Source organism: Tamandua tetradactyla, chromosome 23 (genome assembly GCF_023851605.1).
Source record: "Tamandua tetradactyla isolate mTamTet1 chromosome 23, mTamTet1.pri, whole genome shotgun sequence".
Classification (NCBI taxonomy): Eukaryota; Metazoa; Chordata; class Mammalia; order Pilosa; family Myrmecophagidae; genus Tamandua; species Tamandua tetradactyla.
The window spans coordinates 46,878,666-47,022,844 of record NC_135349.1 but is presented as its reverse complement, the minus strand read 5'-3'; the positions used below and the strand labels follow the sequence as shown (position 1 = coordinate 47,022,844).

General features: G+C 37.2%; 1 protein-coding gene and 3 pseudogenes across 16 annotated transcripts; 3 read left to right on the top strand and 1 right to left on the bottom strand.

Moving 5' to 3' along the window:
- Positions 1 to 39,280: 39,280 nt before the first annotated feature.
- ATF7IP2 (activating transcription factor 7 interacting protein 2) lies at positions 39,281 to 138,817 on the top strand. 16 transcript variants are annotated; one of them, XM_077141834.1, is made up of 16 exons: positions 39,448 to 39,974; positions 40,565 to 40,711; positions 40,804 to 40,902; positions 67,910 to 67,984; positions 68,871 to 69,715; positions 71,333 to 71,457; positions 75,190 to 75,324; positions 75,966 to 76,064; positions 81,404 to 81,564; positions 100,474 to 100,559; positions 101,461 to 101,522; positions 102,179 to 102,248; positions 116,092 to 116,136; positions 137,150 to 137,235; positions 137,365 to 137,400; positions 137,943 to 138,817. In XM_077141834.1, exons 5-16 carry the CDS (start codon positions 68,881 to 68,883, stop codon positions 138,354 to 138,356), a joined length of 2,154 nt encoding a protein of 717 aa, XP_076997949.1. In that variant the 5' UTR covers positions 39,448 to 39,974; positions 40,565 to 40,711; positions 40,804 to 40,902; positions 67,910 to 67,984; positions 68,871 to 68,880; the 3' UTR covers positions 138,357 to 138,817. The 16 variants fall into 16 exon arrangements, with proteins under 16 accessions (XP_076997946.1, XP_076997947.1, XP_076997952.1 ...); XM_077141835.1 differs by having other exon boundaries at positions 40,792 to 40,902; XM_077141831.1 differs by lacking the exons at positions 39,448 to 39,974; positions 40,804 to 40,902 and adding an exon at positions 39,281 to 39,426.
- On the top strand, positions 76,074 to 81,397 carry LOC143667526 (ATP synthase F(0) complex subunit C3, mitochondrial pseudogene; annotated as a pseudogene).
- Positions 102,255 to 116,085, top strand: LOC143667525 (hsc70-interacting protein-like; annotated as a pseudogene).
- On the bottom strand, positions 107,030 to 109,897 carry LOC143667812 (BET1 homolog; annotated as a pseudogene).
- Positions 138,818 to 144,179: the final 5,362 nt, after the last annotated feature.

The window sequence follows — 144,179 nt, the reverse complement described above, 5'->3', positions numbered from 1 at the left end:
TATTATAAAGAGCACTGATCTTTTCATCTGAGTGCATCAAAACTATTGCTGAAATCCCCTGGTGATATTTTCCTTTCTGCTATTGTATTACTCAGCTGCAGAACTTCTGTTTGGTTCTTTTTAACAGTTTATGTCACTTTATTGATATTCTCTATTTGTTGAGGCATCATTCTCAAGGTTTCCTTTAGCTCTTTGTCCATAGTTTCCTTAAGTAATTTAAGCCCATTAAAGGTAGTTGATTTAAAGCCTTTATTAAATATATCCAATGTCAATACTTCCTCAGGCACAGTTTTTGTTAATTATTCCTTGAATGGATCATGCTTTCCTGTTTCTTTGCATACTGCATAATTATTTGTTAAAAACTGGAAATTTTGATTATGTAATGTAAGAGCTCTGGAAATCAGATTCTTCTCCCTGCCCACGGTTTCTTTTTGTTGCTTGTGTGGATTGTAGTTGTTTGTTTTTTAGTGCCATCCCTGAATTATTTTTTGTATAGACTGTATTCTTTGTTGCATGCTATTTCGAAGTCTCAGCTCCTTTAGCTTGTGGTCAGCGTTAGTGTCATCACAGCAATTTTCTTGAACAGATTAACTAAAAAAAATTAAACAAACAAACAAAAATCTCTCCCAGTTGTTGCAGGTTGGCATTGTGTTGGAACACAATGCTTAGCTGGCCCTTTACAACTCTGCCTTAGCCTTCAATTCCTTCTTTCTTGAGTCTAAAGATTGGACAAAGGTAAATCTTAGGGTCTTTGCATATATTTTCTTAGTATGTATCCTGCCTTGGATGTGTGTATAGCTTTCTAAATTCCCCAAAATATGCAGTAACTTTTCACTGCCTTTATTCTCCAAAGACTCTCTCCCACTAGCTTTTCCTCTCAGTCTTTCAACATATCAACAGTTTGCCTCAACTGTAATATTTTGACCCAGATGGCAGTGGGTTGTTCCTTTATCCTTCACTGTTTCAGAAATTCCCTCTGTATAGCTGCTTTTCCATTATGAGAGTTATGAGTTTGATGAAACAAAGGTAACTACCTTGCATTAGTCCTTCAGGTAATCCCAAGGTAGGTCAAATCAGACACAATTCTTTGGTAACAGTGTCTGTTCTACTCTCTCCACATTCAAAACCAGGGTTTCACACTGAGAACATGAAGTGCCCTCTTCAAGATGGCTCCCAAGACATTGAGGATGCTTGGGATAAGGCCAGGTAAAAGAACCAACCATTTTTAAGTTGCCTCTATCTTGATTTAGTGTTTGAGTCAACTGAGATGATCACATGATGTGGGACTTTTTAGTGAAAATTTTCTGTTGGGTGTATTGCCAAGAGATTCCATCTTCTTTCCCTTTGTTAGCAGAAGAAGCAACCTTTGTTAGCACAAGAAACTGTGACCTCAGTTTGACTCACAGGCCCCTGCATGTATGCATGAGTCCTCTGGGAAGTTTTATTAGTAGAACCAATCAGTAGAACAACTTCAACCCCATAGAAAATTGCTGGGGAAAGACAATCTGGCAACAAAAGGCCTTGGAAAGTAAGATAAAATAAGATATTAACCAGGAACAGTAAATTCATGGAGTCTCTGTGTAAGTTTTCGAGGGAGCAGGCCACTCCCTTGGGGGATCTGTGTGGCACCCTTGAAAAGTGCTGTTTGTTCACTCCTTAGGAGAACTGGCCCCTTCGTCAAGTACTGGCGGTATTTTAAAACCGTGTGTGGGGAGAGAAGCAGCAAGATGGCAGCATAGTGAGGTGTGGGAAACTGCTTATGGCACCGGCAGTGTGCCGGCCATCTTGTGGTCTAACATCTTAGGTACTAACTCAAGTTAAGTTTCTATCTCAAGTTAAGTTCCTTTTTTCCTCACTTCTGCTCTGCCCTTCCCCGAAATCAGCTGACCAGCCTTGGCTAATCTGCCTCTCCCAACTTAGCCTCTGTGGTTAAGTTGCTTAACCACAGAGTAATGCCCAAGTTGCTTAACTGCAGAGTAACGCCCAGCCTCTGCTTACGCCCGATACAAGTCACTTCCCCTTTCTTGCTGTATAATTACCCTGGATTAGCCCTCAATAAAGGAGACTTGATCAGAATTCTGTCTTGTCTCCATTCTCTGTGTCTCTTGTCCCATCCATTCTCGCTCCCTCCCTCAGGTCCAGGTTCATCTGTCCCGCGGGTTGGGTCAGTGAGGTGTGGTATTTAGTTCAACCTCCAGAGCAGCTAGTAAATAGCCAGGAATGGTAGAGAATAACTGCTGGGGGAACATCAGTTACTGGACATACAGCATACACCAGTCTGGAACAGGTGGACTGGTTGACCCCACATAGAACTTTAAGTCCCCCAAGATACAGAGTCAGTGCCCCTCCCCCATGGGCATGACAGGCTGGTTCCCCAAGGGGAACGGAAACAGACTTTATTATCAGCAAGTGCTTAACTCAACCAAACTCCAATTACAGAATTAATTAACAAATTCTGACTACTGAAAATAGGCCCCCAGCACAGATAAACTTGGAATAAGCACTAAACATATTAGGAGTTTTGCCCCAGCAGACAATAGCCAGGGCTGATGGGGAAAAAACAACAGAGGCTTTTTGAGATGGACAACACAAAATACTGAAAAGGGTTGGGACCCAAGAAAAGGGTTCTGTGCCTGGAGATACATAGAACCATGTACCAACTTAAGCTGTTGAATGACAAACCTGAGGAGCAGGGGGCTGACTCTGAAAGGGCTGTTTTTGTTTTTGTTTTTGCTTATTTTCTACCCCTTAACAGCTCATTAGATAAAACTGCAAGGCTTTTCAGGCTCCAGCTGTCCTAAGCAAGGGAAGAATTAAGCTTGTCTGACAGACAAAGAGACTGGTCAGGTGAAAGGAGATAATTCCCTGGAAGCTGTGCCTTCCCCTGGAGAGGGGTAGGGCCCAGCTCAGGTGGAATCCCTCCTCAAGGAATGCAGGCCACAGGGACTGGAAAACTGAAGCAATTAAAGCCAGTCTACAACTTCTCCTCTGTCTCAACCACACCCCCAGCAGGGAGAGTCTGCTGAAGTTAAAGGTGCCACATCACTTTATGCTGGTGGGACCTGCAGGTAGACAAGCATCACATACTGGGCAGGATAGGAAAAACACAGTGTCTAGAAGCTTCATAGGAAAGTCTGCCAACCTTCTGGGTCTCACCCTCAGGGAAGACTGAGGCTGGCTACTCATTCCTACTGAGACTTGGACCTGTTTGGTTTAGGAAAATCAGACTGGGGTCTATAATATCAGAGGAGACCTTCCTCAAAAAAAAAAAAAAAGTTTCCTTATAGGCAGGGCAAGAAACAGGAAAACAAGAATTGAAAAATTTTGATCAGTTAAACAGAACCTATGTTAGAGGTCTAGAATAAGTTGAACTGAATGTCAAAGAACAGAAGAAAAGATAGAGAACAAATCCATCCAGCAAGAAAATCCCAGGTAGAAGAGTGAAAACACCTCCAGAATATACTAATTAAGGAAATCAAATACCTAAATGCCAGAAGAAAATAATGGGTCATACTAGAAAAATTAAAGATATGGCCCAGTCAAAGGAATAAACCAACAACGCAAATGAGATACAGGAATTAAAGCAACTTATTCAGGATGTTTGAAAAGATGCAGAAAATCTCATCAAAAATCAAATCAGTGAGTTGAGGTAGGATATAAAGAAGACACTGGATGAAAAAAAGAAGAACTCAAATGTTTGAAAAAACAAATCACAGAACTTACGGGAATTAAAGGCACAATATAACAATGGAAACCTACAACAATGGCTTTGAATAGGCAGAAGAATGGATTAGTGAACAAGAGGACCAAAAATCTGAAATCTGACACACAAAAGAAAATATAGGGAAAAGAATGGAAAAATATGAACAGGGACTCAGAGAATTGAATGACAACATGAAGCACATAAATATACATGTTATGGGTGTCCCAGAAGGAGAAGAGAAGGGAAAAGGAGCAGGGAAACTAATGGAGGAAATAATCATTGAAAATTTCCCATCTCTTATGAAAGACATAAAATTACAGATCCAAGAAGAGCAGCACTCCCAAACAGAATACGTCCAAATAGACATATTTCAAGACAGTTCCTAATCAGATTGTCAAATATAAAAGAGAAATAGAGAATTTTGAAAGCAGCAAGAGAAAAGCAATGCATCACATACAAGGGAAGCCCAATAAGAGTATGTGTGGATTTCTCAGCAGAAACCATGGAAGTGAGGAGGATATATTTAACATTCTAAAAGAGAAAAGCTGCAAACCAAGAATTCTATGTCCAGCAAAATTGTCCTTCAAAAATGAGGGGGAGGGAGTTCTAATGCTAAGATGGTGGCTTAGCGAAGTGTGGGATTTAGTTCGTCCTCCAGAACAGCTACTAAATAGCCAGGAACAGTACAGAACAACACCTGGGGTCACGTCAGTGACCAGACACACAGCATACCCCAGTCTGGACCAGCTGGACTGGCTGTGAGCCCCCCCAGAACCATGAGTTCCCCGAGGCATGGTGGCCAGCGCCCCTCCCCCCAGGCCGCTTCTCAGAGGGAACAGGAAAGGGACTTTACCAGCAGTAGGGGCTGAGTGCAACTAAGCTTCAATTGTGGAATTAATTCACCAATTCTGACCAATAAAAATAGGCCCCCAGCTCAGGTGAACCTGGTCAAAACAGAGGTTGTTGATTTTTGCCCCAGTGCTGAGGGGGCAGGGTTGACGAAAAAAGAAAAAAGGAACAGAGGTTTTTGGGATTGGATAGCACATAATACTTGAAAGGGTCTGGGCTCTGAAGGAAGGAAGGAGGGACATAGGATCTGAAGGTACACAAAGAAACATACCAACTTATGCTTTTCATTGGCAAACATGAGGAACAGGTGTCCTGCTCTGAGAAGGATTTTTCTCTTCTTTTTTTTTTGTGGTTGTGTTCCTTCAAAGTCTGGACTGCCTTTGGATACAGCGACAGGGCTTCTCAGGCTGCAACTGCCCCAGGCATAGGCAGAAACAAGCTTGTTGGAGAGCTTGTCTGGAGTTTGTGCCTTGCCCAGGAAAGGGCTGGGGCCCAGCTCAGGTAGATTCCCTCCCTCAAGGAATTCAGACCCCAGGGTTTGGAAATTTGAAGCCATTAAAGCCAGCCTACAACCTCTCCTCTGTCTCTACCACGCCACCAGCAGGGAGAGTCTGCCCAAGTTAAAGGTACCGCATTATCTTATACTGGTGGGACCTGCAGACAGACAAGCATCACATACTGGGCAAGATAAGAAAAACAGAGTCCAGAGACTTCACAGGAAAGTCGTTCAACCTTCTGGGTCTCACACTCAGGGAAAACTGATGCAGGTGACTCTTTCCTCTTGACAGGAGGCCAGTTTGGTCTTGGAAAATCTAGCTGGGGTCTATAATACCTAAGGAGACCCTCCTAAAGGGGGGGGGGAGGCACCATATAGGCAGAATAAGAGACAAGAAAACAAGAACTGAAAAATTCTGCTCTGTTAAACAAGACAAATCTAGTGATCCAGAATAAGCTGAACTGAATGTCAAAGAACAGATAGACAACAAAGTCATCCAGCAAGAAAATCCTAGGTAAAGAAGTGAAAACAATCTCCAGAATAAACTATTTAAGTTAATTAAATGCCTAGAGCCAGCAAAAAATAACGAATCACAGTAGGAAAACTGAAGATATGGCCCAGTCAAAAGAACAAACCAACAATTCAAATGAGATGCAAGAGTTGAAACAATTAATTCAGAATGTTCGAACAGACATGGAAAACCTCCTCAAAAATCAAATGAATGAATTGAGGGAGGATATAAAGAAGGCAAGGAATGAACAAAAAGAAGAAATCAGAAGTCTGAAAAAACAAATCACAGAATTTATGGGAATGAAAGGCACAGTAGATGGGATGAAAAAAACAATGGAAACCTACAATGTCAGATTTCAAAAGGTAGAAGATAGGATTAGTGAACTGGAGGACAGGAAATCTGAAATCCAACAAGCAAAAGAAAATATGGGGAAAAGAGTGGAAAAATATGAACAGGGACTCAGGGAATTGAATGACAACATGAAGCATGTGAATATACATGTTGTGGGTGTCACAGAAGGAGGAGAAGGGAAAAGGAGAAAAACTATTGGAAGAAATTATCACTGAAAATTTCCCAACTCTTATGAAAGACTAAAAATTACAGATCCAAGAAATGCAGTGTACCCCAAAGAGAACAGATCCAAATATATGTACTCCAAAACACTTACTAATCAGAATGTCAGATGTCAAAGAGAAAGAGAGAATCTTGAAAGCAGCAAGAGAAAAGCAATCCGTCACATACAAGGGAAGCCCAATAAGTCTATGTGTAGATTTCTCAGCAGAAACCAAGGAGGCGAGAAGACACTGGGATGATACATTTAAATTACTAAAATAGAAAAACTGCCAATCAAGAATTCTATATCCAGCAAAATTGTCCTTCAAAAATGAGGAAGAAATTAGAACATTTTCAGACAAAAAATCACTGAGAGAATTTGTGACTAAGATATCAGCTCTCCAAGAAATACTAAAGGGAGCACTAGAGACAGATACGAAAAGACAGGAGAGAGCAGTGTGAAGCAGAGTGTAGAAAGGAAGACTTTCAGTGAAGGTAAAAAGAAGAAAGATTAGATATAACATATAAAATCCAAAAGGCAAAATGGTAGAAAAAATTACCATCCATACAGTAATAACACTAAATGTTAATGGATTAAACACCCCAATCAAAAGACATAGACTGGCAGAATGGATTAAAAAACAGGACCCATCTATATGTTGTCCACAGGAAACACATCTTAGACACAAGTATAAACATAGCTTGAAAGTGAAAGGTTGAGAAAAGATATTTCATGCAAACAACAATCATAAAAGAGCAGGAGTAGCTATACTAATATCCAACAAATTAGACTTCAAATGTAAAACAGTTAAAAGAGACAAAGAAGGACACTATGTATTAATAAAAGGAACAATTCAACAAGAAGACATAACAATCATAAATATTTATGCACCAAGCTAGAACGCTCCAAAATATATGGGGCAAACACTGAAAAGAGAAATAGACACACCTACCATAATAGTTGGAGACTTAAATTCCCCACCCTCATCAATGGACAGAACACCTAGACAGAGGATCAATAAAGAAACAGAGAATTTGAATATTATAATAAATGAGCTAGACTTAACAGACATTTATAGAACAAAACATCCCACAACAGCAGGATACACCTTTTTCTCAAGTTCTCATGGATCATTCTCAAGGATAGATTATATGCTGGGTCATAAAGCAAGTCTCAATAAATATAAAAAGATTGAAATCATACAAAACACTTTCTCCGATCATAAAAGAATGAAGCTGGAAATCAATAGTAGGCAGAGTGCCAGAAAATTCACAAATATGTGGAGGCTCAACAACACACTCTTAAGCAACCAAGTGGGTCAAGGAACAAATTACAAGAGAAATCAGTAAATATCTCAAGGCAAATGAAAATTAAAACACAACATATCAAAATTTATGGGATACAGCAAAGGCAGTGATAAGAGGGAAATTTATTGCCCTAATTGCCTATATCAAAAAAGAAGAAAGGGCAAAAATTGAGGAATTAACTATCCACTTGGAAGAACAGGAGAAAGAACAGCAAACTAACCCCAAAGCAAGCAAAAGGAAAGAAATAATGAAGATTAGAGCAGAAATAAATGAAATTGAAAACATGAAAACAACTGAGAAAATTAACAAAACCAGAAGTTGGTTCTATGAGAAAATCAATAAGATTGATGGACCCTTAGTGAAGTTGACAAAAAGAAGAAGAGAGAGTATGTGATAAATAAAATCAGAAATAGAAGAGGAGACATAACCACTGACCCCACAGAAATAAAGGAAGTAAAGAGAAAATACTATGAACAACTTTATGCTAATAAATTCGACAATGTAGATGAAATGGACAACTTTCTAGGAAGGTATGAACAGCCAACATTGACTCGAGAAGAAATAGATGACCTCAACAAACCAATCACAAGTAAAGAAATTGAATTGGTTATTAAGAAGCTCCCCCAAAAGAAAAGTCCAGGACCAGATGGCTTCACATGTGAATTCTACTAAACATTCAAGAAAGAATTATAACCAATCCTACTCAAATTCTTCAAAAAAATTGAAGGGGAGGGAAAGCTACCTAACTCATTCTATGAAACCAATATCACCCACACCAAAGCCAGACAAAGACTACAAAAGAAAGAAAACTACAGACCAATCTCTCTAATGAATATAGATGCAAAAATCCTCAACAAAATTCTAGCAAATCGAATCCAGCAGTGCAATTAAAAGAATTATATGTCATGACCAAGTAGGATTCATCCCATGTATGCAAGGATGGTTCAACATAAGAAAATCAATTAATGTGATTTACCATATCAACAAATCAAAGCAGAATAACCACATGATCATCTCGATTGATGCAGAAAAGGCATTTGACAAAATTCAACATCCTTTCCTATCGAAAATGCTTCAAAGGATAGGAATAGAAGGGAACTTCCTCAAAATGATAAACGGAATATATTAAACACCCACAGCCAGCATCATCCTCAATGGGGAAAAACTGAAAACTTTCCCCCTAAGATCAGGAACAAGACAAGGATGTCCACTACCACCACCAACATTGTGTTGGAAGTTCTAGCCAGAGAAATTAGACAAGAAAAAGAAATGCAAGGCATCAAAATTGGAAAGGAAGAAGTAAAACTCTCACTGTTTGCAGATGATATAATTCTATATGTTGAAAATCCCAAAAAATCCACAGCAAAACTACTACAGCTAATAAATGAGCACAGCAAAGTGGAAGATTACATGATCAGCACTCAAAAATCTGTAGTGTTTCTATACACTAGTAATGAACAATATGAGGGGGAAATCATGAAAAAAATTCCATTTATAATTGCAACCAAAAGAATAAAATATTTAGGAATAAATTTAACTAAAGAGACAAAAGACCTATATAAAGAAAACAACAAGAAATTGTTAAAAGAAATCATGGAAGACCTAAATAAATGGAAGGGCATACCGTGTTCATGGATTGGAAGGCTAAATATAGTTAAGATGTCAATTCTACCTAAATTGATTTACAGATTCAATGCAATACCAATTAAAATCCCAAAAACTTACTTTTCAGAACTAGAAAAACCAATAACCAAATTTATCTGGAAAAGCAGGGTGTCCTGAATAGCTAAAAGAATCCTGAGAAAAAAAAATGAAGTCAGAGGTCTCCCACTACCTGACTTTAAGGCGTATTATGAAGCTACAGTGGTCAAAACAGCATGGTACTGGCATAAAGATAGATACACTGACGAATGGAATTGAATAGAGTTTTCAGAGTTAGACCCTCTCATGTATGGACAATTGATCTTTGATAAGGCAGTCAAGCCAACTCATCTGGGACAGAACAGTCTCTTCAATAAATGGTGCCCAGAGAAGTGGATATCCACATGCAAAAAAATGAAATAGGATCCATATCTCACACCCTATACAAAAATTAACTCAAAATGGATCAAAGACCTAAATATTAGATCTAAGACCATAAAACTGCTAGAAGAAAATGTAGGGAAATATCTTATCAATCTTACAATAGGAGGCAGTTTCCTAGACCTTACACCCAAAGCACGAGCACTGAAGAAATAAATAAATAAATAAATGGGAACTCCTCAAAATTAAACACTATTGTGCATCAAAGAACTTCGTCAAGAAAGTAAAAAGACAGCCTACACAATGTCAGACAATATTTGGAAACAATATATCAGATAAAGGTCTAGTCTCCAGAATATATAAAGAGTTTGTTCAACTCAACAACAAAAAGACAGAAAACCCAATTACAAAATGGGCAAAAGACTTGAGCAGATACTTCTCAAAAGAGGAAATACAAATGACCAAGAGGCACATGAAAAGATGCTCAACTTCCCTGGCTATTGGTGAAATGCAAATCAAAAACACAATGAGATATCATCTCACACCCACCAGAATGGCCATTATCAACAAAACATAAAACGACAAGTGCTGGAGAGGATGTGGAGAAAGAGGCACACTTGTCCATTGTGTTGGTGGGAATGTAAAATGGTACAACTGCTGTGGAAGGCAGTTTGGCGGTTCTTCAGGAAGCTAAATATAGAATTGCCATACGACCCAGCAATACCATTGTTAGGTATGCCCTCAGAGGACATGAGGGCAAGGACACAAGCAGACATTTCCACACCAATGTTTATAGCAGCATTACTTACAATTGCAAAGAGATGGAAACAGCCAAAATGTCCATCAACAGAAGAGTGGCTAAACAAAGTGTGGTATATACATATGATGAAATATTCTGCAGCTGTAAGACAGAATAAAGTTATGAAGTATGTAACAACATGGATGGACCTTAAGGACATTACGCTGAATGAGATTTGCCAAAAATAAAAGGACAACTACTGTATGGTCTCACTGATATGAACAGACTTTAGTGAATAAACTTGGAGAGTTTCGTTGGCAACAGAGACCATCAGGAGATAGAAATAGGGTAAGATATTGGATAATTGGAGCTGAAGGTATACAGATTGTGCAACAGGACTGATTGTAAAAACTCAGAAATAGATAGCACAATACTACTTAACTGTAATACAATTATGCTAAAACACTGAATGAAGCTGAATGTGAGAATGATAGAGGGAGGAGGGCTGGGGGCACAAATGAAATCAGAAAGAAAGATAGACGGTAAAGACTGAGATGGTATAATCTAGGAATGCCTAGAGTGTATAATGATAGAAACTAAATGTACAAATTCAAAAAATGTTTTTGCATGAGGAAGAACATAGGAATGCCATTACTGCAGGGTGTTGAAAATTGATAGTAATTAATATTTAAAAATTTTAACTTATGCGTGAGACTAAAGCAAAAAAATGTTTATTTGGTACAAAATTTATATTTTGGCTAGTGCATTTCCTAATATAACTTATGTGGATAGCTTAATTGAACATTATAAGTACATGGAAACTTGAGTAGGGCATGAGATTTTGTTGGTTTGTCCAGAGTGATGCCTCAATAAATCCCAGAGTGATTTGAACAGTGAATAAAAAAAGTATTTGCAAAGTCCCCTTCGGGTAATGTTGAGAAGGGGGAAAATTCAACTTCCCAAGTTGAATTCTTGATATTCTCAAAAGCAGTGCAGACAACCAAAGCAATAGGCTGAGCCCCCAATCTTGGGTTTTGTTCATATGAAACTTAACCCCACAAAGGATAGGTCAAGCCTACTTAAAATTAGGCCTAAGAGTCACCCCCAAGAGAACCTCTTTTGTTGTTCAGATGTGATCTCTCTCCCCAGCCAACACAACAAGCAAACTCACTGCCCTCCCCCTGTCTATGTGGGACATGATTCCCAGGGGTGTGGACCGTCCTGGCAATGTGAGACAGAAATCCTAGAATGAGCTGGGACTCAGCATCAAGGGATTGAGAAAACCTTCTCGACCAAAAGCGGGAAGAGTGAAATGAGACAGTGTCAATGGCTGAGAGATTCCAAACAGAGCTGAGAGGTTATCCTGGAGGTTATTCTTATGCATTAAATAGATATCAAGACGTAATGAAGAGGTTGGAGGGAACTGCCTGAAAAAGTAGAGCTGTGTTCCAGTAGCCATGTTTCTTGAAGATGATTGTATAATGATATAGCTTTCACAATGTGACTGTGTGATTTTGAAAACCTCATGTCTGATGCTCCTTTTATCTACCTTATCAAGAGACAAGTAAAACATATGGAACAAAAACAGATAATAGGGGGAACAAATATTAAAATAAATTTAGATTGAAAAAATGCTAGTGATCAATGAAAGGGAGGGCTAAGGGGTATGGTATGAATTTTTTTCTGTTGTCTTTTTATTTCTTTTTCTGAATTGTTGCAAATGTTCTAAGAAATGGTCATAATGATGAATATGCAACTATGTGATGATATTGTGAATTACTGATTATATATGTAGAATAGAGTGATCGTAAGTTAAGAATGTTTGCGTGTTCATTGTTATATAATTTTTTAATTTTTAAAAACTAATTTTAAGAAGTGAGGGGGAGGTTAAAATATTTTCAGACAAACAATCACTGAAAGAATCTGTGACCAAGAGACTGGTTCTGCAAGAAACACTAAAGGGAGCACTACAGGCAGATAAGAAAGGGCAGGAGAGAGGCCTGGAGAAGAGTGTAGAAATGATTACCTTACTACCAATAGAGGTAAAAAAGAGGGAAAAAAACCCAGATATGACATATAAAATCCAAAAGACAAAATGGTAGAAGAAAGTCTGTCTTTACAGTAGTAATATTAAATGGTAATGGATTAGACTTCTGAATCAAAAGACACAGACTAACAGAATGGCTTAAAAACAGGACCCCTTTATATGCTGTCTATGGATAGACAGTCTTAGGAAGACTCACTTTAGACCCAAGGACAAAAGTAGGTTGAAAGTGAAAGGCTGTGAAGAAATATTTCATGCAAATAACAATCAGAAAACAGCAGGAGTAGCTATACTAAAATCCGATCAATTAGACATCAAATGTGAAACAGTTAAAAGAGACAAAGAAGGAGCCTATGTATTAATAAAACAATTCAACAAGACATAACAATTGTAAATATTTATGCAAAAAAAAAACAAGCAAAAATGCTCCAAAGTAGATGAGGCAAACACTGCCAACACCGAAGAAATAGACACCTCTACCATAATAGATGGAGACTTCAGTTCCCCACTCTCATCAATGGATAGAACATCTGGACAGAGGATCAATAAAGAAACAGAGAATTTGAGTAATACAATAAATGAACTAGACTTAACAGACATTTATAGATCATTGCACCCCACAACAGTAAGATACACATTTTTCTCAAGTGTTCCTGGATCATTCTCAATGATAGATTATATGCTGGGTCACAAACAAAAAGACAAATATTACCATGCCTCAATCATATGGACTATAACATAAAAACTTAGTGAACTGAAGTCAACAGCATGAGTTATCAGGTTGGGGCCTATTGTAAAGGGCCCTAGATTGTAAGGTATTATAGCAGTCACATATGTTCAGGAATTGTGACTGTTATTTCTGTTACAACTGTTAGTTTTTTGTATATAACTTGCTCAATCCCAGAGAATTTGAGTATTTATGTGACACCTGAGACTCAGAGTTAGAGCTCTGAAGCTAAGAAAGTCAGCATTACCCCATACAGGAACTGTTTAAAATGTTGAAAAAGTGATTCAGACTTCAAGTAGAGATATGAATGAAGCTGATCTAGATAGGACTAAGGTAAATCAGAATACAGGGTGTTCTAGTTTGCTAGCTGCCAGAATGCAACCTACAAGGAATGGAATGGCTTTTTAAAACGGGAATTTAATAAGCTGCAAGTTTACAGTTCTAAGGCCATGAAAATGTTCCAACTAAAGCAAATCTATAAAAATGTCCAAATTAAGGCACCAACAAGAGGTTACCATCACTCAAAAAGGGCCGATGAAGTTCCAGGTTTCTCTCTCAACTGGGAAGTCATGTAGAGAATATGGCAATGTCTAGCAGCTTCCTCTCCAGACCTCTTGCTTCATGGACTCCCCGGGGGGCATTCTCCTTCATCTCCAAAGGTCATTGGCTAATGGACTTTGTGGTTCTCTCGTCATCTCCTCACTCTGCTGTGTTGCTCTCCTATCATTCTCCTTGTTCTCAAAAGGAACTCTCTCCAAAATATCTCCTTTTTTATAGGATTCCAGTAAACTAATCAAAATCCACATAGAATGGGTGGAGACACATCTTCAATCAAGTTTAATACACACAGTTGATTGAGTCACATCTCTGTGGAAATAACCTAATCAAATTCCAGCCTATGGTAGTGAATAGGGATTAGAAGTAACTATTGCTCCCACAAGATTGATCAGGATTAAAACATGGCTTTTCTACGGTACATGAATCTTTTCAAACCAGCACATAGGGTAAAGTATGATATGGTCCATATTTTAAAACTTCAACTTCTGTGTGAGACCAAAGGGAGCAAAGCGGGTGCAAAATTTCTATTTCTGGGTAGTGCATTACCTAATTTAACTTGTATGGGCAATTTAGTTGAAGACCATAAGTACATGGAATCTTAACTAGGGCATGAAGTTTTGTTGGTTTTTCCAGGTTAGTGTGATGCTCTAATATATACCAGAGTAATCTGGGCAGTGAATAAAGAAGGATTTTCAAAGTCCCCTTGGGGGACTGGGGAGAAAGGAGGAAATATTCAACTTCTACATTTGGAGAATTCCTGACATTCTTGCAGTCAGGACAACCAAATCAATAGGCTGGGCCTTTGATCTTGGTGTTCACCCATTTGAAACTCATTCTTGCAAAGAATAGGCTAAGCCTACTTAAAATGAGGCCTAAGAGTCACCCCCAGAGAACCTCTTTTGTTGCTCAGATGTGGTCTCTCTCTATGGACCAACTCAGCAAGTGAACTCACTGCCCTCCCCTCTACATGGGACATGACTCCCAGGAATGTAAATCTCCCTGGCAACGTGGGACAGAACTCCTGGAATGAGCCAGGACCCAGTATCATGCGATTGAGAAAGACTTCTTGCTCAAGTAGGGGAAGAGAGAAATGAGACAAAATAAAGTTTCAGTGGCTGAGAGATCTCAAACTGAGTTGAAATGTTTTCCTGGAGGTTATTCTTAAACATTATATAGGTATCCCTTTTTAGCTTATCGTGTTTTGAAGTGGCTGAAGGGAAGTACCTGAAACAGTTGAGCTGTGTTCTAGTAGTCTTGATTCTTGAAGACAATTGTATAAAAATATACTTTTACAGTGTTACTGTATGGTTGTGGAAACCTTTTTTTTTTACATGGGCAGGCACTGGGAATCGAACCCGGGTCCTCAGGCATGGCAGGCAAGCACTCTTACCTGCTGAGCCACCGTGGCCCACCCATGTGAAAACCTTTTGTCTGATGCTCCTTTTATCCAGGATACAGACAGATAAGTAAAAAAAATTGGATAAGAAATAAATTATAGGGGGATAAGGGGCAAAATAAATTGGGTAGATTGAAATACTGGTGGTCAGTGAGAGGGATGGGTAAGGGATATGGTATGTATGAGTTTTTCCTTTTTATTTCCTTTTCTGGAGTAATACAAATGTCCTAAAAAAAGATCATGGTGAAGAATACACAACTATGTGATGGTATTGTGAGCAACTGATTGTTTACCATGCATGCAATGTATGTGTGTGAAAGTTTTCAATAAAAAATATTTTTTAAAAGAGTGGGAGAAAGATCAAAGGTGATGGTGGAATTACACAGAGAAGGTAGGATTTAACAAGTGAGAGTGATTGCTGAATCATTACATTGATATTTCTTTTAGTCTGCAATATCTCTCTAGAGCAGCTGGAAGTAAAAACCTATAATTGTGGAATTGTAACCCATACCACACTCTGACTTCTGTTATAAAATAAAATTGTTGTGCTTTGAAAAAAAAAATCACATGTGTGTGTGCACATAGCCTGTTTACTGTGCACTGTAAGAGGGGACCTTGGGTTGCCAACTGGTTTGAAGTCTCACCCAGGAGAGGATGCTCTGCCTGGGACTGTGCAACCAATCAGGACTTTGACCGGCTGTTACTAAGGGACTTTCCAGCCTGTGAGCTCAGGTGTTGTGGTTTCCTCCAATTTGGTGAGTTTTTCTTTCGCTCTATGTTCCTTTCTTTCTTGACTATATTTTCTCATTTATGCATACTTAAGTATATCTAGTAGTTTTAATCAAGTGAGTTATGATTTTATATTTGTAATTACTTTTCATTAATTATATTTGCTTATAATAAAGTAGATATTAAAATGTATTATATTGCAGTGAGTTAGTTAATTGAACTGCGACCTCAGGGATTCTGAGAGGCTAGAATAACATTTTCGGCATAGTCAGCAGGATCTGGAAAAGGATAATAATGCCTTTTTTCTCTCAGCCTAAATTGACAGAAAATCAGAAAAGTAAAGGTCTCAAAGAGCATTCCTGGATGTGAAGATTCTCCTTTCTCTAGTCTGTCCAGGGCATGGGCTTGGGAGGTCAGATTTTGTGAAAACTGGGATTTACAGCTTCAACGTGATGAACCATTAGGTGTGTTGCAGGCATTACAGACAGCACATGAGAGCAAACGGAAAGAAGAAGTGTTCCTCGCTAGAAGAGGCTGGTGCCAATTAACTGCCTATAAAAACATGTCTTTGGCCAGAGATAAGTTGGTAGCTGAAACACTAACTTGAGAAAAAGAAGTATCTGACTTGCAAAGCCGAAAGGCCATGCTACAATGTCCGACACATTTTTAGTGACCAAGTACAGACTTACCAGTCAGTAGCTGAAAAGGCGGCCATGTGAGTGGCAAAATGTAAGTATCGGAAATGGAAAGGAAAGGTGAACATGAGGAAAGGACATCGCGCCCTCCCTAGTGCCGGCCCCAATTGGTATCCTGATGAATAGGATGGTAATGTTTGGGATGATGATTCAGCTGAAAGTGGGGGGGGGGGGGGAAAGAGCATTTAAAGCAGCCAACTTCTCATACCCTGGCTTGTCCATTACAAAGACCGATCTATCAGGAAAGATGTTATGGAAGATTTTACTCAGCAGGAAATTAATGATTTCATGGCCTGCACTACTCAAAAACCTGGAGAACCATTTGTTATTTGGTTAGTTAGATTGTATGAGTTAGGAGCAGCTAAAATTCATTTAGATGCCAGCGATGCTTTTAAATTCATTACTATCTCCAAGGAACACATAGTACAACAATCATTCCAAGACTCTAATTCTATGGCTCATCCCCTGAATGCAAATAACCAATCAATGGATGGAACCATCCTATTAAATCTTGCCATAAGAGGAGCCCAGCAGAAATATCCCACTGAAGATTCATGACCTGGTTCTGATTGCCTATGGTTTACACTGCAAGATTGTGTGCAAAAAATAAAGGAAGAGGCAATGAAAGTAACTGTCATTTTGGGGACTGCTAGTGAATTAACAGCCATCATATTAAAGGTAAGAATTGGGAATAAAATAATAAAGACAGCCCCTCCAGCATACAAACATGTAATAATGATAATGTTGATGAATGAAACAGAAAATCCAATTAATAGAGTTATAGAACAGGTCCTCCATTTAGGAGATTTAGGTGACTGGAAATTGCACAGGCCAAAAGAATCCAGGGGGGAGAACGCAAAAGCTTGGATTTCTCAAAAAGTTTATGGCACTTCTGAAGGCAGGAGTGAAGTGGGATTTGATTGATGGAATAGATACCAGAGAGCTTTGGAAAATGGATAAAGAAAAAGGCTTGAATGTTGTTTTAGTCTGCCAAAGCTGCCAGAATGCAACACACCAGAGACAGACTGGCTTTAATAAAAGGGGATTTATTTAGTTAACATACAGTTCTTCAGAGGAAAGGCAGCTAACTTTCAACTGAGGTTCTTTCTTACACAGGAAGGCACAGGGTGATCTCTGCTGGCCTTCTCTCCAGGCCTCTGGGTTCCAACAACTTTCCCAGGGGTGATCCCTTTCTGGATCTCCAAAGGCCTGGGCTGAGCTGCGAGTGCTGAGATAAGGTATGCTGAGCTGCTTGGGCTGTGCTATGTTGAGCTCTCTCATTTAAGCACCAGCCAATTAAATCAAACATCATTCATTGCAGCAGACGCCTCTTAGCCAGCTGCAGATGTAATCAGCAACAGATGAGCTTTACATGCCATTGGCTCATGTCCACAGCAACAAAAGTAGGAACCTTCACCTGGCCAAGTTGACACCTGGCCCTAATTACCACATGTCCACCCCTTGCCAACCTGGCAACTATACACATCACCTTAAATGATATTAAAGTGGCAAAAATCCTCTTCTGGCTGTGGACCTATGAATCTCAAAACAAGTTATCTGGTGCCAATATGCAAAGGAGAGACAGTTACAGGATACATGTTTTCATTTACATAGGGAGAAATTGGAAGGAACACAGATGTTACAAGACCCAAACAGTTCTGAAAACCCGCAGGGCAAACTCTATTGGATTTCAAAGTCTGAAAGTCATTTATCCTTCGGCTTTAAAAAGTGGCAGTCCCACCCTTTCCAAGGGAATGTACAGTGGCCCACCTCTTTCCGAATCAACCTTGGGGGATACTGAGGAGATCACATTTTTCTCAGTTCCACCCTCTTCAAGCATCAGAACCACACCTGGGCTCTCTGCCATTTCCAGGGCACACACTCAACCCCTCCATGTGGTGGCAGCAAGGCTCTCCCCAGTCCCCAAGGAGTGTGCTGTACCTTCTCCAAGGCCTGAGGCAGCATGACTCTTCCACTACAATGAGGTGGAAGGCCCATCCTCTACCTTTGGGGCAAAATCACCTTCTTCACCAGCTTGGGTGGGTCTGCTGCTCTCCTGGCCCGAGGCTTCTTGACTTCAGACCTCAGCCTCCATGGGTTTGCCTCTGAAGTTATTTTTCCTCCAGTGTGTCCCTTCTCTGTGCCTCTCAGTCCTGACTGGCAGTAGTTCTTTTTATACAGATCCTGCAACACTCTCACTGACTTTTTAATGCAGTAGCCTCAGATCATGCCCAACAGACATTAGGAGTTTCCACAAATCCTTCCTGATAACCCCATGGCCAATCCTGGCTTTCTCTGAAATGACTGGCTGGTTCCACATTTGGTTAAATCCTCATGTGGGGCACTATTCTCTGGAGTCTCCCTTTCTGGAGGCCCAGAATTTTCCAGAACTTCAATTTCTGGTTTCTTTGTCCCCAAGAGTTCAGTTCTTAGCTTATCTCTTTCCTGTCACATTTCACTGTAAGTTGCAAGGAGAAACCAGCCTTCACTTTCCACATTTAATTTGGAGATCTCTTCTGATAAATATCCAAGTTCATGGCTTTTAAAGTCTGCCTTCCAGCCAAAGCCACTAGTCAATTTTGCCAGATTATCTGCCATTTTAAAATAAGGATTGCTTTCCTTCCAGTCTGCAATAATACAAGCCTCATTTCTGTGTAGAGGCTGGTCAGAGGCAACTTTGGAGTTCACTTTTCTACCAGCAGTCTCTTCAAAGCATTCTAGACCTACCCTATCAAGTTCCTCACAACTCCTCCAAAATCTTCCCCTTATCCATTTAAAAAGCCATTCCAACATGTTTGGTATTTGCAAACCACAGCACCACCCGACTCTTGGTACCAAAATCTGTTCTAGTTTGCTAGCTGACAGAATGCAATATACCAGATATGGAATGGCTTTTAAAAAGGGGAATTTAATAAGTTTCTAGTTTACAGTTCTAAGGCCAAGAAAATGTTCCAATTAAAGCAAGTCTATAGAAATGTCCAATTTAAGGCATCCAAGGGAAAGATACCTTGACTCAAGAAGGCTGATGAAGTTCAGGGTTTCTCTCAAGTGAAAAGGCACATGGGGAACCTAGTTAGGGTTACACTCTTGGCTGGAAGGGCACGTGGCAAACATGGGGTTATCTGCTAGCTTCCTCTCCAGTTCCCTGGGAGGTGTTTTCCTTCTTCATCTCCAAAATCACTCGCTGGTGGACTCTCTGCTTCATGGTGCTGTGGCATTCTCTGCTTTCTCTGAATCTCCCTCTTTCTCTAAACTGTTTCTTCTTTTATAGGATTCCAGTAAAGTAATCAAGACCCACCTGGAATGGGTGGAGACATGTCTCCACCTAACCCAGTTTAACAACCACTCTTGATGGTTGTTACATCTACAGGGAGACCATCTAATTGAAGTTTCAAACATACAATACTGAATAGGAATTAGAAGAAATGGCTGCCTTTACAAAATGGGATTAGGATTAAAACATGGCTTTTCTAGGGTACATATATCCTTTCAAACCAGCACAAATGTAAAGCAGGCTTAAGTTAAATCTGCTTCTGCAGAGGCTGAGAAACATAAAGGATGATCTTTGTCCCTCCTAATGCCAGCTGCTACCAGTGCACCCACTTACTCAGACTTATTACAGGATTCATTCAATTTATGAGCTCCAGGCCAAGCCCTGACAGTTTGGGCCATGAGTTGGAGAGACTTCAGGCCACAGTTCAAGTTATGGTTTATTGGAAAAATGGGTTCCAAACTTCAGCACAAGCATTAGTAGATACTGGGGCAAAGGCCACATTAACTTATGGAGATCCTAAAGCAGCAAAAGGAAAGTCTGTAACCATAACAGGGTTAGGGAGTAAAGAACCTCCTAATTGACACAGCCTCATTAGGAATGAAAATTGGACAGTTGCCAAAATGGTTATATTCTGTCTTAATTGTGCCTATTCCAGAATATATCATTGGTATTAATATCTTAAAAGGGATGACATTAAATTTGGAAGATGGAAAATACCAATTTGGAATCCAAATTGTAAAGTTGGTTACCCCTGTTACAGTAGGAAAATTTGAAATGCATCTAGCTAGTATCCCATCTGCCACCACAGTGGTAAAACAAAAACAATATTGAATACCAGGGATGTCAGGAGGAAATTTCTAATACTATTAAAGAATATGTAGAGGCAGGAGTCTTGATGACTATTATTTCAGGATGGAACAATCCTATATGTCTTGTTAAGAAATAAGATGACTGGAGAATGACTGTCAATTACCAGAAATTAAACAAAGCTACCCCTCCCCTCACTGCTGCAGTGCCAGATGCAGTGTCTTTATTAGAATGGATGCAATGACACTCAGGGGAATGGTATGCAATAATTAATTTGGCTAATACTTTCTTTACAATTCCTATTCCTGAAAAAGATTGGAAGTGATTTGCCTTTACTTGGCAAGGCTGACAATTTACTTTTACATGATTACTTCAGGGATATATATATATATACACACACACAGTCCCACTATATGCTGTAAAATAGTGACTGAACATCTGGAGGAATGCCCTTTAAATGGGGTGCAAGTTACTCACTCTATTTATGACATATCACTGCAAGGAGATCATAAGGAAGAAGTGAATTGTGCTTTGAATAGATGGATCGGTTTTTTAAAGGAAAAGGCATAGGAATTTAATCCTTCAAAAGTTCAAGAATGGGTTAAAACAGTGAAATTTTTAGGCATTATTTAGAGTAAGGGACAACAAGAAATTTTACCTAAAGCTAAGCAAAAAAATCATTGAATTTGAAGTACTTCAGACTGAAAAACAGGCTCAGAAATTTATTGGATTATTTAGATATTGGAGGAATCATATTCCTCATTTAGGCCAAATTCTCAGTCCCCTTTATAAAGTTACTCATAAGAAATATGCTTTTGAGTGGGAACCGGAAGAGGAAACTGCATTTAATCAAGGAAAAACTGCCATTCAGGCTGCAATGAATTTATGGCCAGTGAAGGACGGTCCAATTGAATTGCATATTATTGTGCATGAAAATTATGCCAATTGGAGTGTCTGACAAAAGCAGGATGGAAAGACGGTCCCCTTAGGCTTTTTTTTTCCCACATGGGCAGGCAATGAGAATTGAATCCATATCTCTGGCATGGCAGGCAAGAATTCTGCCACTGCACCACCTGCCTGCCCTCCCCTTAGGCCTTTGGGACAAAAATTGCCATATGCTGGCTCATCATATACTTGAAGAAACAGTTACTAGCCTGCTATGGGGCATTATAAGACACAGAACCTCTAGCTTTGGGACATGCTGTGCTAATGTGGCCACTAATTCCCATTATGAATTGGGTTAATAGCTCTCCAAAACAGAATTGGGCATACGCAAAAATCAAGCATAATTAAATGAAAATGGGTCATCCAGGGTCAGGCAAAATCCAGGCCAAAGGAGTGGCTATTTTACATGAAGAAGTAATGAGAATGCCAATGGAAGAAAATAACAGCATGCAGGGACCAAAAGAACATATGGAATCTCCTGTTAAATGGGGAATGCCTTATGGTAAGTTAACTCTTGAATAGCAGCAGCACATGTAATTTACCGATGGGGCTGCCAAATATAATGGAGCAATCAGGCATTGGAAAACAGTTGTACTTAATCCCTGGCACAATTTAACCTTAGTCACCCCTGGAAAGGGGGAAGAGCAGTCAATATGCTTAATTATATGCAGTTTTCAAAGGCTTCGGCATGAGAATACAAAACAATGTCACTTATACACAGATTCATTATCAGTAGCCAAAGGACTGGCTACCTAGATGCCTAACAGGACATCCGAGAACTGGTTAATAGCAGATAAAGAAATATGGGGAAATTCTCTGTGAAAAGATATTTGGGACCTATCTCAAAAAACAACTGTTACTGTTTATCATGTAGATGCTCACTGTTTTCCTATTTCTATAGAATGGAAATTTAATCAAATAGCTGAGCATCTTGTCCATGTAGGGAGTGTTAAGACCAGTGAGGACACTTTGTCATCTGAAGAACTACTGGGTATTGCAATATGGGCCCATCAAAAGACAAATCATTTGTGAGAGCATGCTATCTACAGGTGGGTACGAGACTGAGAAATTCCTATCACTCTGGATTTAATGAAAGAAATTATACTAAAATGTCCTGTTTGCCAGCATTGTCAATGAAGGCCCATACCACAGCAGTAGACTGGGCAATTAGCTAGAGGGAAATTACCAGAACAAATTTGGCAAGTAGAATATGCTGGACCTTTATCACATCCTAAGGATTGTACTTATTTATGTGCAGTGGTAGATACCTTTTCAAGGTATCTATTACCATGTCCTTATGGTAGTGCTACCCAACAGAATACTATTAAGACACAGAAATTTTAAGTTTGTATTATAGCATCCCTTTACAAACACAGAGTGATAATGGAACTCACTTTAAAGGCAAGTTAATAAAGGAATATGCAGCAGCCAATAATATAGAATGGATTTACCATATCCTCTATTATCCTCAAGCAACTGGGCTAATAGAATGAATGACCTTTTAAAACAACTAAGCTAGATATGTACCCTAGAAAAGCCATGTTTTAATCCTGATCCATCCTGTGGAAGCAGCCATTTCTTTTAACCCCTCTTCTGTACTGTAGGTTGGAAACTTGATTAGATTATCTCCATGGAGATGTGACTCACCCAATTGTGGGTGTTAACCTTTGATTAGAGGGAGATGTGACTCCACCCATTCCAGGTAGGTCTTGATTAGTTTACTTGCATCCTTTAAAAGAGGAAGCATTTTGGAAAAAGCATGAGAGCCATGAGAGAGCTACAAGAACCACGAGACCCACTCAGCCAGAGACCTTTGGAGATGAAAAAGGAAATCACCCCTGGGGGAGCTTCATGAAACAAGAAGCCTGGAGAGAAAGCTAACAGATGTCATCAAGTATGCCATGTGCCTTTCCAGTTGAGAAAGAAACACTGAACTTCACTGGCCTTTTTTGAGTGAAGGTAACCTCTTTTTGATGCCTTAATTTGGACATTTTTATTGACTTTCTTTGATTGTGATATTTTCATGACCTTAAAAATGTAAACTTGCAACTTATTAAATTCCCCTTTTTAAAAGCCATTCCATTTCTGGTATATCGCATTCCAGCAGCTTACAAACTAGGATAACATCAGTAGCAGAAACTGGGAAATCAATCTTATAATCACTGGAAAGATTATTTGTTACCTGTTTTAAAAATTTTGAATAATCGACCTATTGCTGAATCAACAACCCCTTTAATGAGGATGTTGACACCCCATCTGCAAATAGCCACAGCCAATTTGGCTAAATATGATCAGTGATTGACTTATAAGAAAATTCACCCAAATGCTAAAGACCCTTTCATGGCCACACTCAAAGCAGCAGGTCTGAACTTAAAATCAGTAGGAGAACATCGAGTAAGAATGGGGCAGTAAGTGGTCATAGATACTGGCATAGAAGCACAACTTCCTCCTGGACATTGTGGGTTAATTGTAGGACATTCAGGATTAGCTACCAAAGGACTGCAAATCTTGGGAGGAGTTATTGATAATGATTATCAAGGAGAAATTAAAATAATATTTAAAAGTAGGAGTCCATCTGATTTACTGATCCAGAAGGGAGAACGAAATAGCATGGAAGCTGGTCCTCCCCTATTTAAAACAGAAAATTACAGAAGGCGAGCCTCTGCAATTGATTACTTTAAGAGGACGTGCAGGGTTTGGATCTTCAGAAATGTTGGTTCCTGGAGCTAATGTCTGGGTTAAACGACCACTCACTAATAGACCCACAGCTGCCAAGGTTATAGCCCAAGGAAAAAGGAAATGTTATAACTGTATTGTACCCAGAAGATGAAAAAATTTATTTTGTACCTGCTAGTTTGTCTTATCTTCATGAATCTTAGACTTCTTGCCCACTATTATGTTGTCTGCACATCCGGAGTTACATGCCCGAGATATACAATATCAGCATGATCATGTTCAAAATCAATTAATGAATGATGATATACATATTTGGAGTAAGCTCTTTCTCACTCCAGAAGATCATTGGATTTTGCCATCTGCTCACACAATTATTTGCAAACCAGAATGGTGTTTGGGACAATTGACTCATTTTAAGATAATCCATACATCTGTTTGGTATCAATATCTTATTCTACCACTGTGGAAAGTATCAATGTTCTGGACTCTCACCTTTTATGGTCATCATATTGACTCGGACAGTGTTACTTATGACTTAACAGCATGCTCAAAGGCAATCCAAGGATATGTTTGTGGACAATCAAATCGCCTGTAGGAGCTCTGCTTGTTATAGCACACTATCAACTTGTACTCGTGGACTGTTATGATTCATTTACTAAAATTTACCCATAATATGTATGTGTAATTGCTACTAATGTTAATTTACTATGCTTAATCAATTGCCCCTCAAATTTACTTTTACTGGGTGCTTAACTAACGTTTCCCATATGTCATGGCATGGTCAAATATATATCTTCCCATCTATACATATTCAGCAAAGTTCCCAACAATGGACCCCACTTTAGTTACCATTATCTCATGTAACTATCACTTTAGATATATTAGCTTCAATAATTCATAACACTATTCAATTAGCTGCTTTAATAAGAAAAGAAAACTTGACACTTATAAAATCACAAAATCAAACTACAATGATAGAAAATAAATAAATTGATATAAGTCATAAAATAGCTCAATAACTAGTGCATCACTGGTGGGATATATTTACAGGTCATTCCCCAACTGCAACCCAGGCTTTAAATTGGATTATGCACCCTATAATCACTTTAATAATTTGTTTTCCATTACTAACTATATGGAATTGTTATCTGTATTATTCTATGATAAAATTAAGAGCCAAAATTCCTCTTGCTTTAACTTATGATACTGTTAATGAATGTTGGGAACCTATTCCTTTTTTTATTATTATTATTATACCTGAAATGTCTTTGGTGATGAAGGAGCCCAAATGATAAATATGTTACAGAAGATCTCTCCAGTAATCAGACAGTTCTGGGATCTAATGATGTGGGATGTTTTTAGTGAGAACTGTCTGTTGGGTGTATTGTTAAGAGACTTCATCTTGTTTCCCTTTGTTAGCATAAGAAACAACCTTTTTAGCAGAAGAAACTCTGACCTAAGTTTGACTCACAGGCCCCAGCATGTATGCGTAAGCCATCTGGGAATTGTAATCGGTAGGACTAATCAACAGAGCAACTTCAACCCCATAGAAAATTACTGGAAGAGATCATCTGGTGCCAAAAGGCCTTGGAAAGTAAGATAAAGTAAGATATTAGCCAGGAAAAGTGAGTTCATGGGGTCTCCATGTAACTCCTCAGGGGAACAGGCCTCTCCCTCCGGGATTTGCCTGGTGTCCTTGAAACGCACGGTTTATTCACTCCTTGGGAGAATTGGCCCCTTTCTCAAGAAGTGAAGTAAACACCTGATATTTTAAAATCATATGTGTACACGTAGTCTGTTTACTATAAAAGAAGCCTTGGTTGCCAGCTAGTTTGAAGTCTCACCCAGGAGAAGATGCTCTGCCTGAGACAGTGTGACCAATTGGGACCAATTTTCTGAGGTACACAACAGTTTCAAACCAGCACAAACCACTCTTGTATAACTGGGGTAAATCCAACTTGATCATGGTATATTCTTTTAAGTTACTATCGGATTTAGTTTTCTAGTATTTTGTTGAAGATTTTTGCATCTCTAGTCATGTGCTGGTTTGAAGGTATTATGTACCCCAGAAAAGCCATGTCCTTTAATTCTCATTCAACATTGCTGGGTGGCATCTTTTTTTATTGTTTCCACGGAGATATGACCCACATAATTCTGGGTGCTAACTTTTGGTTTGATGGTTTCCATAGAGATGTGTCTCCACCCATTCAAAGTGGGTTTGCTTACTGGAGCCCTTTAAGAGGGAACCATTTTGGAAAAGCCTTTAGAGCCATGAGAACGGACAGAGCCAACAAAATGGACAGAGCCCCAGAAGAGAAAGCTAACAGACCTTGCCATATGCTTTTCCAGCTGAGAGAGAAACCCTGAACATCACTGGCCTTCTTGCAAGGTATCTTTCCCTGGATGCCTTAGATTGGACATTTTTATAGCCTTGCTTTAATTTGAACATTTTCATGGCCTTAGAACTGTAAACTAGCAACATAATAAATTCCCCTTTTTAAAAGCTATTCCATTTCTGGTCTATCACATTCTGGCAGCTTGCAAATTAGAACCATTCATAATACATATTGGGTTGTAATTTTCCTTTCCTGAGGTATCTTTATTTGGCATTGGTATTAGGATAGTTTTGGCCTCATAGAATGAGATCAGGGGGGTTCCCTCCTTTTCAATTTTTTGAAAGAGGAGCAGGGTTGGAGTTAATTCTTTGAATGCTTGGTAAAAATTTTCAGTGAAACTATGTGGTCCTGGCTTTTCTATGTTGGGAGTTGTTCTAGTTTGCTAGCTGCCAGAATGCAATATACCAGAAACGAAATGGCTTTTAAAAAGGGAAATTTATTAAGTTACCAGTTTACAGTTCTAAGGCCGAGAAAATGTCCCAATTAGAACAAGTCTATAGAAATGTCCAATCTAAGGCATCCAGGGAAAGATACTTTGGTTCAAAAAGGCCGATGAAGTTCAGGGTTTTTTTCTCAGGTGGAAGGGCACATGGCAAACACAGAGCTTCTCTCTCATCTGAAAAGGCACATGGTAAACACAGAAAGGGTTTCTCTCTCAGCTGGAAGGGCACATGGCGAACATGGCGTTATCTAATAGCTTCTCCTGGCTTCCTGTTTCATGAAGCTCCCCTGGAGGTGTTTTCCTTCTTCATCTCCAAAGGTCACTGGCTGGTGGACTCTGCTTCGTAGTGCTAAAGTATTCTCTGCTCTCTCCAAATCTCTCATTCTCCAAAATGTTTCCTCTTTTATAGGACTCCAGAAACTTATCAAGACCCACCCAAATGGGTGGAGACATGCCTCTACTTAATCCAGTTTAACAACCACTCTTGATTAAATCACATCTCCAGGGAGATAATCTAGTTACAGTTTCAAACATACTATGCCGAATAGGGATTAGAAGAAATGGCTGCCTTTACAAAATGGGATTAGGATCAAAACATGGCTTTCCTAGGGTACATACATCATTTCAAACCAGCACAGGAGTTTTATTTATGATTCAATTTCTTTTCTTGTCATTGATATGTTGAGATCATTTATTTCTTCTTGAGTGAATGCAGGTTGTTTGTTTCTAGGAATTTGTCCATTTTATCTAGATTATCTAATTTGCTAATGTACAGTTGTTCATACATCATTTAATTCATTTAATAATCCTTTTATTTCTCTAGGGTATTTAGTGAAGTCCCCCTTTCATTTCTGATTTTAATTATTTATGTCCTCTCTCCTTTTCTCTTTGTCAGTCTAGCTAAAAGTCAGTTCTATTGATCTTCTCAACAAGCCAAATTTTGGCTTCATTGACTTTCTCTATTGTTTTATTTTCTATTTTATTTGAATTTCTACTTCAGTCTTTGTTATTTATTTCCTTCTCTTCACTTTGGGTTTAGTTTGCTCTTTTTTTTTTCTAGTTTATCCACTTGGAAGATTAGCACTGTGATGTAAGATATTTTTCTTTTTTAATATATGCATTTACAGCTCTGAATTCCCCCCTCAGCACTGCCTTTGCTGCATCACAAAAGTATTGGTAAGGTGTTTTTTGTTTTTCATTTGCTTAAAGATGTTTTCTATTTTTCTTTGTGATTTCTTCTTTAATGCATTGGTTAAGAGTGTGTTGTTTAATTTCCACATTTTTAAAAATTTTTTTCCAGTTTTTCCACTGTTACTGACTTCTAGCTTCATTCCATTGTGGTCAGAGAAGATACATTGTATGGTTTCAATATTTTTCAATTTACTGTTACTTATTTCATGACCTAACATATGGTCTATCCTAGAGAGTGCAAGTAGACATTAGCCAGGTGAAGAAGGCGAAAAAGGTTCTTCCAAGCAGTGGAGCTAAAGTACAAAATCCCCAAATCTTGAAAGTACATGGTGCCTTCTGGGATGCTGGAGATCGAGGGACTAGATCTGAGAATGGTGAGCTAGGCAGGGATGACTGTTCCAGGTTATCACACTATTATTGTATTCCCAGACTTCTCATATGTGTTTTAAAAGAGATTCAATAGTTCATCATCTTGATTGCCACCGGTGCTGCCACCAAGGAAGCTACTAGGCACTGGAGCTACTGCTGCAACTGGGACTGTGGTGGAGGCGGTGCAGCAAGGGGCAGCCAGTCCAGGCAGTAGCATGCATCAGGACAGAAAATGCAACAAGACAACCACAATAGAAACAGATCAGCTGGATGTTAGAAAGAACACCATACTTGAAAGAGAACAAACGCTCATCTGATTGTGGAGAAGAAAAGAATTTATTCACAATCTTACAAGAATGGGTACCTAACCAAAAATGGTGGCCAGCATGCTGAGCAAATAAAAGCAGCAATATTTATCTAACCCATGTTTCTCTCCCCTGTTTCTCCGCTGATTGGATACTCCAGAGGTTACAGCCTATCCGGATAGTCTAACCAATTCAGATTTGCAGCAGAAGAGTCCCACTTTTGATTATGCTTTATATTTCAGTGACCTGGCCATTACTTATTTAAATTTGTTTCTACCTGTTTGGCATCAATTCTAAGCTTATGTCAGAGGTGCTCTCCTTCCCTGCCTGCAAAACCAGTTTAAGTTATTTTGCAGCCCTTTCCTACACCATCTTGTGTGAAAGCTAAACTTAATTTTCTTACAATGAATGTTGAAATCTCTGAAACTGCAGAGTTTGAGAATACTGAATCACAAGATCAACCTAAATTGGAGCCTTCTATATTGAATGATATTCCTGGAGTCAGCTTGAGAAGCTGCTTACTGATACCAGAAAATATCATGGCAACATGGTGGCCAAGGCACCCTATGATTTTATGTTTGTGAAGACAAATGGTCTAGATGGCCCTCATTCATAAAGGATCTATTATCTTGCCATGTCTGGTAAGAACAGGGAAAATACACTGTTTTATCATGAAACTCCCAAAACTATCAACAGAGCAGCAGTATTAAGGCTCTCTTGGGAGCCTCTTTAGGATCTTTTTCAGGCGACACTGGACTATTGAATATTTTCTGGAGTAGAACTATTAAGAGAAAGAAAATGCGGGCGGGCCGCGGTGGCTCAGCGGGCAAGAGTGCTTGCCTGCCATGCCGGAGGACCCCGGTTCGATTCCCGGCCCTAGCCCATGTAAAAAAAAAAACAACAAACAAACAAACAAAATATAATAAAAACAAGAAAATGTTTAAAGATGTTTCCCTTCCTTCCTTCTATCCTTCCTTCCTTCTCTGTCTTTCCTTCCTTTAAAAAAAAAAATAAAAAAAAAATAAAATAAAAAAAAATAAAAAAAGAGAAAGAAAATGCATTGGAACAATTGGAATTGTTTCCTATGATTATCACCCAGGAAGTAGAACATTTCTGTTTTAAACCGGTAATGGAATTTATCATGTAAAAGTTCGAGGACCATAAGGATTTACTCAACAACCATTACAGCCCAATTTAGTGAAGAGTAGCTGTCCTAACAGATGAACAGATCCAAAATTATGTCCTGCTCATCCAGACTGGATTGCTTTTATACATAGCAATTCAATCTGGATATCTAACACTGCAGCCAGAGAAAGGAGGCTAACCTATATGCACAATGGTAATGCACAGTTCTTCAAAGCCACTTCTCTGAAAAATATTTCAAAAATTCATTTTGTTTTGCTTGCATTTTGAAATTGAAGCAAGTTGTGAATTTTGAGTTTAAATCTTTAAAATAAAAAAAAATAGAAAAAAGTACAAGGAATAACTGGTGTGGATTACCTGTCTAATGCTACTTGGTATTAATGTTCATTTTCAAATAGCACAACAGTAGCACCTCTGACATGATCGTTCATTAAACGTAATAAAAGACCATCATAACTTTCCCAAAACTATTCTCATTATAATAAAATTTTATTTAAAAAAAAAGAGATCCAGTAAAAACTGGTATAAAATAAAATGTCTAAATCCAGAGTTAGTTTACAATGCTGAGAACCATAGTTGACAGTGCTGAGAACTAAATATGATCCTAACTCCTTTTGTTATAAAGTAATTTGTGGCTGCTAAAGCTCCCCAATAGTAAAGCAGTGATAATTTGTATGTGTTTTCTAGGTTGGAATGTGGATGATAGGTTAGGAAAATATGGAATAAACTGGCATTTGGTAGTAACGATCTGGTAATCACAAGAATAGCTCTTTAGACAAAAACAAGTTATACATATAGCATTTACCATGTGTTAAATACTCTATTTATGTGAATTATCTTTTTAATCCATGCAATAAAGTGTTATTTTTTATTACATTCCATATATTATTAGTAATTTCCATTTACAGATGAGGAAACTGAGGCATGGAAAAGTCTTATCGGTTAGGATCATTCAAGCAAATAGAAACCCCTCTGGATATTTCAAAGATGATGGTATTTAAAACAGAGAATTACATGCTTATAAACCTTTGGAAGAGCTGGAGGAGCTACTGTCACACTGGTTTGCATTGGTGCTGCTGCTGCCTTGACCCCAGGGAACTTTGGAAAAACACTTTTGATTATCACAGCTGCCTTACATCACTGAGGTGGGAATTGGCAGGAAAGAGAGCCAAAACCCCAGCAAGAATCCCAGAACAATCACTTCTGTCTTTCTTCTACTCTCTAAATCTATGGGACTGCATCCCATTTGGCAAAATGTGAATGAACCCAAAGCACTGGAGGCAAGGACAGCTGGGATATGGCTAGCCCTGCCTTAGAGAAAGTGGAGAAAGGTATGGGAATGAATGCTTTTATTAGTTTTCTATTGCTGCTGTAGTAAATTACCACAATAATACAAACTTAGTGCTTAAAACAACACCTATTTATTATCACACAGTTCTGCAGGTTATAAATCCAGTGGCTCAGCTAGGAACTTGGCTTGAGATTTTATAAGGCTGAAATCAATGTGTCAGTTGGCCTGAATTGTTATCTGGAAGCTCTGGGGAAGAATCTGCTTCCATGCTCATTCAAACTGCTGGAAATCAATGTGTCAGCTGGCCTGAATTGTTATCTGGAAGCTCTGGGGAAGAATCTGCTTCCATGCTCATTCAAACTGCTGGCAGAATTAATTTCCTTCTCGTGGTTTTCAAGTGACCTTCTCCATCTTCAAGCAGCAGCAGTGGGTTGAGTCTTTTTGAGATTTTGAAGTCTTTGAACATTTGCAGCATCTCTCTGATTTGCTTTTCTGCCTTTAAGGGCTTGGGTGATTACAACTGGCCCACTCTGAATATCTGGATAATTCCTCATCTTAAAACCAGCTGGTTAATAAACTTAACTACAGTTGCAAAGTCAGTTTTGCCATATATAAGTTAACTATAAGAATAATACTAGGCAATGAAGATCAGTTATACCTGCCCCAATGTTCATTGGAAGAAAACAATTAAAAAAAAATATCTGACACAATGGCTGAGATTTATTCAAGATCATTCTGTTAGGGAATACAGATTATTCAGCTTTATTAATTTTAATAATGTTAATAAGTGTCTACTACATATATATAAATTAAGTGTCTACCATGATAAATATAATAAAAAAATCTCCGAGCTGTACAGTGTTTTAGTCTGCTCAGCTGCTGAAATGCAATATACCAGAAATGGGCTAGCTTTTAACAACAGGGATTTATTAGCTTACAAGCTTACAGTTCTGAGGCCATAAAAATGTCAAATCAAGGTATCATCAGGCAATGTTCTCTCCCTGAAGTCAGGCTGCCGGCAATCCTGGAAAACTATCTCACATTGCAAGGCACATGGCAGTGTCTGCTGGTGTCTCCCTTGTTTTCTTGTAACTGTGTACAGCTGGTAATGGTGTCAGCTGACCCCTGTTCTAGATTCAGGAATATCACTGCTAAAAGAATTTAGACAAACAAGAGGGCCATTAGAGATAAGCAGTAACATTTGTTAAAGAGAAAGAGAGTACACATGGATGTACCCAAGGGAGGGACACACACTGAATGGGTTGAGTTTAGTTCCTTTTTTAGGAAATCTTGTTGGTGGCAGGTTTCCATAGTAACCTTTGAGCACCAGGTGTCTTTTCTGTGCAAGTTCTCACTGTGACCTTTGTACACCAGGTGTCTTCTTTGTTCTGAGGAGATAGCTGTCAGGTCTCAGAAAAAGAATTTTACATATAAAAGGGACTTTTTGATTCAGGGGCCACCCCAGCTTCTTCTGACAAAACTTGGTGTGGTGGCTAGATCAACGGTCACAAACGGGCCTCAGCCACCAGAAGGGAAATGAAGATATGATAAACAACCCTAAGCCTGCAGTCGAGAACTGTGCCTGCTTGATAACTCCTGCCAGTACATGCTGCTGCATACCACACACTCTCCTCCTGGCACGTTTTTTTTTTCCTTTAAAGATCTGGCTTTCAGAAAGAAAGCTGGAGCCATTTCCTTTCTTTTTGCTGGCAGGTTTCGCTGGCTCCCGCCTGCTTTCTCCCTGCTTTCTCCTTTCAATAAACCTGTTAAGATTTGACTTGCTGTCCTGTGTGGAATCCTTAATGACTCCATGCCTAACTATAGGTATTGGAATTTGTGTGCCTAAAATTTGTCTTTGGGCAGATATTTAATAATCTTTATGACCTCATGCTTTCCATCATTAAGGAAGAATTTGGTTTGGGCCCAGGATTTTTTTTTTTTTTTTCATGGGCAGGCACTGGTAGGCCCAGGATTTTTAAAGCTTTTATGGTTTGGGGAGGTCTTGATGGGTTGGGGAGGTTTCAGGGCTTGACGGAAAATTTTCGCCCCATGATATTTACAGCTGAAATTTGTAGCTCTATATTAACTCTTTTGAAGCTGAATAGAAGACCAGGGACCACAGCCTTAATGCTATGGTTCTCTCATTCTGAGCTGCATTGCTTTCAGTTTCTGGGTTCCATAGCTTCTTTCTCAGTTTCTGTGTTTTTCTCTGTGTATTCATTGCTTTTATAAAGGACTCCAGTAAGAGGATTAAGACTACTCTGAATGAGGTGGGTCACATCTTGAGTTAAGATCCTACTCACCAAATTCAACTTCCCCATTTGGAGAAGACCTGATATTCTCAGAAGCAGTGAGGACAACAAAATCAATGGGCTGAACCCTCAGACTTGGGGTTTGTTCATATGAAACTTATCCCCACATAGGATAGGTTAAGCCTACTTAAAATTAGGCCTAAGAGTCACCCTTAGAGACCTCTTTTGATGCTTAGATGTGGCCAGTCTCTCAGCCAACACAGCAAGCAAACTCACTGCCCTCCCCATCTCTATGTGGGGCATGACTCACAGGGATGTAAACCTCCCTGGCCAGAAATCCTAGAATAAGCTGGGACTCAGCATCAAGGGATTGAGAAAACTGTCTCAACTGAAAGGGAAATGAGACAAAAAAGTGTCAGTGGCTGAGAGATTTCAAATAGAGTCGAGAGGTTAATCTGGAGGTTATTCTTACGCATTATATAGATAATCCCTTTTTAGTTTAAGGTATATTAGAAAGGCTAGAGGGAAGTGCCTGAAACTGTAGAGCTGTGTTCTGGTAGCCACGTTTCTTTAAGATGATCGTATAATGATACAACTATCGCGAAGTGACTGTATGTTTGTGAAAAGCTTGTTCTGATGCTCCTTTTTTCTATGGTATGGACAGATCAGTAAAAACTATGGATTAGAAATAAATAAATAATAGGGGGAACAAATATTAAAATAAATTGAGTAGAGGGAAATACTTGTGGTCAATGAGAGGGAGGGGAAAAGGGTATGGTATATGAGTTTTTCTTTTTTCTTTTTATTTCTCTTTCTGGAGTGATGTAAATGTTCTGAGAAATGATCATGGTGATGAATATACAACTATGTGATGATGATATTATGAGCCATTGATTGCACACCAAGTATGGAATGTTCATATGTTAAGGATGTTCATGTTGTATGTTGAGTGATTTTATTAATAAAAACCAAAAAAAAAAAAGAAAAGATCCTACTCACCAAAAAATCCTACTGACAATGGACCCCCGCCCCCCAACAGGAATAGATTAAATTAAGAATATACTTTTCTGGGGTCCATAAAGCCTCTAAATCATCACATCCCACCCTCCGGACGCCAAAATGACATATTCTTTCCATATGTAAAATACATTTATTCTATCACAATATCCTAAAGCCTTAAATCATTTTGGTAATAGCATTAGGTATTAAATCTCATCAAAATTAGTTAAAGGTGTGCTTTGCCTGGGGCAAAATTCCATTGGCTGTGGACATGTGAAACTTAGAACAAGTTATCTGCTTCCTATATACAAAAGGGAGACAGTCATAGTATAAATGTTCCCATTGCCATAGGGAGAAATTGGGAGGAGAAAAAGGGATCACGGGCCCCCAAGTAGTTCTGAAACCCAGCAGGGCATATTTATTTAAATTTTAAGGTCTGAGAGTCATGTATAGAAAGACGCCTTGTACTCAGGGGCCTGATGGAGTGGCAGCCCCACCCTTTGCAAGTGGTTGTGCATGAGCCATGCTCTCACTCCACCCTCCTCAAGCATGGAGTACTAGCCGCACTGTAGGCCATAACCTTTTCAAGCATTAGAGTGGTAGCCAAACTACGCAGTCTCTGGGCCATAAGCTCAAACCCCTCAGAATAATGGGGTGGTGGCCAGACTCTCTCCAATCCCTGGGGAATGTGCTACACCCTTTCTGAAGCCTGGGGTGCCAGCACTCTTCCTGAACAACAGGGCAAAAAGCCTTCCCTCTGCATGCTCCAGAGCATAAACACCCTTTCCACATACATAGGTGGGTCTGCTCTCTTCGCCCAAGGTATCTTCACTCCAGAGCAGCTTCCATGGTTCTGCCTTTTAAGTTAATTTTCCTTCAATCTGTCCCTTTTAGCTTGGACTGGCAATGATTCTGGTCATACAGATCTTGCAAAAACACTTGTCAGTTTCACATGTAGTACACAGAAGTTCCAATAGACAGACAGTAGGACCTTCTACTGAAATGACTGACTGGTTCCATGTTCAGTTAAATCTTCACATGGAACACTATTCTCTGGGGACTCATTTTCCTGAAGCCCAGAATTTTCTGAAACATCATTTCTGTTTTCTTTGTACTAAGGAGTTCAGTTCTTTAGCTTAATCCTTTTCTTCTCACATCTTACTATAAGTTGCAAGGAGAAGCAAGGCTGCACTTTCCACATTTAGTTTGGAAATCTCTTCAGCTAAATATCCAAGATCATCACTTCCACATTCTGCCTTCCATCCAGTATAGGGCTCAATTTTGTCAAATTCTCTGTCACTTTAAAACAAGGATCCTCTTTCTTACAGTTGGCAGTGACACTTTCATTATTTCTGTCTGAAGCCTCATTGAAAGTACCTTTAGTATCCATATTTCCACCAACAATCTCTTCAAAGTAGTCTAGTCCTTTTCTTTACCAAGCACCTCACACTTTTTCCAGAATCTTCCCCTTACCCATTTAAAAAGCCCTTCCAACATTTTTGGTGTTTGAAATCTCAGCACCCCACTACCCTACATACCAAAACGTAGGGTAAGTAGTTTCATTTGTGCAAAACTTGCTTCCCTGGCTTGTTATAACATTTCCCCCTTCACTCCTGTGGGAAAGGAGGAATGCCTAATCCACCATTTACCTTCTATGAAGAAGGAGTATCAGGTGCAAAGAGCATGACCAATATGCTGGACTGATACAGAAAGAAACAAGTATGGAGAAAAGACAGCCTAGTGAATTAGATGTAAAAACCCAGTTTTGTGTCTACAAAGGTCTCTGTGCAAAGACCATGGAAAAGAACATAAAGAAAGACTATGCATATTCCACTAACTACCTCCAAATTCCTGTGATTATGCCCATGGCATAGTGTCTCGTTTATTCTCGTCCTATATACTGATACACATCCCACTTGAATAGCAGAGCACTGTTACCTACAAACACTGCCCTGCAGAAAGTTTCAGGGGAGCCCCATGAAAAGAGAGAAGTGAGCTTCTTGAGAGGCAAAAAAAGCCATTTATTGAAGTTGCATAGTTGAGCATATACCATAGTTACAGTTACTGATTTCAAAACAAAGTTGAAGTCATACACACCAAAGAAATACATATGTATCTACTTTACATATATACTGTAAATGTTTTTACCCAAAGTTGTTTATCAAGAACCAGCTATGAGGAATGTTTGGTAAGTGAGGAAAACATATCATGAGAGGGGAAAAACAGGACATCTAGCTGGCCACAAGGCCAGGCTGCTTTCAGCCTTGCCATGAGGTTTTCCATCATTCTTACCGGATCTCAGCTGTCAGGTGCTCTGCCACAGAGCACTACTTGGGGTCCAGCTACTGCCTTGGACTACATCGCCATGTGTAAGCTTCCCTACATACACATTTGCATGATCACCCGGGTCTTCCCAAGGCGTTTGTTTTGGATTCCTGAGTAAGGGCAGTAATATCCTGGGACCTGAGGCTGTGTTTCTTCAGCCACACATGGGTTTTCTAAGAACAAACATGAAATTTAAATTCCTAGATCTAGCGTGAAAATTATATGACTAACAACCTCTTTCAAAAGTTGCTACTGGGACACTGAACCCTGAAAAGTCAACTAGGCCCCTAGTTAAAAAATATCTGGCCCAATTAAAAATAAAGCCCCACTGACGTTTAACCCACTTGTGTAAGAAGAACGGGTCCCTGCTCCAACCAACAGAACCTAGTCAATTTCCTTCTTCCTGTTTACAAAAACTACAAACCCCAGCCCTGAAGCTGCTTTCACTTTTGTAAGTGATCAGCTTCACAAGTGACAAACTTCCTAGCTGCAGCAACCCTGGTATCCCAAATAAAATTCTGTAAAATACAATTCTACTCCAGTTTGTCTTTTAACAACTATAAGTCAGGACATACACAAGGAGTCAGATCTCTGTTATCCCATGTATTTCTTTTTTTAAAAGAATTGAACAGCAAATCAAGAAACTTCACAGTATCTACCAGGTAGTTCTATTTCAATAATTAATTTAAATAACATGGATAAGCGCTTAGTGTAGACCCTTTGGAGTCGGGGGTATCTGAAGATGTAAACAGCCTGCTAAAACGGCTGCTTAAAGAACTTCCCAGTCTGCACTTCTGGGAGAGAATGATTCAGCATATGTTATATAACCATGATTCTGCACCTGTTATGCAAATTTTTGGCATGTTGCCATTTTGTATACAATGGCATAAAAGCCCATTGCACATAACTTGTGGTGCAGAGGGGAATGAATGAAGCCTAAGCATTCTACTGGTGGCTCTTCGTGCTTTCTTTCCATTTGCTACCGGGCCGGATCAGACCAACCTTGAGCTGAGTCCTAACAGACCCTAATACAATTAAAAATTATTTATTATTATTATTGTTAGGTTAGAAATAAGGTAAGTATGGCTCTGAGAGGAAACTAACTTGCCCAAGACTACATGGCTGATAATCCAGCTTTAAACACTGCTGTTATTAAAATGACACACAAGATATCCTATTACCCTAAATACATGTAACATTTCTAACTTACTGTTGACTGAATTAAGTCCAAATTCCTTATCCGGTTCCAACTTTCCTGCCTCCCACGCCCTCCCAGTTCCCTCTGGACTCCCCCTATATGTGCTTGGCTTATATTCAAAATGGTGTCTCTTTGAAGGATCTACCCTCCTTATACCCACCCTAGAGCACAGGACCCAGCCCAATTCCCCACCCTCAGGTACACATCACTCTGATTTCTTAGATTTCTTAGAACAGTTAGTGACTGCGGTGATTCTTAAACTCTTTGGGCTCAGGACTCCTTTACACTGTTATTAAGGACCTGAAGGAACTTTCGTTTCTGTAAACTAAGACATTTAAAAATATTTACTAATTCACTTAGCATAGCAATAACAAATCCATTTCAAGCTCATGTAATTCTTCTGAAAATAACTATTTCCCGAAACAAAAAAAAAATTTGTGCAAATATTGGCAGTTCTGCACATTTCCTTAACGTCTTAGAAGACATATCAACTTTACATTCAATCTGTTGTAATATCACGTGCCAATTTTCCAGAAGTTTCCAGAAGTTTCTGGAAAATTCCATCACAAATGAAAAAAGCAACCAACTCCTTCTCACTACGAAAATAGTATTGACCTTGTGGACCCCAGGGGACACAAAGGTCCGCACTTTGGGGACTTGCTGGGTTACAGTGCGTTTCTAAATTAATGATCTAGCTTTTTAGATTCTCTGGCTTTCCCTCATTTTTCTTGCAGTCAGTTGTAACTGGTACAACGTAAGTGGACCAACCCTCCACGGCGAGGAGGAACTTAGCCCTGCGGTTAACCGTTATATTTTCTGCACCTAGCACACACAAAGCGTTCAGTAACTGCTGAATACTCGATAACCACCAGGAGGGAAATTATCTAGCGTCAGTGTAGATCTCTATAAACCTGCTGCAGCGGTGGATGGCAGGTACCTGAGGTAAATTCAGAAAGTCAAGACAAAGGTAACCGGCCCAGGACTAACTGCCTGGGTCGCTACATCTAGGGGACCGTTAAATCATTCGTTAATCAAGTGAAATGTTTTAATAACATTTAAAAAATTCTAATCGGTAATGCTTTTGTAAATAAGTTGTATTAATAAAGAATGGTTTTCGAAGCCCGCGACACAGAAAACAAAGGCCTAGCACAAGATCGAGCGTAAAACCTGCGAACTCACTGACAACAGCCCGCGGACCAACGAGGGAAAAGGCGCTCTCCGAGGCCACCTAACGGCTCCCCTCAGCACACTCGCACTTCCGGCGCCCCCTTCTCCCCGCCCACCCCAACCCGGTCGTCTCTGATTGGTCCGATCGCCGCACGTTCGTGCTGCCATTGGGTGGGCGGAGAGAAACCTACGTCGGACGGCCGTCGAGGGGCGTCGTTGTGCGCGGCGGTTGCGGACCTCAGAAGATCTGGCGAGCAAGACGGTTGGGAGGCGGCGGTGGCGGCGGCGGCGGCGGCGGCGGCGTAGCAGCCATTCTGGTAGGTACGTTGGGACCGGTGCGGGCTGCGGTTGCCGGTCTCCGGCTCCGCGGTCACCTCGCGTTTCCCTGAAGACCGGCCGCGGAGGTCAGAGGAGCGCCCGGCGCGCAAGCCGGTTGTGCCCGGACTAACGGAAAAGGCGTCCGCGGAGTCGCTGGTCCGACCCAGCCGGGAAGACGCCGGCGAGGGGCGAAAGGACGCGCGACCACAGCCGCCTTCCGAGCGGGGCGCCGGCCAAGTGGAAGTGGCGAGCGGCCACCGGCTTGGGGTCGGGGCTGTGGAAGGAAGTTGCCTGAATGTTTTTTTGTTTGTTTTCATGAAAAGTATGTAAAACCCTTGGTCTTGTCAGGTATACTTTTTCGAGTTAGCGGGTAAAACTTAGACTCCGACCCCCATTTTTTTTTCCTAATTGTTCATATGCCGAATGTCCTTGAGTGATATCTAGTGAAAGTTATCTGAAGAAGCTAGGTACCAGGAAAGTTACCGTTTTTCACCAAGCAGCGGAGAGACTTTCTCTGTGCCTATGGATGTAAAATAGGCACTAGAACGTAAGTAATGTGTTAAAACGCCTTTTAATTGAAGAAACTTGGAGCACAAACATGTAATGTAGAAATGCTTTAATTTACTGATGAAAGCTGTGCAGTTTTTTTTTTTTGAGGTTCAATTTTTTTTTTTGAAGTAGAAGTTCATTTTATATGAATATGTTTAAAAAAAAATACGCATCAATTTTTCCATATCACCCCTCCACCATCTTTTTAAGATTTTGGCATGCAAGTTCAAGAACGTGCCTAATATGGAGGAAGCGATCATTATTTTGCTTTGTCTCTATTAAAAGCCCGGTATACTTTCTTAGAAAACTGCAACCTTTCCGTGTTGCTATTTTGAAGATGAAGTGTCAAGATAATTACTTTCCGATGTGCTAGTTTTTTCCTGCTCTTAATGCATATATATATGTGTGTGTATATATATGTGTGTGTATATATATGTGTGTGTGTATATAGTCAAGGTCTAGAGAAAGGCAATTGTATTGAATAATTGACACTATTAGAAAAATTATGTCATATCCACCTAAACGCATATTTCTATATTGGATCTTAATACTGTTTTTATTATGACTTGTAATATTATTTGTTTGTAGCCAGTAAATGACCTGCAGCATAACAACTGCAAAACAAATGGGGAAGAACATTCAAGATAAAGATAATTTATATCACAGGAAGGCTTTTGAAAGTGCAAAAGTGAAGCATCAGAGTGGACTAATTACACTGAATTCAGCTTTTGTGAAGTATGTCGTCTTAGCTTATTTATTCCTCATTTCATTTTTAAGTGTTGAATCCTGCCTTAATCAGATTAATATACTTCAAGTCTGATCTGCAGATTTGTACAGACCACACCCTAAGATTGACTTCTGCCTCCACATAAATGCATAAGAAGTGTCCGTCCTGTTGGAGAATGAGTTGCCTGTTATAAGAACTGGTATATCTGGGTTGGGTACATCTTGAATTCTCTGCTCTGCTTGCTTTGATTCTGTACTTTATTTCAGCCTTCAGTTCTGTATTTTCTTGCTTCTTTGTATCTGGAATTTTGATAGGAAACTGTTTCATGATCCCTGCATGTTTACCTGTGCATGTCATATAGTTCTCTTGTTGGATGTGTGCAGATGTATTTCATTTGATGTAATCAAATTTTAAGTAAAATATTGGATATTTGTTAAAAATAAACTTTATAATTTTAAATGTACAATACAATATTCTCTTAAATTGAGTGAGATTATACTTAATATAAAATTAATGTTATTCTGTCTTATATTCTGTCTCATTCTTATGTCCTTTAGATACTTACTGTGCCCCCGAGGCTTAGTTAAGCCTGTACTCATACTTTGAAAATTCATTAGTATAGTCTCAGGTAATGTCTTACCTTCAGCATTACCAATCCAGGTAGAACAGAGATAAAGAATATAGTTGGGCCATATCTGGAGAGAAAGAACCACTGCTTTATGGAAAGAGGGGAGCTAATCAGATATGATTTGAATTGTTGAACTCCTGATAAAATTTTCATGGATATAGGGAATGTTTATGTAGATCCTACTAGATTTGACCGTTAATTATACAGAAGTGTTATGTGTATCTGCTTAATGTGATAATTTCAGTTAGTCAAGCTCTGTTCCTCTAGTGTAAATGATACAGTAACTATGGTAGAAGTAGCTAAGGTAAAAGTTGTGAGGTCTGTTCTGGTAATCTTTATTAAGGAGAGAATAATTGGGTGGTTTTCCATCTTTAAAAGGGAATATTTAAGCAGCATTTATAAACACTTCTATATGAAAGGCATTTTGCTGAGGATATAAAAATAAAACACATCTCTGTCCTCAGTGCTCATGATTATAACTTTGTGTTTGTTGTGAGAAATCAAATAATGAAGTAGAACATGTAGGGAAGGCTTTCTTGAAGAGATACTCTTTAAACTTACCCTTGAAGGTATGGAAAATAGGGGAAAATATTAATGGATGGCTGTTATGATAGATTGGTTTGAAAAAAAATTAGAGTGGATTTACAGGAAATTAAGAGGAAAAATTTAAGGTTATGGATAGTTCCAGGGAAAAAAACCAAAATATTGTGTAAGAAAGATAATACAATCATGATACTTTTCTTTGGCTACATAGACAGTATTTACCTATAACTTATGTATTGATTTAACTAAAAATATGATGAGCTGTATGAGGGAAAAGAATTAAGTCCTCATCTGTAAATGTAGGAAATTGGCAGGTAATAGCTAAAACAGGTAATTCAAGCTATATTTAGTGTGAGTGGATTATTTTAGAACATGTATATTTTTAAAAATTGAAACTAGCTACTAATTGCTACTAACAGTGATTGTCATCAGTCATTAAGGAATGCTGGCAACCACCTACTGTTTTTCACTCAATACTACATTTATATTATTATATTGCTAAAACTTATTTAATAAATTCAAGCAAAATTCAAGTAGTATTCAGTGATGCTGATCTTCCTGGTCCTTAGACACACTTAGAGTAATAGAAAAAGAAACTTTGTCATATTGTTGACATCTGTATACCCACTACAGTAGCCCTGTCTCTTTATAATATCTTACCCACTTAGTGGTTTTGATGAGAGATTTCCTTTTCCTTCCTAATGAGCCTTAAAGCCCTGGGTTCAAATACTGGCTCTCAAATATATTAGCTTGAATAAGTTATGTCATCTAGCATAGTTTTTTTAAAAATTTTTAGTTAAAAAAATTCAGGGCAGTGGGTTTTTAAAAAATATAAGAAGAATTGCTTTTTATCGACTGTTTTCAATGTATTCAAATACTGTTTTGGTAAAAAGCATTACAAGAAAGACATTTGAAGATAGGGAAGACTGATCTACCAGAAATAGAAAAAGAGAGAAAACACTGAATTAGCATGCACTCATAGCTTCAAGAAATAAAGAAAAAAAATAATGGCTAAACTAAAAGAAGCAGTCAAACCCAAAATCAAGAGTGAGCGACTTTACACTTTCTCTCAGTTTTACCAGGGGACCTTCAGCCACACAATTAAGAAATTTTGTTGACATCTATAAAGCAGTATACAACTGTGTTAGAATATGTTCTGTTCACAGAGCTTTTATAAAAATTGTCCATATCTTGAGTTATGAAGCCACCCTCAACAAATGACAGAGAATTGAAATCATTCAGAGGATATTCTCTATCATAGTGGAATTAGGCTGCCTTTCAATAGCAAAATAATAACTAGAAAATATGCAATTGGCTGGAAGTTAATTAGTATATTTTCTTAAAAAGTCACAGATAAAAGGAGAAATCACAGTGAAAAATAGAAATTGTTTTGAACCAGATGATAATTAAGATCGGGCATATCAAAATTTGTGGGACCCAACTAAAGCAGGGCTTAGAGGAAAATTTTTAGCTTAAAATCCAAAGTTAGGAAAAAGGGCATAATGGGAGGAAATAATTAAAATGCCAGCTGAGAGTGACTGAAATAGAACACTGTTCTAGTTTGCTAGTGGCCAGAATGGATATACCAGAAACAGCGATTTTTAAAGGAGGAATATATTAAATTGCAAGTTTATATGTTCTAAGGCCATGAAAATGTCCAAATTAAAGCAGGGCTGTAGAATGAAGCTGCATCTGAGCTATAGTTTTTTTGGTTTGTTTTTTTTATATATATATTTTGTATTTTTTATTTTTATTTTTTTCTCTATATTATCATTTTATTTCTTTTTCTGTTGTCTTGCTATTTCTTTTTCTAAATCGATGCAAATGCACTAAGAAATGATAATCATACATCTATGTGATGATATTAAGAATTACTGATTGCATATGTAGAATGGAATGATTTCTAAATGTTGTGTTAGTTAATTTTGTTTTTAATTAATAAAAAAAAAAAAGAAATGTCCAATATAAGGCATCCAGGGAAAGATATCTTGGTTCAAGGAGGCTGAAGACCTTCAGGGTTTCTCAGCTGGAAAAGCACATGACAAACATGGTGGCATCTGCTAGCTTTTTCTCCTGGCTTCGTGTCTCATAAAGCTCCCCCAGGAGCACTTTCCTTCATCTGCAGAGGTCTCTGGCTATGCAGGTTCTGTAACTCTTTCCGAAATGTTCCCTCTGAAAGGGCTCCAGTAAGCAACCCCACCTTGAATGGATGGAGACACACCTCCATGGAAATCATCTAAACAAAAGTTAACAACCACAATTGGGTGGATCACATCTCCATGAGAATAATCAAGAAACTCCCACCCAGCAATACTGAATGAGGATTAAAGGCTTTTCTGAGGTCTACAAATTCAAACCAGCACAAATGCTATGTGCAGTAGAAAATGATGGTCAGAAGTACTTTGAAAGTACTGATAAAGTTGCTGATTTTAGCAAGTATGATCAGGAAAGAAAAGATGGATCATTAATGTCAAAAATGAAATTATACCTAAGGACCTGCAGAGGTTACAAATATAATTAGAGATTATAATGAACTTTATACTAATTTGAAGATCTGATTTAAAAATAAAAGCGGTATACTAAACTTAACATTTAAAAGTTGTAGAAAATATGAATGGCCTTTAAAAATTCAATTGTAATTGAAAACCTTTCTCACTAAGAAAACTCCGGGTGCAGAAGGTTTCAGTGGTGAATTTCTTAAATTTAATCTTTTCAGAAAATAGGAAACGTACTACCAAGTTCATTTTATGAGACCAGCATAGCTTTTACCAAAGTCTAATTACAGGAGAAGAAAATTACAGATGTATCTCTCTTACGACATTGATATAAAAACCCAAATTTAATCCAGCAACATTAAAAAAAATTACCCAAAAAATTTATTCCAGGAATCAACCAGATTTAATATTTTAAAAGACAAATCAATGTGTAATAGACACTAATAGAAAAAATGAGAAAGATTATGTGACCCTCTCAATACATATGAAAAAGCATTTAATAAAACACACATTCGTGATGAATTCTTAGCCTGAAATAGAAGGGTGATTTGTTCAAGTCCAAAGTAATCTATGATAAATGCATTTAATGAGTTAGTTGGAGATGTCCTTACTAAAAAAACATTGATTATATTTCTATATAATAGCAACAAACAGCAAAATGAAATTTGAAAGAATTGATACCTCAAGCAGTAAAGGAACAGAGAAACTGCGAAAGATATGAGATATCAAAAAGTAAAATCTACTCAAAGGACTTAAGGGCAAAGACACAAACGGACATTTGCACACCAATGTTTACAGCAGCATTATTTAAAATTGCAAAGAGATGGAAACAGCCAAAATGTCCATCAACAGACGAGTGGCTAAACACACTGTGGTATATACATACGATGGAATATTATGCAGCTTTAAGACAGAATAAACTTTTGAAGCATGTAATAACATGGGTGGACCTAGAGAACATTATGCTGAGTGAGACTAGCCAAAAACTAAAGGACAAATACTGTATGGTTCCACTGATGTGAACCGACATTAGAGAATAAACTTGGAATATGTCATTGGTAACAGAGACCATCAGGAGTTAGAAACAGGGTAAGATAATGGGTAATTGGAGCTGAAGGGATACAGACTGTGCAACAGGACTAGATTCAAAAATGGGCAGCACAATACTACCTAATTGCAATGTAATTATGTTAAAACACTGAATGAAGCTGCATCTGAGCTATAGTTTTTTTTGTTTGTTTTATATATATTTTTTGTATTTTTATTTTTTTCTCTATATTATCATTTTATTTCTTTTTCTGTTGTCTTGCTGTTTCTTTTTCTAAATCGACGCAAATGTACTAAGAAATGATCATACATCTATGTGATGATATTAAGAATTACTGATTGCATATGTAGAATGGAATGATTTCTAAATGTTGTGTTAGTTAATTTTTTTAATTAATAATAAAAAAAGTAAAATGGCACCCATAAATCTGACTATATCAGTAATGCGAAATATGAGCAGACTAAATAATCCAATCAAAAGGGAACGCTAGAGATGTTGGATTGGAGGGAAAAAACAGCAAACTATTTGTTGTCTACAGACACATAATCATATCTTTAGATTCAAAGATGCGAATACGTAGAAGAAAGGATTTAGAAATAGTCCATGCAAGCAGCATAAATAAGAAGGTGGAAGTGGCTATACTGGTAACAGAGAAAGTGGACTGAAATTTTAAAGATGTTATTAGAGCTAAAAAGGGGCATTTTAAAATGATAAAAGGTCAATCTGTCAACAAGATAGAACAATAAAAAGCATGCATCTAAAAACAGTATCAGCATAACTGTTCGAAACATCTGCACACCTTTTTCATAAGGGGTAGATAGAACAATGAGGCAAGAGATCATCAAGAAAAGAGAAGACGCGAGCAGCACTATAAACCACTCCTAACAGACATCTATAGAACACTCCACCCAACAACAGCTGAATACACAATGCCCTCAGGTGCATTTGAAACAGTCTTCAAGATAGACTATGCTAGGCTGGAAGACCTCAACAAATTTAAAAGAATTGTAGTTACACTAAGTATATTCTCTGACCACAATGGAGTGAAATTAGAAACAAATACCGGGAGGAAATTTAGGAAATCGATGTATTTAGGAAATTAAGCACTCCTAGATAAGCACTTGGTCAAAGAGGATGTGAAAAGGGAAATCAGAAAATATCTTGAGATGAATAAAAATGACACAGCATACTAAAACTTGTGGTGTGCAACTAAGGCAGTGCTTAGAAGGAAATTTATATATTAAAAAACAAGAATGATTTCATATCAATAACCTAACATTTTGCCTTAGCAAATCAGAAAACGCAGAGAAACTAAACCTAAGGTCAGCAGTAGAAAGGGAGTAAGAAAGATTAGATCAGAAATTAATCAAATAGAGAATAAATAATTATAGAAAATCAATAAAGCCAAAAGTTGGTTCTTTGAAAAGATTGGCATAATTAACAGATCTTTAGCAAGATTGACAGAAAAAAAAGAGAAGAATGAAACTACTAAAATCAGGAGTGATAAGAGGGGTCATTACTAGTGACTTTAATGAAATAAATTCCAAAAGACTCAGACTACCAAAACTTATTCAAGAATTAAAATATCTGAACAGGATTATAACATGTAAAAATATTGAATTAGTAGTGAAAAACTACACTCAGACATAAAAGTCCAAGATCAGATGACTTGATTAGTGAATTCTAACATTTAAAGAAAAATTAATACCAATTCTTCACCAACTCTTTAAGAAATAGAAGAGGATGGAATACTTCCCAATTCAGAGGCCAGTGTTAACCTGATACCAAAACCAGACAAAGATATCACAAGAAAAACCTACAGACCAATATTTCTTAGGAATATACATGCAGAGAGCCTCAAAAATACTAGCAAACCAAATCCAGCCACATGAAAATAGACGTGGAATTTATCTCAGGAGTGCAAGGTTGATAATCACATCCAAAAATCTTTTAAAGTAATATACCATGACAATAAAATAACAAAAATCACTTGGACATCTTAAGCTCTGCAAAAAAAAAGTTTCTTATAAATTCCAACACCTGCTTTCATGTTAAAAATGCTTACCAAACTAGGAATAGAAGGGAAATTCCTGAATTTGAAATAAGTAAACTGTAAAGTTTCAACCTAATGGTGAGAAATCGGATTCTTTCCCTCTAAAAGCAGAAACAAGATGAGGATGTCTGCTCTTACCATTTCTTTTCAACATTATACTGGTGTTCTTGCCAGAAAAGGAATAAAAGGCATTGGTATGAGAAAAGAAGAAGTAAAACTATTTTTGTTTGAGATAACATAATTTATATGTAGAAAATCCAGAGGAATCTACAAAAAAAAAAACTATTACAGATAAAAAATTCAAAGCTACACCACAGTACAGAAGATCAGTGTTTCCATTTGCTAAAGTTGCTGGAATGCACTGTACCAGAGATGGATTGGCTTTTACAAAGAGGATTTAAAGCTTTATAAAGATACATTTTTACAGCTGTGAAATGTCCAAATTAAGGCACCAACAGGGGATACCTTCTCGGAGGAAAGACAGCTGGCATCTGAGGTTCCTCTGTCACATGGGAAGACACATGGCAATGTTTGCCGTCTTCTCCCAGCTTCTGGTTTCAAATGGTTCTCTCAGCTCCTATGGTCCTTCTTGTTTTACCCCCAGGCCTTTTCTTTTGTGGTTTCTCTCTGCTTTCTCTCAAAGGGCTCTAGGAAAGGATTAAAACCCACCTTGAATGGGGGGGGGGTGTCACATCTCCATGGAGACAAACTAATCAAAAGGTCCCACCCAACAATAGGTCTGCTCCCCACAAATTGGATTAAAAAGAGCATAGGCTTTTCTGGAGGTACATAATAGATTCAAACATGGACAGTCAACATAGAATTGATTCTATGAACAATTAAAAAATAGAATTAAAACAGTTTCATTTATAATAACATCAAAAAGAAGTACAGAAATTATGCTCTGAAAACTACAAAACATTGTTGAAAGAGGTAAAAGATGTAAGTAAAAAGGCATCCCATGACATAGATCAGAAGACTTGATAGTGCTAAGAGAGCCTTATTCCCCAAATTGACCTACATATCCATTGCAATCTCTATCAGAACCTCAGCTGACATTTTTATGGAAATTGCAATATGATCCTAAAATTCATAAATTAAAAGAAACCAGAATAGTGAAAGCAGTCTTAAAGTGAAAAATACAAAGTACTCATACTTCCTGATTCTAAAACTTAATATAGTAGTACAGTAATCAAGATAGTTCGATACTGGCATAAGGCTAGATCAGTAGGTTAATGGTATAGAATAGAAAATCTAGAAATAAACCCTAATTTATGGCCACCTCATTTTTGAAAGGGGTGTCAAAATAACTGAATGGGGGGGGAAATGGCCTTTTCAGTGAATGATGTTGGGATAACTGAGGTCCACATCAAAGAAATGAAGTTAGACTCCTACCACATACCATATATAGAAACTAAAAACAAAGACTTAAATGTGAGAAATAAAAATATAAAATTCTTTAAGAAAATGTAAACCAGACTTCATGAAAATTAGAAACATTTTGTTTTTAGAAGATATTTATTGTTATTTTTTTGTATGCTGTATTTTGGGGGGTCACATTTCATTCTTTTTCTATATGACTGTCCTATTACTGCAGCACCGTTTATGGAAAGAAATTTTGTGGGAGATGGGGGAGTCCACAGGCCAGGAATTGAACCCAGGTCTCTTGCATGGCAGGTGAGAATTCTACACTGAACTACCCTTGCACCCTTTAAAAACTTTTGTTTTTAAAAGTATATCATAAAGAAAATGAAATGATAGTCCACAGAATGGAAGAAAAAAATCTTCAAAGCATACATCTGATAAGAAACTAATATTTAGAATATGTTTTAAAACTGTACAATAATAAAAAGGCAGTTAAGCCAGTTGAAAAATGAGCAAAGGACCCAGATACACATTTCTCCACAGAAGATATATAAGTGACCAATAAGCACATGAAAAAAATATTCAGCATCACTGGGTATAAGAGAAGAGCAAATCAGAACCACGTAATAGCACTTCACTCGCACTAAGATGGCCATAATAAAAAAGACATAAGTGTTGGTGAGGATGTGTTGAAACTGGAACCCTCATATGCTTCTGTTGTGAATATAAATTGGTCCTGCCACTTTGGAGAGCAGTCTGGAAGTTCTGTTAAAGGTCAAAATACAGAATTCTATATGACCTAGCAAGTCTACCCCTAGACACATAGACAAAAAAATATTAAAAGTCCACCCAAAAAACTTGCACATAAATTTTCTTTGGAGCTTTATTAATAATGATCAAAAAGTAGAAATGATCCAGTTTTCATTCCCTAGCTGCTGTAACAAATATCATACATATAAGGGGTTGTCTTAAAAAATAGGACAGTTGTTTTTGAGACTAACCAAAACAGTTGGTTTTGATGCTAGGAGAAGTTCAGAGTTGAGGCATCATCAAGGCAATGTATTCTCCATACAGACTGGCATTCTGGAGTTTGTTGCTGGTAGTCCTTGGTTTTTGGCTTTTCTGTCTCATGGCAGTCCATTGGCTTTGGCTTCAAGTGGCTCCTGTGGCTTCTCCCTGTCTGACTTTCATTCTGCTTATGAAGTACTCCTGTAATCATTCTAATTTACTTAAGGCCACACCTTAACTGATGTAACATCTTGAAGGAATCTTGTTTACTGTGAGTCCCCACCCACCAAAATGCAGACCAGAACCAAGAACATGTCCAAACTGGGGTACACCATTCAGTCTACTCCTTAGACCCCAAAAGTCATGTTCTTCCAACATGCAAAGTAAATTCCATCATGACATCCCAAAACCTTAAGTTATTTCAGGGACAGTGCCAAGTACACAGTCACATGAAAATTGACTCCAAGTGTGTTCTGTCCTGAAGCAAAATTCCCCTTTGTCTGTGGACCACTGATAATCTAGAAAACAAGTTATGTGCTTCCAATATATGTGGTGAAATAGGCATAGGTTAGACATTCCCATTCCAGAAGGGAAAAATCTGCAGGAATGCAGGCATCACAGGTCCCAAATAAGTCCAAAACCCAGCAGGGCAAGCTCCATTAGATTTCAAGGCCTAAGAGTCATTTGTGGCTTGATTCCCTCCAGATCTGATGGGATGGCAGCCGGTGCACTCCCTGAACACTGGAGTATAGAACCAGAACAGTGATTATTTCTGCCTGATTTTTCACTTCACCTATAAGGGACTCCAGTAATCTGGATTAAAGCCCAACCTGATTTAACTGGGTCACACCTTAAGTAACATCTTGGAGAGATTTATGAGTAGGATTCACACCTTATCAGAATGCAGATCAAGACCAAGAACGTTTCCTAACTGAGGTATGCAATTCAAACCACCACAAACCCAAATGTCTATTCTCTGATTAATAGATAAATAAAATGTGATATATTCATACAGTGGGAAATTATTTTGGAATGAAGTACTGATAGTTGCTACATCATGGATGAATCTTGAAAATATGCTAAGTGAAAGAAGTCAGTCACAAAAACCATTTATGATAGGGGAAACCTATAGAACAAAAAACAGATTAACGATTGCCTAGGGCTTGGGGCATGAATGAGAAGGTGAACTGACTCTCTGAGTGTATCAGATTTATGAAAAAGGTGTGAGATTTTGTTGGTTTATCCAGCTTGCTGTGATGCCCCGATGTATCCCAGAGTAGTTTGGGCTGTGAATAGGGAAGTGTTTGTAGGGTCACCTTGGGAGACTGGGGAGAAGGAAGGAGGTATTCAACTTCCACATTTGGAGATTTTCAGGTGTTCTCATGGGCAGTAGGAACAATCAAGTTGATAGGCCAAGCCCTCAGTTTTGGAATTTGCCCCCTAAGAAGCGTATTCCTGTAGAGGATAGAGTAAACCTACTTAAAATTATGTCTAGGAGTCACATTATGCCAGAGATTATGTCAAAATTATGCCAGAGAGGCTCTTTTGTTCCTCAGACGTGGCCTCTCTCTCTGGGCCACCTTGGCAGGTGAACTCACTGCCCTGTGCCCTTTGTGGGGCATAACTTCCAGGGGTGTGAATCTCCTGGCAACTTGGAATAAAACTCTTGGGATGAGCTGGGATCTGGCATCAAGGGATTGAGAAAGCCTTCTTGACCAAAAAGGAGAAGAAATGAGACAAAAGTTTCAGTGGCTGAGAAATTTCAAACTGAATCAAGAGGTTATCCTGGGGCTTCTTCTTGTGCATTATATAAATAACATTTTTTTAGTTTGTGTTGTGTTGAAATGGCTGGAAGGAAGGTATCTGAAACTGTTGAGCTTTGTTCCAGTAGCCTTGATTCTTGAAGACAGTTGTGTAAAAATACAGCTTTTACTGTGTGACGTTGTGATTGTGAAAATGTTGTGTCTGATGCTCCTTTTGTCCAGGGTATGGACAGAGGAGTGAAAACTATGGATAGGGGAGAAGTAGATAATGGGTATGGGGGAGGGGGGGCTGTTGTAGTTTGCTTGCTGCCAGAATGTGATATACCAGAAACAGAACAGCTTTTAAAAAGGGGAATTTAAATTGCAAGTTTACAGTTCTAAGGCTGTGAAAATGTCCAAATTAAGGTACTGACAAGAGGTTACCTTCACTCAAGAAAGGCCAACGAAGTTCAGATTTTCTCTCTCAACTGGAAAGGCACATGGCTAATATGTAATGTCTGTTAAGCACTATCTCTTCGGGCTTCTTGATTAAGCTCCCCTGGGGGCGTTTTCCTTCTTCATCTCCAAAGGTAGCTCTGGTTGCATGGGCTCTCAAGCTTTTTCCAAAATGGTTCCCTCTTAAAGGGCTCCGGTAAGCAACCCCACTTTGAATGATTTGGAGACAAATCTCTATGGAAACCATCTACTCAGAAGTTACCATGCATACATGGGTAGGTTACATCTCCATGGATATTCAAAAAGCTCCCACCCAATGATATTGAATGGGAATTAAAGGACTTGGCTTTTGTGGAGTCCATCACAGATTCAAACCAGCACATTCCACCCTTTGGACTGCAAAAAGACATGTTCTTTCCAAATGCAAAATACATTTGTTCCATAACAATATTAGAAAGCTTTAAACAATTTCAATACAATACAAAGTCAGAAACGGTACAGAATCTCATCAGTTAATTACAGGCCTAGTCTGTCCTAAGGCAAAATTCTCTTCTGGCTCTTGACCTGTAAAACTCAGAACAAGTTAGCTGCTGCCAACATATAAAGTCATAAGATATATATTCCCATTTCCATAGGGAGAAGTTGGAAGGAGCACAGGTGTTCTACTTTGCTAGCTGCCAGAATGCAATATATCAGAAATGGAAAGGCTTTTAAAAGGGGAAATTTATTCAGTTGCAGGTTTACAGTTCTAAGGCCATGAAAATGTCCCAATTAAAGCGCATCTATAAAAATGTCCAAATTAAGCCACCAGTAAGAGGTTACCTTCACTCAAGAAAGGCCAGTGACATTCAGGGTTTCTCTGTAAACTGGAAAGGCACATGGCGAGCATGGGACATCTGTTAGCTGTCTCTCGAGGATTCTTGTTTCATGAAACCCCTTCAACGGACATTTTCCTTCTTCATTTCCAAAGGTCTCTCATGTGGACTCTATCATGGCTCTAAAAAGGGACTCTCTCGAAAATGTCTTCTCTTTTAAAGGATTCCAGTCAAAGCTCCCTGTAATCAAAAGTTAATACAGGGTTTTCCGGAGAAGATGGCAGCTTAGTAAGACACGCGGGTCTTAGTTCCTCCTCCAGAACAGCTACTAAAGAAATAGAAACGGTACAGAACAGCTCCCGGAGGCACGACAGAGACCAAAAAGACAGCGTACCCCATTCTGGAATGGCTGAACCAGCAGGAAGAATCCACAGCAGTGAGATCACCGAGGGGCACGCGCTTCCCCGGGCCGGGTCGGCTGGCAGCCGGAGTCCCTCCCTCCCTCCTTCCCAGGCCGGCTGGGAGAATTGGACAGGCCGTCTCTTCAAGCTGCGGCAGCTGGCGCCCCCCCCCCCCCCACGCGCAGCCCCCTGGACCGGCTGGGAGAATTGGATCGGAGGTCCCCCAAGCCACGGAGACCGCTGACCGGGGTCCCTTCCACACACGTGGCTTCCCGGTCCGGCTGGAAACGGTGGATAGGCACTCCCCCAAGCCGCGGCGGCCGGCGCCCCCCCGCCACACTTGGCGTCCCGGGCTGGCTGGGAGATTTGGACCGGCACTCCCCCAAGCCGCGGAGGCCAGCGACCCTCCCCATGCGTGGATTCCCGGGCCGGCTGGGAGATTCAGATCGGCACTCCCCCAAGCCATGGCGGCCGGCGCCCCCCCCCCACCACGCGCGGATTCCTGGGCCGGCTGGGAGATCCGCATCGGCACTCCCCCAAGCCACTTCGGCTGGTGACCCTCCCCCACAGTGAGAGTTTTCCAAAGTTAAAGGAGCCACAGCATCTTTTACTGGTGGGACCCGCAGACAGATGAGCGCCACAAGCGCCACCTACTGGGCAGGATAAGAAAAACAGACCCCACAGATTTCACAGAAAAATCTTTCAACCTGCTGGGTCCCACACCCAGGGAAATCTGATTAAATGCCCAGACGCCAGCAGAAAATAATGGATCACGCTCAGAAAATTGAAGATATGGCCCAGTCAAAGGAACAAACCAATAGTTCAAATGAGATACAGGAGCTGAGACAACTAATGCTGAATATACGAACAGAAATGGAAAACCTCTTCAAAAACCAAATCAATAAATTGAGGGAGGACATGAAGAAGACATGGGCTGAACAAAAAGAAGAAATAGAAAATCTGAAAAAACAAATCACAGAACTTCTGGGAGTGAAGGACAAAGTAGAAAAGATGGAAAAAACAATGGATACCTACAATGATAGATTTAAAGAGACAGAAGATAGAATTAGTGAACTGGAGGATGGAACATCTGAATTCCAAAAAGAAACAGAAACTATCCGGAAAAGAATGGAAAATTTTGAGCAGGGGATCAGGGAACTGAATGACAATATGAAGCGCACAAATATACGTGTTGTGGGTGTCCCAAAAGGAGAAGAGAAGGGAAAAGAAGGAGAAAAACTAATGGAAGAAATTATCACTGAAAATTTCCCAACTCTTATGAAAGACCTAAAATTACAGATCCAAGAAGTGCAGCGCACCCCAAAGAGATTAGATCCAAATAGGCATTCTCCAAGACACTTACTAGTTAGAATGTCAGAGGTCAAAAAGAAAGGGAGGATCTTGAAAGCAGCAAGAGAAAAACAATCCATCACATACAAGGGAAACCCAATAAGACTGTGTAGATTTCTCAGCAGAAACCATGGAAGCTAGAAGACAGTGGGATGATATATTTAAATTACTAAAAGAGAAAAACTGCCAACCAAGACTTCTATATCCAGCAAAATTGTCCTTCAAAAATGAGGGAGAAATTAAAACATTCTCAGACAAAAAGTCACTGAGAGAATTTGTGACCAAGAGACCAGCTCTGCAAGAAATACTAAAGGGAGCATTAGAGTCAGATATGAAAAGACAGAAGAGAGAGGTATGGAGAAGAGTGCAGAAAAAAGGAAAATTAGATATGATATATATAATACAAAAGGCAAAATGGCAGAGGAAAATATTATCCAAACAGTAATAACACTAAATGTTAATAGACTGAATTCCCCAATCAAAAGACATAGACTGGCAGAATGGATTAAAAAACAGGATCCTTCTATATGCTGTCTACAGGAAACACATCTTAGACCCAAAGATAAACATAGGTTGAAAGTGAAAGGTTGGGAAAAGATATTTCATGCAAATAACAACCAAAAAAGAGCAGGAGTAGCTATACTAATATTCAACAAATTAGACATCAAATGTAAAACAGTTAAAAGAGACAAAGAAGGACACTATATACTAATAAAAGGAACAATTAAATAAGAAGACATAACAATCATAAATATTTATGCAACGAACCAGAATGCCCCAAAATACGTGAGGAATACACTGCAAACACTGAAAAGGGAAATAGACACATATACCATAATAGTTGGAGACTTCAATTTACCACTCTCATCAATGGACAGAACATCTAGACAGAGAAATAGAGAATTTGAGAAATTCTCTATTTGAACAGAGAAATAAAGAAATAGAGAATTTGAATATTACTATAAATGAGCTAGACTTAACAGACATTTATAGGACATTACATCCCACAACAACAGGATACACCTTTTTCTCAAGTGCTCATGGATCATTCTCAAAGATAGACCATATGCTGGGTCACAAAGCAAGTTTTAACAAATTTAAAAAGATTGAAATCATACACAACACTTTCTCGGATCATAAAGGAATGAAGTTGGAAATCAATAATAGGCGGAGTGCCAGAAAATTCACAAATACGTGGAGGCTCAACAGCACACTCTTAAACAACGAGTGCTTCAAGGAAGAAATTGCAAGAGAAATTAGTAAATATCTCGAGGCGAATGAAAACGAACACACAACATATCAAAACCTATGGGATGTAGCAAAGGCAGTGCTAAGAGGGAAATTTATTGCCCTAAATGCCTATATCAGAAAAGAAGAAAAGGCAAAAATGCAGGAATTAACTGTCCACTTGGAAGAACTGGAGAAAGAACAGCAAACTAATCCCAAAGCAAGCAAAAGGAAAGAAATAACAAAGATTAGAGCAGAAATAAATGAAATTGAAAACATGAAAACAATAGAGAAAATCAATAAGACCAGAAGTTGGTTCTATGAGAAAATCAATAAGATTGATGGGCCCTTAGCAAGATTGACAAAAAGAAGAGAGAGGATGCAATAAATAAGATCAGAAATGTAAGAGGAGACATAACCACTGCCCTCACAGAAATAAAGGAGGTAATAAAGGATACTATAAACAACTTTACGCTAATAAATACAACAATTTAGATGAAATGGACGGGTTCCTGGAAAGGCATGAACAACCAACTTTGACTCAAGAAGAAATAGATGACCTCAACAAACCAACCACAAGTAAAGAAATTGAATCAGTCATTCAAAAGCTTCCTAAAAAGAAAAGTCCAGGACCAGATGGCTTCACATGTGAATTCTACCAAACATTCCAGAAAGAATTAGTACCAACTCTGCTCAAACTCTTCAAAAAAATCGAAGTGGAGGGAAAGCTACCTAATTCATTCTATGAAGCCAACATCACTCTCATACCAAAACCAGGCAAAGATATTACAAAAAAAAGAAAACTACAGACCAATCTCTCTAATGAATATAGATGCAAAATCCTCAACAAAATTCTAGCAAATCGAATCCAACAACACATTAAAAGAATTGTACATCATGACCAAGTAGGATTCATCCCAGGTATGCAAGGATGGTTCAACATAAGAAAATCAATTAATGTAATACACCATATCAACAAATCAAAGCAGAAAAATCACATGATCATCTCAATTGATGCAGAGAAGGCATTCGACAAGATTCAACATCCTTTCCTGTTGAAAACACTTCAAAAGATAGGAATACAAGGGAACTTCCTTAAAATGATAGAGGGAATATATGAAAAACCCACAGCTGGGCGGGCCGCGGTGGCTCAGCGGGCAAAGTGCTTGCCTGCTATGCCGGAGGACCTCGGTTCGATTCCCGGCCCCAGCCCATGTAACAAAAACAAAAAAACAAAATACAATAAAACAAGAAAATGTTTAAAGATGTTTCCCTTTCTTCCTTCCTTCCTTCCTTCTATCCTTCCTTCCTTCTCTCTGTCTTTCCTTTAAAAAAAAAACAAAAAAAAAACCCACAGCTAATATCATCCTCAATGGGGAAAAATTGAAAACTTTCCCCCTAAGATCAGGAACAAGACAAGGATGTCCACTATCACCACTATTATTCAACATTGTGTTGGAGGTTCTAGCCAGAGCAATTAGACAAGAAAAAGAAATACAAGGCATCGAAATTGGAAAGGAAGAAGTAAAACTATCACTGTTTGCAGACGATATGATACTATACGTCGAAAACCCGGAAAAATCCACAACAAAACTACTAGAGCTAATAAATGAGTACAGCAAAGTAGCAGGTTACAAGATCAACATTCAAAAATCTGTAGCATTTCTATACACTAATAATGAACAAGCCGAGGGGGAAATCAAGAAACGAATTCCATTTACAATTGCAACTAAAAGAATAAAATACCTAGGAATAAATTTAACTAAAGAGACAAAAAACCTATACAAAGAAAACTACGTGAAACTATTAAAAGAAATCACAGAAGACCTAAATAGATGGAAGGGCATACCGTGTTCATGGACTGGAAGACTAAATATAGTTAAGATGTCAATCCTACCTAAATTGATTTACAGATTTAATACAATACCAATCAAAATCCCAACAACTTATTTTTCAGAAATAGAAAAACCAATAAGCAAATTTATCTGGAAGGGCAGGGTGCCCCGAATTGCTAAAAGTATCTTGAGGAAAAAAAACGAAGCTGGAGGTCTCACGCTGCCGGACTTTAAGGCATAGTATAAAGCCACAGTGGTCAAAACAGTATGGTATTGGCATAAAGATAGATATATTGACCAATGGAATCGAATAGAGTGCTCAGATATATACCCTCTCATCTATAGACATTTGATCTTTGATAAGACAGTCAAGCCAACTCACCTGGGACAGAACAGTCTGTTCAATAAATGGTGCCTAGAGAACTGGATATCCATATGCAAAAGAATGAAAGAGGACCCGTATCTCACACCCTATACAAAAGTTAATTCAAAATGGATCAAAGATCTAAACATTAGGTCTAAGACCATAAAACAGTTAGAGGAAAATGTAGGGAGATATCTTATGAAACTTACAATTGGAGGCGGTTTTATGGACCTTAAACCTAAAGCAAGAGCACTGAAAAAAGAAATAAATAAATGGGAGCTCCTCAAAATTAAACACTTTTGTGCATCAAAGAACTTCATCAAGAAAGTAGAACGCCTACACAATGGGAGACAATATTTGGAAACGACATATCAGATAAAGGTCTAGTATCCAGAATTTATAAAGGGATTGTTCAACTCACCAACAAAAAGACAGCCAACCCAATTACAAAATGGGAAAAAGACTTGAACGGACACCGCTCATAAGAGGAAATACAAATGGCCAAAAGGCACATGAAGAGATGCTCAATGTCCCTGGCCATTAGAGAAATGCAAATCAAAACCACAATGAGATATCATCTCACACCCACCAGAATGGCCATTATCAACAAAACAGAAAATGACAAGTGCTGGAGAGGATGCGGAGAAAGAGGCACACTTATCCACTGTTGGTGGGAATGTCAAATGGTGCAACCACTGTGGAAGGCAGTTTGGCGGTTCCTCAAAAAACTGAATATAGAATTGCCATACGACCCAGCAATACCATTGCTAGGTATCTACTCAAAGGACTTAAGGGCAAAGACACAAACGGACATTTGCACACCAATGTTTATAGCAGCGTTATTTTCAATTGCAAAAAGATGGAAACAGCCAAAATGTCCATCAACAGACGAGTGGCTAAACAAACTGTGGTATATACATACGATAGAATATTATGCAGCTTTAAGGCAGAATAAACTTATGAAGCATGTAATAACATGGATGGACCTAGAGAACATTATGCTGAGTGAGTCCAGCCAAAAACTAAAGGACAAATACTGTATGGTCCCACTGATGTGAACCGACATTCGAGAATAAACTTGAAATATGTCATTGGTAACAGAGACCAGCAGGAGTTAGAAACAGGGTAAGATAATGGGTAATTGGAGCTGAAGGGATACAGACTGTGCAACAGGACTAGATACAAAAACTCAAAAATGGACAGCACAATAATACCTAATTGTAAAGTAATCATGTTAAAACAGTGAATGAAGCTACATCTGAGCTATATATTTTTTGTTTGATTGTTTGTTTGTGTCTTTTTTTTTCTTTTTGCTTTTTTATATATATATATATATTTTTACTATTATTACTACTTTTTTATTTCTTTTCTCTATAGTAACATTCTATATCTTTTTCTGTTGTTTTGCTAGTTCTTTTCCTAAATCGATGCAAATGTACTAAGAAATGATGATCATACATCTTTGTGATGATAGTAAGAATTACTGATTGCATATGTAGAATGGAATGATTTCTAAATGTTGTGTTAATTTCTTTTTTTTTTAATTAATAAAAAAAAGAAAAAGCCTACAAGGATTTACTAAACTGAACTAAGTGCAATGAGATAAGGCTAAGCTGTCAGATTCCCATTTGGGAGAAAGGATCAAGTTTCCTAAAAATTGCTATTTTGCACCATGGATAAACCAACACATACTAGGGCATGGAATTTTATTCCATGGAGATTCTTCTGCCACAATAAGAAAACAGAATGAGAAATGAATCTTAATTGTTCTCTTCATCAAAAGTGGTAAAACTGGTCATGAAGTAAGTTTTTGTAAGCAGACTGTGGAAGCAGATAGTAGAACCAGTTTCCTGTAGCCATAGACCACTGCCTTGCATCTAGCTAAAGCAAAGATTAACTCAAACAATTATCAGAGTCGCCATTAACTGGACTAAATTGTAAAGTTCAACACTTTATTATTTTGAAGGAAGATGCCTAAAAATAACAATTGAATTAAGTTGTAATTTAATTTACCTGGGTAAGAAAAATCAAAACGAATCAATACTTACTAAGGAGTTGTCCATGTAAGGTCAACTGATGAGGATGAACCCCTCTACACTTGATGTGAAGATACTGCATAAAGCCCTATTTGGCAAAATCTAAATTTCTATTAACTACGGTCAGAATAAGGGAGACCTGAGAGCTATGTCTTTCAGTATACAGATGACATAATAGAAACTGTTCCCAGGGACAATGTATATTCGATTAATCACATTGGACAGATCGTATTATTCATTTTTCTTCTCTCTTTGTTTAAGAAGCTTCTTGTGATGGTTTGAAGGGATGATGTGATGTACCCTAGAAAAGCCATGTTTTAATCGTGATTCAATCTTGTGGAAACAGCTGTTTTTTTAAACCTTATTCAGCACTTGAGGTTGGAAAATTGATTAGATTATCTCCACAGACATGTGGCTCACCCAAGAGTGTGTTTTAACCTTAATTATATGAAGATGTGACTCCACCCATTCCAGGTGGGTCTTGATTCGTTTACTGGAATCATTTAAAACAGGAAACAATTTTTGGAGAGAATGAGAGACCCATGAGAGAGAACACGAGAACCATGAGAGCCCATGCAGCTGGAGATGAAGAAGGAGAATGCCCCCAGGGAGCCTTCATGAAACAAGCCTGGAGAGAAAGCTAGCAGACGTCACCATGTTCACCATGTGCCTTTCGGTTGAAAAAGAAACTCTGAACTTCACTGGCCTTTCTTTAGTGAAGGTAACCTTTTATTGGTGCCTTAATTTGGACATTTTTGCAGATTTGCTTTAATTGGGGCATTTCCATGGCTTTAGAACTGTAAGCTAGCAAGTTAATAAATTCCTCCTTTTAAAAGCCAAAAAAAAAAAAAAAAAGTTAATACACAGTTGGGTGAGTCACATTTCTATGGGAACAATCAAAAAGCCCCCATATTGAATGAGGATTAAAGGACATGGCTTTTCTGAGATACACAACAGTTTCAAACCATCACAACAAGGGTCACCAGACCCAAGCAGTCTTGAAAACATGCAAGTTAAACTCCATCAGACGTCAACGTCTGGGAGTCATGTATCTTTGGGGCTTTTTTTGGAAAGTGGTAGTTCCCACCTTTTCCAAGGGCCTACACAGCAGCCCGCCTCTCTCCATATGCAACCTTGGGAGACATTGGGGAGGCCACTTTTTTCTTAGCTCTGCCCTCTCCAAGCATCAGGGCCATACCCAGGCTCTAATACCAATTCTGGGGTATATGCTCAACCCCTCCATGTGGTGGCAGTAAGGCTCTCCCCAGTCCCTAAGGAATGTCCTCCACCCTCTCCAAAGCCTGGAGCAACACGCCTTTTCCACTGCAAGGAGGTGAAAGGCCCACCCTCTGCCTTTGGGGCAAACTTATCCTCTCCAAGTGGTTGGGTGGGTCTGTTCTTCTGGCCTGTGATTTCTTGACTTCAGAACTTAGATTCCATAGTTCTGCCTCTGAAATTATGTTACCTACACTTTGTCCCTTTTCTGAGGCTTTTAGTCCAGACTGACAGTGGTTGTGTTTCTACAGATCCCACAGCAGTCTTGTTGGCTTTCTATGCATGTCATGCATCAGAGAGGAGTTTCCACAAATTATTTCTAGATAACTCCATCTTCAATCCTAGTTTTCTCTGAAATGGCTGACTGGTTTCACATTTGGCCAAATCCTCACATGGTGCACCATTCTCTGTGGTCTCCCTTCCTGGAAGCCCAGCATTTTTCAGAGCATCAACTTCTGGTTTCTTTTTACCCAAGAGTTCAGTTCTTAGGTTATCTCTTTCCTGTCACATTTTGCTAAAAGCTGCAAGGAGAAACCAGGCTGCACTTTCAACATTTAATTTGAAAAACTCTCCTGCTAAATATCCAAGTTCATGGCTTTTAAAATCTGCCTTCCAGCCAAAGCCACTAGTCAGTTTTGCCGGATTATTTGCCATTTTAAAACAAGGATCACCTTCCTTCTGGTTTGCAATAACACAGATCTACAGCAGTCTCTTCAGAGCATTCTAGTCCTTCTCTATCAGGCTCCTTTCCACTCGTCCAGAATCTTCCCCTTACCTATTTAAAAAGTCATTCCGTAGCAGTACCCCACTTCTCTGGCACCAAAATCTGTCCTAGTTTGCTAGCTTCTGGAAGGTGATATACCAGAAACAGAACAGTTTTTAAAAAGGGGAATTTATTAAGTTGCAAGCTTATATGTTCTAAGTCTGAGAAAATGTCCAAATGAAGACAAGGCTATGAAAATGTCCAAATTAAGGCACCAGCAAAAGGTTATCTTCACTTAAGAATGGCCGATGAAGTTCGGAGTTTTTCTCTTAATTGGAAAGGCATGTGGCAAAGAGATGTCTGCTGGCTTTCTCTCCAGGCTTCTTTTTTCATGAAGCTTCCTCAGGAATGTTTTTCTTCTTCATTTCCAAAGGTCTCTGGCTGCGTGGGCTTTCAAGCTTTTTCCAAAATGGTTCCCTCTCAAAGGGCTCCAGTAAGCAACCCAACAACTGAATGGGATAGTATGAGATATCAAGACTTTAAGTAATAGTAAATAAGACAATATGACCAGTGGAACAGAATGGAATTCCTTAAACAAACTCAAATATGTAGTCACCTGATTTGTGACACAGTGATGTTGCTATATATCAGGAGAAAGAACAGTCATCAATATATGTTGCTGGATCAACTGAGTAGATATATGGGTAACAGTAACCCCTACCTCACACCATATCACTCAACCCCAGATGGATTGCATACTTAAATGTGAAAAGCAGAATGATGAAGTTTTTAGAGGAAAACCAGAGAACATGTTCATGACATTGCAAGAAGCCATGCTCTCCTTAAAACACAAAAAGCATTCCTTTATTCCATAAGGGAATAAAATGATACACTTGTATTAAGATTAGGAACATCTTTTTATCAAATGATACCTTATGTAAGGGTGTTGAACTTCTTTGATTCTAAATGAGATACTTCTATAGCTACTACAATGGCTAAAAACAAGATAAGAAATATTGAGGCTTGGTGAAGATGTGGAGAAATTGTAATTTTCATATACTATTGATGATAGTGAAAATGTACAAATTCTCAACATATGCATACACACACACACACCAAGGGTGGCAATAACATTAATAAAGCAAAGTAGAAAGTATCCATGTGCTCTTTAATAGTAGAATTAGTGATAAATTACTTTGTATTCATGTAATAGAATATACTCAAAGATGAGAATGATTGAATGTTAACTACATGCATCACTGTGAATCTCTGAAACATAAAGTTAAAGCAAAGAAACTAGACAAAAATAAAGACACGCTGTCTGATTCCATTTACATGAAGATATCAGAGACAGTCATAACTTCCTGATTTAAAAATCATCCCACACATCTAAGGCCAGTTAGGAATGTTGAACATTTAATGGGGAAAGAACTTTCAATTCTGTTCCATTGGTATATGTTGGTGTACCATACCATGCTGTTTTGATTACTGTAGCTTTGTAATAAGTTTTATAATTAGGAAGTGCTAGTTCTCCAACTTGCTTCTTATTCAGGACAGTTTTAGCTATTCAGGGCCACTTGCCCTTCCATGTGAATCTGTCAGTTGCCTTTCCATTTCTGCAAAGAAGGCTGTTGGAATTTTTATTGGGAGTGCATTGAATCTTTAAATCCCTGGGTAGAATAGACGTCTTAACAATGTTTAGTCTTCCAATATGTGGGCATGGAATGGCCTTCCATTTATTTAGGGTTTTTTTGAATTTCTATTAGTAATTTGTAGTTTTCCATGTACAAGTCCTTTATGTCCCTGGTTACATTTATTCTTAGATATCTGATTCTTTTAGTTGTTATTGTAAATGTAATATTTTTCTTGATTTCATTTTTCGGATTGTTCATTTATAGTATATGGAAATACCACTGGTTATTGCATGTTAACACCACTGATTTTTGCATGTCACTTGTGAATTCATTTATTAGGTGAATTCATTTGTTTTTTTGGAATTATATTAATAATTATAAATTATAAAGTTATAAATTATAAATATTTTTGGAAATATATATATATACATATGATCTCTCTATAAGTAAAATGAGAAAGTTTTACCTCTTCCTTTAAATTTTGGATGTGTTTTATTTCTTTTTCTCTGCTAATTGTGTTGTCCTGGGCTTCTGCTTGCAGGTAGCTTTAAGAATTCCCTCATTTACAGAGATTTTAATGCCCTTCTGCTTCGTATAAAATAGACTTTCTCCCCCTCCTAGCTATTAAGTGTTTTTATAATTACTTTATTAAGACAGGTAATCCTTTGCCACTGGCCACTTTGATTTCATTGTTTCTTACACTGCTGTAGCTGTCTGCAAGCTGCTTCTGACTGTAGGGCAAGTTCTGGGAGGACAAGCCAGAGACAAGTTTCCTGATGAGTCATTCATCCTGCCACCCAGTGGCACTGACATACTGACATAACGTGCAGTATGTTTATAGTGGCTCTGCTCCCTCCAGAACAAGGCCAGGGACCCACTATGGGAGCACAGGCTGGCTCCACACCATGCTGAGGAGGGGCTATCAAGGCACCATAAACTTCTCCTACCTATTTTCTGGGGTTCTGTGGAAGATGGCTCTGTCAGTTCTTACTAGGTGTTCAAAGATTCTGTGGAGAACAGCACCCTGAAGCATCATATGCTGCTACATCTCTTTGACCCACCCTATTATATACCTCAGATGACTCAGATCAGAAGCTGGCTTTTCTGCTATTTGTAGAACTCACTATTCATGGGGTGGCGAAGAATTTCTCAGACAGGAGGAACAGTGCTTTAACATAAAAAGGGATTGATAAATTTGACTATACTAAAATTAAGAAGAAGACAAGCTTCAAAGTGAACAGTACAGAGTGAGTATGCAAGTCATATGATGAAGGATTATTATTACTCATAAATGAGAAAAAGACACTTGATAGAAAAAATGAACATCATGGAACCAGGAATTTTGCAGACAAGAAAACACATATTGCCAGTAAAATGAAAAGGTGGTAGTAATCAGGGAAATGCAAATTAAGACCATGAGATACAATTCTTTATCCAAGTGGATTGGTAAAAATTAAGTCTAGGAATTCTCAGTGCTCAGGAGGATGTAGTAACTTGCACACATTCCCTGGTTAAGAGTGTAAATAGATGCAACTGCTTTGGAAAATAGTTTAGCTATCTTGGAAAGTTGAGCATTTCTATACCTTATTGCTACCCAGCAAACCCACTTGAGAATATACTGACATATTTGCACCTTGAGATAAAAAAATTCACAGTATGTAGGTGAGAACAACAAAGAGAAATCAGAAGTGCCCCACATGTCATCATTCATAGTGACTGGATAAACAAATTTTGGTATATTGATCCAGTGGTTTGTTAGAATGGAAATAAAGATGAGTGAAAAAAGCAAATATTATAAACAAACAAAGCTAAACAGTATGTTTGTTTATGCTTTATATACTAAAACGGTACTTTATAAAAAGGATTAGAATTATAAATTTAGGGTACCAGTTAACCCAGGGTATGGAAGAGTGACAGGGTGTGCTGGTTTGAATCTATATGGTCCCCCAAAAAGCCATGTTTTCATTCTGATCCAGTCTTGTGGGGTGTCCGGCGCCGTCTCGCTCAGCTTCTGATCCCCGGCCGGCGGAGGGAACAGGAGGGAGAGAGAGACAGACGCAGACAAACCGACTCAAGTGACAGACACGGGTTCGAGACATGCTGCAGTTGTGAGCACAGACCTTTACTGGAGCTAAGCTTGCAAGCTCTGTTACAAATTCCGCGCGGGACAGAATACCCCGCGGGGGAACAACCTCTATGCGGCCGTCAGGTACGGCTCCCTATGGGTCGTCTCCCCCCACCCTGTCCGGGTAACCTCTTATATACTGTGCCCAAACCCAATAGGTTAGTGCCACGTATACAGAGGTGATTGGAAGATAGGGTTGGTGGGCGCGTGCGTCATACGCGGAAACAGGATGCGGGCGCCATCTTGACTCACTCGATGGGCGGGGGGGAACTCTAGAGCAGGCCGCAGCGTGTCCACTAGGCCAGACCCGGGAGGCGGCTCTCCACAGTGGGGGCTGTTTCTTTTAATCCTGATTCAATATTTTGGTGTGAAAACTTCTGATTAGATTATCTCCATGGAGTTGTAACACACCCAGTTGTGGATGTGAATAGATTATCTCCATGGAGTTGTAACACACCCAGTTGTGGATGTGAATAGATTATCTCCATGGAGTTGTAACACACCCAGTTGTGGATGCAACCTTTTGATTACATGGAGCTATGACTCCACCCATTCCAGGTGGTTCTTGATTAGTGGACTGGAGTTCTTTAAACTAGAACACATTTTGAAGAGAGCTTAGAACAGAGACACAAATGTTTGGAGATGCTTGAAGCCCAGCAGATGTCACCATGTGCTTTCCCATGAGATGTTAAGCAAGCCTGAATCTGAAAAGAGCCAGTGGAAGTCAAGAGATGACAGCTAGCCCCGGAGAAGCAAAATGAGGAACCAACACAGGAATGGAGGCTGAAGACAATTGAGTCCAGGAGCAAGAACCCAGCGAACACCAGCCACGTGCCTTCCCAGCTGACAGATGTTCAAAATTCATTGGCCTTTCTTTAGTGAAGGTATCTTTCCCTGGATGTCTTAGGACATTTTTATAGCCTTAGAACTGTAAACTTATTAAATTCCCTTTTTAAAAGCCACTCCATTTCTCATATATTGGATTCCAGCAGCTTAACAAACTAATACACAGGGGTATGGTATATGGGAACATATATAGGTAAATGCAGGTTATTACTAGTATTCTCATTTGGTTGTATAGTGGGTATTCAACACTATTCAGTATATCATTATATTATGTAATTAATACATATTAAATGTCTATTGTATGCATCTAATATAGAGGAAGATTTGCCCCAAAGCTTAAGTTTCAAGGTTTTTCACCAACTTGGACCTTTTCTTAAGGTCAAGAATGAACAATAATATGTTCATGTGGTTATGTATTTTATTAAGATTTAGAAAAATAAAATATTTTAACTGAAATAATTTAAGTCCACTGTCTTTATCTTGATTTATCCTGCCTTTGGTACAATAGCTTCAGGCATTTTGCGATTAGGATACACTTAGTGTGGGTTGAAGTGGGATACATTTGTGGTTCACAGTCACTTCTGGGTATAGGTATTTACTGCCTTCTGGCCTATTGTGATGAAAATGGTCTAAGGTGCCTGGCACCTGAAATATGTGAGTAATGGAGAAGTCAAGATTTGAATTTTATGAAGTCAAAAAGTAGTCTGGGAAAAAATGTTTCCATTTATCCAATAAAATTCTAAGTAGATTTATTTCTTATGAATGTCCAATCAAAATGGAGCTTTTCTCTGCCAGTTATATACTCAATAACATAACGCATTCAATTATAATTATATTCAACATATATTTGTTTTCTTTTTTTGAAAGAGTAAAAATTTCTGTGTTTGTAGGATACAAGTAATCTGTAGTAGTATCAGCAAATACTTCTTTACATGCAGTTGCTTGTTTTCGGTGTCCTGATAATCAATTAAAAAATAATAATTTCATAATGGCCAGTCATGCTAGAGGGAGGAAGACTTGAGCTTAGTCTGTCCATTCTTTTTTTAGGAAATGTAAGTTGTAATCATGAGGGGCAGTCATATCATTTGCACTCATGTAGGGAAAATACAGTTAGGGAGGTATGTTAGGGCTCTAATTAATCAAAGTATTAGGCTATTTTTCCCCCATTTTGTGATGTTTAGGTATATGTGTCAGCTTTTTGTAATTTCTTTTGTTTTGTTTTTCTCATTCTAAATAAATATTCATTTCAACCTTCAGGGCTCACAAAACCTGGAACTGTTCCTGATCAAATGATATTCTGAATAAAAAGAATATAGGAAAAGGAAGCTTCAAGTAAGAAAACACATAATAATAACTGAAAAAATTATTTGGATATATTTGTAACTTAAAGGGTCCTAAATTCTTTGACTTTGAGTTTAGTGAATGCTGTATAGTTTGTTAGATAACTGCTCTACCACATGTCTATATGATTTGTTTTGTTTGTTTATATTATGCCTGATTCTTGTATTCTGCTAGCAGTCCTTTCTTTTAAACCATTTGCCTACTTGATGGTTCAGACCAAACTTGATATGGATACTGAGAGATAAATATTAAAGTATTTTTACCTACTCATATTTCTTCAGTTATGAAAAATAATTAAGAATTATACATTGTACAACTTAAATTGGCTTTTTAATTTGAACCATCACCAAATAGTGAATCTTATGTTTTATAATCTTGACTATAGAATGACTATTGGGAATTATTCCTGAAGTACTATTTTATTTTGGACATTTAAACATTAGGAAGATTTAAAAAGGTGCTATTATATGTAAAACAATGCAGTGTTCTATACAGAGAATTCCTTTTTTTTAAAGATGCAGTTTAAGTTTTAGATTATCTAAACTATGGTTTGCTTGTATGACTAAATCAAAAGCAAATGATCTTAATGGTGAGATGATATAGCTAAAAGTGACCAGATAAATCCTAAAATTTAGTGTCAAGGAGGGGCTTACTGACAGAATACATTTTGAATTTATATAGTTAGGTTTATAAAAAAAAAGTAAAAGTTTTTGTATGTTTTCAGTGACATAGATGAAAATCAGTGTATTTTCTTTCCAACAATGGTGATTATTTAAATCAGAAAAGATATTCTCTGTATTATTTTAATATTATAAATGAATAATTTAAACTTTTTTAACTGGAGTTATGTATCCAATTGTGATATCTTAAATTCTAGACTATGAAAGATGGCAAGTCCAGATGGAAGTATCCGGAAGATATTAAAAGCGAAAAAAACAATGCCTACAAGTTGTCGCAAGCAAGTTGAGACCCTGAATAAGTCAAAGAATATTCAAACACTGAAAGCAGCAACAATTGGGAATAATGTGCCAACTAACAATCAGAATTTAAGTACTGGTGCCATCCAAAACAAGAGTACACATTCTGAAAATCATGCTTCTTCACTGAGCCCTGTCAAAAATTCAGTAAGCTCACAGAAAAATAAAGTATTCCCTCAGAATTTAATAGAACCAGTAGAGGAAATTATTGGTTCGAAAATTAGATTCGAATGGGTTAATGAAGAAGTTGTGGGCCCTTACCAAAACCAAGATTCTTCTAGGAAACTGTTTATACAAGAGGCAAAAGTCTCTCAGAACACTTCTGAAAATCATTCTGAATATCAGGCGAATGTAACAAGATCATATTTTGAGCAACATAAAGGGGATTGTAATCTAAAATCCATGTACTCTCCACCCAGTGTACTGAATGGTATAATTCAAATGCCAAAGTATACAGTAACAAATACCTTGAATGATCAGAGAAATGACAAGATGGTTTCCTGTTTAGAAACGAACTCCAAGTTGGAGTCACATGATAAAAGACAAAATAACAGCCGTTTAAGTTCAGACTCCTGTTTTGTGCCTCTTGAGAAAGCACCTCATTTGGTGAATTCAGGTAGTTCTAGCAACCATGATGCTGACATTCTGAAAACTGAAGAATGTAGTAGAACTTGTTCCAGCATTTCAACTTGTGGAAGTATAGACTCAACGTGGCATTCATCATTCGACACTGATGATAATTACAGTAAGTACATACTTATACATTTTTTGGAGAAATTAGTCACTTTTTTTGCAGGATTTTAAAATCTCAGATATACAGGGAACATACAGACAAAACTGTTTTTCAAAGATATATGCAGAACTGTTTTATACTTTTTATGCAATTTGAGAGTAATTGTTAAGGTAGGGGCCAGAGAGCAGCCAAGATCCGTGGAACATCCTTGAGTGGAAAGAGGCTGTGCTTTGGAGATGAAGGATTAATGGGAGATGATTGTAATAATGAAGTGAGACCATCAAGAAACTACTTTTGATGAGGCGAAGAGTTGGGGGACCCACTGTAAAGAATAAATAAAGCAGCAGGGTGCATGGATAGTTCAGTGGAAAAGCGCTTGCATTCCTGACTCATGCACTCCAAAAAAAAAAAGCATTCAACAAATGGTGCTATGATAATGGGATATTCACATGAAAAAGAATGATATGTGACCCTAACCCCACAGCATACAAAATAATAAAGTAAAGCACCCAACAGCACCCTCTAAATTGGATAAGGTAAAAAGTAAACTGATGATAATTATTTCATAGTTTCTTATTCATGAACCGTTCTTGGTGGGGAGACGGGGAGGTTATTTACCATGTCCAAAGAGAGTGAATGAATTCTGGCAATCACTTTCCCTTGAAAGTGGAAAAAAATTGAAAGGTTTTTTATGGCAATTGTTAGGTTCATTTCAACTATATCTCCTTATTTTGAAATTAGATTAAGAAGGAAGCATTCTTTCTAGGGCTAGTTGAGAGTGTGTTTTAAAAATTGTTGGTGAACCCATTTTTTCCATAAAATTACTTATAAACCACATACCAAATATAGGCTGATAGATAATGAGAATATTTATGTACATATGTATATATATATGTACACATACATTTGTATATTTAAGTATATTTATGTGTGTGTATGTGTATATACAGACAGTTATTGTTGCCAAATATTTAGATGAATTTCTGGAGCTATAAAATCAGTAAAATAGAAAAAGTAAATGTCATTAGAACTAGGGTGTTTTTGTTGATTAATGGAATATAAAAAAACTGATTTCATGGGCTAAATTTTATTTGTATTCCTGTCAGCTACAGAGTGAGTGATCATTTAACAAAATGAATTTAAAATTGCTTAAAAAATAATAATAGGGGGCAGGCAATGGTAGTTCAGTGGCAGAGTTCTCACCTTCTGCACCAGAGACCCGGGTTCGATTCCTGCTGCCTGCCCATGCAAATAAATAAATAAATAAATAATAACAACCATCTATTAAAAATAGGTAAGACTATCCAAGTAACTTTATAAAAATAAAGTAGAACTACTTAAATAACTGCTAATAGTGGATTAAATGCTAGAATTTTTTTAGTTTTTTGTTGTGTATGAAATAACATTGAAGGGAGAGAATCTGAGACTAGAACCCTACTTAAGATATTCTTTGTTTTTTTAAAGAAATAGTTTGAGAGAGAGTTTTTACGCAATTACATTTTCTAAAAAATTCTGCCATTTTCAGAGTTCAGTTTTTCCATTTGTTTAGAGGGTCCCCAAATTAGAGAATTTCCCTGTTTGTTCCTTTAGAGGGAACATTTTTATCTCTCAACTTTCCATCTCCCCAAGGTCATAATCAAAAGAAGAGGATGCTTTCAGAAAACAAAGAAAATCTTAAGCGCATGAAAACTTCAGAGCAAATTAATGAAAATATTTGTGTAGCTCTGGAAAGGCAAAGAGCATTGCTGGAACAGGTAAAATATTGGGGCTTAAATATTCCTTCAGGAACTTTTAATTTTGATTAGTAAAGAATAGTAAAAGTAAATTTATTAAGCTCCTAAATGACTTAAGTACAGATGACCTTCACTTCACTTGATACAAAAGTAGTATGTGAAAATCAAGTTAGTAGATGGATTAATTAGGGAAATATCTCCCCTATGTGGAGCAGTCTAGGAAATCAAATGTAGGTAGAGTGCTATGGTGAAAAAAAAAAAAAAAATGGGCTTATAGTCATTGTGACCCCAGTTTTCCATGAGAGTCAGACACTGCATAACCTTAAGCAAGTTGCTTGATTTTACTGAGCAATCCAATCTATTTTATACTCTTTGGGGTTCTGTGAGCTGTTGCTATAACTCTTTGAAAGTCTTACCACAATTGATTGCCAATTCATACTCAGTAAACCTGGAGTCCTTTGCAAAGCCCTACTGTATTCTGGTTTATTTGCCCTAATTTCTGAGCTGACACAGAAAGGCTATATTAGCTAACATTTTGCTTTATAGCATCATTAAATACAATTTTTGCTCCAGAATCTCCATACATCTAATGAGCTTTGGTTCTAATGGAAGGGCTATAATCAGGACTTATTTTGATGATCATAGTTTGCTACTTCACCATTAGATCTCTATCACTGAAAGTCATTATGTGATAGATTGTCTTTCCTCTGTAATGAATCAAAATTCCCCTAATCCTAACTATCCTGCAAATTGTTTCAGAAACAAAACACAACTGCTTTCTCAAACAGAACATTCCAATTACCTAATTATATATCATATGAATATATATTCATCTAATGAAGGAAAACCTTTTTAAAAGGCTTATGCTAAACCAGCTTAAAAGGGGAGTCAGCAGTTTTTCCTTTCCACCTCATGTTTTCCCCCAGGGAGACCAAAGGGAAATATGTAAAGGCTGTGTTGCTTGCTGGGGAGGGAGTAGTAGAATTATGGTCAGCATGGAAGTAGTCCCAGGGCCGTGTTATCCAAGAAAAATATTGGGGATTCCAGCTGTACCTTGTTCCCAGTGATCAGTAGCTACATTCAGAAATAAAGATCTGATTCAAACATATAAAAACAATTTATTTTAATCTTTGAACATTGTAATTTCACTGGCATGGAATAATTAGGATTTTCAGAACTATCGCTACCTCACAAATTTTCAGCCCAGATGATACATAGAAAATGGTCCTTCCAGTTATCTTTGTTATCCTCTGGAAGGTTCTTTTTCATTCTTTATATCTAAATAGCTGACTTTGCCTCACTTGTATTTCCTGTCCAAACTATTATCTCTCTAAATCACATCTATATATTTTTTTTATTTGAATCCCAGTGAAATAGGGTCTCTCATCTGACCTTTTTTCTCTACTGAGAGAATCCCAAACCTATTGATTCTTACCTTTTGAGGTCTTTTAGGGATCTTAGCCTAGTTAATACCTAGATAAATTACTAAAGTGGAGGGGTTCTTCCTTTAAAGTCGAAGTTATTCATTTCACCCACTAGTTTAAAAGATTGAGGCAGATTGATGATATGCAATTGCCAGGTTTTCTCCAATCGTCAGGCCAGTTTGGCTTCCATGTGTAAATTGAAGTTAGGACTTCCATTTCATTCCATAGAGCTGGGCATATTACCAGCAGCAGAAGACATGTATGAGGTATTTGATGGAAGTGATTGTGGCTTCCTACTGTGTGAAGAACATCACCAATGAATGAGAATGTGTCATCCCTCGGTGGGCACTTAGTCACAATAATAAAGTTTAAGGGTCTGTCTGAATCACCAGGAAATTTTGTTTAAATTGTGGATTCTTGAGCCTACCAAAAGTTGGAGACTATTGTTTTAGAATGTTTTCTCAAACTTATGAGATAAAAATTAATGGTGGTACTTATACAACTTTCCAGGCCCCTTCCCTGGACATTCTGTTTGGTAGATCCAGAATAGGGCCTAGGAATTTGTGATTTTAACAAGAATCTCATGTGATTCTTCCTCATTAGGAAAGTTTGGGAAACACTGTGTAACCTTAGCTTACTAGCAAAACAGTATCTCCATATTCAGAACATTTGGATATGTTTCTCCAAGATTCATCTGGGTATGAGCTTAACATATCGACCCTGGCTAGTGAACCAGCAAGCATGTAATGATCCATAGAAACCACACGTGGGTGACAGATAACTGCTATCGGTAAAAATCATATGTGTTTCTGAGCATTCATTTACATAATATATTTTAATTTAATCAAACATTTCCAAGTGAAAATACAGAAATGACAATTATGATTTTGAGAAAACATTGAGGAAATGTTAATGAAGCATTACTGAAGAGATCCAGTAGACTACAAGACCTACATGAGGCTTTGCATTAATGGACTTGCAGACAATGTTGAAGAGAGAAAAATTGGAAGCAAGAAGTAAAAACTTTGGGAATAATCAAATTACTGAATTTAATAAGCCAGGTGATATCAGTGTAAAAGAGTTTCTCATAGGAAGGAGTTTTCTGACTTTGAGCACCATCAATAAAGATATGGGGGAAAAGATATAAGTATTACTAAAAATACCTAAATGAATCCTGACAGAAAGATTTCGTCGAGACCTCTCTACTCTGTTATGAAAGTTGTTTACAGGAGGGTGCATATTAATTGGGAGAACTACAGTGAGTGGGTCAGCAGAGCTATTCATGAGTGGGCATTGAGATTAATAATGCTTCCTGGCAGTGGGCCAGTCTATTTTCAGAAAAAAAAAACAGCCAGATTATGAAATGTAATAATATTTCACATGATAGTTATTACAGTCTGTTAGAAAAGCATGTTTCATGCCAGATAACATTAGTCACAACATGATTCTGTCCCTGTCTTCTTTCATTTATAACAATAAGCTCTCCCTCCAAAAAAATTATTCAAGTAATGATGATTATCTTGCACATTTATTTCCTTCATATCAATTCAGTGTTTTTTATTTTATGGCACTGAGCTTTTTTGTCCCTTTTCATGCGATTATATTAAGATATATTCACATACCATACAATCCATCGAAAGTACGCAGTGGGTTAAAGTATCATTACATGGCTGTGCGTTCATCACCTACTATTTATGTTCCTATAAAAATTCTGCGACTATTATTAACTGAACAAATATTTATCCTACCATCTATCCATTTATGGACAAGGATGAGGAAGCTCAGAGAGGTTGTAAGCTCCCAAAGTCATATGGCTTGTTAATGGGAAGGTCAAGACCCAAACTTGGGCAATTTGTCCCTATTACTACAGCCCATTCTACCACTACTACTTATCTACTTAACTGTAGCCCATTCTACCACTTTTGTTGAGCTCAAATTTTCAGATAACTAGATTTCCTTTTATATGGAATACTAGGTATCAGTTATGGTCATTTAAAAATAGAAAAAATTTAAAAATGTAAATGGTATATACTGTTGTTCCTAACATGTATTATGTGATTCAAATGGAATTGTAGGAAACTCAGCTTTACAGTATGGGAATAAATTTAGTTTCTAACATGTCCAAGTATTTGAATATTAAATGTATTCTGCATTTGATACACAGGTATTAACAAACTTAATGGTATGGTAATAAAAATATAAACAACAAAAAGCATACATCAGAGGTTACACTAATCCAGAAAACGGCAAAACTGTTTTTAAAAAGTAGAGTATAAAATTGGTTTTTAAATTGTAACATGGGTGCTTGTTTTTTGTTTTAAAATTCTAGGTCAAACATTTTATTCGACAGGAGATCTGTAATATAAATTACAAAGTATTTGATCGCAAACTAAAAGAATTGAATGAACGCGTTGGGAAGGCACAGTGCAGAAATAAACATGAAGCAATAGCTGATGAACTGTTCGTAAGTTTATAATTTTATTTTATTTGAATCCTTTTTAAAAGTAAAATTTTGTGGAAAGGAAAACAATAAGGACAGACCAAAGTGTGATTCCTGGCCAAAAGTCTCATGTAGGACTATCCTCTGGAATTGGTTATATCTTAGCAACAATCAACCCTTCAGAAATAATCTTTTGGTATTATCAGCCATTCTCTGTCACTGATAGGGTTAATATAAAGGTAATTCCTTTTTTAAAATTCAGAATATGTTCTGTACTAGTATTGCTCTGGGCCCAAATGGATAAGTTTTACTTAAAAAAAAAAAAAGAATGAAGGGACACTTAGAAGCTCATACATGTTTCAAGGTTGTTATTTTTTATAATTTTTTTTACTCCTCTAGTTTTACTTGCAGATTAGTGTTTCTGTCAATATTAATTTTACTGTGGGCTATTAGGAGTTTGATGCTTTTGTCTTCAATATCATACTAGCAACAAATTTGGTAAATCTTTTTGATGGGCAAATAAAATATGTAAAATTTTCTCATTTATTTTGGTAGATGCCTAAGTCTCAGAAAACTTCTTTGACCAGTAGCTTCCCCTACCCCCACTTCTGATATTTATTTAGTACTCTGGTTTTATGTTTATTGTTTTTCTCTTTTTCTTCTAGGCAAGAATAGCAAAACTTCAACGACGCATTAAAACCGTAGTATTTTCTCAAAGGAATTGTTTGGAATCGAACCTGTTATCCAGTAATATAGCCTCTAAGGTTGGTATAAACACCCAGTAGTTTTAAAAATCTGTTTGGTTGCACATTTTAAGTAGTTGGATTTTAAGAAATGAATATATTTCCAGGCTAAGGCAAAAGGCATTATAAAACAGTCATATTATACTGACTTTCTTGACTCTCCCTCTGCCAAAGATACCCTTAGGTAGCCAAAAGTAAATGCCACTTGTATATTTTGTAATAAAGTGAGTAGAGAGGGTATTAGTTATTGCGTAGACTGCCCCTCCTTACCATTTTATCATGAGAAGTTTTAAGCATATATAGCAAAATCTTGAAGTCAGCATACTCAGCACCTAGTTTCTGTCATTAGTATTTTACCATATTTGTCAGTTTATTCATATATTCACTAATCTGTTCTATTTTTGGTACATTTTAAAGTATCATTATATTTTATATCAGACTGCACTTTGTATTTCAGCGTGCATATCATTAAATAGAGTTTAGTATCTTTACATTTTTATGTAAATGTAAATATAGTGAAATATAAAAATCTTAAGTGTTTGTTCACTGAATTTTTTCTCATAATGTCTTATGCTGGCCTCATTAAATGAGTTGGGAAGTACTCCTTCCTCTGTTGTCTGAAAGTTTGGGCCAGATTGTTATTATTTACTTAAATGTTTGGTATAATTCACCTCTGAAAGCTATCTGGGCCAGGAGCTTTCTCTGTGGGAAAGCTTTTACTTGTAAATTCAATTCTTTAACAGTCATAGAGCAATTCATATTTTCTGTTTTACCTTACATTGGTTTTGTAAGTTGTCTTCAGTAAGTAATTTGTCCATTTATCTAAGTTGTTGAATTTTTTGACATGTTGTTCATAAAATGCACTATTGTCCCTTTAATATTTGTAAATCTATAGTGATACGCTCTGTTTCAGTTCTGACATTGTTAAGCTATGTTTTCTGTTCTTTTATTCTCGATCAAGCTTGTGAGGGTTTTTAAATTTTTATTCTCTATCATTTGTCTCTTACTGATTTCTGCTCTTTATTATTTCTTTTTTTTTTTACTTTGGTTATAATTTATTCTTTTTCCAGCTTCTTAAAAGGTCAAGCAGTATGTTTTAACCTTTTCTAATGCAAAACATTTAGAGCTATAACTTTTCTTTGCAACACCACTTTAGTTATATCTTATAATCTTTTTATAATCTTTGATACATTGTATATCTATTTTCGGTCAGTTTAAAATAATTTCTGATTTCTCTTTCATTTTGTTCCTTGACCTGTGGATCTTGTATATTTATCTGGCTTGGTGTTTAGGATCCTAGAGGTAAAATTCTTGAAAGTTATGAAGGTCCTTAAGACTGATTTCCCAGGAGTTTCTCTCTTTAAGCTAGTCCATGCTTAGTCTTCAACAATTAATCTGTTACTCGTTAAGTGTTCCTACCCAGCCCCAGCAGCAGCTCTGGTGGTTGTTCCTTGTAAACTGCGGTTGTCTGTATTCAGCTGTGTCTCCCGTATTCAGGGTGATAGTTTGCCCTGTAGCCTATATTTTGTGATGGAGAATTTCCAGAGAATTCCCACAAAGAAAACTCCAGAAGTTGTTGATTTTCAGTTTGTTCTGCTTTTTTGTTGTTGTATGGACAGAAGTGATGACTTCTAATCTCTGTACTTGTCAGACTGGAAATCAGAAGGTTTATCCATGGATCAATTAGAAGTGTGTGTTTAATTCCCAAATATTTAAGGCTTTCTAATTTGATTTCATATGATCACAGAACATACTCTGATAGTCGATCTTGAAAAAAGTTATTGACAGCTATTTTATGGTCTAACATATGGTTTATCTTGGAGAATGTACCATGTACACTTTGAAAAGAATATTGGGTGTAGTGTTCTATAAATGTCACTGATGGTAATTGTGTAAGGTAATCAATATTGTTGTTCAGATTGTAGTCTATAACTGTGGTTATTTGAATAATGGTTTCCCAAATATGTCCATGTCCAAATCCATGGAATCTGTGATTATGCTACCTTTCATGGTAAAAGGGACCTTGGAGATGTGATTAAATTGAGCACCTTGAGATGGGGAGATAGTTCTAAATTAACCAGGGGGCTTATCAAAATCATAAGAGTCCTGATAAGAGAGTGACAGGAGAGGCAAAGGAAGGAGGAGAACATAGGATGATAGAAGTGGTGATGGGAATGATACACAGTGAAGATAAGGGAAGGGTTTATGAGCCAAGGAATGCAGGCAGCCTCTGGAAGCTGGAAAAGGAAAGGAAAACGTATTCTCCCTTGAAGCCTACAGAAGGAAAGCAGCCCTGCAACATCATTATTTTGGCCCAGTGAAACTGATTTCTGTCTTCTTGCCTCTAGAACTGTGAGATAATTTCAGTTTTATGCCACACAGTTCATGGTGATTTGTACAGCAGAATGATGAAACTAACACAGACTTTGGTGCCTGGTATTGAGGTGCTGCTGTTACATATACCTAAAAACATGGAGGTGGTTTTAGAATGGAATTTACTGGGTAGAGGCTAGAAGAACTTTGAGGAGCATAATTTTTAAAAAAATGCTAGAATGTCTTGAACAGACTATTAGTAGAAATGTGGATGTTAAAGACTTCCCTGAACACTCAGAAGGAGTTGGAAGGCCACAGCAGAGGAAACCTACATCACCTTGGAGAATACCTAAGTTTTCATAAATGGACTGTTGGTAGAAACATGACATTCAGAGCAGCATTATGGTCCTAATCCTTTCGACCTCTGCCGCCACAGCTGCCACCTAGGAAGAGAGAAAGCAGGAGAAGATCCCACCATCGCATGTCACCCAAGTCTTCCAGTCGTGCTGCCCCAAGGAATATGAGATGTTTGCCTGCACCAAGCTCGTCTACACCCCTCTTTGATCCTAGCTGGATCCAGAATTGAATACAGACCAATTTCTGTGTCAGTGTTACTGTGACCAAAAGATAGGATTGGCAAGGGCTCTACAGTATTTATTTGGTCCTAGAATGATGTGTCTCAGCATATCCAAAGGGAATTTCAGACCAGTGTAATCAGCAGAGACATTGATACTGCTGCCAAATTTATTGATGCAGGTGCTGCAGCAGTAGGAATAGCTGGCTCTGGTGCTGATATTGGAACAGTCTTTGGTAGCCTTGTCATTGGTCATGCCAGAAACCTTTCACTGAAGCAGCAGCTGCTGTTGTGAGCTAACCTGGAATTTGCCTTGTCTGAGTCTATGGGTCTCTTTTTGTTTCATGCTTGTTTTCTTGATTCTGCTTACCAAATAACAAAAATCACTGCTTGAAATGTTGGCATTCATATTAGTTATGGATATAATTCTGTGTATCTTACTGTGGCTCCCAAAACTTTAATGTTGATGTCATGGAAACGTGCATTATTTCCAAAGTCATTTCATTAAAGGTGAAAACTTAAAAAAAAAAAAGCAGCCTTAGTGAGGGCTTAGAAGGAAATGAACATGTTATTGGAAACTAAAGAAAGGCGGATTCTTGCTATAAGTGGCTAAAAATATAGCTGAATGTATCCTACAGTTATATGGAAGAGAACTTAGAAGCAGTGAACTTCAATATTTATTTAGCTTAGGAGATTTCTGAGCAAAGTGTTGAAGATGCAGCCTGATTTCTTCTTGCTGCTAATAATAAAAGAAGAGACAAAACAAATAAATTGAAGGAGGAACTGTTCAGCAAAGAGAAACCAGAACTTGATATTTTGGAAATTCTTAGCCTATCCAGATTGTAGAAGACTTAAGTTAGGAGGTTCACCATCAGAAAAGCATCCTGAAGAGAAAAAGCCAAGTTTAGACAGCCTTTTGTTTGTGCCTCGAAAGGATCAAAAGATCAGTGTTCAGTCACACGGAGGGTTCTTCAAAGATATGAAGCATGTGGTTCTTTCAGCAAGCAGTTACCCTTTTTAAATTTAGCACATAGGTCCTGGCCTCCTTTTGTGAACTGTACTCCTAATGACAATTTAGTTTTCAGAGCCCTTGCAATACCTTTCTGGGTGACTTCATTCTTCAGGCTCAGTCTGCCTGGTGCTGTTGGCTGTGCAGGAAACACCAGTCTGTTGCTGCCACTATAATGGATTTTGTGTGCTAGTCCCCTAGATGTGAGGTAGAGATGCTGATGATGCTTCAGTACTTCAGGCCCACTTCTGCCCCAAGTATGTGTGATGACCCCACTGACACTGTGATGGATTTGGCCCACCACTCTTCTGGGTGTGGAGTGGAGGATTGGTCTCTGGCTAGGGTCTGCTGGCACTGCTCCTGCTTCCAGTTAGGCTGTGGTGGCCTCAGGCATCAGGTGGCGACCCAGCTGACACTGCTACAGCAGTGATTCAGGCCTAACAGTCTTCCAGGTGTGGGATGGAAGATGAGTTTCTGGCCAGGCCCTGCTGCCCAGAAAGTAGAGTAAGGGATAGCTGCTTTGCTGGGCCCCACGAATGCTGCTGCAGCTGCAGTGGATTGGGCCACTCTAGGTTTGGTCCCTAGCTCTCCATCATCCAGTTTGGAATATGTGGGGGATAAGAAGAATACTTCGAGCACCCGTTGTGGTGTCTTCCTCAAGTCTTGAAATCCTCTTATGTCAGTCTGTCTTCTTTTAGTTTTCCGAGTTGTTTTATAATTATCTGTTGAATTATTTCTAGGGTATTTAGTTGTACTTTGAGGGATGGAGCAGAGAAAAGAGAGTCTGTGCCACCTTGACCTGGAACTGAAAGGATACCAAGTGCCAAGTACTTTTGCCCATTTCCTAAACTTGTTTAAACCTATTCCTATATTTAAAATATGTTCACTTCATATAATAACCTTTCAGAATTTTGCCTTTGTGTACCTTCCATGGAGTTTAAACGTTTCAGCTCCAAGTTTTCAGCAGAACTAACCAACTGAAAGAGCAAGTTGGAAATCTGATTCATTTCTAGCCTTCACTTATTTATAGAAGTATAACAGAAATTTAAGATTTCCTTGTTACTTAGTTCCTAAAATATTGTGTAATAGGAATAAAATGTTGTCTAAGTACTCACTTTTATCAAGGCGCATAGTCATTAGTACCTATAAATAACACCTTATTTATTACTTAAGAATTTGTACTTAGGAATTTGTTTTTCCTTCTTTCTATCCCGATTAGGAACTTGATTTGTACCATTATTTTTATTTCGTTGACTTTTTAAAAATTCATTTTGGCAGAAATACCGTGATCTTGGTTATCATTCATTGAAATTCATATAATTTTAATACATGTTCTACCATATGAGTGCAAGAATATTTTGTGAATTATTTTCAAAGTGAAATTTTACCTGTTAGGAATTTTTTTGTAGAAGAACACAATTGTTAGCCCTCCCCCCAACTGCCTTTTCTTTACCTGTTTAACAGGTTGTAAATTCAGAGACTGTGAATTTGGATAAAATTCAAGAGTCAGTTAATAGTACAGATGAAAAAATTACTTCTATAAACTATGAACCTTCTAAACCACCAGAGAAAGCAAGTGAAAGTATTAATTTGTCACTGGATCATGTTGAGTCAGTTTCTGAAAGGTAAGTATTTGCTCAAAAATGCACATGCTTCTGTTTGTAAATGTATGCTTATAAACATATCCCCTTTTCCTACTTCAGTGTAAAATAGCTTAAAACTCTATATTCACATGAACACAATTTTTGGTCATTATGAAGGAATGGAACTAGTTCTCCAAAGCTCTTGGTGTTGTTTTAAGAATACTAAGATTTTGAATTGATTAAGTGATGGATCAGGTTTTTCACTGAAATGCTTTCTGTCTTTGGTATGGTGATTTGAATGACTTAACTTGATCACTGATGTAGGTTTCCAGTTCTAAGCATGGAAAGGTTAAAGGCCCTATGAAACACTAATTTAAAAAAAAATTACATGGGAAAGTAGATAAGGCTAGGGGATAAAAATAACTACAACCAATTCCCTGAATGTCTAAAGTAGTATCATGAGAACTTCAAATTATAGTGAAGAGATTAATTTATTTGTCTAGTTGATTCACAAAACAGCTGAGATATCTAATCTCAGATATGGTCTAAAAGATTTTGGGCTGGTAACAGAGAGTGGTTAAGTTTAACAAAAAAGCATGATTTGAAAGCCTGGTCTATATTACCTTTCATGGTTTGTGTTAACTTTCATGGAAGCCCATTTTAGTGGATTCTTTTCACTGGTAGGTTTGGGTCTTTATAATGTTGATTATTTATTCTTAACATTCATTCCTTAAAATGCCTTACAGTGTTATTCTATATGTTACATTGTACCTCAGTTTTTTAGGATGAAAATATATAATAAAAAATAAGGGAATTAATTGGTAGTCATTGTCTGAAGAACATTCTTCTCTCCAGATAAAGATGGCATAAAATGGAGAAGCCTCATGGATCTACAGTAGATTCGTGGTATTTGGGGATTTAACATGCAGTTTTCACTGTTTGAGAGAATCCCTGATAGTGTATGATCCTGAGGCCCACATTTTAGTTTTGAGCCAGGAAACTGCTGTGAAGAATTAGCTGGTGAAGGCAAAAGCCACAGTTCAGCGAGTCTATGTTGTTCCGGTTGTTTGTACACATGCCGAAACTCATGAAATGATAAAAAAGAAAAATAAACTTCTGGTGATGGAAGTGAAAAAATGAAGATAGCTTTAAAATAAAACTTCATACACTAATATGTGAAATTTAGTAGTGGCTTGTGTCTGTGACATGGACAAATCCATCTTATGCTCTCTACTGAAGGGAAGAACCTGCAATTGTTTCAGGCAGCACTTTCCACCCTTGAGGTGTGAGAATAGGTATAATGTGTTACTAAAACCTGCATTGCTTCAGTAGTGAGTTTTATAAAATATTTAAGGAAGAAATACCACCAATTTTGAACAAACTCTTCCAGAGAACAGGAGAAAATGGATGATTTTTCAGTTTGTTCTATGATGGAAGAATTACCCTAATACTAAAATCAATTAAAAATGTTTATAAAAATGGAAAATTACAGCCTACTTTACCCACAAAATGGGTGCACATATTCTAAAGAAGATACTAGTCAACCAATCTCTAAAAGCTGAGTTTGTTCCAGGAGTTCAAGATTGGTTTAACAATGAAAAATCAGTGCAGTTTGCCAGGAGAATAGGAATCTGATATTAAATTTCTATGAAAATTCCAAAACAAATCTGATCGTGAAACATGGGAAGTATTCCCTTTGAGATATACAATAAGAGAAAGATACCTGCTGTCACCATTTTTTATAACATTGTACTGGATGTCTTAGCAGATGCAAGAATGCAAAAAATGCAAGGAAAAAATATAAATATAAAGGACTAGAAAAGAAGGAACAATATTAGCACTATTCTTGGACGAATAGGGTGTATGCATGTAGGAAATCCAAAGGCGCTTACAAGTATGATTAGTATTAAGGGTTTAGCAAGAGAGCTGAACTCAAATGTATAAAAATCAGTTATATTCCTGTATACTGGATATAAACAATATGAAAGTGAAATTTTTTAAAAGCAGCAATAGCATTAAATAACACCAAAACATATCAAGTACCTAGGAATATATTTAATGAGACATGTATTAACTCTGAAGAAAATTACAAAACTTTTGTTGAGAGATACTGAAGAATTGATTAAATGGAGAGATGAGTTATGTTTATGGTTTGGACAATGTAGTATTATAAAATGTTTCACTTCTCCAAATTGATGTATATATTGAGTACAGTTTCAGTCAGTATCCCACTGTGTAATCTTATGGAACTTTACAAACTGATTTGATTTTAAAAGGTAATATGTGAATGCAGTGGGTAAAAAAGCCAAGATAGATGTCCCTGAAGTAGAAAAACGAAATAGAAGAAATTTGCCATTAGATGTCAAGACACTACAAAGCTTCAGTAACTAGGATAATGTGATATTGACATATTAGACATATAGATCAGTGTAGAGTAAACTAACCCATGTACATGTGACTGGAGATTATTTGGAGATCATTTGAGAAATGGTTGAATTTTAATAAATGGTTCTGTCTTAATTTGAACACCTTTGTCAGACAATACACAAAAATCAATCTCGTGTGAATTAAAGATTAAGGAAAATTATAAAACTAATAGAAGGTAAGATAGGAGAATATCTCCATGAACTTGGAAAGGGAAGAATTTCTTAAGACACAGAATACCCTTACCATAAAAGAAAAATTGATAAATTTTACCAAATTAAAATTAGAAACTTCTTTTTCCAAAAGGCACTTTAAAAGATAGTGAGAAGACAGGCCATCGAGTGGGAGAAGATTCTCGCAGCACATATAACCTATAGAGGACTAGTACCCAAATCAACAAATCAATGTGTAAAAGCCAGATAATACAAAAGAAAAATGGGCAAAAGACTTGTACATCCATTTTACAAAAGAGGACTTCCAAATGGCCAGTAAACATATGAAAAGGTGTTCATCTTCATTAGTAATCAGGGAAATGCAAATTAAAACCACAGTGAGATACCATTACATATCAGGTAAGGAAAATTAAATCATCTAAAAACCTGACAATATCAGGTTTTGGTGAGGTTATTAAATAATAGGAATTGTTTTTATTTAATATTTTGCCATTGGTGAGTAAATTGGTACAATATTCTAGAAAAGAATTTGGCATTATTTTAGAACTGTGAAGATTTGACTATCCTTTGACCTAGCAGTCCCATTTCTTGATAGATATACTAACTAGAGATGTGTACAGAGAAGAGTAGTATACTATATACCACTAATGCTTTTTAGCAGTATTTTAATAGCCGAAATCTGAAAGAAAAAAAACATCCATCTACAGCTGAGAAGGAAAATAAATTGTGGTAAGTTCAGACAGTGTAATATTACAGTATATTAATGAAAACAAAGGAACCTCAAGTCACATGCAGTAGCATGTTACCCCCCAAAAAGCAGATTGAAAAGCAGACACAAAAAGAATAGTATAATTCCATTTAAATGAAGTTCAAAAACAGCCAAAAGTATGCTGTTTACTCAATCAGAGCTTGATGAGCAATCTGAAGAAAAAACTAACTAATTAGTACCATAAATGCTACTTACAGCAAAGGTTTATGATAGAGGCACAAGGGTTTCTGAAATACTGATAGTTTAAGATTTACCTGAGCAATGGCTACATGGTTTCTAGCTTTATAATTACTTATTAAACTGAGCATACATTTTAATCCAGTATAAAAATAATCATCTTTTAATTCAAAAATTGGGGCTATTTATATTTACTGTAATCTTACTGATACATGTAAGTTAATAACTACAGTGTTGCTACTTATTTTCTGTTTGTTCCAGCTATCTTATGGTCCTTTCTCTGTCTCTTTCTCTCTTTCCCATCATCTTTTTTTTTCCATTTTCCATTACCTTCTAGTTGGAACTTATCCCAAAGATCATGATGTGGATTCTTCCTTTATTAGATTCTAATATAAATTACTACTTTTGCTATTTTGCAGATAGTCCTTAACCGTAGAATACTTAAACTCCATTTACTGATCCCCATATTTTGTGTTATGCATTTTAATTTTACCTTATTCTAAATCCCACAAAACAATATTATCACTGTTTTGTACAGTCATTATTTATATTGAGTTATCCTCATATTTTCCCTTTCTGCATTTCTTCATCTTTCGGTCTCAGATCATTATCCTTCTGCCTAGAGAACTCCATTTATTATTTCCATTTTTAGATCTGCTCAGGACATAGTCTGTTCATTTTTATTTGTTTAGAAATGACTTTATTTTGTCTTATGTCTGAAAGATATTTTTACTGGATATAGAATTATAGATAGGCAGTTGTTTCCTTTCAGCACTTTCAATATGTCATTACATTGTCTTCTGACTTATGTAATGTCTTTTAAAAAGTCAAACATCAGTCTTACTGTTGCTTCTTTGAACAATTTCTCTAGTTGCATTTAAGATATTTTACTAATCTCTGGTTTTCATCAGTATTCCATAAGATGCTAGGTATGGGGGGTTGGCATTTTTGCTTGTTTTTTGTTTCTTAATTGATCCTGATACCCTTTTCTGTATCTGCATCTTAACATCTTTCATCAGCTTTTGAAATTTTTTAGCCATTATCTCCTCAGATACTGCCTCTGCACCATTCTGACTTTTCTCCCTTTCTGGAATACCAATTAAATATTTTTCTGAACATCCGTCTTTTTTATTCTCTATGCTTTGGTCTGGATATTTTCTGCTCACCTATTTTGTAGCTTATTACTTCTTTCTTCATCAGGGTCCAAATGGCTGTTAAATACATCCACTGAATTCTTAATTTCGATTTACATATTTTTCAGTTCTCCCATTTCCTTGTGGCTTTTTTAATAGTTTCAAACTGTCTTCTGAAATTCCCTCATCTTGTCATCCAAATGTTGAACATTTTCATCACTGTTATTTTAAGAGTCAGTTTCTGGTAATTCTGTTTTTGTTCACTGTTTTTCTTTGTCCTGTATCTCAGTATACATGCTCTTTTTTTGTTTGAGTGCTGGCCATTGTGTATTTGAAATTGTAGAGGCCCTGCATGGTGTTATCTTCCTTCAAAGTGGATTCATTCTATCCTCTGGTAAGCAGCACAGGGACACAGTACCTGTGGTAGTTTGAAAACATATACACAGATTCTTTGATACTCCTCTCTTCCCTTAAAAATGGAGCCCAGGACTTCCTGGAAGATGGCGGCTTAGTAAGACGCGCGGATCTTAGTTTCTTCTCCAGGACACCTACTAGGGGAGTAGAAACGACACAGAAAGCGCCCAAAGCCAAAAGAGAGATAAAAAAGACAGCGTACCCCATCCTGGAACGGCTGGCTGGCTGAGAGAAGCAGCTCGGGTGAGATCGCCGAGGCGCGCGGGCCTTACCGGGCGGGGTGGCAAGCGGCCGGAGTTACTCCCTTCCCCCTTCCCGGGCCGGCTGGGAGAATTGGAGAGGTGGTCCCCTGAAACCAAGGCGACTGGCGCCCACACCACGCGCAGCCCCCGGACCAACTGAGAGAATTGGATCGGAAACCCCCAGGCCGCGGAGAACGGTGACCCCGTGACTCCCGGGGAACGTGCACTCTCTCGGGCGGGCCACTGCCGCTGGCGCCCTCCCGCCACGCTTGTTGCCCAGGGCCGACTAGGAAATTCGGACGGGCTCTTTCCCTGGCTGCGGCGACCAGCAACCCTCCCTGCGTTCGGACACCCTCCCTGCGTTCGGACCCCAGGCCGGCTCAAGCCGCTTCGGCTAGCGAACCCCCAGGACGGCGAGAGTTTTCCAAAGTTTAAGGTCCCACAGCACCTTTTACTGGTGGGACCCGCAGATAAACGTGTGCCACGAGCGCCACCTACTGGGCAGGATAAGAAAAACAGAACCCAGAGATTTCACAGAAAAATATTACAACCTTGCTGGGTCCAACACCAAGAGAAATCTGAATAAATGCCCAGACGCCAGCAGCAGAAGATAACTGTCCACGCTCAAAAGATTGAGAATATGGCTCAGTCAAAGGAACAAACCAATAGCTCAAATGAGACACAAGAGCTGAGACAACTAATGCTGAATATACGAACAGAAATGGAAAACCTCTTCAAAAATGAAATCGATAAATTGAGGGAGGACATGAAGAGGACATGGGCTGAACATAAAGAAGAAATAGAAAAACTGAAAAAACAAATCGCAAAACTTATGGAAGTGAAGGATAAAGTAGCAAACATAGAAAAAATAATGGATAGCTACAATGATAGATTTAAAGAGACAGAAGATAGAATTAGTGATTTGGAGGATGGAACATCTGAATTCCAAAAAGAAACAGAAACTATAGAGAAAAGAATGGAAAAATTTGAACAGGGTATCAGGGAACTCAAGGACAATATGAACCGCACAAATATACGTGTTGTGGGTGTCCCAGAAGGAGAAGAGAAGGGAAAAGGAGGAGAAAAACTAATGGAAGAAATTATCACTGAAAATTTCCCAACTCTTATGAAAGACCTAAAATTACAGATCCAAGAAGTGCAGCGCACCCCAAAGAGATTAGACCCAAATAGGCGTTCTCCAAGACACTTACTAGTTAGAATGTCAGAGGTCAAAGAGAAAGAGAAGATCTTGAAAGCAGCAAGAGAAAAACAATCCATTACATACAAGGGAAACCCAATAAGACTTTGTGTAGATTTCTCAGCAGAAACCATGGAAGCTAGAAGACAGTGGGATGATATATTTAAAATACTAAAAGAGAAAAACTGCCAACCAAGACTCCTATATCCAGCAAAATTATCCTTCAAAAATGAGGGAGAAATTAAAACATTCTCAGACAAAAAGTCACTGAAAGAATTTGTGACCAAGAGACCAGCTCTGCAAGAAATACTAAAGGGAGCACTAGAGTCAGATACAAAAAGACAGAAGAGAGAGATATGGAAAAGAGTGTAGAAAGAAGGAAAATCAGATATGATATATATAATACAAAAGGCAAAATGTTAGAGGAAAATATTATCCAAACAGTAATAACACTAAATGTCAATGGACTGAATTCCCCAATCAAAAGACATAGATTGGCAGAATGGATTAAAAAACAGGATCCTTCTATATGCTGTCTACAGGAAACACATCTTAGACCCAAAGATAAACATAGGTTGAAAGTGAAAGGTTGGGAAAAGATATTTCATGCAAATAACAACCAGAAAAGAGCAGGAGTGGCTATACTAATATCCAACAAATTAGACTTCAAATGTAAAACAGTTAAAAGAGACAAAGAAGGACACTATATACTAATAAAAGGAACAATTAAACAAGAAGACATAACAATCATAAATATTTACGCACCGAATCAGAATGCCCCTAAATACGTGAGGAATATACTGCAAACACTGAAAAGGGAAATAGACTCATATACCATAATAGTTGGAGACTTCAACTCACCACTCTCATCAAGGGACAGAACATCTAGACAGAGGATCAACAAAGAAATAGAGAATCTGAATATTACTATAAATGAACTAGACTTAATAGACATTTATAGGACATTACATCCCACAACAGCAGGATACACCTTTTTCTCAAGTGCTCATGGATCATTCTCAAAGATAGACCATATGCTGGGTCACAAAGCAAGTCTTAACAAATTTAAAAAGATTGAAATCTTACACAACACTTTCTCGGACCATAAAGGAATGATGTTGGAAATCAATAATAGGCAGAGTGCCAGAAAATTCACAAATACGTGGAGGCTCAACAACACACTCCTAAACAACGACTGGGTCAAAGAAGAAATTGCAAGAGAAATTAGCAAATACCTCGAGGCGAATGAAAATGAAAACACAACATATCAAAACTTATGGGACGCAGCAAAGGCAGTGCTAAGAGGAAAATTTATTGCTCTAAATGCCTATATCAGAAAAGAAGAAAAGGCAAAAATTCAGGAATTAACTATCCATTTGGAAGAACTGGAGAAAGAACAGCAAGCTAACCCCAAAGCAAGCAAAAGGAAAGAAATAACAAAGATTAGAACAGAAATAAATGAAATTGAAAACATGAAAACAATAGAGAAAATCAATAAGGCCAGAAGTTGGTTCTATGAGAAAATCAATAAGATTGATGGGCCCTTAGCAAGATTGACAAAAAGAAGAAGAGAGAGGATGCAAATAAATAAGATCAGAAATGGAAGAGGAGACATAACTACTGACCTCACAGAAATAAAGGAGGTAATAACAGGATACTATGAACAACTTTACGCTAATAAATACAACAATTTAGAGGAAATGGACGGGTTCCTGGAAAGACATGAACAACCAACTTTGACTCAAGAAGACATAGATGACCTCAACAAACCAATCACAAGTAAAGAAATTGAATTAGTCATTCAAAAGCTTCCTAAAAAGAAAAGTCCAGGACCAGATGGCTTCACATGTGAATTCTACCAAACGTTCCAGAAAGAATTAGTACCAATTCTCTTCAAACTCTTCAAAAAAATCAAAGTGGAGGGAAAACTACCTAATTCATTCTATGAAGCCAACATCACCCTCATACCAAAACCAGGCAAAGATATTACAAAAAAAGAAAACTACAGACCAATCTCTCTAATGAATACAGATGCAAAAATCCTCAATAAAATTCTAGCAAATCGTATCCAACAACACATTAAAAGAATTATACATCATGACCAAGTAGGATTCATCCCAGGTATGCAAGGATGGTTCAACATAAGAAAATCAATTAATGTAATACACCATATCAACAAATCAAAGCAGAAAAATCACATGATCATCTCAATTGATGCAGAGAAGGCATTCGACAAGATTCAACATCCTTTCCTGTTGAAAACACTTCAAAAGATAGGAATACAAGGGAACTTCCTTAAAATGATAGAGGGAATATATGAAAAACCCACAGCTAATATCATCCTCAATGGGGAAAAATTGAAAACGTTCCCCCTAAGATCAGGAACAAGACAAGGATGTCCACTATCACCACTATTATTCAACATTGTGTTGGAGGTTCTAGCCAGAGCAATTAGACAAGAAAAAGAAATACAAGGCATCAAAATTGGAAAGGAAGAAGTAAAACTATCACTGTTTGCAGACGATATGATACTATACGTCGAAAACCCGGAAAAATCCACAACAAAACTACTAGAGCTAATAAATGATTTCAGCAAAGTAGCAGGTTACAAGATCAACATTCAAAAATCTGTAGCATTTCTATACACTAGTAATGAACAAGCTGAGGGGGAAATCAAGAAACGAATCCCATTTACAATTGCAACTAAAAGAATAAAATACCTAGGAATAAATTTAACTAAAGAGACAAAAAACCTATATAAAGAAAACTACAAAAAACTGTTAAAAGAAATCACAGAAGACCTAAATAGATGGAAGGGCATACCGTGTTCATGGATTGGAAGACTAAATATAGTTAAGATGTCAATCCTACCTAAATTGATTTACAGATTCAATGCAATACCAATCAAAATCCGAACAACTTATTTTTCAGAAATAGAAAAACCAATAAGCAAATTTATCTGGAAGGGCAGGGTGCCCCGAATTGCTAAAAACATCTTGAGGAAAAAAAACGAAGCTGGAGGTCTCGCGCTGCCTGACTTGAAGGCATATTATGAAGCCACAGTGGTCAAAACAGCATGGTATTGGCATAAAGATAGATATATCGACCAATGGAATCGAATAGAGTGCTCAGATATAGACCCTCTCATCTATGGACATTTGATCTTTGATAAGGCAGTCAAGCCAACTCACCTGGGACAGAGCAGTCTCTTCAATAAATGGTGCCTAGAGAACTGGATATCCATATGCAAAAGAATGAAAGAAGACCCATCTCTCACACCCTATACAAAAGTTAACTCAAAATGGATCAAAGATCTAAACATTAGGTCTAAGACCATAAAACAGTTAGAGGAAAATGTTGGGAGATATCTTATGGATCTTACAACTGGAGGCGGTTTTATGGACCTTAAACCTAAAGCAAGAGCACTGAAGAAGGAAATAAATAAATGGGAACTCCTCAAAATTAAACACTTTTGTGCATCAAAGAACTTCATCAAGAAAGTAGAAAGACAGCCTTCACAATGGGAGACAATATTTGGAAATGATATATCAGATAAAGGTCTAGTATCCAGAATTTATAAAGAGATTGTTCATCTCAACAACAAAAAGACAGCCAACCCAATTACAAAATGGGAAAAAGACTTGAACAGACACCTCTCAGAAGAGGAAATACGGATGGCCAAGAGGCACATGAAGAGATGCTCAATGTCCCTGGCCATTAGAGAAATGCAAATCAAAACCACAATGAGATATCATCTCACACCCACCAGAATGGCCATTATCAACAAAACAGAGAATGACAAGTGCTGGAGAGGATGCGGAGAAAGAGGCACACTTATCCACTGTTGGTGGGAATGTCAAAGGGTGCAACCACTGTGGAAGGCAGTTTGGCGGTTCCTCAAAAAGCTGAATATAGAATTGCCATACGACCCAGCAATACCATTGCTAGGTATCTACTCAAAGGACTTAAGGGCAAAGACACAAACGGACATTTGCACACCAATGTTTATAGCAGCATTATTTACAATTGCAAAGAGATGGAAACAGCCAAAATCTCCATCAACAGAAGAGTGGCTAAACAAACTGTGGTATATACATACGATGGAATATTATGCAGCTTTAAGACAAGATAAACTTATGAACCATGTAATAACATGGATGGACCTAGAGAATATTATGCTGAGTGAATCCAGCCAAAAACTAAAGGACAAATACTGTATGGTCCCACTGATGTGAACGGACATTCGAGAATAAACTTGAAATATGTCATTGGTAACAGAGTTCAGCAGGAGTTAGAAACAGGGTAAGACAATGGGTAATTGAAGCTGAAGGGATACAGACTGTGCAACAGGACTAGATACAAAAACTCAAAAATGGACAGCACAATAATACCTAATTGTAAAGTAATCATGTTAAAACACTGAATGAAGCTGCATCTGAGCTATAGGTTTTTGTTTTGTTTTGTTTTGTTTTGTTTTGTTTTGATTTTACTATTATTACTTTTATTTTTTTCTCTATATTAACATTCTATATCTTTTTCGGTTATGTTGCTAGTTCTTCTAAACCAATGCAAATGTAGTAAGAAATGATGATCATGCATCTATGTGATGATGTTAAGAATTAATGATTGCATGTGTAGAATGGTATGATCTCTAAATGTTGGGTTAATTTCTTTTTTTCCGTTAATTAAAAAAAAAAAAGAGAGAGAAGGGATAATTGGAGATGAAGGGATACAGACTGTACAACGGGACTGGATACAAAAACTCAGAAATGGACAGCACAATACTACCCAATTGTAATGCAATTATGTTAAAACACTGAATGAAGCTGCATGTGAGGTATAGGTTTTTTGTTTTTGTTTTTTTTGTTTTTTTTTCTTTCTATTATTGTTTTAATTCTTATTCTGTTGTCTTTTTATTTCTTTTTCTAAATCGATGCAAATGTACTAAGAAATGATGAATATGCAACTATGTGATGTTATTAAGAATTACTGATTGTACATGTAGATTGGAATGATTTCTAATTGTTTTGTTTAATTCTTTTTTTAATTAATAAAAAAAAAAAAAATGGAGCCCAATTCCCAAATTGGACATATGCGTAGTGACTTATTTCTAACCAATAAAATATGGCAGAAGTGACAGTTTTTGACCAGGTCATAAAAATGGTCTCTGTTAGATCTCTTGCTCTGAGGCATATTAAATGGTATGTCACAAAGATCCTTAAGCAACCTATGCAGAGTCTGACTTGGTGAGGCATCCTGCTAATAGCTATGTGAGTGAGCTTTGGGAGCAGATCTCCCAACCCCAGTCAAACCTACTGATGACTGCAGCCTCTGCCAGCATCCTGACTGCAACTCTTAGGAAAGACTCTAAGCCAGAATCTCCCAACTACACCACCTAATCTGAGATAATAAATATTTGGATTTTTCAAGTCATTATGTTTTAAGGTAAATTGTTATGTAGCAATCGAGTAGTAATGAACAGACTTGTGACTGATTTTCAGAATTTATAAAATTCAGTCTATTCTGATTTATCACTAAACCTGTGAGATAGCCCTCCAAGAGTCTCACCTGAAAGCTGGTGTTTTCTTATGGCTCCTCCTCTTTTGCTGGTCTTGTATTCTAGATATTGCCTCTCCATTACTAATACGCTATGATTTTATCCATCTTCTGCTTCTCTTCTTAGCATTCCACCATGGCTTAGTTGGTAAATTCTTTGAAGAAACTAATAACAAATTTCTAGCTCATTTCTTCTTCTCTCTGGGATCTTGATTCCTCAGTCCTGGCTGCCACCATAGCTTTCTGATGTATTCAGACATATCTTTTGATTTTTTTTATCTTTACTTTTTAAATTTCAGTATAGGTTTTCAAACTCTTTAGGGCATGGGTGGGGCCTCCATCATAGCTGTCCTACATATCTGTGTACTTATCTGTGTGTATAATCATTTAAAAGTTTAAAAAATAATTTAAAAAATAAACCTTTTACCAGAAAGACAAAGAAGTAGGTAGTTTCCCTATAATTCTAGAAGAGGTGGGGATGTTTTATAATTGTTTTTTTGTGATGCCTTAGATATTGAAAATATTAGTGACACTACTTTCTGTATCTGTAGTAATAGTTGGATTTAGAAGTTGAAGCGTTTTCCTTTTTAGCGTGTGAAGGAAATGGGGAAGGCAGGAACAGCTGAGCTGTAGAAATTCATAAAAGAGAAAGCTCTTAAGGACCGGAATGTATTTCATGAAGAAGGAACATGCTTAACTAGGAAAAATAATGCCTTTATGTGCAATCATTTCTAAAGATGAAACATAAGCTTCAAGGTCTGAGGCACCCAAAAACAGACTATGTTGATTGAATCAGACATTAATATTGCCTAAAAAAATAAGTCCTTCATTATATTTCATTTGAAGAAATGTTTACAAGCGATACAAAAGGTGAAAAAAGTAGTTACCAGTCACAGGATTTTAAGAAATTCTGTTTTACAAATGTGCTCCTTCTTACACTTTATTAATATTTATCCCTCTTTTACAGGTGAGGAAACTGAAGCAGAGTTTCTTGTTCCCAAACACTCAGCTAGTAAACAGAACCAGGATTTAGATGCAGATGTTCTGTCTTCAGAACTCAGTAGTACTTAATGCTACAGGATAATGTTACCTGGAAGAATTTTAATTACTAATTTATATAAAGAATTTTTTCCCAAGGTAAAATGCAAGTAGGAACATGTGTAATGCACATCAAGGTTACTAGGAAAATCTTCAGTGTCCTTAGTTTTTCCACCAGATATGGTTCGTAATAAAAGAGCCATCATTGGCAGCACACTGTGGAACAGTTTTATGAAAGTTGCATATACTGGATTTTAGTAGATTCCAGTAGACCATCTTTTAATTTACAGATTTTTAAATAGATTTCTCAGGAGAACATTAACATTACATCAACGCATACATATATTCCTATCATTTTTAAAGCAAAGTTAACTGACATAACCTCCTAAAAATTGCAAATAAATATGTAGCTTGATGAATTTTCATGAAGTGAGCACATTCTGTAAAATAATCACCCAGATATTTAAATATTGCATGAACTGCATCAACCAAAGCCTCCCTCATTCCACACTGCTAGTCACTACATCTCTGCCACACCTGCTTAAGTAACCATGATCCTAACTTTTAACACCATGAATTGGTTTTGCTTTTCACCTTTATAAAAATGGGAAAAATACTTTGTGAACTCTTTTGTGTCTTACTTCCTTTTACTCAGCATTGTGTTGTAGGCATCATCCACAATGATCCAGCAATGGTTTGTTCATTCTCATTACTGTATAATATTCCATTGGATGAATATGTCACAGTTTATCCATACACAGCTGTTCATGGACATTTGGGTTTTTTGCAGATTGGGGAAATTATGAATAGTGCTGCTACTGAACATTCTTTTACATGTTTTTGGTGACTGTATATACATTTCTATTGAACATATGCCTGGAAGTCCTGCTAGGTCATAGGGAATGTGTATTTTCAGCTTTAATAGGCACCACCAAACAGTTTACCAAAGAAGTACCAATTTGCACTTCCACTGGAAGAACTTTGCCAGAACTTGTTATTATCTGTCTTTTTCAGTCTGTCTGTGCTCTTGTGTTTATAGTAGTAACACATTGTGGTTTTATTTTGCAGTTCATTCCAATGAAATTAAGCAGTTTTCATATATTTGTTAGCCAGTTGGACAACATTTTATGAAGTCTATCTAAGACTTTTGCTATTTTCCTTTTCAGTTGCCTATCTTTATTGATAGATTCTAATGTTCAGATGAATGCTCCATCTGCTTATCCATTTTCCCCATCTTTCTCCTCGTTTTCTTAAAATTATTAATCATAGTTATTTTAATGCCTTTCTTTTATAACTCCTGTATCTGTATCATCTATGCATGTTTTGCCATAGTTGTTTTTCTCTTATTTTCCACTTACTTGATTCTGTCGACATACTTGATTATTTTTGAAAATTGTTGAGGCTCTGAATGATGTCAACTTCCTGTAGAAAAGATTCACTTTTCCTCTGCTTAGCAGATAGACAGTTTGATCACCAGATCTACTCAAGGAGTGGTATAATTTTAGGCTTATTATAATTTTGATAAGGTTCTGTCTACTTCTAGTTTACTCTGGATCCTAAAATGTAACTCTCCGTGGATTCCAGTTGAAATCTTGTGGTTTTCATCAAGGCCCCTCTACCTTGGTGGATCCCAAATCTTGATCCTTATCTTCAGCCCAATGACAGTCCCCAAAATCCCACCTACATTTCAGAGTTTGTATTTTGTTTCTTAGATTCATAGGTAGCATTGTATTTGAAGTACTGTTGTAGCAACAAGTAAAATACAGAAAAACTAAATGAAAATTTCTGAGATTGATAAGGGATTTTGACTGTTATGTAATGAATATATGAAGAGAATTGTTTACAGTTTGCTTATGATTTAGCAACAAAATAAATATATTAGTCTTTCATCCAGTTTATGATAATTGTTACTAAGTAGAAAAAATACATACAAAATAAACTTGGTAAATTTTGCTAGTGGCTAAAAATGGATAGAAGAATCAAATATTCTTGATAAAACTTAATTATGATAATTTATTTTTGTTTAATTGGATTTGGCTAATGTCTGAATCTACCATTGGCAAATTTGATATGGAAAAAATTATTGAATTAATCTGTGTTTTAAAAATATACTTGGAAAACATTTGATTTCACAGAATGAGAATGAATATATGCAGAATTTATGCTTCTGCCCTTCAGACACAAATTGTTGTTTTGCTGTAAAATACTAGAAACCCAAACTAAAGAGGAGTTGTGTTCAGACATTTCAATAGGCTGAAGTCTCAGGACTGTGATCCCTTAGAGAAGGAAAACAAATGGAATGTACCCTACAAATTTACCGGCCTACTGCCTAGAGGCATTTTCCAAGCTGTAGAACAGAGAGGGGGCAACCATACAGACCCCAATGGTCTTGCTGAGTTGAGATCACAGACTAGGCAATCTGAGTTGGATAAAATTTGGAGGGTAGAAAAGTGAATACAGGAAATTGCAGAGAGAACTTTGGAGATCTGTAGAGGGGACCCCTTAAATCATTGGCTGAATACAGATCTGTGTGTACATGACATGAAATGCAAGAGACTGGTAAAGAACTGTTGGAAAGAAGAATGCCAGATGATTCCTGGAAGTTACACAGAGTTGGGAACATTTTGCATTCCCACAGAAATAGAGTGAAGAGACCTTTTATTATAGAGCAACTGGTAGAGCTCTCAGAAGGGTTCAACCTTAGTGGGGCTAAATTAGTTCTAAACTAAAGACTGCAGTGGACCTACCTAAAACTTCTGCAAGCCTAAAAGGAATAAAATTCTAAGTAATTTAACTACATGCGAGGTCAAATCTACCCCTCTTTGAAGGAATGAGACATCATTCATCATACCATGAAAAATTACCAAGCATGTATAGATTAAAAAAATATGACCCCATCATTATTGTAAGCCTTGACAAAAAATACGATCCCTCAGAAATTAAGGTACAGCTTACCAGGATTGGGGCTGGGGTGTGGACAATTAAGGCCTAAGTGGTATAAGGTTTCTGATGGGGGTGATGGAAAAGTGTTGGTAATGGATGGTGGAGATAGCACAACATTGTGAATATAATTAACACCACCGATTGTGTACTTGAAAGTGGTTAAGATGGGAAATTTTAGATTGTACTTATTACCAGAATAAAAATTAAAACTAAAACTGTACAACACAGAGTAAACTCTAATGTAAACTATGGACCATAGTTAGCAGTATAATAATAATAGTAATATTTCATTAGTTGTAACAAAGTTGTCATACTATATGCAAAATGCTAACAATAGCAAAAACTTCGTGTGTTAGAGAAATATGGAAATTCTGTACACTCTGAATAATTTTTCTGTAAACCTACTTAACTACTGGTCTAATAAGAAATGTTTTAAAAAGTATTTCCCATAACTAGAAGAAAAATAAAATGATAGAACTGAGCCCAGAAATGGTATATTTGATGGACTGAGCAGGCAGTAATATAAAAAAGCTCTATTACCAAATTTTTCATGTTCAACAAAAATATAGAGGAAAAAAAGAATATGATGAAAGAAATGGGAGATATAAAAAATGATTCAAATGGGACTTACAGAGATTAAAAAGACAAAGTGAAAAGTACAATGGGATGAGATTAATGAGAGTAGACAAATTATTCATTTTCTAAAAATCAGTGAAATAGCAATGGACAGTGTCCAAGATAAAGCATGGAGAGTAAAGACTGAACAGAGCATCAGAGAACTATGGGACAATATCAAGCACTCTAACAGACATAATTGGAGTATCACAAAAGGGGAATAGAAAAAGTATTTGAAGATAAAATGGTTGAAGATTTTCCCAGTTTGGCTATCTAAGCCCATAAATGTAAACCAAAAAAATAAATAGTTATGAAACTCCAAAAGAAAAAAATATAAAACCATGTCATAATCAAAATGCTGAATGTCAGTGATAAAGAGAAATCTTAAAAGTAATCAGAGAGAAAATATTACTCAGAAAGGGACAAAATATGAGTGGCAGCAAACTTCTTGCTCTAAAATGTACAAACTAGAAGACAATGGAGAGACATCTCTAAAGTATTGAAAGGAAGAGAAAAATTGCCTGTTAAAAATTCTGCACCTGTCAAAAATATCTTTCCTAATTGTTGGAGAGAGAGGGGGAAGACTTTAATAGTAAAAAAAAAAAAGAGAGAGAGAGAATACATCATACCTATGCTACAAGGAATGTTAAAGGAAATACTAAGATAGAAATTTGATTTTGGATCTGTGCAAAGTAATGAAGAGGATAAGAAATGGTAAATATGAAAAATTTTTCTCTATTTCTATATAGTTATATAACTTACTACTTCTCTACATTATTTCTTCCTATTGGCCACAAACAATTGGAATATGGCGTTTAAAATCAATGCCACTTACAATGCCATCAAAGAACATGGCATACTTAGAGATAAATTTACCAAAGTATATACAAGACATAACTGGGAACTACAGACTATTGCTGAAAGAAATTAAAAGAGACCTAAATAAATGGTAATATACCATGTTCATGAATAAGAAAATTCAGTATTGTTAAAAGAAGTCACTTCACCCCAAATTATTCTTTATATTTAATGCAATCTCAGTCATAATTCTAGCTTTTTTTGTGGAAAGTAACAAGCTGATTAAAAACTTGTGTGAAAATGCTAAAGTCCTAGAAGGCTAAAAACAGTTTTATAAAGGACCAAAGTTGGAAGATTAACTACCTGAGTTCAAAACTTATTCTAAAGTTACAGTAATGAAAACAATGGTCTTGGTATCAGGATAGCTATATAGATGAAAGGGTGAATATATAGATGAATATAGAGAATATATACTCATCAGGTTTTCAGCAGAGGTGCCAAGTTAATTTAATGGGGAAAAGACAGTCTTTTCAACCTATGTTTCTGGGATAACAAGGTGGAAAAAGTGACTTCAGCTGCTACCACATACCATATATAAAACTTAATTTGAAATGGATCAACCTAAATGTGAAAAGTTTAAAATAGAAAATATCTGCAAGAAAACAGTATAACTATGCTGTACAGAAAATAGAAAATTCATCTAGTAATTTTAATGGATTTAATGAAATTTGTTTCAAGATTTTTAAAATATCTGATTAAAATGTCAAACTCATAAAAGTGGAGTCAAGGTCAAAATTGCAGCAGAAGGCAATCTTCTGGCTTGGGATATTCTATAACCATAATTAGCATTATTTATCATCATCATTATCTCAGTTTAACAAATTTGTGGTAAATATTGCTGTTGTAGTGGTAAATGTGCAGTACTGACAGAATTTGTGAAATTTGTCCTGTTAAAAATCTAAGTGTTAATGGGTGTTAATGGTTTCTGTCCATCATATGTTTTATTTTTGTGAAGGCAAGTATATGTTGTCAGTGTGATATTTGTATATGTTATATGTTCATGTATATTTGTATATTTATACATTATATATTTAGAATCATTATGAATGGATCTCTGCTGAGTTTTAAGGGTCTGATATTGAATTATAATGAAAAACTGTTCATATAGTTGAATTGGTAATGCATGGGGATTTTGAGGTATTTGGTTTTTATTATCTCTATTTTCTCCTTCATTTATTCAATTTAAAATGGCGGTTTATGGGGTGGGCCATGGTAGCTCAGTGGCAGAGTCTTTGCCTGCCATGCCAGAGACCTGGGTTCGATTCCCGGTGCCTGCCCATGCAAAAGAAAAAAAGAAAATGTCAGTTATGAAATGATAAGTTAGAAGAATTCTAACCATTGATTATATGTTGAAGCCTGATACTTTATGTTAAATTTTTGTTTTTTAATTTTTTTTTTTTTACCATTTTAGTAACAATGATGATGTTATGTTGACTTCTGTGGCAAGTCCTAATTTGAAAACTCCAATAGCATCAAATCCAGCAGGTATCTTAAACGGTGATTATAATATAATCTGTCAAATTAAAAATCCTCAAGTCAGTATTTGTTTAAAATAGAGAATTGTATGAAATTTTTAATAAAATTAAAATGTAAGTCTATCCTCAATAATCTCCTAACTTATACTTTGATTGCTATTACATAAATAAATGATACCTTAATATAATTGAGATTTCTTTTTAATTTTGTATTTTTTTCAATTTATGGCCTTTTGTTTCTTTGCTGTTTGTTTCAGTGGCTTTCGAGGTTGTCAAACTAGTTAATTTTCATTTATTTTATATATTTGTTGCTTTCTAGAGTTCTCTCTGATTACATTTATGTGATAAACTTTAATCTTGGATTACCTGTGGTAAATTTCTGCTCTCTCAGAATAGCTGTCTCTTCGGCCCATAATTTCTCAACCAAAGTTTCTCAATTCCATTTCATTTTTCAGACTGTTAGAATATTTGCATCTCCGTTCCTAAAAACTTTACCTTCACTTATGTAGCTACTTAGTTTACCCAAAGCTTTGAGCTGTTACAACTGAATTCAGAGAGTTGTCGTGGTTAGTAAGCAGTCATCTGAGACTTCCCACTGGTTCCTGCAGAATGCTTTTTATCCAACTTGGGAATAAAAATATCTGTGTATTTTCAAGGTTTTTTCCTATATGCTAAATTCATTTCCAGATAGATTTTCAGAAGAGTTAGTTAAATTGTAAAGTTACAGAAGAAAAAAAATCTTTCAGACCAAAACTAGATTTTTTTTTAACTGCATCAGCAGTCCTTGGAGTTGTATTATTTTTAGGATTATTTGAAATTATACCTCAAGTACTATGCTTTAGTGTTCATATGTTGCAAATCATAAATAGTTAATAATTTGGCAAACTTGTTAAATGTGTTGAGATTTTAATATTTTCTTTCAGATACTGGAAAAATTACATCAAGAAATTTCAGTGATTTACCTAATGCTGAACCAGAAGTTTTGGTATGAAATAAATATTATCTCTGAATATTGTTCATTTGAGTATGTTAGTGCTAGGAACTTTAGCGTTTCTGCTTGTAAGATGATTTACCTTTGTTATTCATTCTTTGAGAGATTCATTCTCTGAGAAATTGATGTTAGCACAATTATGTTCCATTCCAACTGACACATTAAAAAGCAGTAGCTGGGGGGGGGTGCAAGGGGTAGTTCACTGGTAGAATTCTTGCCTGTCATGCAGGAGACCTGAGTTTGATTCCTATGCATTTCCCAAAAACAAATAAGCAAGCAAAGCAAAGGAAAAAACAAACAACAGAAAGTCCTACAAATGGTGCTGCAATAAAGGGATAACTCAAATGGAAAAAGAATGAAATGTGACCCCCACTATACAGCATACAAAAAAAAAGCAGACAGCTAATGATAAACATTTCACTACCATACTTATTTCCCAATTCATTTAGAGTCTGCTCTGTCATAGTCCCAGAAACCATGCAGTATTTTATAAGAGCTTCACTTTTTTTGGTGGAGTTAAATTAAACCATAAAAAATGTGAGCATTGTTCAATTTCTAGCCTCTAAATGGCAATTAAAAATGGTGTATGTTTTGCTGTTTAAAAATATTTTCTGCTGTTGAGATGAAATATTTTTTAACAACTTTTTCAGAATATAGAGAAAAAGAAACTTGATTCTGTGATTGACCTAACAAAAGACGGCCTATCCAACTGCAACACAGGTAAAGGATTTCTTTTTTCCTTTATTGTTTTTAAGAGAGAATGAAGGGTAACAGTTCAAAACACCTTGGACCCATTTATGAAGTTTCTTTTGGTGTAGTTGTGTGTGTGTATGTGTGTTTAGAGCGCTATGAAGTTTTTCACATGTAACTGCCACTACAGTCAAGTTACAGAAAATTTCTGTCAACATAAACCTCCTCATACTATGCCTTTGTAGCTATACCTACTTCCTGCCCCCAATTCCTAACCCCTGGCAACCACTAATCTTTTCCTCATCACTGTGATTATGATATTTCATGAAAATTATATAAACGGGATTATTTATTATGTATCCTTCTGAGATTGGCTTTTGTTACTCAGCATATTAATTCCCTTGAGGTTCTTCCAAGTTGTGTGCATCAGTAGTTTGTCCCTTTCTACTGCTGGATAGTATTCCATGGTATGGCTATATAGTTTGTATAGTTTGTTTAACCATTCACTCATTGAAGTCCGTCTGGATTCTTTCCACTTTGGGCCTATTATAAGTCTCTCTTCTTATCTTCCTGTGGCACAGCATCTTTTTTTCCTAACCAAAACAGTAGCAGCTGTAAGAGGATACATATAGTAACAGGGTCCGGGGTGTAACATGAAAATGTAGAAGGAGAATGACAGCAGTGCTTTCTTCCTCAGATTTACAAAAAAAGAAGTAAAATGTAGTCCTTGGTCTAGCAATCAGATATAGAGTCTCATTTTTTTTTTAATATTTTTTTTTAAACATAACATACAAAAACATTTTTACCATATGATCATTCCTTTCTTGGCATATAATCAGTAACTCACAATATCATCACATAGTTGTATATTCATCACCATGATTGTTTCTTGGAATATTTGTACCAATTCAGAAAAAGAAATAAAAAGAAAAAAACCTCATACATACCATACCCCTTACCCTTCCCTCTCATTGACTACTGTTATTTCCATCTACCCAATGCATTTTTGCCTTTGTTTCCCCTATTGTTTTATTCTATCCCCTTCTCACTCCCTTTCATTGATCACTAGCATTTCAGTCTACTAAATTTATTTTAATATTTGTTCCCCATAGTGTTTATTTATTTTTAATCCCTATGTTTTACTCATCTGTCCATACTGTAGATAAAAGGAGCATCAGACACAAGGTTTTCACAAGCACACAGTCACGTTGCTAAAGCTATATCATTATACAATGATTGTCAAGAAACATGGCTACTGGAGGGTGGGCCACGGTGGCTCAGCAGGCAAGAATGCTTGCCTGCCATGCCAGAGGACCCGGGTTCGATTCCTGGTGTCTGTCCATGTTAAAAAAAAAAAAAGAAACCTGGCTACTGGAACACAGCTCTACATTTTCAAGCACTTGCCTCCAGCCTCTCCAATATACCTCAACTAAAAAGGTGATATCTATATAACGTGTAAGAATAACCTCCAGGATGACCTCTCGACTCTGTTTGAAATCTCTCAGCCATTGACAGTTTATTTTGTCTCATTTCTGTCTTCCCCCTTTGGTCTAGAAGGTATTCTCAATTCCTTGATGCTGAGTCCCAGCTCATTCTAGGATTTCTGTCCGATGTTTCCAGGAAGGTTTACACGTACCCCTGGGAGTCATGTCCCACGTAGAGAGGGGGTGGGCAGTGAGTTTGCTTGTCATGTTGGCTGAAAGGGAGAGTAAAGTCTCATTTCTTAACACTCAGTTGAATGTTTATGGTACTTTTTTTTTTGCTATTGATGTTTATTTTATTTTACTTATTAAACATACCAACATACAAACCCAAACATTCTTACCGTATAATCATTCCATTTTACATATATAATCAGTAACTGACAATATCTTCACATAGTTGTATATTCATCATGATTTTCTTAGAACATTTGCATCAATTCAGAAAAAGAAATGGAAAGAAAATGAAAAATTCATACATATATGGTACTCTTTTTAATAGAATGTTTCAAATGAGTGTATTAGCTTTAGAAAATTTATGTAAAAGTAAGTAGAGATTAGGATGTGACCTATATAAACTAATTCCTTCAACTCTTTCAGTTATTGGTCCCAGCAAGGGTTAGAAAGAACCATTGGAATCCAGCAACTACATGCTAGAATTAAAAATAACCTAGATTTCCAGTAATAGAGGGTAGAAATATAAATTTGAATAATGGATTGGCATCCATAATGAAGTAATCAGTTACTTTTTAATGATTGAGATTACTAAAGTCTTTCTAAACTATATACATAATAAAGGATTTGAGATACAGTAAAATAAAAAGTATAGATTCTAGATCTAGAATATAGATTCATTTAGTGGTTAGCAAAGCAAGTCCTTCCTCTTTAGAGGTCTTCAGTTTCACAACTAGCATAGGACAGATAAATAATACTAATTCACAATGTAGTGTCTGATAGTTGTGAGTGTATCTTGTAGAATGTCCAGATCTGAGGAAGGATGTAGCTAGTCAGAACAAACCTGGACTGTTTCTGATATTCCCATGTTTGATGAACGGTGTCATCATCTTAATCAGTTTACCAAACCAGAAGTGTAGGAGTCTTTTTTTTTTTTTTTTAACTTTTAGATCTGCCTCATTCTACCATCTAATCACTTTTCAAGCACGTAAATTCTGTCTCCTCAAAAAGCTAACAGATCTAGCCTATTTCTTTCCTCTTATCAGAATTCTGTCTGTTTAGCCTGGTTTATTGGCATAACCCAATAACTATTTTTCTGCCTTTTCTTACCTTCTTTTGATCAATCTTCCAAGTTGCTACTGAAATATTCTTTCCTACGCAGGATCTGTGGACATCATCCAGATTACTTAGCAAGACATACAGAATCCTAATGACATACACTGAAAATGTTTCCAGCTTTATCTGCTACAGATTCCTTACCTGTACCTTAGCAGCTTCCCAGTAGGCAAGACTTCTTCACTTCTTTTTATCTATTGGTTCTCTGACAAGAATGCTCTCCCCTCAGAATGATCCCCTCTTCTCATCCTTGAATAATCAAATTAGAGAGTTGTGCTGAGGTGTTCATTCCAGGCAGAAATTGATATGCCTTGCTCTTCTTGCCCTTGGTATTTTGTGCATACTTGCATGTAGATTTATCACATTGTTCTGTAAATATTTCATTATATATCTCTCTTCCTGAAAGGACTTGAAATTCTTTTCAACAGCATTACTTTACTAATCTACATGTTTCTGTTCTTGTAGCATCGTACATTGCCCATAGTAGACTTACAAAAAAATTAAATTAATGCAGCAGAAATGCCAAAAGAGAGTTTTAAAGGAAAATGTAATATAAACTGAAAGTCTTTCTGATGGACAGTTTGTCAGTATCAAAAACCATATAATAGGCAAGCGTTTTGACCTGAAAATCCTGTGAGGAGATACCTGATAAAACTGAAGTGTAGTGTACAGGGAAGTATGTGTTCATTGCAGCACCATTTGTGAAAATAACAATTTGGAAATACTTAAGTGCCTAGCAATAAGGGCTTAACTGAATAAATTAAATCTATACAGTGCAACAGTACTCAGCCATTAAAAATAATTTGGGATGTACATAGATGTAAACATATTAACAATATAATAAGGGAGAAAATATGTCTAAAACTATATGTAGAGACATGATGGAGTAACTAGGACCAAACTTTAACCTTCCTGCAGTAAGCAACTAATATTAAATTAAATATGGGGAAAAAGTAGTTTTCAGAATTTGCAGTAAGATGACTTCTATAATTGTCCCAGCTTTTTTTTTAATATTTCATTAAACAGTGTAATTTTGGAGCCTTCACATGGATAAATTCCTAAATGGAGCAACACAGAGTATTTAACAGCATTTTAATATTTCTTTCTATTCAACAGTCCGCCTTATGTTTTGCTTTCTATAAACAAACATACTGGATTAAAGTAACAATACACAACTCCGAGTTCAGTACTTGAATATTTTCAATATCTACTTTGAGCACATAATAAAGCCTCAGCAGTTAATTTTCTTGAACATTTTATTTCCACTCATAGCTGAGCGGTTCACTTAGCTTCACATTATTCTGTCACAAATGATAACGAAATGACCTACCTAAGTAGCCAAAGCCATAAAATTACTAAAAGCCAAGTTAATGGAATTTATAAAGTTAATATCAACTAACTATACTGGTACACATTTGTACTGGGCCCTACCAAAATAGGCCAAAATGACAAACTTTAAAAGAATGAGGTCTTTGGGCAAAACAGGAAGAGAAGTTTTATCATCAAAAATTATGAAGACTGTAGATAAAAAAAAATGGACCCACGATTTTAGCCAAATAAGGGAGGAAAGGGGAGTACAAATTCCCAGCTAATGATAGTTCAGGATAATACATTTACCACTCTTATCACAAATCTGTTCACCCCTTCGAGAGCTCAGCATCAGATTCTCCAGATATTTTTGCTCCTGTCCCTCTAAATTTCTTTATATAGAACACAAACTTACATTTATATTAACAACAGATTATTATATTGCTATTTAATTTGGTGGTTATGCAAGCAATAGAAAAAGATTCTTAGGTCCAGACTGACTTCAAGCCATCTCAATACCTCTAAAAACAGGGACGAAAAAATGAGTCATTAAGAAACAGTTCCAAAGAGCGCTATATTATCTAATGTGATTTATAAAACAAGTGAATTTGGTAATCTTCAATGGAAAATGCCACAGTATTTAAAAAATAAGGGAGTTTTGGTGCTGATTTTTATCCAAGTGTACTCCAAGTCATTAAGTTGGAATAAATTCCAAACTCACACTTACTTACATCACCTCAGTTTAATAATCCAATAAATGACAAAAAAATGAAAACAGCATCATAAAGCACAGCAGCTTTTGTTTGGCTCCCTTTGTATAAAATCTTCAGTTTCTCCATGGTTTTGCCTAGAAATCCATTTGTACAATCAAACTGTGAATCCATTTCAGCTTGTACTTTATTTTGATTCTTAACTTCATGGCCTATTTCAATGGAAAGAGATTATAGCAGTTACTTTGTTTCTCAGACTTTCAGTGAGCCTCTCATTTTCTCCTTTGCAGGCACTATACCCACTATTAGCATAACTGTAGTTGACATAGTTACCTCCTTCATCCAGGCCTGCTCATCCTGCCAGAGGATGAGGGAAAAGACAGAGGCAGGGTTGGATAGGAAGGGGCCAGGGATCACCCAGACTGCATCTTCAATTCCCTGCAAAACACCAACTTCTTCCCCTGAATTGCCACGACATCCTTGTCCCGGCTTTCTGCCTGGATTTTGGTGCATTGAAGATGATCTCAAGCAGGAAATGGTGGTCTTGCTAAGTTGAGGACCTGGAGATTGGTATTCTGAGAGGCTGAGACTTGAGTCAATGGAATTTGAAGGGAAGAGTAATGAAGGAGCTGTTAAGAGAAGTTAGCATAGGGATTCTCTTGAGCCTCTGCTTAAGTATTAAGCCATACATATTAGAGTGAAAATACAATATAGTGCTTAAATCTAGACAGCAAATGACCAGAGGAGCTTTAGGGTGAACAACTTCTAGATCTCACATTCAAATGAGAGATGTTTCTCTTCTGACCAGCCACAGTGTTGGGTCCTCATTGAGTGTCTCATTGTAAACTAATTTTAGAGTAAAGGTAACTCTAGCCTTGCCTTAAAAACAAGCCTGGAAAAGATCAAGCTTAACTGCAAGTAATTCAATGGCTTATCACACACAAAGTCTAAAAACTCTTATAGGAAGATAACAAAATACAGCACGCAACCGTGTAAAGTTCATTATTAGCGTCCAGTTAAATCACTCATTAGAAATGTGAAGCAGGAAAATGGAATTCATACCAAGGGATAAAAGCAGTCAATGGAAACGGTCTTAGAAACAACGTAAATGAAGGATTACCAGACAGGAACTTTGAAACATACATTATAAATACTCTCAAGAATTTAAAAGGAAAAAGGAACATAATAAGGAGAGAAATGAAAGACATAAAATAGAACCAAATGAAAGAACAAACATAATACCTAAATTTTGATGAATGGAATGAACTGTTGATTAGATACTGAAGAAGAAGAAATCAGTGCTTTTGAAGAAATAATACTTAGTCAAATAGTTTGGAAAGAACTTCTAAGTTAAGGACAGAGATGAAAAAAATGAAGACTAGTGTTTAAAAGGACCAGATGTTTGTGAACTGTGGGAGAATATCAAAGGTTGTAACATACATGTCTGGTAAGAAGTTTTCCAAAATTAATGAAAAATAAAAGCCCATATATCTAAGAAATTCATTAAATTCCAAGCAGGATAAACGTAATGAAAATCACACCAATGCACATCATAAGTAACTAAAAACCAGTGATGAGAAAAATCTTAAAAGCAATTAGAGAAAAAAGATACAATGTATATAAAAGAACAGAATTCACAGACTTCTGAACAATGCAAGTGAAGAGACAATGGTTATGGCATACTTGGAATTATATAACCAGCAAATAAGTGTCAAAAATTAAAGCAAAATTAAGACTTTTCAGATAAAATCTGTTAACAGCAGACCTGCACTATCAGAAATAAATGAAGTTCTTCAATTTAAAGGAAAATTATAGCAGATGGAAAGTGAATCACAAAAGGAATATAACACCATATTGTTGGGTTTATAATATATGTGCAAGTAAATGAATGCTGATAAGTTCCAAAGATGGTCACAATAATAAAAGTATGCTGTTGTAAGGTTCTTAACGTTATACAACAAGTGGTATACCATTATTTGAAAGTAGACAAAGTTGAAAATGTACATGGTAATGCTCAGAGCTATAATTTGAAAAAGCAAAAAGCAAAAAACAGGTATAGCTAATAAACCAATATGGAGATAAAATGGAAATTTAAAAAAAGTCTAAGAGAAGTCACAAAAAAGTAGACAAAGAACAAATGAGACTAATGGAAAACAAAAGGAGAGATGGTATATTTAAACCCACTCATACTGATTAGAATAATTGTAAATGCTCAATTAAAAAGCAGAGATTGTTAAATTAGATAACAAGACCCAACTATATAATGACTATAAGAGATGCACTTTAAATATTAGTATGCAGATAGAGTAGAATAAAAAGGATGAAAGAATATGAGCCATGCCAACACTAATCACAAGAAAGCTGGAGTGGTTGTATTATTATCAGGCAATTTAAGGTCAGAACAAGAAATATTAGCAGGAAAAAAGGTGTTTCATATTGATAAAGCAGTTACTCATTAGGAAAACATAGTAAACCTAACTTTATATGTACAAATAGAGATTCCAAATTCCTGAAAGAAAACTTGAGAAGATTGGGTTTTGGTTGGCCTTAAAAGCATACAAAGTTTATTGTCTGACACACCAGAATTAAATTAGCAATCAGTAACAGAGAGGAAGCTGGAAACCCCCCAAATATGTAGAAATTAAACTAAACAACTTACTTAAAAATAACCCCCAGGAGGAGTTCTTTCCATTGACCGAGATGGTGATGGAAGATGCTCCATAGTTCCATTCTTCCGTTAAATCTTTGAACACTAGCTAAAGCTGGCAACTTCCTCAAAACTCTGGAAAACCCCTACAGGGTTGCAGTAACTGGATGAGTTCCAAATCAAGAAAATGAACCTTTAAGAATGATAGGAGGAATCAGCATTCTCGGTCACACCCTTCCCCATTGCCTCTGAACCATGGATCCCCGCCAAGTGAGTGAGCAGTGGCCCTTTGTGAAAATATATAAGCAGGATCTGAGTGATCTGCAAACTGAGAAATGCACTTTCTGCGGGAGTAGGTGGAGAACTGTTACTCATAATGCTAAAGTAGAAGAAAATAGAAAGCAAGAAAAAACAATAAGAAGAAGTAAAACAAAGAAGAACCATCAAGCGAGGAAGTGGTCTAGAAATTGACAATGAAGGTGTTACTGAACCAGACACTGATGTGCCTCAAGAAATGGAAGATGAAGCTGTAAAGATAACTGAGGAGGTGATGGATCAGGCATATGATAAGAAAGTGGCTGCTGTTGATGCCCTAAATGATGATGAACTACAGAAAGCCATCAACTTGCTCACAGATGCCATTAAGCTGAATCCTTGCTTGGCCATTCTGTATGCCAAGAGGGCCAATGACTTCATCAAATTACAGAAGCCAAATGCTGCCATCTGAGACTGAGAGAGCCACTGAAATAAATCCTGATTCAGCTTAGCCTTACAAGTGACAAGGGCAAGTACACCGTCTTCTGGGCCAAAGAAGACTGGGTAGAGGCAGCCCATGATCTTGCCCTTGCTTGTAAACTGGATTATGATGGAGATGCTAGTGTAATGCTGAAAATAGTTAACCAAGGGCCCAGAAAACTGCAGAATTTAGGAGAAAGTATGAGTGAAAATGTGAGGAGTGAGAGATCAAAGAAAGAATAGAAAGAATCAAGAAGGCTCAGGAGAGCCCAGAGGGAGGGAAAAGCCAGATGACAATCAGGAGCTCAGTATGAGTCTTTTCCAGGTGGCTTTCCCTGGGGAGGAGGGGGGGATGCCTGGAAATGGGAGGAGCATTGCCTGGAATGACAGGAATGCCTGGGCTCAGAAATTCTTAGTGATCCAGAGGTCTTGCAGCCATGCGGGATCCAGAATGGTGGCTTTCCAGGATGTGGCTCAGAACCCAGCAAGTATGTCAAAATGTCAGAGCAACCCAAAGGTTATGAATTTCATCAGTAAGTCATCAGCCAAAATTGGAGGTCAGACGTAAAGCCCTTTTGATAAATAAAGCCTTTGCTGAAGGAAAAGCAACCTAGATCACTTAATGGATGTTGCAGTAATACAAACCAGTGTACCTCTGATCTTCTCATCAAGAGAGCTGGAGTGTTTTGAAGATAATCCCTATCCTTTCATCCTAAATGCAGCTGTCACATTTTACAGTGGTTTGCCATTAGAGTATTTATTCAGATATTTTCTTATTAGGAGTTACAAACTTTAACACTTTTTAAACCTTAATATTAAAAACAAATTAAAAGGATGTATTAATTCCTACGTTTTTCTTTGCCAGTCATTTTGATTTTCGTTTGAGTTGGTTGGGTAAGGAAGATACTGAAATATGGAAGACTTATTGCTCCAGTTTGCACAGGAGGCAAATATGAACTCATTTAAATAGATAAAATTGGAGTTGGATATATTCAATGCATTTTTTTTTTTTGCATGGGCAGGCACCAGGAATCAAACCTGGGTCTCCGGCATGGCAGACGAAAACTCTGCCACTGAGCCATGGTGGCCCACCCTATTCAATACATTTTGACTTGTACTTTCAAGTGCTTTATTTTTTTTAAAAATGGTTTATTTAGGTAATAAGCCTATTGGGACCACCAGTATTGCAACAGGACATGGGAAGAAACTGGAAGTACTTAGTGGGGCAGCAGCAATCATATTACATTTTATGTAACATGAGCCTTTAGGCAAATCGCATTTAGATCTTATACTGTGGTGAAGGGGTGATTTTTTATTGCTGCTGTAGAGTTGGATTACTTAGCTCTGTACTTGTCCAATATATAAATGTTATTTCCAAAAAAAAAAAGAATAAGTAAATAAATAAAAATTAAAATGGTAGGAGAAGCTTGTGAAGCCTATACTAGTTCTTCCCTTCCATCTCTCCATTGTAATATGGAGCTGGACTGCATTCCCATAGTGGGTCCTTGGCCTTTTTTCTGGACAAAGCATAGAAACCACTATACATATGCTGTGGGTGCCTATACATCAGTGCCATTCTATCATGTGATAGCCTGAAAGACTGAATCAGAACACTCTTCTCTGGCTCACTCCCTCAGAACTTGCCCTGTAGGCACAGGCAGCTGAGGGAAAACAAAAGCAGTGTAAGAACCAAATTGAAGTAGCCTAGAGTAAAGGAGTGACAGTTTTAAGACATACAGTAGAGCATCTAGAAATGGGGAAAAGTTGGTCTCATAGGAAATGGAAGGGGTATTCAGATTACTGTAAATAGAGGAATTCCTAAAATCTGGAATGAAAGCTCAGGATAGAAAAGATGGAGAAGACCTACACTTTAACCTCAAGCTGATCTTAATAGGGGAGCTAAACTCTGAAGGAGAGCCCAACCAACAAAACCATATGCAAAGGCTATGAAAGGTGTTTTTTGCATTCTTTTGTTTATTTTTGGTAGGAAATTTGTTGTATCTCTACTGGATAGAAACCTACGGAACAGACAAGCACAGGGACTAAATTCCAGAATTATCACATTAAAATGTGTGCGCAGAAGATTATAGGACAAACAGGAAATGATGGGTGATCCACAGGAGTCATATAAACCTTAAGAAACCATTAACAAAGAATCCAGACTTTGGTATACTGGACAAAAACTTGAAAAATGATCTTCAGTATATTCAATGAAATCAGGAAAACTGAATGGACAATATGAGAATCTCAGTAAGTAGATTGAAATCTTAAGAAGAAATCAAACAAAATATTGGAGTCGAAGACTACAATAACTGAAATTTCATTTGCCCTAGAGAATTTCAATAGCAGATTTGAGCTGACAGAAGAAAAAGTACAGTGACTCAAATGCCAAGACATATGAAATGATTCAGACTGAGGAAGAGGAAGAATAAAGAATGAAAAAAAAAAAGTGAACAGAGCCAAAGAGACATGTTGGACATGATCAGGAAAACCAGTATATGCATTGTTGGGAATCACAGAAGAAAATAGCTAGAGTAAAATACTTCTTATTCAAAGACACAATGGCAGAAAACATCCTGAATTTAAATGACAGACATGAATATAAACATTCAAGAAACCCAACTAGCCAGAAACAGAAAGAACTCAAAGACAACCGTTCCTAGACATTTAGTACTGAAATTGGTGAAAGGCAGGGACAGTGAGAGAGTTTTGAAAGCTTCAAGAGAAAAACAACAAGTTAAGTATGAGGGAGCTTCAGTAAGTAACAATTTCTTACCAGAAACCATAGAGGCAAGAAGGCAGTGGGATTTACAGTGCTAAAGAAAGCAGTTACCAACCAAGATTTTTATGTCTGACGACACTGTCTTTCAGTTGTGAGGGGGAGATTAAGACACTATCTAATAAACAAAAGCTGAAGGAGTTGACCACCACTACACCTGCTCTATGAGAGTGCTTCAGCATTTAGGAAATTCTTCACAGAAAGGAAATGACTAGATGGTCGGTCAAAGTGGCACAAAGAAATAAAGAACTTTGGTAAGGGTAATCTTAGTAATAATTTTAAGTGATACAATTACTGTGTCATATTTCTGGTATACTGTGTCATATTTCTGGTATATATATCCACTTTTACTTATTAGAAGTCCTAACATGCAAATGCATTAAAAAGTAATGATAAATATTTGGTTTAGGACATGGAATGTATGAAGATAGAATCTGCAACTCATACATCAAAAAGATGGAGGATTGAAATGTATAGGAATAGCATATGTGTTTGCTATTGAAGTTAAAATGTCTTGAATGATTGGTATCAACTTAGGATGTTAAATATTAACCCCATGGTGACCCCGAAGAATATATATTAAAATATACATTCAATGTAAATGAGAGGTGGATCAAAATGATACAGTGCAAAAGATCAAACAAATATGAAAGTAGGCATTATGGAAGAATTGAGGGTGAAAAAGTTATAAGACTTGCAAAGACTAAATAGCTAACTGATGGAAGAAAGTCCTTCATTATCAGAAGTTATTTTAAATGTTAATGGATTAAACTTTCCAGTCAAAAGGTACAAATTGGGAAGGAGAAAAACTACATAATGTCAGTTGAGGCAAAAAAAAAAAAAAAGCATTTGACAAGATCCAGTATCCTTTCTTAATAAAAACAGTTCAAAAGTTAGGAGTAGAAAGACACTTGACTCAACATGGTAAAGGGTGTATATGAAAAACCCATAGCTAACATCATATTCAAAGATGAAAGATTGAAAGCTTTCCCTCTAAGTTTGGGAACACGATAAGGATACCCACTGTCACTACTGTCATTCAACATCATGCTAGAAGTCCTAGCTAGAGCGATTAGGGAAAAAAAAGAAATAAAGGATATCCAGATATGAAAGGAAGAAGTAAAACCTCCACTATTTGCAGATGACATGATCCTATATTTAAAAGTCCTGAAAAATCTGTAACAAAGCTACAAGAGCAAAATGGTGGGATATAAGATCAAAATGCAAAAATCAGTAATCAGTAGTGTTTCTTTACACTAGTAATGAGGAATCTGAGGAGGAAATCAAGAGAAAAAGTCCCATTTACAATAGCAACTGAAGGAATTAAACATCTAGGAGTAAATTTAACCAAGTATGTAAAGGACCTGTACTAAAAAGAAAATTACAAAATATTGCTAAAAGAAACAAAGAAGACCTTAAAAAGTAGGACATTCTGTATTCATGGATTGGAAGATTATAGTAAGATGTCAGGCCTGCCCAAATTGATTAACAGATTCAGTGCAGTGTCAATCAAATTTCCAACAGCCTTTGAAGAAATGGAAAAGCCAATCATCAAATTTGTTTTGAAGGATAAAGGATCCCAAATAGCCAAAAACATCTTGAAAAAGCAGAACAAAGTTGAGGGACTCACACTGCCTGACTTTAAAGCATATTAGAAAGCTACAGTGGTCAAACACCATGGTACTGGCATAAGGATTGAAATATTGATAAATGGAACTGAATTAAAGAGTTCAGTTGATTTTCAACGACACAGACAGATCCGTTCAACTAGGACAGAATACTATCTTTTACAAATGGTGCTGGGAGAACTGGATATCCATATCTAAAATAATGAAAGAGGACCCCTATCTCATATCTTATTCAGAAATTAACTCAGAATGGATTTTAAAAACTAGCTATAATAGACAAGACCATAAAACTCTGAGAAAAAAATGTAGGATGGCATCTTCCATATCTTATGGTGGATGGAGGTTTCTTAGAATTGGCACCCAAAGCACAAGCAGTGAAAGAAAAAATAGATAAATGGGACCTCCTCAAAACTGAATACTTTGGGGGCATGAAAAGACTTGGTCAAAAAGGTGAAAAAGCAGCATACTCAATGGGAGAAAATACTTGGAAGCTACATAACTGACAAGAGTTTAATATATATATAAAGAAGTATATAAAGAAATCCTACAACTCAAAGATAAAAAGACACACAATCCAATTTAAAAATGGACAAAAGACTTGAATATACATTTTTCCCAAGAGGAAAGACAAATGGCTAAAAAAACATGTAAAAAGTTTTTAACGTCACTAGCTATCAAGGAAATGCAAATCAAAACCACAATGAGATGATATTGTACCACTTAGAATGGCTGCTATTTAATAAACAAGAAACTACAAGTGTTGCAGAGAATGTGGAAAAATGGGAACACTCCTTCACTGCTAGTTGGTATGTAAAATAGTACAGCTGCTGTGGAGGATGGTTTGGGGGTTCCTCAGAAGCCATGTATAGAACTACCATGTGATCCAACAATCCCGTTACAGTATTACTCAGAGTATCTGAAAGCAGGGACATGAACAGACCATTTTCACACTGATGTTCATAGCACTATTCACAATTGCCAAAAGTTGCAAACAACCCAAGTGTCCATCAACTGATGAATAGATAAACAAAATATGGTGTATACATACATTAGAATATTATTCAGCAGTAGAAGGAATGAAGTCCTGAAGCGTATAATAGCATGGATATGCCTTGAGAACATTAGGTTGAGTGAAGTAAGTCAGATGTAAAAGAACAAATACTATATGATTTCCTAATATGAGCTAATTATAATAAATAAACTCAGAGTTAAAACCTAGAATATAGGTTGCAAGAAAATAGAATGTGGGTAGAGCATGGGTAGTGGATACTTAATGTATGCATAATTTTTAACAGGGTTGAATTTAATTATTCGGAAACAGATGATAGTAACACAATATGGTGAGTATGATTAATAATACCGAATTATGTGTGTGATTGTTGTTGAAAAGGGAGATTTACCATAGAGTATTTCACTAGAAGGAAAGCTAGAGGATAAAACATAGGGCTTTATAAACACAGTGAATCCTGTGATGGATGGTGACTGATTAACAACAGTACAAATATAAAATTGTTCTTTTGTGAACTAGAACAAATGTATGGCAATATTACGAGGAGTTAATAATAGAGTAGTAAAGGTGAAGAAAGGTACCTACTGCAACTCTGCACTATAGTTAACAGCAATATTTTAGTATCCTTTCATCAGCAGTAATACATGAACCACATCAATGCTAAGGGTTAATAATAGTAGGTGATAAAGGGTATGGGATATGTTGGATGTTTTTTCCTTTGAATGATGAAAATGTTTTAAAATTGATTGTGGTGATAAATGCACAACTATGTGATGGCACTGTGAACCACTGATTGTATACTTTGAATGGACTGTATGAAACATGAATATAATTTCAGTAAAACTATTGAAAATAAAAGGCAGAGATTGGCAGAAAGGATGGTGTTTTAATTTCCATTGCCTGCTCAAGCAAATACCATGCAAAGGGTGGCCTTAAAGAATAGGAATTTATTAGTTCATGCTTTTGAGGCTAAGAAAGTCCAAATCAAGGCATCATCAGGGTGATGTTTTCTTCCCAATGGCCAGTATTCTGAAGCTGGCTGCTGGCAATACTTGTTCCTTGGCTCCTATCATTTACCAGCCTTTCCTTGTCTCTCAGTTCTCTTCTGGGTTACTTTGAGTTTCATCTTCTTGCTTCCTGTGGCTTTCTCTGCCTGAGTTTCATTTTGTTTATAAAGGAGAAAGTACGGGGTGTACTGTGGGACACCATAACTGAAGTGACCTTATCAAAATTTCTACTTATGGGTTCACACCTACAGGAATATTTTAGAACATGTTTTTCTCGAGTACATAGAGCTCCAAACCACCACGGATGACCCTACCGAAATATGAGATGTTTACAGTAGGCTCACCTTAAATTCAAAGACACAAATAGGCTATATGAAAGATGGAAAAAGATATGTTTACAAATTGTAAACAAAGGAGAGCTAGATAGCTGTACTAATGTCAGATATAATAGGCTTTATGTCAAAACTGTTACGAGGGACAAAGAAAGATGCTATATACTGGTAAAGGGGTCAGTTGAACAAGAAGACAAGATAGTATTATAAATATACATGCATAAGGTCAGAAAAGCTCCTAAGTCAAAATATATGAAGCAAATATTGACAAATTGGAAAAGAGAAATAGACGGTTCTATATGAATAATAGGGAACTTTAGTACATGACTTTCAATAGTGGATTAAAACATCTAGACAGAAAATCAATAAGGAAATAGAAGACTTGAAGTATACTCTAAACCAGCTAGACCTAACAGCCATGTATAAAATACTTAACCCAGAGTAGCAGAATACACAATCTTCTCAAGTATACATGGATCATTCTCCAGAATGGAGTATAAATTAGGACACAAAACAAGCCTCAGTAAATTTAAAAATAGTGAAATCACTTAATGCATCTTCTCCAACCACAGTGGAATGAAGCTAGAAATCAGTAACTGAGGGAGGAATGGAAAATTTATAAATATGTGCAAATCAGTGTACTCTTAATAATGGGTCAAAGAAGAAATCTCAGGGGGTTTAGGTAATACTGGAAGGCGACTGAAAATGAAAACACAACATACCAAAACTATGGGATGAAGCAGAGAATGCTGAGAGGGAATAGTGCAGCAGTAAATGCTTACCTTAAAAAAGAGGAACGATTTCAAATCAGACACCTAGACACCTGGAAGGTCTAGAAAGAAGAGCTGACTGAACCCAAACTGAGCAGAAGAAAGTAAATAACAAAGATTAGACTGAAGATAAATTAAAAATATAGAGAGAAATTCAACAAACCTGTAAGTCAATTCTTGAAAAGATCAGTAAAAAATTTACAAAATTTTACCTAGACTGATGAAGAACAAAAGAGAAAGGACACAAATAACTAAAATCAGAAATGAAGGGTGAACATTAGGACTGAACCCACAAGAATAGAAAGGATTATAAAAGATTAGTAACAAATTAGATCATTTAGATGAAATAGACAAATTTCCTGAAGCACAGAACTACCTATACTGTTTCAAGAAGGGATATAGAAGATCTCAACTAATCAATTACTAGTGACTCCAGTCCTGGAGAAGCAAAGTGGGGAACCCCACAGGAACAGAGGCTGAAAGCAACAGAGCCCAGGAGCAAGGAACCAGCAAATGCCAACTACATGACTTCCCAGCTGGCACAGCTGTTCCACACCCATCGGCCTTCCTTGAATTAAGGTATCCTTCCCTGAATGCCTTAGTTTGGACATTTTTATAGGCTTAGAACTGTAAACTTGCAACTTGTTAAATTTTCCTTTTTAAAAACTTTTCCAATTCCGGTTTATTACACATTCTGGCAGCTTGCAAACTAAAGCAAAGATCTCACAGTAACACAACAAAGGGAGAAAACAGCAGGATCATCTTTATTACTTACAGAAAAGGCATTTGAAATCCAGCACCTGTTCTTGATAAAAACGTTTAGAAAATCAGAAACAGAAAATAACTTCCTCAACATGATAAAGGGCCTATATAAAATACCACTGTTAACATCATACTCACTGGTGAAAGACTAAAAGATATCCCTCTAAGATCAGGAACAAGTCAGTTGTGCCCACTGTCATCACTGTTTTTCAGCATGGTCTAAAAGTTCTAACCAGAACAACGAGGCAAGAAAAAGCATCCAAATTGGACAGGAAGATGTAAAACTTTCTCTATTTGCAGATGTCATGATCCTGTACACGGAAAATCCTGAAAAAAATCTGCAACAACTCCTCGAGGTAATAAATTAATTCAGCAGACTATCAGGGTACAAGATCAACATGCAAAACTCAGTAGTGTTTCTATACACCAGTAATGAACAATCAGAAGAAGAAACCAAGAAAAAATTCCTTTTAAAATAGCAAGAAAAAGAATCATTATCTAGGAATAAAACTAACCAAGGATATGAAGGATGTGTATGCAGAAGATGAAAAAACATTTATAAAAGAAGACAAACTAGACCTAAATAAATGGAAGGATATTCTGTGTTCAAGGACTGAAAGACTAAATATTCTTAAGATGAGTTTTACCCAAAATGACTTCCAGATTCAACACAATCCCAATAAAAATCCCAACACCGTTCAGTGCACAAATAGTAAAGCCAAGCATTAAAGTTATATGAAAAGGTAAAGAATTGAAGACTGAAGGGCCCCAAATAGCCAAAACCTTCTTGAAAATAAAGAATGAAGTTGCAGGACTCTCACCTCCTAAAACCAGTTACAAAGCCACAGTAATCAAAACAGCATGATACTGGCACAAGCACAGACATAGAATAGTGGAGTAGAATCAAGAGCTCAGAAATCAACCCTCACATTTATGGAAAACTTTTAACAAGAGGACAAATACCACCCAATTTGGAAAAAATAGTCTCTTCAGATGGTGCTGCATAAACTAGATCTCTGTTTATATATAAAAAGGAAGAAGAAGAAGAAAAGGAAGGACCCCCCTACTTTACACTATACATAAAAGTCAGCTCAAATGGATCATACAGCCCATACTATAAAATTCCTGGAAGGAGATGTAGGGAAGAATATAGGTTACTGGGAGATGTGGTGGAGTTAGAGAATAGGGAGTTAAGGCTTAAAATGAATGCATTGTCCTTTTGGGATGACTGAAAAGTTTTAGAAATGGATGGTGGTGATGGTAGCACAACATTGTGAATGTAATTAACAGCACTGAATTGTACATATGAATATGGCTAAAAGGGGGAACTTGAAATTGTATATAATTTAGTAGAATAAAAATGTGCTAAAAGAATTCATGAAACTGCCCAGCACAGTCAACCCTGTATTAAACATGGACTGTTAATAGTACACTTAAAAAAATGTGGTTTTGTCAGTTATAACAATTGTACCACACCAGTGTAAGGTGTTAGTAATAAGGTGTTTGTTATGGGCAATTCTGTATTTTATGCAAAATTATTCCATAAACCCACAACTTCTCAAATAAGTTAAGAAATACAATGGAACTCTTCTCACCCCAGAAATTATATGGAAGGGCAAGGGGCTCCAAATAGCCAAAGCCATCTTGAAAAAGTATAAATTTGGAGGACTCATACTTCTCAGACTAAAATAGTATTGCAAGCCATAGTAATCAAAACAGCATAGTTGCCCAAGGAATGACACATAGACCAATGGAATAGAATTAAGAGTTAAGAAATAAACCCTCGTAATAATGGCCAGCTTTGACAAGTGCATCCCATGGGAATGAATAGTCTTCAATTAACGATGCTTGCAAAATTGGATGTCTTTATGCAGAAGAATGAAGTGCAGCCCCCTCCACACCATTTGCAAAAAATCAACTCAAAGTGTGCTCCTTTTATCTACAATATGGACAGATGAGTAAAAAATATGATTAAAAAATAAACAGATAATAGGGGGAACAAAGGTTAAAGTAAATTGAGTAGATTGAAATATTAATGCTCCATGAGAGGGAGAGGTAGGGGGTATGGTATGTATGAGTTTTTCTTTTTTATTTATTTTGCTGGAGACATGCAAATGTTCAAAAAAATGATGATGGTGATGATAACACAACTATGTGGTATGTTGTAAGCCATTAATTGTACACACCATGTGAATAATGTTTGTATGTAAAGAATGTTTATGTGTTTGTTTATTAAGGTTTACAATAAAATTTTTTTAAAAATCAGCTCAAAGTGGACCAAAGACCTAACTATAGGATCAGAACTATAAAACTGAAGAAAAAAATATGAATGATCTTCAGGACCTTGTGTTAAATGGTTTTTTAAACTTTACACCCATAACATAAGCAACAAAAGAAAAAACAGATAAATGACACCTCATCAAGATTAAAAGTTTTTGTGCATCGGAGTATTTTATAATGAAAGTAAAAAGACAGCCTACACGTGAAAACCACATACCTGATAAAGGTGTAACACCCCAAATATATAAAAAATCCTACAGCTCAACAACAAAAAGTTAAACAGCCCAATTAAAAAGTAGGCCAAAGTCTCTGTCTTTCTAAGCCCAACTCTGCAAGAATTGTTATCCACCCCCCACCACTCACGTGGGACATGGCATTCAGGGGTTAAAATCTCCCTGACAATGTGGGGCATGGATCCCGGGGATGAGTCTGGCTCTGATACCATAATCAGTAACACTCTCCAAACCAAAAGAAGGAAAAGAAGTATAATAAAATAAGGCTTCAGTGGCCAAGAGAGATCAAACGGAGTCAAGAAGCTATTCTGGAGGCTATTTTTATGCAAAGCTTCGATTAGTTAGTGCTAATTGCCATGGTCTGTTAAACCCCAACCAGCATCACTCCTGTTGACTCATAAGAACACCTATGGCTCAAACTGAGACTCTGTAAAGGTTGCATACACTAGGTTTGCCTTTCTGGAACTAATAATTCCCATAAGGTTCCTAGGTCAAATCAATCCTAAAACTCAGAGGGACCAACCTCTCCAAGGTTTACCAGTTAATTACATCCCCCTATCTTTTAGTGTTGACACCCCTTCTGTTCTAGTTAGCTAGTTTCTGGAATGTGATATACCAGAAATGGAATGGCTTTTAACAAGGGAAAATCTATTAAGTAGAGGTTTACAGTTTAAGGCCATGAGAATGTCCAAATTAAAGCAAGACCATAAAATGTCCGAATTAAGATACCAACAAGAGGTATTTTCTGTGGCCTCTTGGGGAGTTCCTTACAGTGAGTTGACTGAGGAAGAGAAAACTTGGGCCTAGTTTACAGTTTGGCACAATATGCAGGTACCACCCAAAAGTGGACAGCTGCAGCATTACAACCCCTTTCTGGGGTTGAAGAACAGTGGTGAGGGGAAATTCTCCCAGTGGGCAGAACTTCAAGCAGTGCACCTGGTTGTTCATTTTGCTTGGAAGAACTGGCCAGGGGTGCATTTATATACTGACTCATGGGCTGTTGCTAATGCTTTGGCTGGATGGTCAGGGACTTGGAAAATTGATGACAAGGAGGTCTGGGAAAGAGGTATGTGGATAGACCTTTCTGAGTGGGCTAAAAACATGAAGATATTTGTATCCCATGTGAATGCATGCCAGAAGGTGACTTCAGCAGAGGAAGGTTTTAATAATCAAGCGGATAAGATGATCTGTTCTGTGAATACCAGTCAGCCTCTTTCCCCAACAACTCCTGTCACCACCCAATGGGCTCATGAACAAAATGGTCATGGTGGTAGGGGTGGAGGTTATGCATGGGCTCAGTAATATGGACTTCCACTCACCAACGCTGACTTGGCTACAGCCACTGCTAAGTGCCCAGTCTGCCAGCAGCAGAGACCCACACTCAGCCCCTGATATGGCACCATTCCCCGAGTGGCGATTGACGATAATGGTGGCAGGTTGATTGCCTTGGATCACTCCTTTCATGGAAGGGGCAGTGATTTGTTCTAACTAGAATAGATACATACTCTGGATATGAGTTTGCTTTCCCTGCATGCAATGCTTCTTCCAGAACTACTATCTGTGGACTTACAGAATGCCTTATCCATCGTCAGTGGTATCCCAGACAGCATTGCTTCTGATCAAGGAACACACTTCACAGCAAATGAAGTGCAGGAATGGGCACATGCTCATGGAATTCTTTGGTCTTACCATGTTTCCCATCATCCAGAAGCAATTGGAATGATAGAAGGGTAGAATGGCCTTTTGAAAACTCAATTACGGTGCCGACTAGGTGGCAATACCTTGAAAGGCTGGGGTAATGTTCCCCAGGAACATTATACTCTGAATCAGTGGCCGCTGTATGGTGTTGTTTCTCCGATAGCCAGGATCCATGGGTCCAGGAACCAAGGGGTTGAAATGAGAGTGGCACCCCCACTCACAGTTACTCCTAGTGATCCACTAGGAAAATTTTTGCTTCCTGTCCCTGCGACCTTGAGGTCTGCTGGTCTACAGGTTTTAGTTCCAAAAGGGGGTGTGCGTAACAGGAGAAACAACAATTATTTCTTTGAACTGGAATCTATGATTAGTGCCTGGTCCGCTTTGGGCTACTCATGCCCCTGGATCAACAAGCCAAGAAGGGGATTACATTACTGGCTGAGGTGAATGACTCTGACTATCAGGGAGGAATAGGACTGCAACTACACAGTGGAGGTAAAGAAGAGTTTTCCTGGAATATAGGAGATCCCGTAGGGCGTCTTGTAGTACTCCCATGCCCTGTGATTAAAATCAGTGGAAAACTGCAACAACCCAATCCAGGCAGGGCTACCAGTGGCTCTGAAACTTCAAGAATGAAGATTTGGGTCACCCCACTCCTGGTACCAAACTGTATTATTTAGAGTTCTCTAGAGAAACAGAATCAACAGGAAATATCTGTAAATAAAATTTATGAAAATATCTCATACAGCAGTAGAGTCCAAAATCCTTAGGGCAGGCTGTGAAGCTGACAATGGAGGATCTGGATGAATTCCACAAGGAGAGGCTCACCGGCCGAAGCAGGAAGAGAAGAGAAGCTCTCTCTTCTGAATCCTCCTTAAAAGCCTTTCATTGATTAGAGTAAACATCACTTATTGCAGGAGATGCTCCCATAATTTCTGCAAAAGGTGAACAAAATTGGAGAACACTACCCAGTTTAATGGCTTTTCATAAAACTACACTACTTAAGATAGTTTTTGATATATTTATAGACATCTAAGTTACTAAAACAGAATAAAGCCTGGAGGTGGGACCCCATTTATATGGCTATTTGTTTTCTTTTCCCCATGCAGAAATTTTATTTCGTTTTAGCTTTTTAAAAATATTTCTTAATTAAAGCTCTTATTTTTACCTAATTACAAGTTGACATGCATTTATAATAGAGATCCTGGCTGACCTCTATCCAATTTCCCATAAATGGCAATATCTTGGATAGTACAGTATCGTGACCAGTGTATTGACATTGGTACATTCTGCTGATCTTATTTATATTTCCTGAGTTTTACTGAGAAATTAAATATGTGCTTATTTCTATGCAGTTTTTTTTATTAATTAAAGAAAAAAAAGAAATTAACACAACATTTAGAAATCATTCCATTCTACATATGCAATCAGTAATTCTTAACATCATCACATAGATGCATGATCATCATTTCTTAGTACATTTGCATCGATTTAGGAAAAGAACTAGCAAAACAACAGAAAAAGATATAGAATGTTAATATAGAGAAAAGAAATAAAAGTAGTAATAATAGTAAAAAAAAAAAAAAAACCCTATAGCTCAGATACAGCTTCATTCAGTGTTTTAACATGATTACTTTACAATTAGGTATTATTGTGCTGTCCATTTTTGAGTTTTTGTATCTAGTCCTGTTGCACAGTCTGTATCCCTTCAGCTCCAGTTACCCATTATCTTACCCTGTTTCTAACTCCTGCTGGACTCTGTTACCAATGACATATTCCAAGTTTGTTCTCGAATGTCGGTTCACATCAGTGGGACCATACAGTATTTGTCCTTTAGTTTTTGGCTAGACTCACTCAGCATAATGTTCCCTAGGTCCATCCATGTTATTACATGCTTCATAAGTTTATTCTGTCTTAAAACTGCATAATATTCCATCGTATGTATATACCACAGTTTGTTTAGCCACTCTTCTGTTGATGGAGATTTTGGCTGTTTCCATCTCTTTCCAATTGTAAATAACGCTGCTATAAACATTGGTGTGCAAATGTCCATTTGTGTCTTTGCCCTTAAGTCCTTTGAGTAGATACCTAGCAATGGTATTGCTGGGTCGTATGGCAATTCTATATTCAGTTTTTTAAGGAACCGCCAAACTGCATTCCACAGTGGTTGCACCATTTGACATTCCCTCCAACAGTGAATAAGTGTGCCTCTTTCTCCGCATCCTCTCCAGCACTTGTCATTTTCTGTTTTGTTGATAATGGCCATTCTGGTGGGTGTGAGATGATATCTCATTGTGGTTTTGATTTGCATTTCTCTAATGGCCAGGGACATTGAGCATCTCTTCATGTGCCTTTTGGCCATTTGTATTTCCTCTTCTGAGAGGTGTCCGTTCAAGTCTTTTTCCCATTTTGTAATTGGGTTGGCTGTCTTTTTGTTGTTGAGTTGGACAATCTCTTTATAAATTCTGGATACTAGACCTTTATCTGATATGTCGTTTCCAAATATTGTCTCCCATTGTGTAGGCTGTCTTTCTACTTTCTTGATGAAGTTCTTTGATGCACAAAAGTGTTTAATTTTGAGGAGCTCCCATTTATTTATTTCCTTCTTCAGTGCTCTTGCTTTAGGTTTAAGGTCCATAAAACTGCCTCCAATTGTACGATTCATAAGATATCTCCCTACATTTTCCTCTAACTGTTTTATGGTCTTAGACCTAATGTTTAGATCTTTGATCCATTTTGAGTTAAATTTTGTATAGGGTGTGAGATACGGGTCTTCTTTCATTCTTTTGCATATGGATATCCAGTTCTCTAGGCACCATTTATTGAAGAGACTGTTCTGTCCCAGGTGAGTTGGCTTGACTGCCTTATCAAAGATCAAATGTCCATAGATGAGAGGGTCTATATCTGAGCACTCTATTCGATTCCATTGGTCGATATATCTATCTTTATGCCAATACCATGCTGTTTTGACCACTGTGGCTTCATAATATGCCTTAAAGTCAGGCAGCGTGAGACCTCCAGCTTCATTTTTTTTCCTCAAGATGTTTTTAGCAATTCGGGGCACCCTGCCCTTCCAGATAAATTTGCTTATTGGTTTTTCTATTTCTGAAAAATAAGTTGTTGGGATTTTGATTGGTATTGCATTGAATCTGTAAATCAATTTAGGTAGGATTGACATCTTAACTATATTTAGTCTTCAAGTCCATGAACACGGTATGCCCTTCCATCTATTTAGGTCTTCTGTGATTTCTTTTAACAGTTTTTTGTAGTTTTGTTTGTATAGGTTTTTTGTCTCTTTAGTTAAATTTATTCCTAAGTATTTTATTCTTTTAGTTGCAATTGTAAATGGAATTCGTTTCTTGATTTCCCCCTCAGCTTGTTCATTGCTCGTGTATAGAAATGCTACAGATTTTTGAATGTTGATCTTGTAGCCTGCTACTTTGCTGTACTCATTTATTAGCTCTAGTAGTTTTGTTGTGGATTTTTCCGGGTTTTCGACGTATAGTATCATATCGTCTGCAAACAGTGATAGTTTTACTTCTTCCTTTCCAATTTTGATGCCTTGTATGTCTTTTTCTTGTCTAATTGCTCTGGCTAGAACCTCCAACACAATGTTGAATAATAGTGGTGATAGTGGACATCCTTGTCTTGTTCCTGATCTTAGGGGGAAAGTTTTCAATTTTTCCCCATTGAGGATGATATTAGCTGTGGGTTTTTTCATATATTCCCTCTATCATTTTAAGGAAGTTCCCTTGTATTCCTATCTTTTGAAGTGTTTTCAACAGGAAAGGATGTTGAATCTTGTCAAATGTCTTCTCTGAATCAATTGAGATGATCATGTGATTTTTCTGCTTTGATTTGTTGATATGGTGTATTACATTAATTGATTTTCTTATGTTGAACCATCCTTGCATACCTGGGATGAATCCTACTTGGTCATGATGTATAATTCTTTTAATGTGTTGTTGGATACGATTTGCTAGAATTTTATTGAGGATTTTTGCATCTGTATTCATTAGAGAGATTGGTCTGTAGTTTTCTTTTTTTGTAATATCTTTGCCTGGTTTTGGTATGAGGGTGATGTTGGCTTCATAGAATGAATTAGGTAGCTTTCCCTCCACTTCAATTTTTTTGAAGAGTTTGAGCAGGGTTGGTACTAATTCTTTCTGGAACGTTTGGTAGAATTCACATGTGAAGCCGTCTGGTCCTGGACTTTTCTTTTTAGGAAGCTTTTGAATGACTGATTCAATTTCTTTACTTGTGGTTGGTTTGTTGAGGTCATCTATGTCTTCTTCAGTCAAAGTTGGTTGCTCATGTCTTTCCAGGAACCCGTCCATTTCATCTAAATTGTTCCATTTATTAGCGTAAAGTTGTTCATAGTATCCTGTTATTACCTCCTTTATTTCTGTGAGGTCAGTAGTTATGTCTCCTCTTCCATTTCTGATCTTATTTATTTGCATCCTCTCTCTTCTTCTTTTTGTCAGTCTTGCTAAGGGCCCATCAATCTTATTGATTTTCTCATAGAAACAACTTCTGGTCTTATTGATTTTCTCTGTTGTTTTCATGTTTTCAATTTCATTTATTTCTGCTCTAATCTTTGTTATTTCTTTCCTTTTGCTTGCTTTGGGATTAGTTTGCTGTTCTTTCTCCAGTTCTTCCAAGTGGACAGTTAATTCCTGCATTTTTGCCTTTTCTTCTTTTCTGATGTAGGCATTTAGGGCAATAAATTTCCCTCTTAGCACTGCCTTTGCTGCATCCCATAAGTTTTGATATGTTGTGTTTTCGTTTTCATTCGCCTCGAGGTATTTACTAATTTCTCTTGCAATTTCTTCTTTGACCCACTCGTTGTTTAAGAGTGTGTTGTTGAGCCTCCACGTATTTTTGAATTTTCTGGCACTCCGCCTATTATTGATTTCCAACTTCATTCCTTTATGATCCGAGAAAGTGTTGTGTATGATTTCAATCTTTTTAAATTTGTTAAGACTTGCTTTGTGACCCAGCATATGGTCTATCTTTGAGAATGATCCATGAGCACTTGAGAAAAAGGTGTATCCTGCTGTTGTGGGATGTAATGTCCTATAAATGTCTGTTAAGTCTAGCTCATTTATAGTAATATTCAGATTCTCTATTTCTTTATTGATCCTCTGTCTAGATGTTCTGTCCATTGATGAGAGTGGTGAATTGAGGTGTCCAACTATTATGGTATATGTGTCTATTTCCCTTTTCAGTGTTTGCAGTGTATTCCTCACTTATTTAGGGGCATTCCGGTTCGGTGCATAAATATTTATGATTGTTATGTCTTCTTGTTTAATTGTTCCTTTTATTAGTAGATAGTGTCCTTCTTTGTCTCTTTTAACTGTTTTACATTTGATGTCTAATTTGTTGGATATTAGTATAGCTACTCCTGCTCTTTTCTGGTTGTTATTTGCATGAAATATCTTTTCCCAACCTTTCACTTTCAACCTATGTTTATCTTTGGGTCTAAGATGTGTTTCCTGTAGACAGCACATAGAAGGATCCTGTTTTTTAATCCATTCTGCCAGTCTGTCTTTTGATTGGGGAATTCAGTCCATTAACATTTATTGTTATTACTGTTTGGATAATATTTTCCTCTAACATTTTGCCTTTTGTATATGTGCATCATATCTGATTTTCATTTTTTCTACACTCTTCTCCATACCTCTCTCTTCTGTCTTTTCGTATCTGACTCTAGTGCTCCCTTTAGTATTTCTTGCACAGCTGGTCTCTTGGTCACAAATTCTCTCAGTGACTTTTTGTCTGAGAATGTTTTAATTTCTCCCTTATTTTTTAAGGACAATTTTGCTGGATATAGAAGTCTTGGTTGGCAGTTTTTCTCTTTTAGTAATTTAAATATATCATCCCACTGTCTTCTAGCTTCCATGGTTTCTGCTGAGAAATCTACACATAGTCTTATTGGGTTTCCCTTGTATGTGATGGATTGTTTTTCTCTTGCTGCTTTCAAGATCCTCTCTTTCTCTTTGACCTCTGACATTCTAACTAGTAAGTGTCTTGGAGAATGCCTATTTGGATCTAATCTCTTTGGGGTGCGCTGCACTTCTTGGATCTGTAATTTTAGGTCTTTCATAAGAGTTGGGAAATTTTCAGTGACAATTTCTTCCATTAGTTTTTCTCCTCCTTTTCCCTTCTCTTCTCCTTCTGGGACACCCACAACATGTATATTTGTGCGCTTCATATTGTCCTTCAGTTCCCTCATCCCCTGTTCAAATTTTTCCATTCTTTTCCCTATAGTTTCTGTTTCTTTTTGGAATTCAGATGTTCCATCCTCCAAATCACTAATTCTATCTTCTGTCTCTTTAAATCTATCATTGTAGGTATCCATTGTTTTTTCCATCTTTTCTACTTTATCCTTCACTTCCATAAGCTCTGTGATTTGTTTTTTCAGCTTTTCTATTTCTTCTTTTTGTTCAGCCCATGTCTTCTTCATGTCTTCCCTCAATTTATCGATTTCGTTTTTGAAGAGGTTTTCCATTTCTGTTCGTATATTCAGCATTAGTTGTCTCAGCTCCTGTATCTCATTTGAACTATTGGTTTGTTCCTTTGACTGGGCCATATTTTCAATTTTTTGAGCGTGATCCATTATCTTCTGCTGGCATCTGGGCATTTAGTCAGATTTCCCTGGGTGTTGGACCCAACAGGTTGAAAGATTTTTCTGTGAAATCTCTGGGTTCTGTTTTTCTTATCCTGCCCAGTAGGTGGCGCTCGTGGCACTCGTTTGTCTGCAGGTCCCACCAGTAAAAGGTGCTGTGGGTCCTTTAACTTTGGAAAACTCTCGCCGTGGGGGAGGTTCACCAGCCGAAGCGGCTTGGAAGAGTGCCAATCCGAATCTCCCAGCTGGCCCCGGGATCCGAACTCAGGGAGGGTCACCGGACGCCGCAGCCTGGGAGAGCGCCCGTCCAAATCTCCTAGTCGGCCCGGGGCGCCAAGCATGGCGGGAGGGCGCCAGCCACTGCGGCCCGGAGGAGTGCACCGTTCCCAGCCGGACCGGGAAGCCACCTGTTTGGAAGGGACCCCAGTCACCGTTCTCCGCGGCCTGGGGATCTCCGATCCAATTCTCCCAGCTGGTCTAGGGGGCCGTGCGTTGGGGGGGCGCCAGCTGCCGCGGCTTGAGGGGACCACCTGTCCAGTTCTCCCAGCCGGCCCGGGAAGGAGGGTGGGAAGGACTCCGGCCGCCTGCCGCCCCGGCCCAGGGAAGCCCACACCCCTCGGCGATCTCACCGGATTGGGTTCTCCCAGCCAGTCATCTGTTCCAGAATGGAGTACGCTGTCTTCTTGATCTCTGTCGTGGCTCCGGGAGCTGTTTTGTATCGTTTCTACTCCCCTAGTAGCTGTTCTGCAGGAGGAACTAAGACCCACGTGTCTTACTAAGCTGCCATCTTCTCCGGAAGTCTCTATGCAGTTTTATCAGATGTAGATTCATGTATCTACCACCACCCTCACAAAATAGTTCCATCACCACCATGGTCCCTTGTACTATCCTTTCATAACTACACTACCTCCGTCCCAACCCTCCCTCTCCATCCCTAACCCCTGTCAACCAGCTAATCTGTTTTCTATCTCTGAGTTTTATCATTTCTGGAATATTATGTAAATGGAATCATAGAGTATGTGTTCTTTTGTGATACTTTATTTTTTTTCCACTCAATAATTTCCCTGAGATTTATCCAAGTTGTTGCATATATCAGTAGTTTTTCATTTTTATTGCTGAATTACAATCTGTGGTATTGATAGCATCCATTGGAAGATATTTGAGTTATTTTAAGGTTTGAGTTATGGGTCTCTTTTCTTATATTCCTGTGGGTTACTTGAGAAGTTTTTAGGATTCCATCTTAATTTATTTATGGTGATTTTGAATGTACCTCTTTGTTTAGGTGTCTTGGTGGTTGGTGATAGTATTACAGTATAAGTATGTCACAGTCTAGTGATGTCATCATTTACCACTCTGAGTAAATAAAGGGTTGAAGCTTTGCTTCCATTTAGGTCCCTTTATTTTCCACTATTTGATACTACTGCCTTGAGTGCCAAATGGTATTATAATTTTTTTCATTCATCAAACATAATGTATAATTATGAGGAGAAAATCTATTGTATGTGCATGTATTTCTGCTTTTCTGTTAATTTTTCTTTTTTCATGTTCTAGGATTCCTTTTATCCATTTCCTATCTGTTTAAAAAATGTAACCATTCTTTGAGGGTAAGTCCACTATATACAAATTCTTTTAGTTTTCCTCAGCCTGAGAGTGTCTTTATTTCCCCTTTATTCCTAAAGGGTAGTTTCACCAGATACAACATCCATGGTTGGTGGTTATTTTTCAGCACTTGAAAATTGTTGTACCACATCCTTCTGGCCTCCATGGTTTCAGAAGACAAATCTACTGTTACTCGAGTTGGTATTTCCCCATTGGTAAAATTTCATTTCTCTCAACTGCTTTCAAGCTTTCAGAAGCTTAAGTATGATATGTTTTTGTGGATTTGAGAGGTTTGTCCTATTTGGAGTTCACTCAGCTTCTTGAAGCTATAGGTTTATATCTTTCACCAAATTTTGCTAAGTTTTTAGCCATTACTTCCTCAAATACTCTTTCAGCCCCCCCTTTCTCTCTTGGAATTCCAATGATATGAATATTAGGTCTTTTGTTTTGTGTCACAGGTCCCTAGGGATCTTTTCAGTTTTTAATGGTCCATTTTCTAATGTTCAGTTGGGGCACATTCTGTTGATGTGTCCTTAAATTCACTGATTTATTCTCTGTCACTTCCATTTTACTGTACCTAAGACTGTAATAGTTAATCCAGCAGCTGTATTTTTCAGGTCTATAGTTTCCATTTTGTTCGTTTTTATAACTTATTTCTTTGCTGAGATTTTCCTTTTTTCATTTGTCTCAAGAAAATTTGTGAGTATTTATTGAGTGTTTTTATGATGACTGCTTTAAAATCCTTGTCAGATAGTTCAGCAACTGATTGTTGGCAACATCTTGGTATTGGCATCATTTGATTGTCTTTTCTCAGTTAAGTTGTGGTTTTCTTGGTTCTTGATATGATGGGTGATTTTCTGATAAATTCTGAACATTTTTCCCATTATTTTAGTGATCTTTAGATCTTACTTAAATCTTTTATTTTAGGTTTTTTATACAAGTCCTGGCCTACTTTTGTGGGCCTTAGTTCCAATGACAATTTTCAGAATCTTTCCAACACTGTTTTGATCCACTTCATATATCGCATGCTTCTGGAGTTCCTGGTAGATCCTCCTGGTGCTTCCTGAAAAGGCAGAAGGAGCTTCCTGAGGCTAGACTACCTTGTCCTTCTAGGTGGGAGAAAAGAGTCTCTAGCCTGCAGGAACTTCCTGGGCCTGGTACCATTTGTTGCTCCTATCTGTCCCCACCCTCCCGCCCCAACTGCCTGGTGTCTCTATAACAGAGACTAGTCTCAGGCCCACTGGGAAAGGAGAGTGCTTCCCAGGCCAGGCGCCTGCTGTGACAAGATGTGCTTGTCAGTGCTGCCTAGCCATCCTGTGTCTCTGGGTGGGAAAGAAGAGTCTTAGGCCCAGAAAGGAAAGAGAGCACTTACTTACCCTAGCTTTTTATTTTCAGTAGGGCTCTTGATTGATCCCCTCTGCTGGTGCTGCTGGGCTTGCCTGGTGTTGTCAGCAAGACATTGTTGATTGGGGGACTGAGTTTGACCTGCTAAGTTTGGAGTTGGGAAACCCTAGGCCTGTCATTTGATTTTTGACAAAGTTCAAAGGTGATTAATTCTTGGGTGACAGCATAATTTTTTCAGAAAAATTGCTGGAAAACCTAAATATTTATGTGGGGGGGGAAATGAACCTCATCTCTTACCTCAGTGTTTACAAAAATCAACTGAAAATGGATCATAGACCTAAACATAAAAGCTAAAGTACACAATGTCTGTAAGAAAACAGGAGAAAATCTTAACAACCTTAGGTTACACAAAGATGTCTTAAAAAAATTGATAGATTTACTCAAAATTAAAATGTGCTCTTCAAAATGCAGGTAAGAAAGTGGAAAGGCTAGCCATGCAGCGGTACAGAACACTGTGAATGTAATTAACACTATTGAATTGTATGTATGAAAGTGGTTAAAACCTATGAATTGTAGGTTGTATAAATGTTACCAGAATAAAAATTTCTAAGAATCCATAGAACTGTACAACACAAGAATAAGTCCTAATATAAACTATGGAATATAGTTCATGATATAATTATAGTAATATTATTTTATCAGTTGTAACCAATTGCCACACTAATGCAAAATGTTAATAATAGGTAAAACTGTGTATGAGGGGAGAGTGTATGGGAACTTTCTGAATGATTTTTCTGTAAACCTACAACTTTTCTAATAAAAAATTAAAAGGTAGGCCACAAAATAGAAGAAAATATTTGCAAAATATCAGAATATATAAATAAATCTTTCAGCTCATTAAGAAAACAATTTAACAAATGGCCAAAATATATTTCACACTCGAGAAGATACGGGGATTGCAAATGTTGTAGGTTAGAATGTGTTGTTGTTTCCCTGCCCCCCCCCCCCCACCAAAAAGAGTGTGGTGAGGTCATAACCCCCAATATCTCTGAATGTGACCTTATTTGGATAATAGAGTCTTGGGGATGTAATCAAGTTAAGATGAAGTCTTACTGGGTTAGGGTGGGCCTTAACTCAGTGCCTGGTGTGTTTGGAAGAAGGAAGAAATTTGGACATTTGGACATAAATATACACAGGGAAAATGGCCATGTGAAGATAGAGGCGGAGATTGGAGTTTTGCTAACACAAGCCAGTGAATACCAAGAATTGCTAGTAACCATCCAAATCTAGAAGAAGCAAGGAAGTGTTCTTCTAAGAGCCTTCAGAGGCAGCATAGTCCTGCTGATATCTTCATTTTGGACTTCTACCTGCACAACTGTGAAAAAATATATTTCTGTTGTTTTATGTCACCCAGTTTGTTATGGAAACTCCAGAGAATTAATACAGCAAATAAGTAAAAGAAGACATGCCCAATATCATTATTCATTAGGCAAATTAAGATCAGAATGAACCACCATTACACATTGTATTAGTTAAGGTTCTCTAGAGAAACAGAATCAACAGGGAACACTCACAAATATAAAATTTATCCAAGTGTCTTATTACATCACCGTGGGAACGCAGAGCCCAAAATCCGCAGGGCAGGCTGTGAAGCCAATGATTCCAATGGAGGGTCTGTACGAACTCCACAGGAGAGGCTTGCCAGCTAAAGCAGGAAGGGAGAGAGTCTGTCTCTTCTGAATCCTCCTTAAAAGGCTTCCAGTGATTACACTGAGTTATCACTCATTGCAGAAGACACTCCCCTTGGCTGATTACAAATGGAATCAGCTGTGGATGCAGCTGATATGCTTATGATCTAATTCTGTGAAATGTCCTCATTGCAACAGACAGGCCAGCACTTGTCCAACCAGACTAACAGGTACCACCACTGGGCCAAGTTGACACATGAAGCTGACCATGACACACATCCACTGGAATGGCTGGAATTAAAACAGTTGAAAATAGAAAGTGTGGACAAGGATGTGGAGCAACCTGGAATTCTCATATTTTGCTGGTAGAAATGTAAAATGGTAGTGGTTTGACAGTTTCTAAGAATATTAGCTTTGTATCCTTACCAAACAATGTTGTTCCTCTCTTAGGAATTTACCCAGGAGAAATGAAAACATTTATCTATAACAGCTTTATTCATAATAGCTCAAAACTGGAAAAAACTCACATGTCCATCATCTGATGAATAAATTCTGGCAAACCCATGCAACTGAATTCTATTCAGTAATAAAATCAGCAATTACTGATATATGCAACATGGACAAATTTTAGAAACACAATATTGGGCAAAATAATCCTACATACTGTGTGATTTGATTTATGCAAAATTCTAGAAAGGCTGATTTAATCTTTAGTAATAAAACACCAGTGATTTCATAGGGCTAGAGGTGGGAGAGGAATTGACAGAGAAGGTATACTGAAGAACTTTTAGGATAATAGAAAGATTCTGTAAGTCAAGACATAGATTGACTGATTTCATAAGTGTATATACCTTCATCAAAACTAGAAGAACATTTAAAATGGGTTCATTCTGTTACATGTAAATGTCATCTCTGAACATTCATTTAAAAATGCAAACTTTAAAAGTTGTTACTATAATGTAAATATTTACTTGAGTGAATATGTGTGCCCCATATGCATATACACAGCACAAAAGATCTAGAAGGTCAGACACCAAAAGAATTAATAGTCCCTGGGTAGGTGGCAATTTGGTTTTTATAAATACTGGTTTTTGTTTTTAATTTCCTAATTTTTCAGTAAGCACTCTAGTATTGTACAAATTGAATATTACAAACTCCTTATTTTTAAAATTCAGATGTGATTAAATTTAAGTTAAAACCAGTAGCCGTAATTTTCATCTAGCAGTTTAATGAAGAACCTTAAAATAATGGGGTATTGGTTCTGTTGCTTTGTGAATACTGAGCACTCAAGTAACATCATACATTTTTCTATAGATAAGAAGATAGAGAATATTTACAAGACATAGCATTGATGATACTAACTATGTAACAACTAAGTTAGGATGAAAGTCCTGATTTGTTGCTTCTTGACATTATAAAGTTGAGTTTCTGTCTTAGCCTTATTTTAATTTGCCAAGGGTCTGACATTACCTGGAAAGACAGAACATTATGGGAAGTTATATTTCTTAAAATTTGTTGTTTGTAGAAACAGTTCACTTGAAAAATTTAAGGAAATTGTATCTCCTCTCAAGTGATGATTAACCTGCAGGTTATGACTTCACAAACCTAGTTCTGATTAATTCAGCCAGTATAAAAAGGCTGTACAGACTCTCAGAATTAAAAACATAAAGTCATTCATCCTTTTCAAAAGGTTTATTAATACTAGTGTCTGGCCATGAACATATCGAATAGGTTCTGCCAAAGTTCGACAGCCACTTAAGAAAAATGAAGCAGGCCCCTCCATATAGTAAAATAATAACCTGTTATTAGGGAACTTAAAAGACCAGGAAGCTAGTCTTGGGTGGCTTGCAGGACCTTCAGAATAGTAGGCCACACTGCCCAGCAGGTTACAGAGGGTCAGTTATATAGGGCGAGAGCAAGAAAGGTACCCAGCCAAGGCAGGGCTTGCAAGATGAGAAGCGTATCTCTCTGAAGTTACTGATACATAGCAGGAGTAGGTTAAGTTCAGATAACATCACATCGTGCTTAGGAATGCACGTGTGCACTGTATGTTGCCCTTACAGATGGTTTTTTTGTGCCTTATCTAGGAATGTATGGCCTCACAACTAGCAAAGAAAATAACTTAATAGATTAACTTTGAAACAAAATAGAGAACCTTAGTTATCCTTGTCAGTCAAAAGAAAAAAATAATAATAAAAGGAATTTCATTTAAGGAGATCCACAAAGTATATTAAAGAGTTCCATCACTAGCCATAAAATAGATTTAAAATGCTTTCCACTGCTTATTAAATATCTTCAAACTTCTGGGATTTTTATCTGTGTAACATTACTTTTCAACACGGATCCGCTTTTCTTACCAACTCCCACATGTACTCTCCCCAGTTGTTTTTAAAACATTCTAGCACCTATCCTACCCTCTTTTCTCCCTCCCACCCAAATTATCCTTCCTACCCAAATTTCTTTATCTTCCCACCATCTCCTTGTTTTCCCTTCTCCTGTCTGTCTCTCCTCCCTTCCCATTCCCTTCCCTCAGTCTGTAGTTTATACCTAATTCCCTCCAGGCAAACAAACTTCATCAGAAGAGCTTTCTTTAACCCAGCCTGTGTGACTTCTACCATGAATTCCGAGGACTTGAGCACATCACATTGTGAACACATGATTATAACCAGCTCTGTGTTTGCAGACATACCTGGCAACCTAACAGGACAGAATTCACCTCCAAGATCCCACTGAGCATGTATTCCTCTTCCATGTGTGACACATCTAGTTTCCAATTCCATTAATTGCTGTGTATTTACCTTAAGAGGGAATTTTTGTCATTTGAAATGAAAATTGTACAAGATCTTTGGGCTCTTGTATAATTATCAAAAGTATATCTTCATATTTTACAGTTTTGTAATTTTAGGCTCAACTAATTACGTGTAACTGTAAACTGTTCTTTGCTTTGAAGGCTGTAAAATTGGATGGCAGATAAATTTTACCTCTTATACCTTGTGTTGTTTACAGAAAGTTTAGTATCCACCCTGGAGTCACCGATGAAAGCTGTTTTAAACTCAAAAGAGACAACCCCAGTGGCACAAAATGCAGCCCAGGTACTTACATATGAAATGCTCTGTAACAGACATTCATTCTAAATTGAATGTGAAATACTCTTGAAAAAATGTTTGTCACATTTCAGCTTTGAAGGCACTTTAATATACTTTTTTTGTTTGCATGGACAGGCACTGGGAATTGAACCCTGGTCTCTGGCATGGCAGGTGAGAACTCTGCCACTGCACCACCATAGCCCGCCCTGATATACTTTTTAAAATATGCTTTTGTTAGTCTACTTATTTATGCAATTAAAATAATCTGATGAATTTTCCAAAAGAAAACTGAACAAAAAAGAAACAAACAAAAATATATATATTTTCATCCAGAAAATTAGAGAAACTTTTGGGTTTAAGGGTAATAGCCATTGTTGATGACGGCGGAGGGAAATGAATACTGTCATTCAGTGACACTTTTCAGGTAAATTAACAGCTGAGAACATAATTTGGAAATGAGGATAGAATGCTTATCCAGAATGTTTGGGACCTAATCTAATCTACATTAGTGACATTTCAGAGTATAGGAATCTTATGCTTGAAAAGACACTGGATTCAGCCTCACATATCCTTAAAGCATCTTTTGTTCTTATAATTTTGAAAATTAATTTGAGGAATGGGAAATACGTGTTTGTACAACTGTAGTTGAGCACATAACAGTCAGTACCCACAAAACCAACTAACTTAATTTTTTTTCACAAATGTGCTTTTAGATTCTTGATTCCTTTGAGCACCTGCCACCTCTCCCGGAACCACCACCGCTCCTGCCTGAACTAGTAGACAAAATCCGAGATACACTTCCTCCCCAGAAGCCTGAGCTTAAAGTGAAACGGGTGCTGAGACCCAGGGGCATCGCCCTGACTTGGAACATCACCAAAATCAATCCCAAGTGTGCTCCTGTGGAAAGCTACCACCTCTTCCTGTGCCATGAAAACCTTAATAATAAGCTAATTTGGAAGAAAATTGGAGAAATTAAAGCTTTACCTCTCCCAATGGCTTGTACTTTATCTCAGTTTTTGTCATCCAACAAATACTACTTTACCGTCCAATCAAAAGACATTTTTGGGCGATACGGACCATTTTGTGACATAAAATCTATCCCTGGATTTTCTGAAAATCTTACCTAAAAGAAAATTCTTCAATAATTATATATTGTAATATGTTTTGTTCTTTCATATTTGAGTTGTTTATAATGTTACTCTTATACTATTTTCCATTTTAAAGGGCCAGTTCAGGTTGTAAACCCTTTGTATAGGGACAGTCCTCTTTCATAAAAGTGGTTAATCTGATGATTTCATGAATTTCTGATTCACATTCAATAAGAACTTCCAGTGGATATGTTCCCAATTATACATTATCATGTATGCATGTTAATAAGCTGTGTTGTGAACGGTATCTTTGGTGACTATGGAGCTACTGCTTGTATCAGAAGTCCTAGGATGCAAGCAGCTACCATTTCCTTTTTTGACAGCTTTGGTGACCTGCTTATACAGTAGATAAAGGAAAAATCAGCTTTTTACAGAGACCAGATCATCTCTGGGGTGCATTGCCACCAAGGTTTTAAGAAAATAAATGCTTTCCCATTCTGTGTTCGGATTCAATGGTTTATGCCCCCTCCTTCCTATTTTTTTTTTTTTCATGGCTCTGTCAACCATTTGTGGAAGTAGCCTGTAGGTTTTCCCTCGATCCATTTGTATACTCACATGTAATAAAATTTATTAGACATTGTGTATTGTGCACACAAAAATACAGTATCTCTTAAAAAAGCAATATCCCACTATTTCAGTTGAGGGAAATGACAAATGTTAGATTTAAGGTTTTAATTTGCTGATTACCAGATGCAGCCATTTGCTTATTTCCTATCACCAGTACACAGAGTAAAACACTAAGGACTCTAGTGTCTGTTTCTCATGATTATCTCTGAGGGAACACCGAAGTGAAGTTGTGGCTAGGACAAGTAGCCCAACGAAGTCTAAACATGTGAACAAGTCAGAGATTTAGTAAGTGTGACTCAGGCCCAATGGAATCAAACTTCTGATATGTACAAAGTCCCAGTGAAGACAAACTTTGTGGACAACTTGTCTAGGACATTGAGAAAACAGAAAAATAATTCTTAACTGTGGAAGTCTGAGGGAGAATCTTTCCTTCCTATTAAATATGAAAGTTCAAGTCTCAGAGGCTCTGAGATTAAAAATATATAACCAAGGAATGGTTTTTCTTGGCATTTTATGAATGCCTTAACATCTTCAGAAACTGTTATATGTTCAGTCTCCTGTGTCTTTTTAAACATGACTGCAAGAGCCACATTCTGAACTGAATCTTGTAACAAGCTACCCACTGTGAGGTCCCATTACAGGTTCAGAGAAGAGAGCATCCTGTAGCACAGAACAAGGAATTCACTCGGGGCAAAAGATTTCATCTTTGAGTTGACATAGACTAAATCTTCACTTATTAAGCAAAGCCCAAAGCTGTGGCCCCATCGAAATTTGGGGCCCATCACCAAAGTGAAAATACAAGCCCAACTAGCAGATCATCTAGAATGTTGATTAGTGCATAAGTCTTTAGCAAAAGTTTTTCAGGATAACAAGGAAGGCTGCTAGCAGGCATCTTAGAGATTGTGACTCAAAAAGCATTCATGTTTCTTTTGAAGAGGCAGGGGCAAGATTATCCACTGTTAAGTATCATTGACATCAGGACAGTCTAAGACAAAAGTCCAGTCCTGCAAAACATAGTACATAGTAAGTAAAATGCCTCTGTCCCTGAAGCACTTACTGTACTTTTAGTGGGAAACTATGCTTCTTAGGCAACAGAACCAATCTAATAAGCTAAAATTGAATGTATTGAGAAAAAGCTTTGGGGTGGCTCATGGATTCATCAAAAAGCCCAGAGACTCAGGCTTGCAAAATAGAGGGAAAGGATACTTTGCAACAATCCCGTGAGGTTTCAAACTGACACTTGATGTGCTTTATATTCTACCAAATAATAAACATTTACTGGGGTTGTCCAGAGAAAGAACCAACAGGATAAGTGTGTGTATATTTAAGTTGGGTCATCCACCAAGGGTTGATTTTGTGGTCTTGAGTCCAATCTGGCAGCAGCTAGTCAACAGATTGTAGATGTTAATCCTACCTGCAAAATTCCACCACAGCAACCTCTAGGCCAGTGTTTGAACAATAACTTAGCCAAGTTGATGTATAAAATTAACCATCACACCCTCAAAACTTCTAAAACACAAGTTTTTTTATCAGACTTGAAAAGATCAAAAGCTGTTTGGGAGACTTACATTCGGTCCTTAGGGTCTGTTTCATAATTTTTCAGTTCAATCTGATAGATTCTGCCTCTTAAGAGATAAACGTTTATAGTGGTTACTGCACCATACATTTAGGCATATTTATTGTGTGGGAAGACAAATTGGATTCAAGTTGCCGTTTACAGCATTTTATTCAGTACACCAAGTTTGTTGCAGGAAGGAAGTTTTTTTTACTTGCAAAAGTGAAAAGAGCTTTAAGGGTGGAAGTCTGTGAGCAAATAAAAGGAAACTGCTTAAATTCTGTTGAGTGTAGTGTGACCACCAACTACAGCCGTTTTACTTGTACTGTAGTTATTTTAGCATATGTCCTTTACATGTAACTAGTTTTCATTTTAGCTTGTTCTATTTATAACTAGTTATTTTATATAAATTCCTTTAGCTTATTTTATACTGCAGTCGTTTTTTAGCTTATTTCTTTTACTTGTAGCTATAGTTATTTTAGCTTATTTCCTTTACTTGTTATTGCAGTGTTATGTTAACTGAGCGATTTACAACTCTGTTGTAACCAGCCGCTTACTTGTCCTTACTTACAGCACTCTTACCACCCACTTTTTTGATTAACCCAGCTAGCTCTTGTTGTTTCAAGGGCTTCTCAAGCCTGTGCTCACAACCAAAACATAGCCAATCAGTATCGGCCAACATCACTCTCTCCACCTCCCTTTTTTTAATCCCATAAAAACTTAATTTAGACTTGGGTAGACAGATTCGAGATTTTTCCTTTTGTCTCCTTACTCAGCTGCTCTGTAATAAAACTCTCATCTCAAAATCCTCGTTTCGCTGCATTGACTTGTGTGCACATCAAGCAGTAAACTCTTGCTTGGTAACAATAGCAAGACCCTAGTCTTATAGGGGTTGGTTAAGCCTAAGTGGGGCTTTTTAAAAAATTGGGCCAGGTGCCCTTAACTAGGGCTTCTGTTGGGTTTTGAGGGTCAAATTTCTTGGTAAGGACTTTCCAAAGAGGATGTCTGTCACATAATTCTATACTAGTTCAGAGAGTTTAACTTTTGTGTTGGTTCTACCCGACACCCAGGAGAAAACCCAGGAGCAATTTTTGTTTATATTTACCAACACCGTGTTAGTTTGTTTTCCATTTTTCTCCTTTCCTGCCTCCTGTTAAGATTTTTCTTTTTCTCCTTCTCATTTGACAAAAAATTTTTCTGTTCTTGTAGTGACTTCCTTAAATGTCAACATAGATTGTTTTGAAAACTTTTTGTTATGGAAGTTTACAAATACAAAAGTAGAGAGAATAATATCACATATATCTTTCAAAGAAAAAAACAAATTTGGGCTCAGATAAGGAGAGACTTCATTCAAAAAGACTATGGCAATAGGGTGACTGCTCAGACTGCAAGATGTGCAGATGTCTCAGAGTAAAGGCAAAGGACTTTCTTTTATAAGAAGTAAAACAAAGCTAGCGGGAGCTGGGTGTGGGGAGTGGAGTGTGAACAGGAAACTTTTTTCTTTGTGGTCAGCTGATTCTTAGAAGGGGCCATTAAGATTATAGGGTTGGGGGAGGTCTGAATTCCACTGGTTGCTTAGGATCAAAGGTGTCAGAGTAACTTGGGCAGAGAATAAAAACGTTTTTACAAAGAAAAAATTCTCCCTTGGGGAATGGGACAAAGGACGAAATATTCAACTTCCCCATCTGGGGAATTCCTGACATTCTCACAAGCACTGGAGGCAATCAATTCAATAGGCTGACCCCTCAATCTTGGGGCTCGCCCCTATGAAGCTTATTCCTGCAAAGGAGAAGCTAAGCTTTCTGATAATTATGCCTGAGTCACCTCTGGAGAAACTCTTTTGTTGCTCAGATGTGGCCTTTCTCTCTAAGCCAACTCAGGAGATAAACTCACGGCCCTCCCTCCTACATAGGACATAACTCCCAGGGGTGTAACTCTCCTGGCAACATGGGACCTGACTCCCAGGCATGAGCCGGGACCCAACATCATGGGAATGACAAAACCTTCTTGATCAAAAGGGGGAAGAGGGAAATAAGATGAAATAAGGTTTCAGTGGCTGAGAGATTTCAAACAGAGTAGAGAGGTTATCCTGGAGGTTATTCTTATGCATATATAGATATCCCTTTTAAGTTTATGGTGTACTGGAGTGGCTCGAGGGAAATACGTGAAACTGTTGAACTGTGTTCCAGTAGCCTTGATTCTTGAAGAAGACTGTATAACTATATAGTTTTTACAATGATTGTATGATTGTGAAAACCTTGTGTCTGATACTTCTTTTATCCAGGGTATGGACAGATGAGTAAAAATAAATAAATAAATAAGGATGAAAAACAAATAAATAATAAGGGGAGATAAAGGGTAAAAATTGGGTCAATTGAAATACTGTGGGTCAATGAGAGGGACAGGTAAAGGGTATCGGATGTATGAGGGTTTTTTTCTTTTTATTTCCTTTTCTGGAATGATGCAAGTGTTGTCAAAATGATCATGGTGAAGAGTACACAATTATGTGATGATATCGTGAGCCATTGTTTGTATATTATGGTTGGACTGTACATTTCTCAATAAAAAAAATATTTTTCAAAAAAAGATCAAAGGTGGGACAAAGTCTAGGGACCTTGGGGAAGGAGAGAAGCCTGACTAAAGTTTAGTCAAATTATTGGATATTTTGTTCAGTGAGGACAAATGGGTCACATAATCATTTATGAGACAAAGAAGGGGAATTTGGAGGGTCTGTGTCTGGCGTTGTCATAGGTAAACAAGGTGGTCCATGAATCTTATCTAAATCATGTGGAGAAGGGTAGTTTTTTTGCAGTACTATTTTGTAGAACACAGAAAGGTAGGGGATTTCTTAATCATAACTGTTTTCCAGGAGCACAGGGCTCAAGTAAAGTTCAGCATGGTCATATCCATCACTCACCTTTTTCGCCTCATGACAGCTTTGTTTCCTCTAAAAGCTATCTACCCTTACCTGTCTCTCTACCAGCCCCTGAATTATTTTAAACAGTTCTGTATTATTTTATTCATAAATATTTTAATATCAACATACATTCCTAAACTTATTACGAAGTCCGAGGTTATTTGGTATTTTATCATCCTTCTAAACATGAAAAGGATCTCCGCCTTAACTATACACTGGATGCCACAGTTCCTCCATCCACAGCTTCGAACCTTTCTGTTATTCTTTTTTTTTTTTTTTTTTTTTTTTTTTACATGGGCAGGCACCAGGAATCGAACCCGGGTCCTCTGGCATGGCAGGCAAGCGTCCTTACCTGCTGAGCCACCGTGGCCTGCCCCTTTCTGTTATTCTTGTTAAGAGTTTTAGAGACACTTTCTAAAAACAAAAAAGAGCTAATTATGACTTTTTCCTGTCAATGTTTAATTTACATCTACCTAATCAATTTCTGTGCTCACAATTTTTCTTGTATCTCATGCTTTTCTTTGTCTTTCAATAAGGGGCTGTAGTATTAAATTTTCCTTTCATGAGTATGTCTGAGGTGTCTTTATTTCACCCTCTTTCTGGAATTAGTTTAGCTGAGTATAAAATCTTAGTATCACAGATATTCCAATTAGGACTTTGAAGATATTATTTCTTTGTCTTCTGGCATGTCGTTTGTTCTAGTTTTCTAGCTGCCAGAATGCAATATGCCAGAAATGGAATGGCTTTTTAGAAGGGGAATTTA

Excerpts from the sequence above, each read along its gene's own strand:
- ATF7IP2 (XM_077141837.1), top strand. The coding sequence starts at position 68,881 with ATGGCAAGTCCAGATGGAAGTATCCGGAAGATATTAAAAGCGAAAAAA. Across the intron at positions 76,065-81,403 it reads CCAGTAATATAGCCTCTAAG|GTTGTAAATTCAGAGACTGT; the intron begins GTTGGTATAAAC and ends CCTGTTTAACAG. Across the intron at positions 116,137-137,149 it reads GATGATAGTAACACAATATG|AAAGTTTAGTATCCACCCTG; the intron begins GTGAGTATGATT and ends TGTTGTTTACAG.